The sequence below is a fragment of the Sorex araneus genome, chromosome 2, assembly GCF_027595985.1.
Source record: "Sorex araneus isolate mSorAra2 chromosome 2, mSorAra2.pri, whole genome shotgun sequence".
NCBI lineage: Eukaryota > Metazoa > Chordata > Mammalia > Eulipotyphla > Soricidae > Sorex > Sorex araneus.
The window spans coordinates 273362221-273504115 of NC_073303.1; the positions used below are offsets into that span (position 1 = coordinate 273362221).

At 51.2% G+C, this 141895-nt stretch overlaps 2 protein-coding genes across 4 annotated transcripts; one reads left to right on the plus strand and one right to left on the minus strand.

Moving 5' to 3' along the window:
- Positions 1 to 11403: 11403 nt before the first annotated feature.
- Positions 11404 to 80261, plus strand: RNF13 (ring finger protein 13). 2 transcript variants are annotated; one of them, XM_055129547.1, is made up of 10 exons: positions 11404 to 11561; positions 36246 to 36372; positions 38871 to 38951; positions 44511 to 44636; positions 64780 to 64867; positions 69528 to 69618; positions 70332 to 70437; positions 73790 to 73883; positions 78592 to 78672; positions 78940 to 80261. In XM_055129547.1, the coding sequence occupies exons 2-10, from the start codon at positions 36259 to 36261 to the stop codon at positions 79305 to 79307; spliced, it is 1149 nt and encodes a 382-aa protein (XP_054985522.1). In that variant the 5' UTR covers positions 11404 to 11561; positions 36246 to 36258; the 3' UTR covers positions 79308 to 80261. The 2 variants fall into 2 exon arrangements, with proteins under 2 accessions (XP_054985522.1, XP_054985523.1); XM_055129548.1 differs by lacking the exons at positions 11404 to 11561; positions 36246 to 36372; positions 38871 to 38951 and having other exon boundaries at positions 64780 to 64877.
- Positions 80262 to 82692: 2431 nt separating this feature from the next.
- On the minus strand, positions 82693 to 88244 carry PFN2 (profilin 2). 2 transcript variants are annotated; one of them, XM_055129550.1, is made up of 3 exons: positions 88010 to 88244; positions 86096 to 86288; positions 82693 to 84010 (listed from the first exon to the last, which is right to left on the minus strand). In XM_055129550.1, the coding sequence occupies exons 1-3, from the start codon at positions 88139 to 88141 to the stop codon at positions 83913 to 83915; spliced, it is 423 nt and encodes a 140-aa protein (XP_054985525.1). In that variant the 5' UTR covers positions 88142 to 88244; the 3' UTR covers positions 82693 to 83912. The 2 variants fall into 2 exon arrangements, with proteins under 2 accessions (XP_054985525.1, XP_054985524.1); XM_055129549.1 differs by having other exon boundaries at positions 82693 to 84337; positions 88010 to 88238.
- Positions 88245 to 141895: the final 53651 nt, after the last annotated feature.

The following is a 141895-nucleotide window of genomic DNA, read 5'->3' on the forward strand; positions in this document are numbered from 1 at the left end:
AACATCGGTTGTTTTGTGTTTGTTTGTTTGTGGGTTACACCCAGCAGTGCTCAGCGTTTACTTCTGGCTCCGTTGCCAGGAATCACTCCTGGAGGAGCTCAGGGGATCATATGCAGTTCCAGGGACTGAGCCAGGCTGGCTGAATGCGAGGCAAGTGCCTTTCCTGCTGAAATTCCTTCCGAAACTTTATTTCGGGGCCCCCAAATGAAACACTGCAGAGGAAGATGCAGTTCATCAAGGAGGAAGTTGCCAAGAATGGGCGAATGAGCAAGGCAGGGAGGGAGAGAGAGAGAGGGAGAGACAGACAGAGAGAGGCAGAGACAGAGAGAGAGAGAGAGAGAGAGAGAGAGAGAGAGAGAGAGAGAGAGAGAGAGAGAGAGAGAGGCAAGACAGAGAGTGCCGGATTAAGACACTCGATTCACACACCCTCGCATCGGATGGGGTAGAAAGTAGAAGGCAACCAATCTTGATCAAAACAAAAAGAAATTAGCACACAGTCTCAACCTGTAAGAACATGTTAGTAATCTCGTATCCAAGGGCTCGATGGCTCCAGGGTGAGACGGGACAACCTTCGCACACTTTTGGATCACTTTCTAGCAGATCATTCATAATACAAAATGAATTATTTAGGGCCTGCCATTGGGGCAGACTTGGGAGGTGGTCGGGAAAATTGGAAATAATGGTGGTGGGAAGGTGTCATGGAGGTGGGATTGGTGTTGGAATATCGCATGCAATAAATCATCGTGAACAACTTTATAAAAATAAAGCAAAATAAAATTTAAAAAAAGACACTCGCTTTACGTGCAGCCCCTTCAGCCAACCCTGGCTGGATTCCTGGCACCCCTGGCCACTGTCATACTCGGGGTGACTCACAAGCACAGAGACAGGAATAGCCCCTGAGCACTGCTGGGGGTGGTCCAGGCCCCCAGCACTCCTAGATATATTGCCAAAATCGATAAGATACAATCTTATTAATAAGGTACTCAGAGGCTATAATCAGGGTAAGGGAATACCTGTAATTAACAAGGTGAGACCAGGGGAAGAACGCGGGAGCCTTCCCGTCACCAGGAGGATGAAGAACCAGAACTGCAGATGTGCCCTTGATGGTGGCAAACACTCATGCTTGATGGAGGGAAAAACAAGCGGGGGCAGAAGAGAATCAGGGGGACAAGCAGGGGGGGCGGAGAGAGCAGCTCGGGAACGGTCCCCTGCCGGCTGGGCGCACAGAGCCCGCAGCCAGCTAATCCCGGTGCGCTCTGCAGGTCGCTGTGTGGGGTGGAATGTTCCTTGCCGATACAGAATGTTCGGAAGAGTATGTCCTGCACGGGCTGCCCCTGACCAGAGCTGACGTCCAGCCTCTGTGTAGTGTTGGGCTGGGGCCTGCGCTGGCCCTGGTCACTGGTCACAGAGCGTTTGCCTGCTTTGCATGAGGCAGATCTGATTCTATTCCTCACACCCCACCCCTACCCCACCTGTACCGACAACTCTGTGTTTGGTCTAAAATGTGGGGGGAGTGTTGGGGCACGGTGTGAGAAGTTTGGGGCACCCCTGGCTGTGCTTGGGGACCATTCCTGGAGGTGCGTAGGACCATCTGCAGCGCTGGGGACGGAGCCCGGGTGGGCCGTGTGCAAGGCTGGCCCCTTCCGAGCTGTCTCTGATGTAGCCCGGAAGCACGCCCTTGGTTCCAGCAAGGCCCTGAGCCGGGCCGTGTCTTCTCCGCCTCTTTGCGTTCTGGGCTCTTCTATGTAGTGCTTGTCCCTTCAGGCTCTCTCCTCCACCACCTGGAAAAACGGCTTTGCTCAAGTGAGCAGTGGAAAAGAAACGATCTAGCGTCTGCCAGATGGAGGCAGGCTTGAATGGTAGCGGGAAAATCTGAGCAAAATATAATGCCCCAAAGTAGAGAGAGAGTATCAGAGCAATTGTCTGCCCCAGAGGCAGGGTAAGGACTGGGGTGGAAGTAGGGGGGATAGTGGGGATATTGGTGGTGGAAAATTTGCACTGGCGGCGGGATGGGTGATATGTCATTGTATAGCTGAATCTCAAACATGAAAGTTTTGTAACTATATCACGGTGGCTCAATAAAAAATTAAAACAAACAAACGAAAACCGGCTTTGCTCTAACAATCTGCAAGAGGAGAGAACTGAGCAAGTACGAAGCACCACCGTAGAACAGTCAAACCTCTAGTCTCTGCCCCTCCTTTTTTTTTTTCTTTTTGGGTCACACCCGGCGATACACAGGGGTTACTCCTGTCTCTGCACTCAGGAATCACCCCTGGTGGTGCTCAGGGGACCTTATGGGATGCTGGAAATTGAACCTGTGTTGGCCGCGTGCAAGGCAAACGCCCTACCCGCTATGCTATCACTCCAGCCTCTCTGTCCCTCCTTTTGTGTTTGATTTTGTCTGATCCCAGGAGTGACACTTGGGAATTCCACTCTAAATGTGGGGCAGTTCCCGGGGGTCAAACTCTTGGCCTCACGCCTATAAGACAGGTGCCTTCCCACTGGGCCCTATTCCTCGGGCCCTAATTTCATGCTGTTTCCCTTATTTCTTGGATCATCACAACAAGGTCCTGATATTCTCATTTCCTTTTTTTTAAAAAAAAATTATTTTCGAGGGGTTGGGTTTGGGGGTCATACCCAGCTGTGATCAAGAGTGTTTGCACTCAGCATCATTCCTGGTAGGCTTGGGGGACCCTATAGGGTGCGGGGGATGAATTCCAGGTTGGCAGTGCCCAAGGCCAGCGCCCTCCACTCTGCATCTCTCCTGGTTTCTCCGCATCTCTCCCAGTTTCGTCTACTTCCTGCAGAGGTGAGTGCTTCTCCTGGGATGCAAATCAGACCCCAGGGGCCTCTCCCTGGAACTCCTAATGATCCTTCAAATAGAATCAGAACTTTCACTTGGCCTTAGGTCGAGTGCATTTGAAAACCACTTGGAAGGGACTGGGGCACAACCCCCAACCCCACCCAGGTGGCTGGAGTGGGCGTCTGACATCTCAGCACTGCATGGCCCCTAGAGCACCCCAGGGGTCACCTCAGCTGCCTTCACATCCCCCCAGCGCTGCTAGAAGCTCCCTTCCCCCACCCTCAGTAATAATTGGGAAAAAAATTCCCACTGTACCGTCTCGGGGCCCTGGCACTGTGGCACTGTCTTCCCATTATTCATTGATTTGCTCGAGCGGGCTCCATTGTGAGACTTGTTGTTACTGTTTTTGGCATATCGAATACGCCACGGGGAGCTTGCCAGGCTCTGCCATGTGGGCTGGGGCCCTGAGAGATTTCATTTTGTTTATGCTCTTTTGTGTGTTTGGAGTCACACCTGTCAGTGCTCGGGAGTTACTCCTGGCTCTGTGCTCAAGGATCACTCCTGGTGGTGCCTGGAGGACCATAGGGGTGCTCGGGGTTGAACCTTGGTTGTTTCTTTAGCAGACAAGCACGTTTCCCTGCTCTGCTGTCTCTTTGGTTCCAAGAGGTTTCCTTCCTTCCTTCCTTCCTTCCTTCCTTCCTTCCTTCCTTCCTTCCTTCCTTCCTTCCTTCCTTCCTTCCTTTCTTTCTTTCTTTCTCTCTCTCTCTCTCTTTCTTTCTTCCTCCCTCCCTCCCTCTCTTTCTTTCTTTCTTTCTTTCTTTCTTTCTTTCTTTCTTTCTTTCTTTCTTTCTTTCTTTCTTTCTTTCTTTCTTTCTTTCTTTCTTTCTTTCTTTCTCCCTTTCTTTCTTTTTCTTTTTTTTTTCTTTTTAGGTCACACCTGGCGATGCACAGGGGTTACTCCTGGCTCTGTACTCAGGAATTACTCCTGGCGGTGCTCAGGGGACCATATGGGTTGCTGGGATTCGAACCTGGGTCGGCAAATGCCCTACCCGCTGTGCTATTGCTCCAGCCCCAGCGAGGTTTTATTTCTAACCCTTTCCATTTTAGTCTGCTTTTCCATTTGTTTTGTTTTTGAGTCCTGCTCTTCCCTTTCTCTCCTCCAGTTCCTGCTGGTGACGCTCGGAGCTGCCACCTGCCCTGCTGTGGGTACACAGTCCCTTCCCTGACGTTGGTCTCCCTTAGCTGCGCCCTGCACCTGGGCCCTGGGGATCTCACGCTTTGAGGCACACACGTGGTGCCCCTGGGACCCTGGTGTTCACGCGCATGCTCAGTGGGGGTCTCCCATCCCGTGCCCACGCCTGTTGCAGTGGCAGTGCCCCTCCTGGTGGTGCTTGCAGACACGGGGCGTGGGGCAGCCAGAAAGTGCTGGCATTGGCCGGGATCCCACCTGGCACACGTAGGCCATGGGGATTTGAACCTGGGGCCACACCCTCCTTGAAAGCCTCTGCGGTTCCTCCGGCCACGGGTTGGTGTTTAGACGCACGTGGGGTGAGCAACAGTCTCAGGTAGGAACTGCAGTGAAGCATCCCCGGAGCAGAGGAGGGCCCCTGTTTTCTTGGTCCCGAACAGCTGAGTCAGGCCGGTGAGTTGTCCCCTCTGAGCCTCCCCAGGCAGCTGGGAGAGGAGGAAATCTGACTCAGCAGAGGCTCTTCTGCTGACGTCACCCCATTTTCCATCTCTGATCTCAGGGTGCCGTGAACGCAGGCACCTTCATCAAGGTCCTGAGCCAGCAGGTAAGCAGTTCCTGGGAACTGCAGCTATGCCAGACTCGACCAGGGAGCAGCGGGAGGGGAGCTGGTGCTTCTGCTACCCACAGAAGCCTACGTCAAGCCCAGCCACTCCTTTGGTTTGTTTGGGTTTGTTTCCCCAATTTTATTTTATTTTTATAAAGTTGTTCACAACACTTTATGACATTCAATATTCCAGCACCAATCCCACCACCGTTACACCTCCCCATCACTATTATTTGGATTTTTCCCACCCCCCCATCAAGCCTGCCCCCAAAGCAGGCCCTAAATAATTTATTTTGTATGGCTTGTTATGAATAATTCGCTAAAAATGATCCAGAAAGTGCCCTTACGAGGAAAGTGTGTGACGATTGTTAAATCTCACCCTGGAGCCAGTGAACCCTTGTATAAAAAGATTACTCACATGTTGCTACAGGTGGAGGCTTGTGTGCTAATATTTATTTATTTTTTGAGATTGGTTGCCTTCTGCATTACACCCTGTCAAATGTGGGGTGCTGCTCTTGGTACATCAGTGGAGCGGAGTAAGAATATCTCACGTGGCTGCAAATGTGGCCACGTGCTCCAGGAATTCTAACCTTTTAGATGATACAAAGGGTGATACAACTGGAGGTGGCTTTGGGATCCGGAGGCACCTCTGCAGCGTGGGGCCCTCTTCCGAGAATGAGTTGTGAGTCTCTGGATCATGGTCATTAATGAGCTTATAGGGAGCCGGAGGCAGTTTGTGGGCGTGGTTGCCAGGCTCCCAGAAAGACAAGGAAATGGGGGGAGGTCACCCATCCCCAACTCCATGTGAGCCTGGAGATTTTGGTCCCAAAAGCCGCATACCTGAGTCTTTCGGCAGATTCATTCGCATGGGAGAGGCTTGTCCTGAGCCTGTGGAGATTGACCGTGAGTGTGGCAGTGATGGGGTTATGGAGCTTTTCAGCTGCTGGGGCTCTTTGGGGGCTGGTGTTGGGACCACCTGCCCCTTCCAGGTTGCCCTGGAAATGAGATTCAGCCTGGCATCAGCATCTGGAAGCAGCTCTATGGTTTGTTTATTGGGGGGCACATCTGGCAGTGTAATAACCAGAGGCTACTCCTGGTTCTGTGCTCAGGGATGATTCTTGACAGTGCTCAAGGGACCACATTGGGTGTCGGGATGGAAACTGGATCAGCAGTGTGTAGGGCAAGTACCCTACCCACTGTACTATCTCTCTGGACCCTTACAATCATTTTTTTTAAAGGGGAAAGGTTGGGCCACAATCAGTGATGCTGGATTTAGGATTGCTTCCTTGAAGTGCTCAGAGGACCTCATGGTACTGGGAATGAAAATGGTATTGCTTTCATGCAAAGCATGCACTCAGGACTTCGAATTATCTCTCCAGCTCTGAGAACACACATTCCTTGTGTGTGTGTGTGTGTGTGTGTGTGTGTGTGTGTGTGTACCATCCAGTGGTTCATAGGGGCTATTTCCGGCTCTGTGCTCAGGGATGTGACCTGGGATTGGTAGGGGGTGGTGGGACACAAGGCAGCCACCTTATTCCTTACTTGCCTGTGGCCTAAGAACCCACATTCATTTTTGTTTGTTTGTTTTGAGGCCACACCCAGCAGTGCTCAGGGCTTACTCCTGGCTCTGTGCTCAGAGATCATTCCAGGTGGGGGCTGGGGGATCATATGTGATGCTGGAACTGAATCCAGGTCAGCTGTGGTCCAGGTAAGCCCTTCACCCTCTGTGCTATCTCTCCAGCCTTGTGGTGTTGGTGGGGGGTGCACTCCTGAAAGTTCTGGGGGACCACGTGGAACACCGGGGATTTGAACTTGTGACCACAAACTTGCGAGGCAACTGCATCAGTTTTTGCTCTAGTTCTCCAGACCCAGAACCTACATTCTATTTTTCAGGGGGTGGGGTGAGGGGAGCACATCTGGCTGTGCTCAGGGATCAGTCCTGGTGGTGGGCTCAGGGGACAGGATGTGGTGCCGAGAATTGAACCCGGGTCTGTCTCACGCAGTGCAAACGCCCTACCACTGTGCTCTCACTCCAGAACCCACATTCCTTATGTGTCAGCTTATCTCAGTTTTTCAAGGAGATTTAACCCACATTCCTCATGTGTCAGTTTATCTCAGCTGGGCCAGAGCGATACCACAGCGGGTAGGGTGTTTGCCTTGCACGCGGCCGACCCGGGTTCCATCCCCGGCATCCCATATGGTCCCCCAAGCACCGCCAGGAGTAATTCCTGAGTGCAGAGCCAGGAGTAACCCCTGAGCATCGCTGGGTGTGACCCAAAAAGCAAAAAAAAAAAAAAAAAAAAGTTTATCTCAGCTTTTCAAGGAGATCTCTCTCTCTCTCTCTCTCTCTCTCTCTCTCTCTCTCTCTCTCTCTCTCTCTCTCTCTCTCTCTCTCTCTCTCTCTCCCAAGACCTCCCAGGCAAATATACTCCTGCCGAGTCATATCCTGGTCCTGCCTTTCTCAAATGCTCTCCCCACATTTATTAAGGCAATTTAAAAAATAGATTTGCTTTTTAATGTACTGACTGGTGTGCTGAATCATAATACATTTTATTATATCATCCCAACTTCAGGAATAATCACTGTTTAGTCATTGCCTTTTAAATTAAGTGTTATAAGGTTTCATTTTCCAATGTTTTATTTTTTTATTTGGGATTTCTGCATAGTCATTCAGAATAAAAGTTAAGACTGGGCTATAGGTTCTATCACTTGAATATGAGTAATAAGTTTAGTTTTGGTATCAAGTTATACTCATATCATAGAACGAGGTAAGCAGTTTTTAAATTTATATGAAAGTTTGTAAGAATTTTTTTTTTGCTTTTTTTTTGGGTCACACCCGGCGATGCACAGGGGTTACTCCTGGCTCTGCACTCAGGAATCACTCCTGGCAGTACTCAGGGGACCATATGGGATACTGGGAATCGAACCCCGGTCGGCCGAGTGCAAGGCAAAAGCCCACCCCGCTGTGCTATCACTCCAGCCCCGAAAGTTTGTAAGAATTTTATGAACTAACATATCTGGAGCACTGCCAGTAGCAACTAAGGAGCACTAGAGCCTGGGGTAGCCCCTGCACACCAGTGTGTGCAATCCCCAAACAAAACAACAGCAGAAAGTATTTTATTTAATTTTTTAATTTTTTTTTTTGGCCTTTGAGTCACACCTGGTGATGCACAGGGGTCACTCCTGGCTCTGCACTCAGGAATTTCTCCTGGCGGTGCTCAGGGGACCATATGGGATGCTGGGAATCAAACCCAGGTCAGCCTCGTGCAAGGCAAATGCCCTACCCGCTGTGCTATTGCTCCAGCCCCAGAAAGTATTTTAGTAAGAGAACAGAAAAACAGTCAACAGCTAGAGCACAAGCTTTGCTTAGGGCTTAGTCCTGGCTCCGCACTCAGAGGCCAAAGGCCTTGGGGATTGAGCCCGGGTCAGCCTCGGACAAGGCAAGCGCCTTATCTGCTGTTCTCAAAGCCCTCTGAGAACTTTAAACACTCTTTCCCGTCTGGAGCGATAGTACGGTGAGCAGGGCACTCGCCTTGCACACAGTCAACCCAGACTCAATCCCTGGCACCCCATAGGGTCCCCTGAGCCCCTCCAGGAGTGAACCTCTCCCTGAGCACAGAGCTGGGCATGGCCCCCAAACAAACAAACAAAAAATTCTCTTTCCACTGAAAAATGTTTCTTGTTTTCAGTGTTTTTTTTTTGTTTGTTTGTTTTTAGGGGAGGTTGGAGCACTTGATGGTGCTCAGGGGATCGCATGGTGCTGGGGATTGGCCCCTACAGGCCAAGCCTGGGCCCAGCCCTTTCAGGGGCTGCTAGTAATTTAGCTGTGGCATTCGAATTTCCTTTTCTTAGGTTGGGGCAGTCTGAGCCACACCCAGTGGGGGTCACTCTCGTGGGTGCTGGAATATGGGTAAAGGCAAGTGTCTATTTTTTTTTCTTTTTTGGGTCACACCCAGTGATGCTCAGGGGTTACTCCTGGCTTTGCAATCAGGAATTACTCCTGGCGGTGCTTGGGGGACCATATGGGATGCCAGGGATTGAACCCGGGTCAGCGGCGTGCAAGGCAAACGCCCTACCCGCTGTGCTATCGCTCTGGTCCCAAGGCAAGTGTCTTAATCCTGACACCATCTTTCTAGCCAGCACCCTAATTCCTTGTGGCGTATTCGATATGCCAAATACAGTAACAATGACAGGTCTCATTCCCCCGACCCTGAAGGAAGCCTCCAATCGTTGGGAAAGACGAGTAAGGAGAGGCCGCTAAAATCTCAGGGCTGGGACGAATGGAGATGTTACTGGTGCCCGCTTGAGCAAATCGATGGATGGGAGACAGTGATACAATGATCTTGAGAAGTGTCATCTGTTCCTGTGCTAAGTATTTTATTGCTCATTTTACTTAAGAAGCTTTTCCTGGGGCCCGGAGGGACGCTACGGCAGGTAAGGAGCCAGTCCCCACTCCCCATCACCCGAAATATCAATCTCCAGTGTCACAAAAAATAAAGCAAAATTTAAAAGTTGCAAAAGGACTAGAAAAGAAGTTTCAAAAGAATCTAAAGGTCATGGTCAGAATAGGATAAGTCTATCAAGAACCCAAGGCTTTTTCTTTCTTTTTCTTTTTGCTTTTTGGGTCACACCCGGCGATGCCCAGGGGTCACTCCTGGTTCTGCACTCAGGAATTACCCCTGGTAGTGCTCAGGGGACCTTATGGGATGCTGGAAATCGAACCCGGGACGGCCGCATGCAAGGCAAACACCCTACCGGCTGTGCTGTCGCTCCAGCCCCAAGGCTTTTTCTTCAGAGACAACAGCCAGCTTAACTTTTCTGCACGCAGAGAACTCCAACCCCAGACAGTGGGAAAAACGTCCTATGAAGGAGCCAACTTTGTAAAGGCGGCAGGGCTCATTCCCCACCCTGAGCTTTGTACTTTTAGCTTTTTCCCTCTAAGCCTGTCTTCTCTCTTGGGGACCTGTATTTCTCTCTTTTGCTCTCTTTACATTTCTCTAAGAAAATACCTATAAATAAAACTATTTTACTTCACTAAAAGAGAGAGAGAGAGAGAGAGAGAGAGAGAGAGAGAGAGAGAGAGAGAGAGAGAGAGAGAGAGAGAGAGAGAGAGAGAGAAAGTTGCAAAAGGCCTGAGTGATTGTACAATAGGGAGGGCAAATAAAATTCAAAGTCGTGGGGCCTAAGTACAGTGGATAAATGCATTTGTCTTGCATGCAGGGGACCTGGGTTCAGTCCTTGGCGCCCTATATAGTCCCTTGAGCACAGCCGGGAGTAACACCCCTGAGCATCACCAAAACTAAAGTGAAATAAAGTGAAAACACTTTAAAAAAATCGCAAAAGGGGCCGGAGCGATAGCACAGCGGGTAGGGCGTTTGCCTTGCACGAGGCCGACCTGGGTTCAATCCCCGGCATCCCATATGGTCCCCCAAGCACTGCCAGGAGTAATTCCTGAGTGCAGAGCCAGGAGTAACCCCTGAGCATCGCTGGGTGTGACCCAAAAAGCAAAAAAAAAAAAAAAAAAAACAAAACATCGCAAAAGGATACATAATAGGGTAGGAGGCTTCCTGCACACTCTGTGCTCCAGTGGTTCAGAACTCCCCAAAGGTACAAGTGACATCCACTGGCATTCTTCAGGTCCTGGAGGAGACTGCCCTTCGCTTCTTCCTTTACTTTGAAGATGAGGCAGAGAGATAGCAAGCTTGTAAGAAAGCCGTGTGTGTATGCGAGCACGTGCCCTGTGTGTGTGTGTGTGTGTGTGTGTGTGTGTGTGTGCGCGCGCATGTGCACGTGCCCTGTGTGTGTGCGTGTGCATGTGCCCGGGGTGTATGTGTGTGTGCATGTGCACTTGCCCTGTGTGTATGTGTGTGTGCATGTGCACGTGCCCTCTGTGTGTGCGTGCGTGCGTGTGTATGCGCGTGTGTGCGTCCAGCAGCTCAGGGGCTACTTCCAGCTGGAGCCCCAGGGTCACCTCTGGCGGCGCTTGAGCGACCACGCGGTGCTGAGATCTGACCTGAGCCTGCAGCCTGCAAAGCGCGCCCTCCAGTCCCCAGCAACCCCCCCGCGCGCGCAGGTCTTTTAAGGGCGCCTTGGTGAGACGCAGAAGCAGGAGCCGTTTATATCTCCTGGCATCCGACACAGGACCCCAGGCAAACTTGGCACCCAAACCCAAACCCGCGTGGCTAATCGGTGACTAGTTAACCAGAGCGAGTGGTCCAGTCCGGCAAACGAAGTTCCCCAGATTGGCCCGGTGGGCTCCGCCGGGCAGGGCCGGGCGGTGTTCGGTGGCCAGGGCTGCCGGCAGGCTGGCTGGGTCTCGGGGACGGCGCGTGCCAGCACGCAGCGCTGACGTCAGCCTGGCGGCGGGCCAGCAGCTCCCGGGCACTCGCGTCCAGCCCCTCGGGCGGCCGGCACCTCCCACGACGTGACCCAGCCGTGGGGGCTCGGCGCCACCCTCGAGATCGCCGCGCGGAGCCGGCGCCGAAGGGATGCCCGGGCCCCGGCCCGGGTGAGTGTCCAGCGGGCAGGGCCCCCCGGCAGATGCGCTCGGGCCTCGGGGGTCCAGCTCGGGGGCTTGCAGGCGGGCGGCAGGAACCCCAGCGCTGCCCAAGCCCTGCCCACCCGGCCCTTCCCTTCCCGATCACGCGGGTCCGAGCGAGACGACTGGGCGCGAACCCGGCACCGTCTGCGCGCGGGGCTGGAGCGGCCCCGGGGAGCCGGCGTGCGAGTGGGAAGCGGCGCCGACGAGCAGCTCCGCGGCCCAATGGGCTGGCTCCGCCCCCCGGAGCGGGCCAATGGGGAGCGCGGGGCGGGACTTCCGCCCGGCCGGGTGTTGTCGTCCGCGCCGCCGGCAGTCGGGGCTGCGGGGTCGGGGCGGAGCTGCAGCCATGGAGTCGCGCTAGGGGCTCGTCCCGCAGCGCCGCGGCCGCTCCCCTGTCGTCGCTGTCGCGGGGCCGGGCGTCCAGGTAGGAGCCTGTCGGGCCGGGCGCGGGGGCCGCGCGGGCCCGCGGCGGGGAACACACCCCCCGGGCTCGGCTGCCCCGCCGCGTCCCTCCCCCACGACGGGCTGGGGGTCGCGGGGGCGATCTGGACTGTTGCAGACAAACCGGGTCGGCCTTGCCAGCCTCCGGGGTCCTTTCCCGGCCCCCGCGACCCCCGCGGCTCCTGTGTCCGGAGCTGGGGGCCGCCCGCCCCCTCCCCCCGGAAGGCGGCTGCATAGGTCTGTCCGGTCCGGCGCGGGCGCGCGAGGCCCCGGCCCGGGCCGCGGACGTGGGGGCGGGGCGCGGGGTCTCCCCTCCACTCGGGCCGTTTGCCCTTCCCCTCCCCCGCTGGAAGTTCGGGTCGCGGGGAGACGTGCGGGTGTCGGGCGCGCCCCCCACGCCCCTGCCCGCTCCCGGGGTTCCCGGCCCAGTGGGTGCCCGCCGGCCCCAGGACGGAGCCCGTGGACAGGCCCCGCCCATCGCCCCCGGGTGCTCGCGCAACTTCTGCGGGACGACCCGGCCCCGCGCGGGGCTCGCTTCCTCCCTCCCTCCCTCTCCCTCTCCCTCTCCCTCCCTCTCCCCCTCTCTACCTCCCCCTCTCCCTCCCCCTCCATCCTTCTCTCTCTCCCTCTCCCTCTCTCTCTTCCCCCTCTCTCTCCTCTCTCTCTTCTTCTCTCCCTCTCTCCCCCTCTCTCCTCTCTCTCTCTCTCCCCTCTCCTGTCTCTTTGTCTCTCTCCTCTTTTCCTCTCTCCCCCTTCTCTCTCTCCTCTCTCTTTCTCTCCCTCTCTCTCTCCCTCCCCCCTCTCTTCCTCCCCTCTCTCCCTTCCCCCCTCTCTCCTCTCTCCTTCTATCTCCTGTCTCCTCTCTGTCTCTCTCCTCTCTCTCCCCGTCTCTCTCTCTCCTCTCTCCCGTTCTCTCTCCTCTCTCTCCCCCTTCTCTCTTCTCTCTCTCCTCTCCTATTTCTCTCTTCTCTCTCTGTCTCTCTCTGTCACTGTCTCTGTCTCTGTCTGTCTCTGTCTTTCTCTGTCCTAATTTGGCAATCCTCAAATTCCAAAACTATCGGTGCATCTTGAGTTTCAGCACCGCGGGCAGCTGCTGCTCGGGGTCCTTTGCTCCCTTTTCACCCCCGACCTGGCCTGGCCCGGCCCGGCCTGGCCTGGCCCGGCCCGGCCCGGCCCAGCCTGGCCTTGCCCAGTGCCAGCACCCCGGCCCGTACCTGCCCGCGCATTCCTGCAGGACAAGGGTCTGTTCCCGCCGGGCGCACCTGTGCTGTTGGGGACTCGGGCTCAGTGGCAGGGGGCCTTGGGGGAGTCCAGGGGAGGAACAGATAAGCCCGGCTGTGGGGCACGGGCGGTCAGGGATCTCAGCAGGACGGGCATTGTTGTCATCATCGTCATCATCCTTGGTGTCACAGCCCGGCGTCCCCAGGCCCCCCTGGAGCTTCGGGGGACCCACCCTGCGCGGAGTCCGGCCTGGGGGTCCTGCCTGCAGGGCGCACTCAGCCCTTTGAACCCGTTCCCAAGCCGCGAAGGACGTTTCGTGGGTCAAGGAGATTAGCTATGCTCCAGAGTAACACAATCGAGCCGTGGTAGTTAAAACAGAACTTTAAACAGGAGGGAAGGAATGCTAGCCTCAGTGCAGTCCCCCGGGTACTCATTAATGGGTCTGAGAATCAATTTAGTGCATCGACGTTAACCCTGGAAAGAAAGAGAAAGGACGAAGGGAGAGGAAGGGAGAGAAGAGAAAGGGGAAAAAATGCACGTCAGATTTTCTAGGAAGTAAATGTTCATTCAGAAAGTTTTTTTTTTTTTAAAAGTATGTGTTTATGATGAGGAAGACGTAACCGTTTACGGTATTGTGGATTATGCCAAGACACTGTCACAAATTCGGGATTTCAGATTTCAGGTTGGGTGCTTAATCTGTCTTGGTATTTGTAGAGAGGAAGAACTATAAGAATTATTTGAAATTCTCTGATGTAAAGTTGTCTGTTATATAGTCAAGCTTTAAAAAAAAAAATAATTGGTTCAGCAGAAGTCCAGTTCTTACCCTCTGTTAGGAATGACAGCTGCGGGGGGCTCGAGTGATAGCATCTGCCTTGCACTGGGCCAAGGCTCCCCCCCCCATTTGATCCTAGTTCCCCAAGTACCGCCAGGAGTGGTCCCTGAAAGCAGGGCCAGGAGAAACCTCCAAGCACTGCTAGGTGTGGCCCAGAAACCAAAAAAGAAAAAGAGAAAGAGAGAGCTGGGCCCAGGGAGCTGGTTGACACTTGCTTTGTTTGTAGCTGACCGAGTTCGATCCCTGACTCTGTCTGCTCCCTTGAGCACCACCAGGGCTGGGCCCTGGTCACAGAGCTCCGAACACAGCCAAGTGTGGCCCCAAACAGGAACAAAGCAAGCAAGCAGACAAAAAGTAATTTATTTGTATTTTTTTACTTCTGCCTCTATTTGAGCCGGCCAGCTCCATAGCTCCCTGTGAATTTTGTTGTTTTCTGGCCACACCTGGTGATGCTCAGGGGTTACTCCTGGCCCTGCTCAGGAATTGCCCCCAGCGGTGCTCTGGGCACCATGTGGGATGCCGGGATGGAACCCAGGTTGGGATAGAACCCGGGTCCACCATGTGCTTAGCGAAAGCCTGTTTCATTGTTGTTCCGGCCCCTCCACGTGAACTTTAATTCATATCCGGCTCTGTGGGGTTTAATAGGAAGGATTTGGAGTAAGGTATTAGCCGGCTTTGCTTAAAGGACTTTCCTTCAAGTATTTTGGAAGAATGTGACTAGCATTTGGCCGGTGGGCTGGCTCCTGTACTCTCTTTTCTCCCCTCCCCTCCCCTCCCCTCCCCTCCCCTCCCCTCCCCTCCCCTCCCCTCCCCTCCCCTCCCCTCCTCTCCTCTCCCCTTCCATTCTTTTCTCATCTCCTTTTCCTTTCCTTCTTCCTTGTCCTCCCTCCCTCCCTCCCTCCCTTCCTCCCTCCCTCCTTCCTTCCTTCCTTCCTTCCTTCCTTCCTTCCTTCCTTCCTTCCTTCCTTCCTTCCTTCCTTCCTTCCTTCCTCCCTCCCTCCCTCCCTCCCTCCCTCCCCACTGGCATTCAGGGCTTACTCCTGCACTCATTAGTTACTCCCAGCAGTGCTCAGGGGACCGTATGGAACGCTGGGGATTGACCCTGGGTCAGTCCCGAGCCAGGCAGACGCCCTCCGCTGTGCGTTCACTGCAGCTTCCTGGGGCCCACTTTCTCGGGTGCTCTTCTGCATACAAGAGTGATAGATTGTATCTTGGGGCCACACCTGGCAGTGCTCTGGGGCTCTTCCCAGCTCAGGTGGGGGTGGGGGTGGTCTGGGCTCTAACCAGGCCCCCTTCGTGCCGAGCACAGACTGCTCAGCCCTGCGCGGGGTCTCCACTTCCAGAGGAACAGATTTATCAGAAGTTTTTTTTTTTTTTTTTAGGCACTAATTTTAGCAGAGTAAGAGCAGGGCTGAGGGTATAATAAATTTATATGTTTAACTTAGATGGACTAGGAAAACATCTCATTGTTCTTACAGTCCAAGACTTAGAGAGAACGAGCTCTCAGGGCAGGCACCTTCCTGTGGGTGGTTGCCTCGATTGGCGTGGGTCAGAGTGGGTCAGAGTGTGCTTTTGGGCCTTTCAGAAGCCGGCAGTTGGTAGCCTCAGGCAGGAGGCAAAATGAGTTTGAATCAAAATAGTGTTTTGTTTTTTTTTTCTTTTTGGGTCACACCCGGGGATGCTCATGGGACACTCCTGTCTCTGTACTCAGGAATTACCCCTGGTGGTGCTCAGGGGACCCTATGGGATGCTGGGAATCGAACCCCTACCGCCCTACCCGCTACGCTATTGCTCCAGCCCCTCAAAATAGTGTGTTGCCCCCTCCGAGAGAGTGTTGCCATAGGGCATTGCCATTGGCGGCGTCCCGTGACGGGGAAAGGGAAGGCGCCGGGTAAGCGTCCGTCTGTGGTCGGACATCAAAGGAGGAAGCAGGAGAAAGGGGGTTTCTTCCCATGCAGCATGGTGGCTCATCGCTGTCGGGAAATCCATGTGTTCTGGAGATGTTTCTTACTTGTTTGGGGGAGGGGAGGGCTTGCGTCCGGCTCTGCTCCGAGATCACTCTTGGCGGTGCTTGAGATCGAACCCGGGTCAGCCGCATGCAAGGGAAGTGCCTCACTCTGCCCTCTCTGGCCCCTCTGGAAGTATTTTTTTCCCTTGCTTCTTTGGGTCACACCCGGCGATGCACAGGGGTTACTCCTGGCTCTGCACTCAGGAATCACCCCTGGCGGTGCTCAGGGGACCATATGGGATGCTGGGAATCGAACCCGGGTCGGCCCCGTGCAGGGCAAACGCCCTCCCCGCTGTGCTGTTGCTCCAGCCCCTGGAAGTGTTTCTTGAGCATGTATGGAGACTATATCAAGCTTTCATAGGACTTTTGCGTTGTGCCAGTTGGGTCGGGAACAGGGAGAGCATAGAACGGATATGGTCAGAGTCCACATGCCTCGGCGTCTGTCGACCCAACCGCGTTTCCTCTGCCAGACACTCCGCACTCACGGCCTCGTGAAACTCACTGGTTGTGAGGTGATGGCACAGTTGCACGGGGGGAGGAGCCAGGCACCACAGACACGGTGCACTGCACTCACGCGGGGTCCAGTGCAGCAACTGGGAACTCAGCCCACGTCCTGGTTTGGGGAATGCCTGCCTGCCTGCCTGCCTGCCTGCCTTCTTTCTCTCGTCCTTTTTCTCGTGCTCAGGAATCACTCCTGGCTCTGTGCTCATAGATCCCTCCTGGCAGGGCTGGGAAACATCTGGGGTGCTGGGGACTGAGCCTGGCTTGGTCACAGGCGAGGCAAACACATTCCCCTCTGAACTGTTGCGCCAGTCCGTCCCTCCCTCCCTCCCTCCCTTCCTTCCTTCCTTCCTTCCTTCCTTCCTTCCTTCCTTCCTTCCTTCCTTCCTTCCTTCCTTCCTTCCTTCCTTCTCTTTCTCTCTCTTCTTTCTCTCTTTCTCTCTTTCTTTCTTTCTTTCTTTCTTTCTTTCTTTCTTTCTTTCTTTCTTTCTTTCTTTCTTTCTTTCTTTCTTTCTTTCTTTCTTTCTTCCTTCCTTCCTTCCTTCCTTCCTTCCTTCCTTCAAAAGAAATGCATAGGACTGTTCCAGTTTCTCTGCTCTCCAGAGTGGGTGGCCTTGGGCAAAGCCCCCTTGCCGTTCTGCAGCCCCCTCCATGAAGGTAGCTGTCGGTGTAGTGGGGTTGGAGGGTTAGAGTGGCTCGCCAGGCGCTGGACACTGTGTCCAGTGTGGCGTGCCTCCCTCCCCTCCCTTCGCCGGAGAGTTGGCCGTTGGAAACTGTAAGCAGTTAGTTGGGGCCGGAGGGAAAGGAAGGGAATTCCGTGGGAGATGCCACCCTCCTGGGGAGCAGAGGGCGGAAAGCAGACAGTGGCCAAGACCGTGCGGAAGGAGCAGGCCGGTCAGTGGTAGGGCTGGACGGCTGCCGGGCCGGAGAGACGGTGCAGGAGGCGGGCGCTGACTCGCCTTGCTCACGGTGGACCTCGTCCCAGCCTGACACCCCCTACGGCCCCCTGAGCACCGCCAGGAGTGATCCCCAATACAGGAGCAGCCCCAAGCAGTGCAGGGGTGCTCCCGGCAAATAGATATGTGACATATGAATACAGATTCTGGGCCCCTGAGTGTCCTGTATGGGTCTTGAGCACGCGTGTTGGAAGAACACTTCTGTGCGTTTCCATCTGGAACAGCAGTCAGAGGAGGGAGAGCTGGGACTCAGAGGAGTGTTTAACTATAGCACGGGGGTAGCAGTTGACGAAGGGGGTTGGGGGCACTGCAGGGGGCTGCGGTGAAGGTGGGGGATGGTAGTGACGGGGGATGGTAGTCACGATGGGGGATAGTGAGGTGTGTGTGTGTGTGTGTGTGTGTGTGTGTGTGTGTGTGTGTGTAGCAAACCAGGCAATGATCAGGGGTTACTTCTGGCTTTGCACCCAGGAATCACTCCTGGTGGGCTTGGGGGACATGATGTGGGATGCTGGGGATTGAACCCGGGTCGGCCTGTGCAAGGCAAGTCCCGTGCCTGTTGTACTGTGTCTCCGGCCCCCAGAGCTGAGAAATGCTGGCGTCGACAGTAGCGACTGCCATGAGTATGGGCTGGAGACAAATATTTTTTGGAGTCTAGTGATACTATTAACAAAAAGAAATGAAGAGCAGGTTTCAGTGGGAGGGGATTAATTTTATTTACTTATTTTTCATTGCATCACGGTGAGATACACATTTACGAACTTGTTCATGACCGGGTTTCAGTCATACAGTGTTCGAGCACCCGACCCTTCCGTGGGGACATTTCCTACCACCCGTGTCCCCCGCTTCCCTCCCGCCAGCCATCCTCCACTCCCCACCTTGCTTCTCTCTCGCCCTCTCCGCTCTCTTTCCTTCTGGGCATCCCGGTTTGCAGTGCAGGTACTGGAAGGTGCTCATGTCTGTCCCGTCACCTCCCTTCAAGCATGCAGTTCTTTTGTTTTAAATTATTTATTTATTTACTTTTTGCTTTCTGGGTCACACCCTGCGATGCACAGAGGTTACTCCTGACTCTGCACTCAGGAATCACTCCTGGCGGTGCTCGGGGGACCCTATGGGATGCTGAGAATCGAACCCGGGTCAGCCGCGTGCAAGGCAAAGGCCGTCCCCGCTGTGCTATCGCTCCAGCTCCCTAAGCATGCAGTTCTTGTCCAGAGTGGTCACTTCCCACTCCTACTGCCGCCGTGGTCCCTTCTCCGTCCTAACTGCCCTCACCCCGCCCCCTCCCCACCCTCCCACCATCTGTGGCAAGTGTCCAGCCTGGGGCCAGTCCTCCCGGCCCTTGTTTCTCCTGGCCTTGGGAGTCAGGCTCATACCCTGTTGGCGGGAGGGGACTTCAAGGGGGAATTTGTGATGGCGATTTGAGTTTCGATTTTCTTTTTTGTTTTATGTATGATTTGGGCTCTGAGAGGTACTGGGGGTTGACGCAGGGCCTCGGCCGACGCTGGAGCACTTCCCGATGAGCTGCTGGGACCCTTGAGCCCTTTCTCGACGCGGTGGTGCTGGGGCTGGGAGCCTTGTGCCGGGTCCCTCGGCCACACCCCCAGCCCTTTGGTCAGGGCTATGAGAATGTGACCCGGGAACTGGCGGACTCCGAGCAGAGAGCCTGGGCCCAGCCTCGTCCGGCACAGGGACCCCCGCGCCCCACGCCAGCGGCTCACGCTTCCGTGCGGTTTAATCAGCACAGACCGCAGCGCACGCGTCTGTGCGTGGGTGGGCTGAAGGCAGGCTCAGGTCCCCGAGACCCCCGTTCCCTCCCGAGAGAGTCACTGCAGGGTGTCGAGGGCTGGGTGTGGCCCCAGCGCAAACACCACAGCAGTGGGCGGCAGACGCCCCCACGCGCTGACACGGAGGGAACCCGCAGGCCCCACACGTCCCTGAAACGCTGTTTCTCAGTGTCACACCCTTAGTGTGTGTGTCCGCCGAGAGCCGCGTGAGTGGAACCCTGGTCGCCCCCTGACTTAGCACAGCGGAAGAGCGTCGAGGTTCTCGCAGTCGGAGCTTTGACAGATGCTGAGATTTGTTTGTTTATTCTTTCATTTTTATTTATTTTTTTTTGGGGGGGGGGCGCACGTGGTGGTGCTCAGGGCTTACTCCTGGCTCTGTGCTCGGGCACCGTGTGTGGTGCTGGGGAGGCTGGGGTCTGCTGTGTGCCAGGCGGGTGCCCTGACTCCTGTACTGCCTCTCCGGCCCCACATCACTGCTCGTATCTGGAAATACTGACGCCTTTAGACATTTTGGGGGGCTGCGGGGCTGTCGATGGCAGTACCCCGCACTGATTCTTGGCTCAGTGCTCAGGGGTCACTCCTCGTGGTGCTCCAGGGGCCCCGCATGTGGTGATGGGGAGTGAACCCAGACCCCCTGCATGCTAGGCCAGTGCCTTAACCCAGAACCCCAGCTTTGATCAGGAGATAATAGCGCTGTACCGGCTTGCGTCTGATTGTGCAGAGCACTTTCAGGGGAGGACTGGGACTTGCGAAGGAGGGTTGAGCCACACCCTGCAGTGCTCAGGGGCTGTTCCCGGCTTTGTGCTCAGGAGAGATGCCTGGTGGTACTCAGGAGACCACATATTTCGATGCCAGATATTCGAACCGGGCTTTCATTTTTCCCTTTTTGGGCCACACCCAGCGATGCTCAGGGGTCACTCCTGGCTCTGCACTCAGGAATCACTCCTGGCGGTGCCTGGAGGACCGTACTGGATGCTGGGGATTGAACCCGGCTTGGCCGTGTGCAAGGCAGATGCCCTCCCTGGTATACTATGTCTCTGGCTCCTCAAACCGGGCTTTTGCCCTCCCCAGTCGCGTGCGGGACAAGAGCCTTCCCGCCTGTGCTCGCTCCAGCCTGACCGTGACTCCGGGTGTGTCTCGCCATTTTCCCCCCCAGCCGCGCCAGCGTCAGCAAACGTAGCGCGTGAAATGCTTGTGAGGGGGAGAAGCAGTTGTGTGGAGTCTCGGGGCCAGATTTTCACGGCAAGGGCAGTTTGGCCCCGAGTGGTAGTTTGGCAGCTGGGCCCGGTCCCCGGCATCCCACATGGTCCCCTGAGCCTGGCCAGGAGTGATTGCTGAGAGCAGCGCCGGGTGTGGCCCCAAACAATGCAGCAGGCCTCACTGGATTACCGGGTAGGGGAGAGATGGGGCCCCGGGCGCCCGGCCTGGCGGGCTCTGCCATTCTGGTGGAACTCGTTCTAATGTAGCTGAAAAGTGTGAGCGTTCCAGGGAATCCCGGGGCCCCAGAGCACGGGCACCAGTTTGCTAGGTGACTTAGCATAAAGCACTCTTCTTCCGATTCAGTTCCTCCTTTGTGAAATGGGGAAGCTGGAATGTTCCAGCTGAAGAAACCGGTTGCTGCTTCCCCTTTACTACCGTAAATACGGCAGGGCCGCTCCCGAGCGCCCAGGAGTGCTGGTCAGGCTCAGCTCACGCTCTGCACTGACCAGGCTGCACAGAGCCCCGGGCCAGGCGGGACGCAGCAGGTTTGGTCTCTGGCACCGCCTAGGGTCCTCTGAGCCCCTCCAGGAGTGACCCTGAGCACCGAGCCAGGAGTAAGCCCTGAGCACCACCAGGTATGGCTCAAACAGATTTTTTTTTTAAAGAAAAGAAACTTTATATATTTCTTTTGTGTTTGTTTTGGGGACACACCTGGCGATGCTCAGGGCTTACTCCTGACTCTGCACTCAGGGATCACTCTGGCAGTGCTCGGGAGCTGAAGGGAGGCCCGGGTGAGAACCGGGTCGGCTGTGTGCAAGACAAGTGCTGATTGTGGCTCTGGCCCCAAGAAAAATAATGTCTTTTAAAAAATTATTCTCCTTGAGGAACACTTTTATTCATAATAAATAATATAGTGATGAGATTACATTGTTTTTCTCATGAAGCAAAGTTGGTTTTCTTGCAGGAAGTGTAGAGAAACGTGAGGGGGAGAGAGGAAGAGAGTTCGAGAGAGAACACTGCTTCCCCAGTGGAACACAGCTTGTGTTTTTGCACACAGAGAGGCACACCCAGCAGTGCTGCAGCCCCTCCCCCTCTGGGCTGCCCTGGATGGAGCCGCCTCCTAGTCTGGGGTTCAGCCCAAGGGTGCTGACCCAGAGCCCTACCTGGTGGTCCCCAGGGGCCCTTCGGGGACTCGCCCACCTGGTCCTGTTAATGCGTTCTACGCCTTCATCGGTCTCCCTGGCCCTATCACTGTCACTGCCATCCTGTTGCTCATCGATTTGTTCGAGCGGGTACCAGTAACATCTCTCATTGTGAGACTTATTGTTACTGTTTTTGGCATATCCAATACGCCACGGGGAGCTTGCCAGGCTCTGCCATACGGGCGAGATACTCTGGATAGCTTGCCAGGCTCTCCGAGAAGGATGGAGGAATCGAACATGGGTCAGCCGCATGAAAGGTGAACGCCCTACTGCTGTGCTATCACTCCCAAAAAAGCCAAATGCATAGTTTCTCCTTTTGCCTGTACATGGGACCGAGTAGGCCGTGGTTGCTCCGGCTTTGTGGATGGATTTTCTCTCGCCTGCCGAACAGTGCTAGGGGGTCGGTGGTGGCGGGGGAGGGGAGGGTGAGGGCTGACAGTGACTGTGCGGGCAGCTGATGGGGCCACCCGGGCTCCGCCTGGCAGTGTTGCGGACCAGCGTGCAGGGGTGGCGGGCGCAGGACTGCGGCATGTACCCCGGCCCCGGAACATCCCCTTTGAAGTCATGACCACCGTTGAGATGGCCTCTGGCCGCTGTTGAGAGCTTTTATGTTTTTGGGGGCGGGGGGTGGTTTGGGGCCGCAGCTGGAGGTGCGCGGGGGTTCCTCCAGGGTCTGTGCTTGGCGGCAGCCCTGCCCGTGCCAAGCCAGCTGCAGTGCCAGCGTGTCTCGCCTAGCCCCGCCGCGGCTCTCCCCCCTCTGTGGCGTGTCATCTCCGGAGACAGACGCGGTGACAGGCTTGGACATTATTTCAGGGAGCCCAGAGCTCTCTGTGTCCTGCTTCGGGAAGTCGGTTGTCTCGCCCTCGGATCGGGTGCCAGGAGTAGAATGAGGAGTAGTGCCGGCCCGGGTGCTGCCAGGGCCGCCGTGCCCAGGGCGCGTTGGCGCCTTCAGGGCCCAGAGTCTCACGGGCGCTAGGTGCAGGCGGTTGGCCCTTGGGTCACCCTGCTCCTAGCCGAGGAATCCAGCGGGGAGGCCCCCGGCCCAGCTGGCAGCTGTGCCCCGCGCTTGGCGCTGTCTCTGACCCTCTGCGGCCGCTTGGTCGTCTTTGTGTCTGTGGCAGGACTGCCCGCCCAAGGCCTCACCCGTTCAGTTCTGAGTGGGCAGGGTCCGTTAGTCAGACTGAGCACACAGAACAGGGGAGGTAGAGTATGGTGGGCTTCAGTATAATCTAGGTTTGACTTTAGTCATTTGGCTTTACTTTCTTTTGGCTGTGGCATTTATTTATTTATTTATTTATTTTCTTCCATCATTAAGAAAATTTTCCCCTTCACTTTTGTTAGCTGCTTTTGTGTCTGGGCTCATCATGCATGTCGGAGTGGAAATGGTTTTATTCCTGAGTTCATGGGTTCAGCTGGGGCTTCCTGACAGCTATAAACACACACACACACACACACACACACACACATATTTTTGGCCACGTCTGGTACTGTTCAGGGGCTGCTCCCTTTTCTGTGGTCAGTGCTCAGGGGACCGTATGTGCCAGGGACTGCACTGGGGTCCCGGCCACCGCAGCCTCAGGGAAGCCCTTATCTCCCTTCTTTCTCTGTAGCCCCCAGCGAGGCCTGTTAGAAACGGCATGACCGGGTAGGCTCAGCCCGCGGGGCGCCTGCTGCATGCAGACGGGTGATGGGCACCTGGCTGTTCATTGCCCTGTCCGTTTCCTGTGGCCCTGGGAAGGCCGTGTGGCCGCCCCAGTCGGTAGTTTTGTGGTACTAAGAGAGGGCAGCGTGGTGTGAGGAAGCCCCGTGAAGATGGTGTAAGAATTCAGCCCCCTTTATTCAGGGTCTAGAGTCACCAAACACTCCCGGGCTGCTTCCGTGCGGGGAACCAGAGTCGCCCCTGGAGCCACCGGGCGTGGCCTGACCCAGAAGCACAAGCACAGCCGTGGAGGGGAGAGGCAGAGCTGGCACTGCGGGTCAGCCTCCCTGCCCGGGCACTGCCCTTGGGCCACCGAGGGGACCAGGCGCCTGTGGCCGCCAGGGCGTGAGTCACAGGACTGCAGCTTCCTCGATGCCGATGACGGGTTTCCCGTCCGTCCCCATGCCGGGAGCAGGGGCAGGGCCAGGCCCCGGCCAGAAGCCCTTGTCTGGGCGTTTCTGCCCCGCTACCGAGCCTGCTGCCCTTGGGGCACTGGGCGCTTGTATGTCACGGTGTGTGCCTGTGTGAGCATGTGTGCGCGTGTGTGAGTGTGTGTGTGTGTATGTGTGTGTGTGACCGGTGTGACTGTGTGTGTGACTGGTGTGACTGTGTGTGTGTGCGTGTATGTGACGGGTGTGACTGTGAGTGTGTGTGTGTGACCGGTGTGACTGTGAGTGAGTGTGTGTGTGTGTGACTGAGGTGACTGTGTGTGAGTATGTGTGTGACCAGTGTGACTGTGTGTGTGTGACTGGTGTGACTGTGTGTGAGTGTGTGTGTGTGTGTGTGACTGGTGTGACTGTGTGTGAGTGTGTGAGTGTGCAGGTATGACTGTATGTGAGTGTGTGAGTGTGTGGCTGGTGTGACTGTGAGTGTGTGTGTGACTGGTGTGACTGTGTGTGAGTGTGTGTGACTGTGAGTGTGTGTGACTGGTGTGACTGTGTGTGTGTATGTGACTGGTGTGACTGAGTGTGTGATTGGTGTGACTGTGTGTGAGTGTGTGTGACTGGTGTGACTGTGTGTGTGTGTGACTGGTGTGACTGTGTGTGAGTGTGTGTATGTGACTGGTGTGACTGAGTGTGTGATTGGTGTGACTGTGTGTGAGTGTGTGTGACTGGTGTGACTGTGTGTGAGTGTGTGACTGGTGTGACTGTGTGTGAGTGTGTGTATGTGACTGGTGTGACTGAGTGTGTGATTGGTGTGACTGTGTGTGTATGTGACTGGTGTGACTGAGTGAGTGTGTGTGACTGGTGTGACTGAGTGAGTGTGTGACTGGTGTGACTGTGTGAGTGTGTGTATGTGACTGGTGTGACTGTGTGAGTGTGTGTGACTGGTGTGACTGTGTGAGTGAGTGTGACTGGTGTGACTGTGAGTGTGTGTGACTGTGTGAGTGTGTGTATGTGACTGGTGTGACTGTGTGAGTGAGTGTGTGACTGGTGTGACTGTGTGAGTGAGTGTGACTGGTGTGACTGTGAGTGTGTGACTGTGTGAGTGTGTGTATGTGACTGGTGTGACTGTGTGAGTGAGTGTGACTGATGTGACTGGTGTGACTGTGTGTGTGTGACTGGTGTGATTATGTGTGAGTGAGTGTGTGTGACTGGTGTGATTATGTGTGAGTGAGTGTGTGTGACTGGTGTGACTGTGAGTGAGTGTGACTGGTGTGACTGTGTGAGTGTGTGACTGGTGTGACTGTGAGTGTGACTGGTGTGACTGTGAGTGTGTGTGACTGGTGTGACTGTGTGAGTGAGTGAGTGTGACTGGTGTGACTGTGTGAGTGTGTGACTGGTGTGACTGTGTGAGTGTGTGCAGGCGTGAGCAGTCGGGACAGGAGCCAGCTGGGCTGGGGGAGCTGCAGAGAGGATGCGGACAGAGGCCCCCTGGTGTAGAGAGGGCTGGCAGAGGGCAGGGGCAGGGCGGGGTGTGCCCTCAGTGACCACCCTGCCCTCAGCCCGGCCGTGCGGGGGGGCTGCCTGGTGTGGACGGGGTCAGCGGCCCGCGTGTCTGTCCCGGGAGTCAGGGCATCTTCTCGCACCGTCCCGGCCCGGCTGGAGGAGCCGTGTGGGTGCGGGGCGGGCCGTGGGCTCTGTCCCAGCACGCGCACACAGGACCCCGGCCCTGCCCTGGACCCCGAGGGCGGCCGGCGCCGCTCTTGGCAGCCCTGGCCCGTTTCTGCTGGACGAGGTTGCCCTGCGGTCAGGGCCAGATGCTTATTGGGGCGCGTGGCAGCAGGTCACGTTCTGGTGCGACCCGGCCGGTGCCGGTGCCGAGGCTCTGCGGGGCGTCCCCCCAGCCGGCCTCCTCGTGCGGAACTGTGGGGTCAGCCCTGAGAAACCAGGATTTTTTTGGGGGCGTCACACCCGGTGATGCACAGGGGTGACTCCTGGCTCATGCACTCAGGAATCACTCCTGGCGGTGCTCGGGGGACCATATGGGATGCTGGGAATCGAACCCGGGTTGACCACGTGCAAGGCAAACGCCCTACCTGCTGTGCTATCGCTCCGGCCCCAAAGCCAGAATTTTCTGCTGGTTCCCTAAACGCTGGCTCAGCTCCTGCTCCCTCGGACAAGCCACTTCATTGTTGATTGTCTTTGCACTCTGTGTGTGTGTGTGTGTGTGTGTGTGTGTGTGTGTGTGTGTGAGCAGTGACACTGGAGAGAATTGTGTTAGCATTGTTTTCGTGGGGCGGGGGGCAGGGCGCCCACACCAGACAGCACTCAGGGGTCTGTCCTGGGACCCTTGGCGGTGGGGGGGACTGAGCCCGGGTCCCCCGAGTGCAGAGTAGCGGGGCCCGTGCCCTGCCCGCTGGCCTGTCCCTTGGGCCGTCTGTCTTCACTGGGTAACGCACCCCCCAGCCTGGGGATCTGAGGGTGACCGGCCGTGCCGTGCCGCGTCTGGCTCGGGGGTGTTTGAAAATGGATCATGAAGAGTCACTGGCGGACAGTTAGGAAGATGAAATGGGGCTGGAGAGGGGCGCGGAGGGCTGAGCTCAGCCTGTGCGCAGGGGAGGGGCCCCGGCACCACGCGGTCACCCCGCCCCTTCCCCCCAGCCTAGAGCCGGGACCAGGCCCTGAGCACCACCCGATATGCTCCCCCAAACAAAGCAGTGAAATGAGGATGCTCCCCCTCCTCCCCCGGGAATGACCGAGTCTTGCTGGTGCCCAGATGAGGCCAGTGGGTATGGTGACCGCCTCGGGGACCGGCTGGGCGTGACCCCTGCACCCCATGTTGTCCCCTGAGACCCACCAGGGGTGACCCCTGAGTTCAGAGCTAAGAGTAACCCGAAGTACCTCTGGGGGAACCTCCGCCCCCCAAAAATAGAGTTTTGTGGGTTTCTCAGAAACACCTTTTCCTCCTGCTACTCCCTGTCATACTCAAGGTCTCCACGTCTGATTGCTGCGATGAGCACGGCCTCGGCTTTCGGGCTCCTGCCCCTCTCTCAGTGGGAATGTCTCCAGGATTCCCCCCTCACTCCCTTCCTTTCTTCCCTCCCTCCCTCCCTCCTTCCCTTCCGCCCACGTGTGGCTGGGGTGCTCACAGCTTGGTGCTCTCAGGGGACACATGGGTCGGTACTCAGTTTGTGCTTCTCAGGCGCTGCTGTCGGGCTTTCAGAGGTTGGTGGGACTGAATCAGGCCCAGGACCCCCACCGCAGTGTGACTCCTCTGCCCTGGGCCTGTTGTTCCTCGCGGAGCATCGCCCGCTGGGTCTCCCGTCTGCACGAGGCCCGGGGCTGCCGCGTGGCTGAATCTCTCCCCCCACCCCGAGGATCAGGGGGCTGCGTGCGGCTTCTGTGGGAGAGGGATGCGTTTGTGGGTAACTACGTGTTGCGTGAGGGGGGCGGAGCCAGCTATAGTACGGGGAGGGCACTTACCCTCACTCGGCTACTGGGTTCGATCCCCGGCACCCCGCGTGTTCCCCCCGCCTGCCAGGAGTGGTTCCTGGGTGCAGAGCCAGGAGTGCCCCTGAGCGGCGCCCGGTGTCACTCAGAAAGCCAAAACCAAAACAGAACTGAGTGTTGTGTAAGAAACCTGTTCGTTAACTTAAAAAAAATTTTTTTTAATTGCTTGTTTTTCCTCCTTTGTTATGAAAAGCAGATGCTACGTGAACAGAAAAGTAAATAGAATCTTGCTTTGGGGCCCGAGTGATAGTACAGTGGGTAGCGTGTTCGCCTTGCATGTGGCTGACCTAGGCTCCATTCCCAACCTCGCATATGGTCCCCTGAGCACTGCCAGGAGTAATTCCTGAGTGCAGAGCCAGGAGTAACCCCTGAGCACCCTCTCCCCCAACACACACACACATACACGCTCACGCGCAAAGTAGATAGAATCTTGCTTCAGTGGTAATACTAAAATCAAGGTTGAGGGGCTGGAGCAATAGCACAGCGGGGAGGGCGTTTGCCTTGCGGCCAACCTGGGTTCGATCCTCGGCATCCCATATGGTCCCCCAAGCACTGCCAGGAGTAATTCCTGAGTGCAAAGCCAGGAGTAACCCCTGAGCATCACCGCGTGTGACCCAAAAAGAAAAAAAAAATAAATAAAATCAAGGTTGAGACTTGTTTTTAACTTGGACGGCTTCATGGGAGAGAAATGATCTCACAAGCCTTTGGTTTTCCTGAAAAAGAACTATTATGCATCTTAATTTTGCTAAAAATGTTGTCTTTTTTTTTTGGTGTATCACTTTCATTTATGACAACCTTAAATATTCCTTTGGAAGTTAAAAAAGCATGTTCTATGGAAATTTTGCTATAGTATATTTTTATATGCTATTTCTTTTTTAACTTAAATTTAATTTTTAAGGTTGTTCATAATTATTACATTCAGTATTCCAGCATCAATCCTGACACCATTATACCATCCCACCACCATTATTTCGAATTTTCCCACCACTATGCAAACCTGCCCCCAAAGCCCGTACTAAATAAGTTATTTTGTATTGCTTGTTATGAATAATCCACTAAAAATGATCTAAAAAAAGTTTCCTTAGAGGAAAGTGTGTGACGATTGTTGTATCTCATTTTGGAGTCATTAAGTCTTTTATAAGAGATTACTAATATGTTATTACAGGTTGAGCCTTGTGTATTAGTTTTTTTTTTTTTTTGATTGAGATCCATTGCTTCTGCATTCCTCCCCATCTAACGTGGTGTGCTACTTGTGCTCCATTAGTGGTGTAGAGTATGAGACGTCGCTCCAGAATTTCTAAAATTTTGAATAGGGTGATACGGCCAGAGTTAAATTTTAACTGGATGGTGCCTTTGGGATGCGGAGGCATCTCTGTGGCGTGTTGCTCTCTTTCTCTTCCACGACGTATTTGTGAGTCTCTGGATCATGGCCGTTAATGAGCTTATATGGCACCAGAGGTAGTTCTGGCGTGACCACCAGGCTCCCGGCAGCACAGGGAGTTGAGGTGAGGTTGCCCATTCCCAGCTCCATGCGAGCCTAGAGATCTCAGTCACAAAACCCACATCTCTGAGTTTTTGATCAGATTCACTATCATGGCGGAGGCTCGTCCTGAGCCTGTGGAGATCGGCGTGAGCACGGCGGTGATTGAGTTCTGGAGGGTTTTGGCTGCTGGGGCTCTCTGTTGGGGCAAGCAGAGGGAGTCGCCCGCCGCCCCCCTCTGGGGTGCCCTGGATGAGACGACAGCCTGGTGCGGGGTACGGCGTGTTGCTCTTTCTCTTCTGAGATTTATGAGCTTATGTGGCTGTTAATGAGCTTACATGGTGTCAGCGGCAGTTCTTGTTCCAGGTGTTCGTAGTCTTAGAAGTCATGTTGCTCCTTAAGGAATACTGTAAGACAGTCAGTGCATTTGGAAAAGACTTACAAATATTTGTGTACGCACATACATGTGTATGTGTGGAATATATGTGTTATGCGTGTGGGACAATGGGCGTAGTTTTCATAAAAACAGCCTACTAGGTCAAATGTGGTTTGGCTGCTATAAAACTTAAAGGAGGGTAGTAGTAAACTAGCTGGTCACGTATTTATTTTGGTCATTATTTGGAGCATCGTGCAACTTTTGGTGCGTATTGTGGAATAAGATACATTTATGGGGCAGAGCCAACTAAAATGATTATCCACTAAGTATTTGTATAAATTAGGATAAGCTTACTGATTTCAGCAGACTAGTTTGGTCCAGGTTCTGGGCGGCCAGCCGTGTGCAGGACTGTAGCTTGAGAAACAGCCCTAGGAATCTTCTCAGAGGCGTTTTCCTGCAGGTGATCAGCCATTTAATGAGAGTTGCTTGGCACTGACCTCATTGGTGTCGGAACCTGAGTCATCATCAGGACCGAGAGTTATTTGGAAGGCAGTTTCCTGAGAATAGTAAACACTCGGCTAAATTGTGTCTCCATTCAAGAAGTGAAGCTCGAGGATGTAAGTTTGAGGTGAGTGAGGTCTGGGATTGTCGGAGATTGCAACCTGTGGTTAGAAAGGTCTCAGCCGTGATGCTTGGGGAAGTTGTGCGTTTAGCAATTACCGGGACGGCATTAGATGAGTAATGGGCATCTGTGCTCTTGAGATAACCGCGTGTGCTGGCCGGGGTGCCCCGGTTCTCAGAATGAGGTCAAGAGAAAAGTCAACAAAATCCTGAACTCGGCCGGAGTGGCAGCAGTGAATAGGGCACTTCTCCTGCCATTCGGGCTCAGAGAGCCGGGAGGTAAGCACTGAGCCCTGCTGGGTGTGACCAAAACAGAACAAAAGGAAACAGAAAACCAAAACCCAGCAATTACAATCACAAACTGAATCTTTGAGAAGTTCAACAGTCAACCTTGAATTAGACCAAGGAAAAAGACTCAAATAAGTGAAACTCAGACATGGAAGCGAGAACACCATTACCCATTTAACAGAAATGAAAGGAATCATGAAAGAATGCAATAAACATTGATAAGCAAAACACTGGATAACCTAGGTGAAATGGTCAAATTCCTAGGACTGTACAGCCGACCGTGATAGAATCAGGAAGACATAGAGACTCTGAACAGACTGAATTAATAATAATAAAAAAAATTCCCCCGCCCCTCAAAAAAACAAAATGCAAAGAAAACCCTGGACCCTGGATCAGTCACTTCATGGTAGAGATCTCTAGATATTTAACGGAGCAGATTTAACATCAGTCCTTTTTTTTTTTTTTTTGATGTGGAGTTTAAGGGTTCTGGTTCTGGGGTCACTCCCAGAACTCTCGGCCAGTTGGGCCAAATCTGAGGTTCTGAGGGCATGTAGAGGACCCTACCTGGAGATGCTCGGGGACCGTGCAGTGCTGAGGATTGAGCGGGGATGGCACTTGCAAGGCCCGAACGTTTACCCGTGTATCGTTTCCCTGGGCACCACCTCCGTCTTGCTCAAACACTTCCAAAAGTGCCACCAGCAGGGAAGTACTTCCTAACTCCTCCCGTGAGGCTACCAGTACTCTGATACTAGATACTGGTGCCAATCAGACATACCGAGGACTGGTTTTGTTTTTTATTTTGGTAAGTGCTGGTGCAAAACTCAACAGCTCAGGCAAATGAGATTCAGCAGCATGATAATCAAGGGGACCAGTTCTTACCCCACAAGAATGGCTCAAGATATGAGAAGTGATCGGTAGAATACGTCATGTTAATGGCAAGAAAGATAAACTATCCTATAAAGAGAGAGAGAGAGAGAGAGAGAGAGAGAGAGAGAGAGAGAGAGAGAGAGAGAGAGTCAGAGACAGACAGAGAGACAGAGATAGAGAGATAGAGACAGACACAGAAGTGTCAGCTGTAGAGGCAGGCTGTGGGACGGGAGGGCAGCTGGGGACATTGGTGGTGACAGATGTGCTCTGGTGAAGGGACGGTATGACAACTCAATCATGAATAACTTTGTGACTATATGTCTCAAAGTGATTCAGTTGAAAAAATAAAGAGAAAAAGAAATCGTTGTCCTCTCATCTCAGGATAAAAACCCAAAAACTGAAAATAGAAGAGAATCTCACAGAAAGCTAATACCAGAACTTGCTAGATGGTTGAAAGCTTTTCTTTAAAATGAGGAACAAGGGGCTGGAGCAATGGCACAGTGGGGAGGGGTTTGCCTTGCATGCGGGTCACCTGGATTCAGTCCCCACGTCCCACAGGGTTCCCCGAGCACCTCCAGGAGTGATTCCCGAGTGCAGAGCCAGGAGGAACCCCTGTGCATCGCCAGGTGTAACCCCCCAAAAAAAGCAAAATAAGTGAATAAATAAATAAATAAAATGAGGAACAAGGATGCCATTTTTTACCACTTCTCCATTTTTTGTTGTCTGCTTGTTTTAGTTTTTGGATCTCACCCTGCAGTGCTCAGGGGGTTACTCCTGGCTCTGCACTCAGGAATCACTCCTGGTGGGGTTGGGGGACCCTACGGGAAACTGGGAATTGAACCTGGGTCAGCCGCGCGCAGGGCCAGCACCTTACCTGAGTCCTGCCCTGCGGGCTCCACTTTCACCACTTCTCACCAGCGTAGTGCGGAGACAAGAAAAGGCATAAAAGCCATCCAGATTGGAAAGCGAGAAGCAAGATTATCTGTGCAGTCAGCATGGCCTTATATATACAGAACCTAAACCTTCAACAAAGTCCAGTTGAGAGCTAATAAATGAATTCAGCAGAGCTGTGAAACTCAAAATTAACACGTGGCCATCAGTTCTGTCTATAGATTTAGTGCAAGCCCTGGCAAAATCCCAGTGACATGCTTGGCTAAAAATGAAAAATCTGTTGTAAAACTCACATGAGGTCCAGGGACCTCAGCTGGACAAGGCCGTGTTGGCCCAGAAGACCAGAGTCAGGGCTTCAAGGCTGATGCACGTACCTTGCACGCGGAGACCCAGGTTTGGTCCCCAGCACTGCGTGGTTTTTCAGGTACTGCCAGGGAATGACCCCTGAGTACAAAACTTGGAGTAGCCCCCAAGCCCTCCTGGATTTGACTCCCAAATGAAACACAACAACACAGAGCCTCTTTCCCCTAAGTGCCCCCCAAACTGGAGGTCTGTTATTTGAAACTTAACCACAAAGGCTCTGGAATCATGTGAGTGCCATGTTGGCGTGAAGATAGGTACAGAGACTTGTGGAGTAGAATTGGGAGTCCAGAAATACGTCTTTATTTCCAAGGACAGTTCAGCAGGGGAAAGTGCTGTCGAATCAGAAAGTAGCCTTGGAAAGGCTGGGACCCACATGTCGAAGAAGGAAGTCGACGCTGCGTAGGAAAAGAGATAGAATACGTGAAGACCAGAGCGAATATATAACACATGAAGGCAGAGACACGGGTGGGTCTCATGTCGGATGGTGCGTGGTTTCTTCTTTCTGTAATGCTGAAAGCACAGGCAGCAAAGGAAGCTCAGTGGGTGTTGTAAAAATGAGAAGCATGCGCATCCGCGGGCATGGTGGGAAGGCCACGCAGAATGGGAGGACATGCTTGTCATGGTCTGGTGAGCGAAATGCAGGCGGAGTCTGAAGGACTTCTCCAGTTCAGCAACAACAGTGCATTAAGGCAGGGCTGGGGGCTGAAGGGCCACTTCGCTAGTGTGGACGTACAGATGACTAACAAGCACTCGGAGACGCCCAGCGTCCCCGAGCATGGGGGGAACGCAGATCAAAGCCACAACAAGCTGCCACTTTACAGCCCGCAGAGCGACTGTCATCAAGCGCAGAGAAAATAATATGTATTGGCAGGGATGTGAAGACGGTGGAACCCTTGTTTTGCCAGTCGGAACGTGACACGGTTCCTCTGGTGTGGACAGCAGCAGAGCAAGCCTCCAGGAGTCACGTGTCGGATCACCGGGTCACCCGGCTGTCCCCTTTCAGTACTCAAAGGAAGTGAGAGCAACACACATGTTTCAGTGTATTTGGGGCTGTACCCAGTGGTGCTCAGGAGTGACCCCTGGTGGTGCTCAGGGCACCACCTGTGGGTCCAGGGATTCCAACCAGGGTCGCAACTGGCACGTGGCAAGGCAGACAGATAAGCATACGCACAGTCACGGTGCTATGATTCACAGTGGCCAAAAGGTGGACACAACCAAAGCATGTCCGTCACTGGGAGAATAGATGGAAGCTTTGGAATGGGATCTTACTCAGCTCTGGAGAAGGAGGAACCTTGGGACAGCACCGTGAGGCCGTGTGGCCAAGCCCTGTGCTGTGTGAAACGTGGACAGAGGCAGAGATGCACCCAGACACGGTCAGGTGATGCCGACACAGAGATGACACCCAGACACACAGCTCACACCAAGACACAGAGCTCACACCCAGACACACAGCTCACACCCAGACAGAGCTCACACTCAGACACAGAGCTCACACCCAGACACAGAGCTCACACCCAGACACAGAGATGACACCCAGACACACAGCTCACACCCAGACACAGAGATGACACCCAGACACAGAGATGACACCCAGACACACAGCTCACACCCAGACACACAGCTCACACTCATGTTCAGAGAATACTCAGACACAGAGATCACACACAGCTCACACCCAGACACAGAGCTCACACTCATAGAGAATACTCAGACACAGAGATCACAAAGAGATCACACCCAGACACAGAGATCACACCCATATACAGAGCTCACACTCATAGTCAGATAATACTCAGACACAGAGATCACACACAGCTCACACCCAGACACAGAGCTCACACTCATAGAGAATACTCAGACACAGAGATCACAAAGAGATCACACCCAGACACAGAGATCACACCCATATACAGAGCTCACACTCATAGTCAGATAATACTCAGACACAGAGATCACACAGAGATCACACCCAGACAGAGCTCACACCCAGACAGAGCTCACACCCAGACACACAGCTCACACCCAGACACAGAGATGACACCGAGACACACAGCTCACACCCAGACACACAGCTCACACCCAGACACAGAGATGACACCGAGACACACAGCTCACACCCAGACACACAGCTCACACCCAGACACAGAGCTCACACTCATAGTCAGAGAATACACAGACACAGAGATCACACCCAGACAGAGATCACCCACAGACACCGTCAGAGATCGCAGTCAGAGAGAGGAGGCCGAGCAGTCATCCTGCGGGTAGGAGGGGGTAGGAGGAGGAAGAAGCAGAGGGGATGTGGGGAATTTGTCCTAATGGAGACAGAGTTTCAGTTTGGGGAGATGGAAGCGATCTCGGTGGTGGGTGGCAGTGGTGGCGGACACACGAATGATGGTCACCTCACCTCTGAGCTTCACAGCACTTGAAAAGGTCATTTGGGGGCGGGAGACTGTAGAGGGGTAGGCGCTTGCCTTGTACATGGCAGACCCGGGTTTGATTCCCGTGTCCCCTGCGCTCCGAGCACTGCAAGGCGAGGTTTGTCGTGCGTTTTGCTTTTGTGGAGCGGTGGGAGGGTTTGGGCCACACCCGGCTCTGTACTCGGGGGTCACTCCTCATGGGGCGTGGGGGAGTCTTAGGGGTGCCCTGGGTCAGCCTCATGCAGGACGGGCCCCTCCCGGACCCCTGTGCTCTCCGCCAGCCCCCGCCTCCGTCTGGCTGAGCCTCATCCCGGGGCCCAGGGGCCACAGGCTGTCCAAGCACTTTCCTGACGTGGCGGCATTTCTTTGCAGTACTTCAGGCACCGTGTCCTCGTGTGACCACAGCCCCGCCGCCACACCTGAGACAGCTGGCCACGAGCAAGGGGAACAGTGGTCACTCTGCTGCATTCACCCCCGTGTCACTGTGGGGAGCTTGGTTGTACGGCGCGTGTCTCTGGGGCGAGCAGGTCCTGCCTTGTTCCCCCTGCGCCCTCCCGCCTCCCGTTTCCATCCTGCCCACCGAGTGCTTCGTTGGTTACTTCTACTTGACTTTTAGATTTTGTTCTGTTTTGTTTTGGGATCACATCCTGTGGTGCTCAGGGCTTATTCCTGGCTCTATGTTCAGGGATCACTCCTGGCGGTGCTCGGGGGACCCTAAGGGATGACCGGGATTGAACCCTGGCCAGTTGTGTGCAAGGCGAACACCCTCCCTGCTGTACTGTCGCTCCGGCCCTCGGCCGATGTTTTTTCAATGCTATATAGTTCCTGTAGTTTGAAGTAAGGGCCGGAGTATTACTTTATAGTTAGTGGCTACCTCTTGCACCTTGAATATGAGTATAACATATAAGAATAAGTGAAATAAATGGACATATGCACTTGTGTTTATATTTAAAGAACTATACACATTTTTTTTTAAAGATTCTTTATTTACATGTTATTTATTTATTTATTCATTTATTTATCTCTTTGGGTCACACCCAGTGATGCAAAGGGGTTGGTTACTCCTGGCTCTGCACTCAGGAATTATTCCTGGCAGTGCTCGGGATGCCAGGAATCGAACCCAGGTCAGCCGCGTGCAAGGTAGACACCCTCCCTGCTGTGCTATCGCTCCAGCCCCCCTCTATACATTCTTTAAAGTCATTAAACATCTTACTGTTTGTTTGGGGGCCATACCCGGTGGTGCTCAGGGGCTGTTCCTGGCTCTGTGCTCGGGGATCCCTCCTGGCAGGGCTGGGGGCCTCCTGGGGTGCCCGGCAGGGAACTGGGCTGTTTGTGTGCGAAGCGAATGCCCTCCCGCTGCAGTATCGCTCTGCTCCCCCCCCCCCCAATCAGACATTTTCAAGTGAAGGCGCTTCCAGGACCTGTGATAGAGCGGGCCGGGCAGCACCGCCCGCAGCCCTGCTGCCCCGGTACCCGAGTGTCCCCCAGGAGAACACGGAAGGTTTGACGCCAGTCTTACTGACTTAGTGAGAAGGTGGAGGCGGGAGCGAGAAGGCGGAGACCCTCCGTGGGCTGGGGGGGGGGTCACGGGCTCCTGCCTTTGCTCCCGGGTCTGAGGTCCTCCCCTAATCTGGTCGTTTCCGTGGTTCCTGTGGCAGTGCCACGTGGGCCGGTGCCAGCGTGCCAGGGTTGTCAGGGTTCTGATGCTGCAGCGCTAAGTGTTGGCGCTGAGCTCGCGTCCCCTCCGCAGCCTGGGCTGGGCCTCCTGGCAGGGGCACCGGGAGAGGCTGGCAGGGGCGTCGGGAAACTCGCAGCCCGAACCAGCCCCCCCTTTCCCTGCCACTGCCCCCCGCCAGCGTCTCTCTGGCTCGCCCCAGCCCTGAGCCAGTGGACGGGCACTGCCCGCCATGCTGGGCCAGGATGTCCGAGGCGTTGGCCGGGCTCGGGGCCTGGCCGGTGCCCTGGAGGTCCAGACTCCGGCTTCCCTGTGGGCAGAGGCAGGGCTGTGGGGGGGTGGGGTCTCTGGCGATGACGGCCCGGCGCTCACCCTGTCCCGCTTCTCTCGCAGGTGTCTCGGCGACATGCTCCTGTCCCTCGGGATGCTCATGCTGTCGGCCACGCAGGTGTACACCCTGCTCACCGTGCAGCTCTTCGCCTTCCTCAACCTGCTGCCCGTGGGGGCCGACATCCTCGCCGTGAGTCCCGGGCCCAGCCCCGCCTCCCCCGCCTCCTCGCACCCTGACTCAGCTGAGCGCCTCACTCGGCTCTGTGCCCCGGGACCTGATTTTCAGGGCTCGCCTGGGACTCTCCGCCCGCCCCGGGTCCGAGACCCCCTGCTCGTGCCCCGCCCATTGCAGCAGCCGGTAGATGAGGCTCCCAGGAGCCTTGGCTGCCGCGTGGACATTGTGGGTTCCGCTCCTCGTTTTTTGTGCCTCATTTTTCCCTGCCTCGTCCCCCTTCTCCTTCCCCCGGGACCGAGGGAGACTGCTTTTGGGGGGCCACCCCCCACCTGGTGCCCGGCATGGAGCCTCTCCGGGCCTTGTGTTACGGGCTTTCACGCCACAGGAGGTTTGGTGCTCAGCCGGCAGCGGGGGGGCCACTGGGACTCACCCAGCATTGCCGAGGATCGAACTCGGGGTCTTGCGCGTGCCCGTCGTGGGTGCCATGACTGCCGCATACCCCGCACCCAGCGGCGGCCTGTGACGCAGAGACAAGTGTTGCCGCTGTGGCCGTGGCTTCCCCAGGGAGCTCTGACGGGCCGAGGGGCTGCTGCTTTGCACCCCAAGTCGTGAGGCCTGGACGGCAGGACCCCCTGCAATTTTCATCTCTGGTGACCACTGCCAGGCCCACAGCAGTAAATGGTTTATTATTATTGTTATTATTATTATTTGTTTTTGTTTTGTTTTTGGCCATACCCCAGCAGTGCTCGGGACTTACTCCTGGCCCTGCGCTCAGGGATCACTCTTGGTGGTCCTTGGGGACCAGATGGGGCGTCAGGGGCCAGACCTGGGGCAGCCGTATGCGCAGTGACTGCCCTGCCCAGCAGACCATGGCGCTGGCCCCTGGAGGTTTTTCCATCTAGAAACGGGGCTTTAGAATCGCCGAGATCTCGCATCAGTTGCCCGCAGTGTTCTGAGGTCTCCCTGGCGACGGGGCGGGGCCTGTTCTGCCCATGTCCCTGCGAGGTGGTCTCCCCACCGGGGGCCGGGGACCCTGTGAGTCTGGGGTCCCTTGGGAGGTGGCGGAGAGCGGCGTGGGCAGAGGAGAGAAGGGGCCCTGTGTGGATGTTGCTGTAGGCCTGTCCTGACCTCGGGTGGACCGCGAGTTACTGACCATTTCCGGGGGCTTGGCCTGGGGCTTGAGAGACCCTGCGTGAGCACTGGGGCAGGGGAAAGGTCAGGACACCCTCCCTCCCCCACCCCGTCCCAGCCCACCAGAAGGGGTTCTCAACATTTTGGAGTGAGTCTGTGAGCCTGGGGCGGGCGCTAATGGCAGTAGCCGGGCCTGCTGTGTGGAAAGAGGGGTCGCAGTCCCCGTGTGGTGGGTAGGTGGTCTCATGGGGTTCCAGACTGCCCCCCACGCATCCTCTGCCGTGGCATCACTCGCTGAGCTCAGTGACCGCCCCCACCGCGGCACGTTTCTGCTGCGGTTGAGTGTGGCCGGGCGAGGAAGGCTTTCGTTAGGTTTCTGTTTGGGGGCCACGCCTGGTGTTGCTCAGGGCTTACTCCGGCTCTGTGCTCGGGGATCACTCCTGGTGGTGCCGGGGGGCTCGTGTGGAGCCTGGGCTCGAACCCGTCATTCCCGCCCCCAACTGAGCCTTCTCAATACCCGGTAATTCCTGCTGTTCTGTTTTTTTTTTTTTTTTTTTTTTTTGGTTTTTGGGTCACACCTGGTGATGCACAGGGGTTACTTCTGGCTCTGCACTCAGGAATTACTCCTGGCGGTGCTCAGGGGACCATATGGGATGCTGGGATTTGAACCCGGGTCGGCCGCATGCAAGGCAAACGCCCTCCCCGCTGTGCTATTGCTCCAGCCCCTCCTGCTGTTCTGTTTTAACAGCACCAAGAGCCCTTTTCTTTTCGTTCGTTTTTTTGGTAGAGGACTCGTTAAAAATTGTACACTCAGACTTTATCAATTGGGAAAGGGAAAGTTGCTTAAAGAGTTTTCATACTTTGAGCTCTTGAATGCCCGCGTTTCATTGAGTTTAGTCCTTTCATTCTTCAGGCCTAGACAGAAATGCTCAGAGGACGTAAGAGGACGGTGATTTACAATTCTGACCTCACGTTCCTCTTCCCCTGAGGGAAGGGTCTCAGCTCTGAGCCAGAAACCCTAGAAACGGCTTCTATCAAATTAGACCCTTACCGTGATAATACAGTGGAAATTGTGCTGGAAAATAATCTGTCGCACATTTCTTGCTGGGGCAATTGTGTGTGTGAGAAACTTACCCAGCCAGTGGTGTAACGTTTCAGAGTTACTGCTTCTGTTCAGTAATAAGTATCAGACATTAGAATCCAATTTCAGCAGTTGTTAATATTCCTTGCCATTTCAGCGGTTGGGAATTTAGAAGTAATTTCTCGATAAGCTGTGAAAGTAAATTAAAATTGTAGACGTGATTATTTAAATAATTGAGTAAAGCTTCGGTTTTGCTGTTACATGTAAATTGTAACGTGGTTTTTTTTAATTTTATATTTAGTTTAACTTTGAAAATGCATCTCAGACATTTGATGACCTTCCAGCCAGATTTGGTTACAGACTTCCTGCCGAAGGCTTGAAGGTAAGAACATAGTTGTGGATGGTAAAGGCACAGTGCATTTTATACAATTTTTATTGCTCTTAAGGAAATGCAAACACTCCTTAAATTTGTTATTAAACATCGCGTATGGATTCATTTGTAAAGATTTCATTTAAAAGGAATACGGAGAAAGTGAAAATCACTTAGGATGGTATTACTCTGACTTTTGCTCTGCTCCACACTGAGATATCACTCCTGGTTGGGCTCAAGGGACCGTGTGGGACCCTGAGGACTGCATTAAGGCAAGCGCCTCACCCACTGTACTGTCGCTCTGGCTCCTCCCTCCTTTCTTTTATTTATTTTTAATTAAAAAAAGTTTTGGGTCACACCTGGCAAGCACAGGGGTTACTCCTGGCTCTGCACTCAGGAATTAATCCTGGTGGTGCTCGGGGGACCATATGGGATGCTGGGATTCGGACCCGGGTCGGCCCGTGCAAGGCAAATGCCCTACCCGATGTGCTATCGCTCCAGCCCTACTTTATATTTTTTGGGGGGGCTCATACCCCGTGTCCCATCCACACAGCCATGCCAGGCAAGTGCTCGGGCCCAGGGGGTTCCTTTCCCTGGACTCACCCAGCCGGGCTGACGGCTCAGTGCCGGGCCTGGCGGTGCCGTGGGTTGGAGCCCCAGCAGCTCTATCTCTGGCCGTGTTTTGGGGCCACGGGGTGCCCAGTGCGTGCGCCTTTGACCCCTGAGCCCTCTCCTGGCCCCCGGATCACTTTTACGCCTTAAAAGTGATGAAAGGCAGATCAGAGCCATAGTACAGTGGGGAGGGCGTTTGCCTTGCACTCGGCTGACCCGGCTTTGATCCCCAGCATCCCATATGGTCCCCCGAGAACCGCCAGGAGTAATTCCTGAGCTCAGAGCCAGGAGTAACCCCTGAGCATCGCTGGGTGTGACCCAAAAAGCAAAAAAAAAAAAAAGACGAAATTCCCAGGCATAGGGGAAGTGAATGGCAGAGTGTCTTACATACCCCAGCCTAGGTGTTAACTGTCAGGGAAGGAGAAAAATGACGCGGGAACAAGGGTGGGCTGGAGATGTCATAGGGGCGTGGTGGCTGGAGAGACCGTACAGGGAGGGGGAAGGTATTTGCCTTGCACGCAGCTGACCTCCATCCCGGCACCCCAGAGGGGTTTCTGAGCTCTGTCTGAAGTGACTTTTAGTGTAGGGCAGGAGTCAGACCGGGGCACCACCGGGGGTGACCAAAAAGGAAAACCTGGCATCCCATCTGATTCCCTGAGCACCACCAGGAGTGATTCCGAAGTGCAGAGCCAGGAGTAAGTCCTGAGCATTGCCAGGTATGACCCTAAAAGCAGGAAAAATAAACCAATCACTCCATCCAGCACTGCTCAAAACTAAGATCTGAACTACAATAATTGGATTAAAAACATATCTGTCAGTTATTGAGGTTGAAAAGGGGGTAGGAAGGAACCTGGGGCATAGGGTGGAGGCTGGGATTATGGGTGGGAACATTGTAGCCTGAGACCCTGTGAAAAGCAACTTTTTAAAGCAGTACCTGGAGAAAAAATTAAATTAAAAATATGAAAAATATATAACTGGTGTAAGAATTTTAAAAAAATAGACGGTAAGTTAGCATTGTCCTTGTAGTGCTCCTTTTTTTTTTTGGGTCACACCCGGCAACGAACAGGAATTACTTCCTAGCACTGCACTCCTAGTGTTGCTCCTAGTGTTGCTCGGGGGACCATATGGGATGCTGGGAATCGAACCCAGGTTGGCCACGTGCAAGGCAAATGCCCTACCCACTGTGCTATCACTCCAGTCCCTTGAAGTGCCTTTTTATCTTTCAAATTCCATTCCTTAACTGCCCTGCCCAGACCCTTATCCTGGGACTTGCACACACCTTTCCCCATTTTTGGTGTCAAACAGTTTCACCTTGCATTTGCATCTGCAAACATTTTGTGTCTGCTTTCAGATTTTATTCGGTATGTCTTTTGAGCTCTCTTTAGTAAAAGCCTGCTAGCCATATTTAGAATTCACCTGTGTTGTTACATGGTTTACAGTCCTTTGAGCTGTTGCGCAAAGCTAATCATATGGCTCTGCCACAAGTTATTTATTTTTATTATCTCCTTGGTAGATCTGTAAGATGACACTTTTTTAGCTATTATTGTATGGCAGTGAAAGTCTTTAAAAATTCTCCTTGAGCGTTTTATAGTTAGATGCCATTTCACACGCATCCGATTAATAAAAATAGATTCTAACTATACATGGTTGCCAAGGATATAGAAAACCTTCTATACTGCTGGTGTCTGAGAGAGTCTGGTCGCTTTGGAGTGCTTGAGCGGTTCATCCTTTCTCCCTCCTTCCTTCTCTCCCCCTCCCCTCTTCCCTCCCCTCCCCTCCCCTCCCTCCTCACCACCACCCTCCCAGCCCCTTGTCTCACATATCCCGGGCATCTCCACCTTTCATTTTATTTTATTTTAAAAGTTTGGTTCCCACCGGGTACTCCTGGCTCCGTGCTTGAGGGTTGCTCCTGGCGGTGCTGGGGACGGACCCCGGCTCCTGCCGGCTGATGTCTGCCCCGGTCTCTGCTCTCTCCTCCAGTCCCTCCCCTGCTTGCAGGGTTTGCCATAAGGAAATGGTTCACTCTGCCGTTTCACTGTTCATTTACTAAGTGACAAAGTGACCGTCACCTTTGAAGTTTGCAGGAAAAGGACTCTAGCGCCAGCCCCTTATTGCGGAGACCGTTTTCTCTACTTTGCTCTGTCTTCCTGCTCTCCTCATCATACTGAGATAATTTGGGTGTTTTTCCTTTCGTTTGGGGCCTCACCCGGTGGTGGTCCCTGGGTTACTCCCGGCTCTGTGCTCAGGTGTGCCCCCTGGCCGTGTTCGGCATTCAGACCTGGGCTGGCTGCATGCAGACCAAGCACCTGACCCCCATGCCCTCTCCGGCCCGGCCCTGTGTCCTGTCCATGGCTTGGGCTGTTCCTGTGAGGGAAGCCCTGTCCCCCTTCACCCGGCTGAGACCACGCTGGCGGTGCACTCCTGGCGGTGCCCTGGGGACCGTGTGGGATGCCGGAGATGGGACCCGGGCTCGGCAGAGGCCCTACCCACCATGCCATTGCTCTCCCCGTTGTTTTTAGAGAAACGGTGATGTTGTCCTTTCAGTGAGTTCACTAGACTCCGGCTTCTGGTGATGGACAGTGTCACTGGGCTTGTTTTTCCCCTAAGAAGGACACTAACATGATCACAATAGGGTCACTTAGAAAAGAAAGGGCAGCAGCCACCGGAGGGTGGTCGCTCTGAATCCTAAACGGTCCAGGTGTCTATGCCGAGCGTCTGTGTCCCGGCGTCCGTACCAAGCGTCTGTGTCCAGGCGTCTGTACTGAGCGTCTGTCCAGGCGTCTGCACTGAGCGAGTGTCCAGGCGTCTGTACCGAGCATCTGTGTCCAGGCGTTCATATACCTAGTGCAAAGTGCGTGACAGGTGACACCGTCCAGTACCTCCAGTCTGAGTACCTGTGTCCCCGGTGGAATGTGACTTCCAGGGTTAGGACATCAGGCGCGAATCTTCTCATTTCCATCCAGTAAGATTGTTCTGTCCTGTTTCTGGGGTCCGGCCCAGTGCTGCTCAGGGCCTGCTGGCTTGGTGCATTGAGGGGGTTCTTGGCAGCGCTGGGCACCGGGGGTGGAGCCCAGCCTCCCTCGGGCCCTCCGAGCGCTCTCCCAGCCCTCTTCTCACAGGGTCTTTCTCTTTCTTTGGAGGAGGGGGAAAGTCTGTCCTGGCTCGGGTCACTCCCAGCAGGCCTGGCCTGAGTCATGGCCACCTCCCTCGGAGCGTGTGCAGGGGCCCCCTGGTGGGGGGGTTTAAAATTACGTTTAATCAAGGAAAAGCAAAAGGAATGTGTCCACCGAATATTTCACGGTTTCTCTGTATTTAATCTTTCAGTATTCTCTCTCTTTCTCTCTCAGGCCCAAATAAAAAGCAATTACCCATTTTATTTTCTGACTTTGTATCGTATACCAGGATTTACAGCCCAGCAAGCAAGTCTGTAGAGTAATTTGAAACCGTAAATTAGGAGGAGGCGACGGTTCATTTACATCTAAGATTTTCCCCCATCCCAGAGAGCCAGAGAAGGCTCTCGTAGCAGATACGTGATGCGTAAATATTCTCTCCCATTGTCTGGGTTGCTTTTTTTAATTTTTAAAAAATTTTAAATTTGGGGCAGTTTTGTTGTTTTCTTTCCTGTCGTTGGGGTCCTTGTTAGTGTGGAAGCTTTGAAGGCTGACGAAGCCCATCTCCCCTGTCCGCCTTGTGCTGTCGGATGGAGACTCAGAAGCCAGTGCTCCTCTCGCCGCCCTGAAGCTGGTGCCTCCCTGTGCTGTCTCGCCTTCCTTCTCAGATTCCTTCCTGTTTGGGTTCATGCTTTTTTTTTCTTTTTTCTTTCTGGGTCACATGTGTTGAAGCTCGGGGGTCACTCCTGGCTCTACACTTGGGACTTAGTCCTGGTAGTGCTCAGGGGACCACATGGGATGCTGGGAATCAAACCCGGGTTGGCTGCGTGCAAGGCAAACGCCCTACCCGCTGTGCTATCGCCCCTACCCCCTGGGTTCATTCTTTTTTTTTTTTTTTCTTTTTGTGTCACACCTGGCGATGCACAGGGGTTACTCCTGGCTCTGCACTCAGGAATTACTCCTGGTGGTGCTCAGGGGACCATACGGGATGCTGGGAATCGAACCCGGGTCAGCCGCATGCAAGGTAAACGCCCTACCTGCTGTGCTATCACTCCAGCCCCCTGGGTTCATTCTTGTTTGGGGCGTGAGCTCGGGTCCCCAGCTTGCCTCACTCTCCGACATAGCTGTTCTTTTTTTTTTTTTTTTTTTTTTAATTTTTTATTGTGGAAAGTTACAAAGTTACAAAGTTTTCAGGTTTAAATCTCAGTTATACAATGCTCGAATACCCATCCCTTCACCAGTGCTCATATTCCACTAGCTGTTCTTTCTTCTGGGAATTGGGTTTGCTCTGTGTGTGTGTGTGTGTGTGTGTGTGTCTGTGTGTGTGTGTGTGTGTGGTGGCGGCAGGGGGGGTGTTTCCCCCAAGCAGGGGGCCCAGGGCGCCCTCCAAAATGGTGCAGCTGCTCATTGAAGGACCCTGAGGTGCTGGGATCCTACAGGGTGATACTTGGGGGCCCTTATGAAGCCCTGGGTGCCAGAGGAGCACTGTAGCCCGGAGCTCTCTGGTATCGCACCCCATAACCCGGAGGCAGTGCCTGTGCGCCCTGGCTGGGAAGCAGAAGTGCTCTCCCCCGGGCCGGCCTCCCTGACTTCCCTCTCACACAATTCACTGCAAGTGTATGGAAATGGCAATTGCTTTTGGTCTTTGGTCTTTTTATTTTTAAAAGTTTTTTAGCAGTATATGCTAGAATTCTGGGATAGCGAGCCAGTAGCTGCTGGGGCCAGAGGGTGGCCGGGTAATTCCCGTGGCCTTCTGCAGAGCCCGCGGAGCCCCACGGGAGGTGCTGGTGGAGATAAGCCAGACTGACTCCCCTCGTGAACGGAGACCAAACCTGGGTCTGTTTTGCAGGGCTTTCTGGTCAGCTCGAGGCCGGAGAATGCCTGCGAGCCCATCGCGCCCCCGCCCCTCCGAGACAACTCGTCCAGCGCCTTCATCGTGCTCATTCGAAGGCTGGACTGTAACTTCGATGTCAAGGTAAGGCGGGTGCTTTGCGCGTGGGGGGCGGTTTTGCTTCCATAGTCTCTTTCCTTTGAGAGAGAGTGAAGCAAGTTGGTGAGCCCACTCAACTTCTCAGAGGAGTACAGGTCACGGAGGCACAGTGGAGGTGGTGCGGGCCGGCAGGAGGTGGTGCGGGCCGGCAGGAGGTGGTGCGGGCCGGCAGGAGGTGATGCAGGCCGGCAGGAGATGGTGCGGGCCGGCAGGAGGTGGTGCGGGCCGGCAGGAGGTGGTGAGGGCCGGCAGGAGGTGGTGTGGGCCGGCAGGAGGTGGTGAGGGCCGGCAGGAGGTGGTGAGGGCCGGCAGGAGGTGGTGCGGGCCGGCAGGAGGTGGTGAGGGCCAGCAGGAGGTGGTGCGGGCCGGCAGGAGGTCGTACGGGAAGTAGGTTCACGTTCTAAGAAGTCACATTCCGGCGGGGACTCAGGGGACTCAGACTAGAAGATACTGGAGGGTGTCACTGCCACACGCTTTGCACTCGGTATCCGGGTGCCTGGACACAGACACTCGGCACGCCCGAGTGCAGTGTCTCTCAAGAGGGGCGCCTCACTGGAGGGGGAGTCACAGGAGTGACCAGCCCCCGCAAGACTCTGCTCCGAGGAGTTTCGTGGGGTCCTCGGCATCCTGGACAATTAGGGAGGTGGGGTCCGCGCTGCTCTGTTGAATCCGGGGGTGCAGACATGCACACCCTCTTTCTTCCCCCCCCGCCCCCCACTGAGTTGCGGTCCTGGTGTGGCCTGTGTCAGGCAGGAGGGCCCTACCCGGGGCAAAGGGCCTTTCCCAGAACCAGGCCCAGGGTGCAGCTGCCCTCCCTCGCACCAGCCTCAGCGCTCTTGTTATTTTGGGGGTGGGGGTGGGAGGGCGAGCCTGGTGGTGCTCCGGGCTTACTCCTGGCTCTGTGCTCGGGGATCACGCTGGCTTGGGGGACCTTTTGCCTGCCGGGGAATTGAACCCGGGTTGGCCACATGTAAGACAGGCGCCCTACTCACCATACCATCTCTCTGACCCCGTTTCCAGACTGCTGGATGCTCACTGGTGTGAAATGGTATCTCTCTTTTGTGTGTGTGTGGGAGGGGTCACACCCAGCGATGCTCAGGGGTTACTCCTGGCTCTGCACTCAGGAATCACTCCTGCCAGTGCTCAGGGGACCCTCTGGGATGACGGGGATCGAGCCCAGGTTGGCTGCTTGCAAGGCAAACGCCCTGTCCACTGTGCTATCGCTCTGGCCCTGATGGTATCTCATCCTTGTTTGGATTTGCATTACCTGGGTCATGAGGGACACTGGGCACTTAGTCATGTGTTTGTCTGGACGTCTTCCCTGGGGAAGACTCTGTTCCTCTCCTTGCCCATTTGTGGGTGGGGTTGTTGGATTTTCTGTGAGTTTTTCTAGGGTGAGTGTTCGATAGGTCTTGGTTATCAAGCCTTTGTCTGATGGACCGTATGCAGATATTTCCTCCCATTCAGTAGGACAGCTTTTTATTAGCGCTTGGGTTTCTTCCACCCTGCAGAAGCTTTCTCGTTTGATGTAGCCCCATATGTCTGGTTTTGTCGTGGCCACCACTGTGGGCCACGTTGAAGCATCTGTGGTCAGTTACCTGGAGAGTTCTGCCGACGTTTTCTTCAGTGTTTTATATGGAATCTGATCTAATCTGGAGATCTTGAATCATGCTAAGATTATTCTTGTGAGGTGCCCCCGGTGTAAGCCATATATATATATATATATATATATATATTTTTTTTTTTTTTTTTTTTACTTATTTTTGGATCTCACCCTGGGATGCTCAGGGGTTACTCCTGGCTCTGCACTCAGGAATTACTCCTGGCGGTGCTCGGGGGACCTTATGGGATGCTGGGAATTGAACCTGGCTCGGCCGCGTACAAGGCAAACGCCCTCCCCGCTGTGCTATGACTCCAGCCCCAAGCCTTCTATTCTTTATTTGTGTTTTTGGTTTTGTTTTGTTTGGGGGCCACATCCGCCTCTGCTCAGCACTTATTCCTGGCTCTGCTCAGGGATCACTTTTAGTGGTGCTTGGGGAGGACCGTGTAGGATGCTGGGGATCGAACCTGGGTCAGCTGCGTGCAAGGCAAAGGCCCTCCCCGCTGTGTTGTCGCTCAGGCTCCTAGCCTTCTCGTCTTCAAAGGCTCGTAGATGTGAAGAAGCTTGTCTGGATTCTCGGGCCGTGTTAAAAAGTTCCCATTTTTAAGCCGGGGATGTTGGTGGAGGGCAGGTTACACGGTGGTCTTGGAACACTAAATGCTTGAAACCACCGTGTAACGAACGACTTTGCAAATCTCGGTGTCTTTAATAGAAATGAATCAGGAACTAAAATGTTCCCGTTACTCCCCGCCATGAGGACACAGGCGCGCCTTCCCCGCCCTGCTGTCGCCCAGCCCGTTCCTCTCGTTCCTCCCTTAGCAGGGGCCACCCCCTCCCCCACGTGGATGCCCAGATGACCCCAGGGAGTGGCACAGGCCGACGTGGGGGCGACGTGGGGGGTAGAAAGCTGCAGTGTGTGCTGCTCTGAGCGTTCTTGCACTCAGACCTTCCCGGAGGGAGAAGCCCGTTTGAACCAGGCCTCAGGGGCAGTCCAAGCCCAGGCCGGGTCTGGACCCAGATGTGTGGGGTCCCCGCATCCAGTAAGGACTAGTGAGGCCCCGTGACCCCAGGCCAGCTGCTGTCCGGGGAACAATCGCTCTCCCTCACAGGGGCAAGCCCGGCGCCTCTGAAAGGAGCTCTTTAGGGGAGAAGCAAGACAGCCTTACTCTGTTCTCCTTTGTGCAACGATGTTCCTGGCTGTGACAGAGCAGGATTGTTTGGATGTGGTCCTGTTTTTTTTGTTTCCCCCCTTTTAACATTATTTAAACACCGAGGCTTCCAAAGCTGTTCATAACATAGTTGTTTTGGGCATTCGCTGTTCCAGCACCAGGCCACCGCCGCTGGGACCTTCCCTCCAGGAAAGGGCAGTGTTCCGAGTCTTTCAACTTAGGATGAATTGTTGGCTTTGCAGTAAATATATTAAAGCTGTAGCAAATCTTTCATTATTTAAAAAAAAAATTTTTTTTGGGGGGTGGCCACACCTGGCTGTGCTCAGAGGTTACTCCTTGCGCTGCACTCAGGGGTCACTCATCGGGGTGGGGTGGGGGGACCATATGGATGCCGGGGATTGAACCTGGGTCGGCTGCGTGCCAGGCCATGCCCTACCCACTGCACTATCTCTCCTGCCCTATCATAATCTCTTAAGTAGAAAAATGTTGGTATCGCTTCCTGAGACAGATCAGTCTTGGACTGGCACCTTTGTGGGCATTATAGCAGAGTGTTAGTTTGGCTTTGGGGACTGTACCCGACAGTTCTTGGGAGTCCACTGCGGGCCCTGTGTTTGGGGGTTACCCCAGCAGTGTCCAGGGGCCCACATGGCGCTGGGTCTCGGGCCTGGGTCTCCTTTGAGCGGAGCTTGTGCTCGGCCCACTTAGTTACCTCTCCAGCCCCCAGATATTTAGGTGATTGAACATGAAGGAAGGTTATAACCAGACTTTCTTTCCCTTCCCTTAGAGGGAAAATAAGTCATCCCCCGCCCCCACTTCTCGTCACAGGCTGGGAGAAAGGGTGGTTTGTGTTCAGGCTGATGGCTGACTCACTGTGGGCTTGTATTGGCTGTTGCAGAGAAAATCACTTTGCCAGGGGATTTTTTTCAGTTGGTCTATAGAAAGATCCAGAAGCCAAGTCCGGCCCATTTTCTGCTGAGGGTCTGTGGGGGTCTGCGTGAGGATAAGTGGGCTTTGAGGCAAAGCCCTGTTCATCTCCTACTTCTAGGATTCCCCAAGCCGGGAGGACCACCAGTGTCAGTGTTCGTGTTAGGCTTCTTTTCTGTTTGGACATTTTACCTTTTTTGGTTCTTGAGACAGCAGGTGCAGAAAGTGTATTTATGACGTGCATGTGTAGAATGAAATAGTGAAATGAATAGCTCTGCACTCACTATTCAGCTTATGAGAGATTCAGTTTTTTTTTTTCTTTTTGGGTCATACCCGGCGATGCACAGGGGTTCCTCCTGGCTCTGCACTCAGGAATTACTCCTGGCGGTGCTCAGGGGACCATATGGGATGCTGGGAATCGAACCTGGGTCGGCCGTGTGCAAGGCAAATGCCCTACCCTCTGTGCTATCGCTCCAGCCCCAAGATTCAGTTTTTACCCATGTTATTGGCCTGTCAGATTTTGTTAAAACATGTTTTTTTCCCCCCCTGTTTGGATCACACCCGGCGGTGCTCAGGAATTACCCCTGGCGGTGCTCTGGGGACCATATGGGATGCTGGGGATTGAACCCAGGTTAGTCTTGTGCAAGGCAAGTGCCCTCCCCGCTGTTCTATAGCCCCGGCCCCTAAAGTATGTTTTCAGACATGAGATCTAAGCATCAGCCACCAGAACTCTAGTTTAAGGAGCTTGGCGAGGTGACAGGCTGGGGGAAGGGCAGGCAGGGGGTGGGAACGGGGGTGGGGGGATCTGGGAACCATGGTGAAAGGTAGCTGACACTGGTGGTGGGGTCAGTGTTGAAATACTCTTAAGTCTGACTTGTCAATAACTTTGTAAATCATTCTTTAATGAAATAAAAACATTTACAAATATATGAAAGCAGGTTTTTAGGTAAGTGCTTTATCTCTCTGATCTCATGCCACCTAAAGATCCTGGTACATAATTTTCATATGTGATCTTTGTGAGGGAATTTCCTATTTGGAATTATAGTTATTATTAATAGGGCTGGAGCGATAGCACAGCGGGTAGGGCGTTTGCCTTGCATGCGGCCGACCCGGGTTTAATTCCTCCTTCCCTCTCGGAGATCCCGGCAAGCTACCGAGAATGTCTCGCCCACATGGTAGAGCCTGGCAAGCTCCCTGTGGCATATTCAATATGCCAAAAACAGTAACAACAAGTCTCACAATAGAGACGTTACTGGTGCCCGCTCGAGCCACCCAGTGCCTTTGGTGAGTTAGTTCAGGGTTCAGGCATTTGCCTATGGCTGTCCCTCCTTCTACTCCCCTGTACCATGGTGGTCCTCTGGGCCCCTCTGCCTTCTCTTCTTCTGCTCTGCTGGGAACAATTAAGTAAGAAGATTTTTTGCCATGCTGAGGGCCTACTCTGGGCTCCACACTCAGAATCACTCCTAGCGGTGCTCGGAGTGATTCTGAGTGATCCCACTATGTGGTTCCACTATGTGGGATGCCAGGGATTGAACCGGGTCATTTTGTGCAAGGCAAGTGCCTTATCCACTGTACTACCTCTCCATCCCCTCAGCACTTTTGCCCTAACGAAGCAGTTAAGTTAGACTTAGCCTCTGAACCAAATAAACATTCGCAGTTATGAGATGCCGCTTGGCACGAGGCCAGCTCCCCGCAAAGGGACCTTTGGAGTAGGCCAGGAAATACACCGTGAACCCGGCACACGCCAGGGGCTTCCGGGCAGCACTGAACCAGCTGCTTGTCCTCACACTTTTTCTTGGAATTTTCAGTACTGAAATTCTTTTTTTTTTCTTTTGCTTTTTGGGTCACACCCAGCGATGCTCAGGGGTTACTCCTGGCTCTGCACTCAGGAATTACCCCTGACTCTGCCCTCGGGAATTACCCCATGTGTAAGACAAACGCCCTCCCCACTGTGTTATGGCTCCAGCTCCTCCTCATTTTTTTTTTTTTGTAAGAACAAAATTTTCACTTAGTAAGTGAAACTTTTTTTTTTTTTTTTTTTTTTTTTTTTGCTTTTTGGCTTTTTGGGTCACACCGGGCGATACTCAGGGGCTACTCTCAGCTCTACTCAGGAATTACTTGAGGCACTGAACATTAGGGATCGAACCCTGGTTGGCCACATGCAAGGCAAAAGCCCTCCTTGCTGTACTGTCGCTCTGGTCGTGAGTAAACGAAACACAGTTATCTGGCTAATGCGTTTCAAGGGGAAGTCAGAGGGCTACCCTCAACATCTCTGTGTTAGAATGCAAGTTACAAAGGTCATCCCACACAGTTTTCACCTGATTGTAAACAAAGGGGAACAAGAAATGAGAGCATGGGCACCCACTTTGAGTTCCCCATATTTTAACAAATGGTTTTTCAGTCCTCCCCTGGCAGTGCTCAGGAACTCGGCGGTTACTGCTCCCGGCTCTGTGCTCCAGTAACTAGGCGGTGCTGTGGGGAAAGCCAATTCCGCGAAACTCTCTCTTCAACCCACAGGTTGGGAATTCTTGATCAGCAGCCGCAAATCAAATACCCTAGAGAAACCACCCCGACCCCCACACCGTGTCTTTACTGAATTTGGGGGGAAAGAATGCCGTGGGCGAGAGCGATAGCACAGAGGGGAGGGTGCTTGCCTTGCACGGGGCCGACCAGCGTTCGATCCCTGGCATCCCCCCTGGTCCCCCTAACACTGCCGGGACTGATGACTGAGTGCAGAGCCAGGAGTGACGAGCATTGCTGGGTGTGATTCCCAAGGCCAAAACCAATATACATATATGTGAAAAGAAGGACCGTAAGGGCGCAGCATGGCGGGTGCCCGCTGCATATGTACTTAGAGAAAGCGGCGAGAGGAAGTAGCGTTGGGCTCAAGGCGGTGAGGAGAAACCGTCTCTTGTGATCACACCCAAGTGATGAGGGAAGGTCAAGTCCTGTCCCATGGCTGAGAATGCTGGGAAAATACAAAAGATTTTAAGACAGTTTTTATCCACCATGACTAAAGGTTTTGGCACATTTTTAGACGGTGAACTAAGCCGGATCTGGTGCTCAGATCCCCCCATGGCTGCACTGTGCTCAGAGCTTACTCCTGGCTCTGTGCTCAGGGCTCTCTCCTGAGGGGCTCAAAAGGCCCAGAAGGGTCATTCTATGGCTCTCCGCGGGAGGATTGATAGATAAGTACCTTAGTTGGGCTGGACCGATAGCACAGCGGTTGGGCACTCGCCTTTCACGCGGCCGACCCAAGTTCGATTCCTCCGCCCCTCTCGGAGAGCCCGGCAAGCTACTGAGAGTACTGAGCCCGAGCGGCAGAGCCTGGCAAGCTCCCCGTGAGTATTGGGTATGCCAAAAACAGTAACAATAAGTCTCTCAATGAGAGACGTTACTGGTGCCCGCTCGAACAAATCGATGAGCAACGGGATGACAGTGACAGTGACAGTGATTCCATTCAAAAAAATATTTAGCTGAATAAAGTGTTTATTTGAGAGATTCTTCTAAATTTATGACCTATACAAATAAACCAGACTGTTCTTTTTGTTCACTCTGACAACCAAAATGTTCTAAACGCCGGGGCTGGAGTGCATACAGAGGGGAGACCATTTGCCTTGCATATAGCCCACCTGGGCTCGACCCCTGGCGTCCCATATAGTCCCCAGGCACCTGGTCCCTGAGTGCGGGACTGAACCCTAAGTATGGGTGGGGGTAGCCTCAGAACAACAACAACAACAAAGATATAGGCGCTGTTTTACTAGATCTGTCTTTCAAAGTGAAAATTTAGTTTCTTAATGTTGCTGTCAATAAATATAAAAAAAATCTTATTAATAGCTAAGAATCTTTTAAAATAGAAATGAGCAGATTTTTAGTTCTGCTTTTAAATGGTAGTTTCCTTTTATGTTTAAGTGCAAAAAGATTTTGCTTTTGTTTCTTTTTTTTGGGGGAGCACAGTGAAATTAGTTCATATTACATCATATTATTAAACCACTGCAGCTGAAGTTTATTCTATTTAAAGTTAATTACCTAACATCTGACTGATTTGACATGGGACCAGAGCAATAGTACAGCTTTGTAAGGCATTTGCCTTGGACACGACCGACCGAGGTTCGATTCCCAGCGTCCCATTTGGTCCCTGAACCCACCAGGAGTGACCCCCAAGTGCAGAGCCAGTGAGCAACGCGGGGTGTGGCCCAACAAAACAAAACAAAACAAAACATATCACATTGTCAGAGTTCCCAGATGGATATTTAAAAAAAATGTTAAAAGCTTCCAGGAACTGGGAAGGAAGTGGTAGCACCCCTGGGCCTGGCGGTCAGTGTCAGCACCGCAGAGCACCTTCGGGTGTCTCCTGGGGACTCCTGGCACTGCTGACAAAGGGAGCACTTACACAGTAAAACCAGCCCTGAGGACCAAGCCTGTGCTTCCCAGGAGCACAGATCGAGAGGGTATCTCCCGGCATTTCTAGTTTCCGTCGTTCCCAGGTGGTTTTGGGTTTGGTTTTTTTTTTTTTTTTTTTTTTTTTTTGCTTATTTTGGGACTCACCTGGTGATGCTCAGGGGTTACTCCTGGCTCCGCACTCAGGAATTACTCCTGGCAGTGCTCGGGGGACCATATGGGATGCTGGGAATAATCGAACCCGGCTCGGCCGTGTGCAAGGCAAACGCTCTCCCCGCTGTGCTCTCACACCAGACCCAGTTCCCAGGTGTTTTGTCTGACATCATTTTATTAAACTTGGGAGTGAGGCTGGGTTTGGGGGCCACGGGGTGATGCTCCTGGGCTTTTTCTGACTCGGTGCTCGGGGGACCATATATGCAGTTCCAGGGATCTCGCTGGGGCCCGAGGGATGCAAAGCGTCTTGACCTTGTGCTGTCTCTCCAGGTGGTTTAGGTTTATTAGTTTTAAGAATAGGGGCCACAGCTGGGGGTCCGGGCCACGCCCAGTGTGTGCTGTGTTGGCCCTGGTGCCGAGAAACAGTCAGCAAAGAGGAGCAGAGAACGGAATGCAGCTCTGCGGCTCCCAAATGTTCACTTTCGTCTCTCTGTGCTGGACACCCTGAACTCCTGTTTCACTTTCAGTGTGGAAAACTCTGCTTCACTGGGGCCCTCAGGGCACCCTGAAACTCAGGCAGAAACAGCGGGGGGCTGCGGGGCCGGCAGCTGGCCTCCCAGAGTGCTCTGTTTCGTTAGGTACTTACTTAGGGAAGAGCCTGCGGTGCATCTCACCCTAAGGGCATGGAGCCGGTCTCGGCCCTCAGACCCTGGTTCTCCTTTCCTGCCACCTTGGAACTCCTCTGGGGAGCCTCCCGGTTGGACACGGGGACCCAAACGTGCCGAGCAGCTGAGCCAGCCCCCCGGCGCCCCACACTTTGTGAGAGGTCTGGGGCTTTGTTTTCATCCACTGCGGAACATTCTGTAATCTCTCTGGGAAGTCTCTTGTGCCGTTGGCTTTGTAGGAATGTGATGTGTGTGATGCAGTTTTGAATTTCCCAAGTTTCCTTCTAAGACCGAGTCACGATTCTGTTCCACAGTGGTGGGAGAAGCGGCCCCGCACCATCTTGGTGGGGAGGGGGTATTTGGGCCTGACCTGCTGGGGCTCGGCTGTGCTCAGGAGTGTGTGTGTCCTGCTCTGTGCTCAGGAGTGTGTGTGTGTGTGTGTGTGTGTGTGTGTGTGTGTGTGTGTGTGTGTGTCCTGCTCTGTGCTCAGGAGTGTGTGTGTGTCCTGGGTCTGTGCTCAGGAGTGTGTGTGTGTGTGTGTGTGTGTGTGTGTGTGTGTGCCCTGGCTCTGTGCTCAGGAGTGTGTGTGTCCTGCTCTGTGCTCAGGAGTGTGTGTGTGTGTGTGTGTGTGTGTGTGTGTGTGTGTGTGTGTCCTGGCTCTGTGCTCAGGAGTGAGAGTGTATATGTGTGTGTGTGTGTATGTGTGTCCTGGGTCTGTGCTCAGGAGTGAGAGTGTGTATGTGTGTGTGTGTGTGTGTCCTGGGTCTGTGCTCAGGAGTGAGAGTGTATATGTGTGTGTGTGTGTTACTTTAGGGCTGCATCATACCAGGTCTTCTGTGTGTATGTGAGAGAGAGGGGTGGGGGGAGAGAGAGAGAGAGGAGAGAGAGAGAGAGAGGAGAGAGACAGAGAGAGAGAAGAGAGGAGAGAAAGAGAGAGAGAGAGAGAGGAGAGAGAGGAGAGAGATAGAAGAGAGAGAGTGACACGTTAGGATGCTGGGGTTGCTTCATAGCGTGTCCTCTGTGTTTCCGAGATGCCTGTGAGTGTGTCGGTTCTGGTACCCAGCCTTCTGTTTCCTTGCCCGTCTGCTGACTGCTTTGTTCTGTTCATCAGCGAGCCAGCGAAGTCTCTAGCTGTTACTGTTGCGTGTGTGACTTCTTGCTTTTATCATTTTTCATTTCACTCACGTGGCTCTGTGCTGAGGTCCATAGATGGTGCCTAGATCTTCCTGGTGGAAAAATTACAGTTTCTTTTCCTTATTTTCATCGTAAGTCTGGTTTTGTACTGCGTGTTGTGTCTTTTTCATTCTATTATTACCCTGTTTGAGACGTTGAACTATGTAAAGTGAGTCCCCTATAGACAACATATTGATGAGTCGTGTATTCAGGATATTCTGCTTGGTTTTGATGTGAAGATTCAGTCTTTTTACATTTAATGTAATTACTTATAGGATTTCTTAGTACCACTTTCATAATTTCTTTTTCTTTTTTTCCTTCAGTTCCTCCCCTCTTTTATGTCATATGGGGAACTTCAAGTGTACCTAATATAGATTCTTTTAGTTTATTTTACACTATATATTTTATTATTTTTTAATTTGTTTTTGGGCCATACCTGGTGATGCTCTGGGGTTACCCCTAGCTCTGAACTCAGGAATTACTCTTGGAGGTGCACGGAGGACCCTGGGGGCTGCCAGGGATAGAACTCGGTCAGCTGCTTCCAGTGCAAGCCCCCAGCCTGTCATGCTATCTCTCTGGCCCCAACGTCTGGGTAATATTGTCCAGAAGTTGCTGCCTCCAGCTGCTCTGTGTCGCCTGAATATTTGTTCTGTCCGAGGCGCTGAGACAAGGAACTCAAAAGAGATTATATTTCATGGAGGGTCCAGGTTCGCCCTGAAATCTCCTTCACTACCATCCTATTGTTCATACCTCCAAAGGGCTGATACAGTGAGCTTCTCAACAAAGAAGTTACAGGAAGAACATGCAAAGCCGAAAGCTTTTCTGTATGTACTAAAAACACACAGGCTAAGTGCCTGAGATCTGTATACTGAAAACAAACAAGCTAAGTACCTTGGATCTGCATACTGCCAAGTGCTTGGGATCTGCACACTGGCAACAGACAGGCTAAGTAAGCACCTAAGGGTCCGTGAGAAGAGGAAGACTGACTGAAATTTATGAGATTATTTGCTGAAGGCAGCTTAAAGAAAGAGATGTTCAGCCTCATCCAAACCAGTCAGGACACACGAGAAATCTCGCCCGTTGTCATGGGCCCTTGTTCCTGCCCGTGCATGATCATGGGCTCATCCTGACACTGGGTCCGGCCCCAGCAGTTGTTCCTTTGACTAGTGCTTTTCCTTAGAGTAAGGTCCCCTTCTGTGTTTGGGTTTGTTTTGGGGCCATACCTGGCCACGCCCAGGGCTTGCTTCTGGCTCTCCACTCAGGGCTCACTCCTGGCGAGGCTTGGGGGATCATACTGGGTGCCAGGGATCGAACCTGGGTCGGGCACGTACAAGGTCAATGTTCCGCCTGCTGTATTCTGGCCCTTTTTGCATTGTTTCAAAAAGCTTTTCATTCCCCTTTTTTGTTGGGTGGGGAGTTTGGGCCATACCCAGGGGTGCTCACTCCTGACATTGTGTTCTGGGACCATGTGCAGTGGCTGGGACTGAACTAGAGTTGGCAGCATGCGAGGCAAGTGCTTAACTCCTGGACTAGCTCTCCGAGCCCCCAGACGGCCCTGTTTAATGTGCCCTGCCAAGCCCTGCTTTCTGACTTGCTTCATTGCCCTCTTAGGGGAAAAAGTCTCCCCAACCCTGATCACTGTTGACCCAGTAATTTTCTCTCTTTATTGATGTATTTTTTCCCTTGGGTGTGTTAGGGTCTGGTATCGATAATTTCCCCCTTCTCTGAATCCGTGCAGAGGTTGGCAGTAACGTAACACACTAGCGGGGTTGATGAAGCCAGCGGTCTGGGGTCAGCCCTCGGGTGGGCCAAAGCAAGACCCCGGACAAGGGAGAAGCCTTGCTTTATAGTCAGTGCTTACATCGTAGCCTGCGCTTACAAATTCAAACAAAAGCGTAAGCGAAAATTGCAAGTTTCGTAATTCAGAAGAGAACATATTTTCAAATATTACAAACAGATAGTGACAGAGAGGCCATCTAGATGTGTTTTCAGAACATTCCGGTGGCTGCCCGCCCTGCCTGCGTCCCTCCTACAGATAGCGGACAGTGGTTATGGAACTATTTGCCAAGGCCAACTTCTCAGCCCAGATGTCCTTCCCTCACAGATGGCCGGGGGGAGAAGCAGGTTTTTTTTGTTTTTTGTTTTTTGCTTTTTGGGTCACACCTGGCGATGCACAGGGGTTACTCCTGGCTCTGCACTCAGGAATTACCTCTGGCGGTGCTCAGGGGACCATATGGGATGCTGGGGATCGAACCCGGGTCGGCCGCGTGTAAGGCAAACACCCTCCCTGCTGTGCTATTGCTCCAGCCCCGTGAAGAAGCGGGGTTTTAAGAAAAACAAAAAGGTTTAAGTAAAATAAGACGTGAAGCAGGACCCAGGCGTGAGGAGTCGCTCCTGTCCTGCTCCGTGTCCCACAGGTGGCGGTGGGTGGGGGTTGGGTGCAAGCTGGCAGTGCCTAGGACTTTCCCCAGACTCCTGCCTGCTCAGAGGAGCAGAGGGGGTGGGTGGGATCGAACCCAGGCCAGCCCCAGGCAGGCCACACGCCTGGCCTGCAGTGAGAGCAGCCTCTCTGGCCCTCCCCCCTTTCTGAAGTGTACTTCAGTTTCCACAAACTCACCGCTGGTATCAGTCCACACCGTTTCCCCCTCCACCTTTCTGAAAATTCAACCACAGTATCTTTCAGCACTTTTCTTCTTGGCTTAGATGTATTTGCTTGAGGTTTTGTTTAAACAAAAATGTTTAAAATTGGCTTGGTCATGTGAGCCCTGAGGCTCTCTGGGTTCAGTTCCTCTCCCAGACTTTGTTGTGGTTTTAAAGGTTATTCTTCTGGATCTTTATTCTCATTCTCTGGGGAAATTCCAGGCTTTCGTTTTTTTTTTGTTAAGCTTTTTTTCCCCCAGGAATGTTTATGGAGACACTGTGAGTAACAAGGTTGTTATAATAGAGTTGTTTCAGGCATACACTTCCAGTCCTGACACCAGCCTGTGCTCTTGGGCAGGCAGGTAACATTTATTTCATATTACTTGGTCCAGTTAAACTTAAAGGAATGGCAATTGTTGAAAAATATATCAGTTTGTGCATATGGTGGACTGGAGCGATAGCACAGTGGGCAGGGCATTTGCCTTGCACACGGCCGACCCAGGTTTGATTCCTCCGCCCCTCTCAGAGAGCCCTGCAAGCTACCGAGAGTATCCCGCCCTCACGGCAGAGTCTGGCAAGCTACCCATGGCGTATTTGATATGTGAAAAACAGTAACAAGTCTCACAATGGAGATGTTACTGGTGCCTGCTCAAGCAAATCGATGAACAGTGGGATGTCAGTGCTCCAGTGCTAACTGCGATATGTTTTTAACCTTTGTTAATCTAGTAGAGGCCAACCCTGCGCTTGATGAGTGAGAGCCATACTCAAAACCACATGGCGGGAAGTGTCTCCTCTCCTTTCAAGGAGCTCTTTTAACACTTCATGCAAGACTGCTTTCAAGGCTCCGGATTCCCTAAACTGTTGCCTGCCCACGAAGCTCTGTGTAGATCCTTCAGATCTGAGTAATAATCTGACTGGACAGAGTCCCCTTGGTGAGGTGTTGGGTGCCTGGGGTTCTGGCACTGTACCCTTCCATATTCTTGGGCTCGCCTGGTCTTGTCTGACAGACCCGCTGCACGCCTCCTGGGCCCTCCTGGGCCCTCCTGGCTGCCTTCAGGGGTCTGTCCCTAGCTTTGGATTTTGTCATTTTGAGAAAATACACGGGAAGTGTCAGCACACAACAGTCGTCTTTGACCCGTGTGGCCTTTGGCGTGTGGCCTTGTCGCTCCATCCTTTCCCCCTCCGTCCCCCCGGCCTCTGCGTTCCTTCACAGCTTTGAGTACAGGGGCCTGACAGGGCCTGCAGCCTCCACGTCTGTTTCATCAGTGTCAGCAGCGCCCGTGGAGTTCTTCTGAGCTAAGGTGAACTGTGTCGGGCCCAGGGAGGCCTCTTCACGCCCGTCTGCCCGCAGCCTGGACCAGCGGCCGCCCTTGGCGGCGTTTGTGATCGCAGCCAGCCTCGCCAGATTCCCCTCGGGCTCTTGGTTAGGTGCCGCCTGCGTCGACAGCGACCCTAGTTCCCGCTAACTGGTTACAAAATGCAGACTACTGGGGCGTTTCCTGTGTGAGAGAGTCGCCGTGAGCTCCCCGCCAGAGGGGAGGCCCCGCTGGCCCTCGTGGGCATCTCCCAGCTCGCTGCTTGTGCCCCGTGCCCCGTGGCTGGGTGGCGTTTTATTTTTATTTTATTTTTATTATTTATTTATTTTTCTTTTTGGGTCACACCCGGCAATGCTCAGGGGTTACTCCTGGCTCTGCACTCAGGAATCACCCCTGGCGGTGCTCAGGGGACCATATGGGATGCTGGGAATCGAACCCGGGTCAGCCACGTGCAAGGCAAACGCCCTACCTGCTGTACTATTGCTCCAGCCCCTGGGTGGCGTTTTATGAATGGGCGAACCCGCTCACTCGCGCCCAGTGATTTCTCAGTGATCTCGTTTCCGCCGCGTGTTCTTCAAGAACAGCTGTTGCTCAGTTAAAAATGTAATTGAATTCGACTGACGTGAGCGTCCCGGTGCACAGACACGATGGGCTTTCCTTGCTTGTATCCATCTGCCGGTCAGTCCATATGCGACTGTGTTGCTAGATTTCAATGCATTTTTTTTTCAGAAATCAATAAAAACATCAAAAAACTTGGGGAAGCTTCATTAAGTTCTTAAAAACATGCTTTGTTTGGTCCTTCCGGGCCACGTCGCACTTGCGGTTTTCGTAAGCACTCTTCAGTCCTTTTGTGGAAGATGGTGCTCGCAGAAATTCCCTTATTGTCTAGTCGTTTGGAATGTTTAGCGGAGAGCAACTCTTTGGGTTTGTTTTGCTTTAACACCCCCCCCCAGACCCCCGACTTCGTTATCGCTCTTGTTGGGACATGTGAGGGTTCAGCTGTGCCTGTGTGCTGGGCCGCGGGGGCTCGCGGTGTCTCACGCGCTCTCCGGGGCGAGCACTGTCTCCGGGGCTCTGTTTACGTGCGAGGACACGCTTCCTTCCTGCGTGTCGGGGGCTTCGTTTCAGTGGGGGAGTCGCCCTTCTTGCCGGTGCACACCCACCCCCTGACTGTGCTGTGACTGGAGACAGCTTTCGGAACTCAAAGAACCCAGGGGGCTAGGCCACGCCAGGCACATGTGGGCCGCTGGGAGGTTGGGACTCATGACCACAGGCCCGCGAGGGAGCGCTGCAGCCCAGCGTTCTGCGCCTCTGGGCCCAGGGCCAGCTTTCCGCACTGGCTTTATTTTATCGTCTTTCCAGCATTGCAGTGTAAGAAACAGGGACCACGTCCTCTGCAGTGGCAGCCAGGGCCACTCCCGGTGACGCGTGGCCGGTGGGCTACGGCCGGTGGTGCTTGGGGTCGGAGTAAGCCAGGACTGACCAGGGCCTTGCCATATGCTGGGCACGTGCTCCCCACATGTGCTGCACGATAGCCACACGCTCTCACGTCAGCAGCTCCTAACAATTGAGGCATCAGAAAAGCCTCTTATAAAATTGATGGTTTTGCCCCTTCTTGCCAGGAAAGTTTCCATGCAGACAGCTTTGGAGAGACAAGGACCTCCTGGAGCAGAAATGACTGAGTGCAGTGTCTGTCCTGGAGGACTCTAGGACTCCAGACGAGGCCTTTTAAGACCAGCACAGACAGACAGACAGAAGAAATCATGCACATGGGGTGGGGTGCTCGGGGATCGCAAACACGGCGGGCTTCCTGGAGGTGGCGGGATCTGGAGGTCTGGCAGGCACGTTCCTCGCCAGGCGAGAGCACGGACAGGTGTCTGTGGGCAGTAGGCGCCCGCGCTCCAGAGGCCTGGCTTTCTTTTAGATGTTGACTGTTTGGATGCAGTCGGGCGGGGGGGTCCGGTTTGGGCCCCATGTGGGGGCGCCCGGGGGACTGAGCCAGGGAGCACCACACGGAGGCAGGCTCCCATCCCCGTGCTAGCTCCGCCTCATGCACTTGGCTTTTCCTTTCTCTGGGGAGGCAGGGCTGGTGGTGGGGGCGGGGGGCACGGGCTCTTTTAGTGCAACCAGGATGCTGGGTGGACCCAAGGGCCCGAGGAGAGGGGCTCGGCCCTGTGCTGCCAGGATGGCCCACGCCAGCCCACGGGTGCCGGCGGACTCTGGCTGGACCTGGTCGTGCGGGGCCCTTCCAAGCCGGCCCTGGTGGGGCCTGGGGGATGCGGTACAGGGTGTCGGACCCTCTCCTGTCTCCTGCCCCTGGCGGTGCTCCACTAGTGGTGCTCGGGGTGGGGTGGGGATGAGGTACAGGGCTTCGGGCCCCGCCCTGTCCTGGCCCTCGCGTCACCTTGGCATGCTGTGTGGTGCCCCCAGCCATCCCCGACTCTCTGAGCTGTGCTCTGCGCTCTTCCCGTGGCTCCCAGGTAACTGTCCGAGACCCGACTGCGGGGTGTGTGTGTGTGTCAGCCGCCGGCGGGGACAGGTGCCATTCCAGTGCCACACGGGGCCGACTGTGGAAGGAACCCTGAGCCTCGTCTCAGGAGCAGGAGCAGCTCTGGGACACACTTACGCATGGAGTGTGCGGGCCCGCCTGGTGTGGCGGGGATCGAAAACAGGCCATTGGCACGTCAGAGAAGCTAGTAGCAGCCCCGGCCAGCTCTGCTGTGCTCGGGAGTGACTCCTGGCTCTGTGCTCAGGGATCACCCCTGGGGTGCTCCAGGGACCATATGGGATGCTGGGGATCGAACCCGGCTGGCCATGTGCAAGGCAAACGCCCTCCCCACTGTGCTATCATTCTGGCCCATCTGCTATTATTGTTTAAATAAAACTTTAGGTTTGAACTGCTGGGTTATAGGATGAATAAATTACACACTGACATATATATACACACATATACACACTGGTATACACATGTACATGCACTGATATACACACACATATATACATATTGATATATACACATATACATACTGATATATACACATACTGATATATATACGCACACACATATACACATTGATATATATACATACATACATACTGTTCTATATACACATATACATACTGATATATACACACTGATATATATACACATCATACATACTTATATATATACACATATATAAACACTGATATATATACACACATCTATACATACTGATATATACACACATCTATACATACTGATATATATACACATGTATACATACTGATATATACACACTGATATATACGCACACACATATACATACTGATATATACCCACTGATATATATACACATATATACACACTGATATATGTGCATATATACATATATACTGATACACATATACATATGTATATGTGTTCATACTGATATACACATTTATTTGTGAAATAAGAAATATGGTTTAGAGACTGTGATTTTTTTTCTCTCGGAATAAACTCACAAGCACGGGGCCGGAGCCGTGAGGGCTGGTGTTTTCTCTATTTTTAGGTGGTTGTCAAAACCCCCCTAAAAACACGACATGCCCCCGTGGGTATCAGACGTGGCCCGGCTCTGTGCCCGTCGGCCGGCTGGCCGGGCTTCTGCAGTCCCTTCCCTGGGGTGGCCTTGCGGGCTGGTTGGTTTTCGGGCCTTGGCACGGTGGGGCCGGTGCTGACCGTGGACACGGCTTTGGCTGGTCTTGCCCGTCTCTGCCTGACCCCTCGGTGTGTGCGTGATGTCACACACGCTGGCCACTCAGTCTTGGAAGTTCTAGCTAACCTGCTCTGAGTCGGACCATTTCCTGCCAGGTCCTCGGCTGTGGCGTGGGTGTGGGGCGGGGGTCTCGCTCTCATTTCCGGGGACTCGCATTTCCTCCAGGTTTGCCTTTCCAGGGACAGTAGGAAATCACTCCGACTCAGCCACATTTTGGCTTCTCTGGCGTGAGTAGGGCTGGAGCGATAGCACAGCGGTAGGGTGTTTGCCTTGCACGCGGCCGACCCGAGTTCGATTCCTTTGTCCCTTTCGGAGAGCCCGGCAAGCTACTTAAAGTATCCCGCCTGCATGGCAGAGCCTGTCAAGTTCCCCTGGCGTATTTGATATGCCAGAAACAGCAACAAGTCTCAAAATGGAGACATTACTGGTGCCCGCTCGAGCAAATCGATGAGCAACGGGATGACAGTGCTCCAGTGCTGGCATGAGTAATGGGCCTCGTTGCCGTCCCCTGCAGATCTGACAGCTGTTCTGTCAGGCCTCGCCAACATCCCTTTCACTCTCAGGGACCCGGCTCTGGGCCTTCCCCTCCCCTTTCCCCTTTTGGGACTTGCTGCTGCTTTCATTTTTATTTCATTGACGCAAAGACTCGATTTGTTACGATGCTGATAACTAAGAGACTGGTGTTGCACCTTGAGGAGATGATTTTAAAAAAAATGATGTGAAAAGGTACCACCCCTGGTGTTTAGAAATGTGGATATTGAAACTTAAGGGAAAGGCACAGCTATGCAGTGTTCAGAAGGGGACAGCTTTCAAGAATTTCTCGCCATGTTAAATACTAAAAAATGAAATTGTTTCAAGCAGAGGAAGTATTCCAAACTGGTATTTTGTGTGCGGGGATATAAAATGTTCCCTGCCTTGGTTTTCACTTTAACTAATATGCCACGAGTGAGCCCATCCTTGGTTCTTACCAGTTGGCTGATGTTGTCGTACTCAGCTTAGATGTGAGTTTAGTTTATTTCATTTCTTGGTGAGTTTATTATTTTAGCAGCAGGTTGCTGGGGCTGCGGGTCTGGCCCCGTGGCCGAGCGCAGGCCTCACCCGAATGAGTCCCCGGTTTGGTTCCCAGCACTGCCTGGTCCCCTGCAGGCCTCTGGGAGTGACGGGAACACAGCCGGGTCTGACTTTACAGCAGGGGAAACAAACGTATGCCAGTGGTTACCTTTGAAGTGAGGTGTAATCACATGTTTGAACATTATTAACATTTTTTTCTGTGAGAAAATTCTGCCCCACATCCTCCTTTCCTTCAGGCACAAAGCTTACTACTTGGACATAGCTGTAGGGAATATTCATAGGTAGGGGGCTGCAGCGAGTAGGGGGCTTGCCTTTCATGCAGCCGGCCTGGTTCAATCCCTAGCACCCCCTGGGGTGCCCCGAGCCCAGCAGTAATCTCAGTAATCCCTGAGATTACTCAGGAGTCAGCCCTGAGCACCACTGGGTGTGGCCCAGAAACCAATGAGCAAACCAGCAAATAAATAGAACCTTGATTCAGGTTCAAACTGGGGCTGCCGTCAGATCCTGATGCTTTGGAGAAGGGCTCGAGTACCTCCCGGTGGTGCGGGGGACTGAGCTGGGGCCAGCTCAGGGCGAGCACTGTCCTGTCTCCGTGATCCCGGGAGTGTAGAAGGCGGGGAGATAAATGTTGATGTGTGAGCTCCCAATCTGCCATTCCCATTTTAGAGCTGGGGAAACTGAGGATTCAGGAGGAAAGCCACTTGCCCGAGCCGAGCCCACGAGTGCGAGTAGAGGTGGGTGTGGTTCCTCTCGAGAGCAGAGAGGGGCGTTGCGTTCCACGATTTCTGTAGTTCGCGCGCGTCCCTGTCCTCTGTTTGCAGCTCTCACTTCCATGAGTGAAATCAAGGAGTCGTTTGTAACAGATTTTAAAACCCTTCCTCTGGGCTCCGAGAGACAGGTGGGCGTTTGAGCCCAGGTTCAGTCCCCGGCGTCCCACGCGGTCCCCCGGCGCCGCCAAGAGCAGTTCCTGAGTGCAAAGCCAGGAGTGACCCTGGAGCGCAGAATTAGCTTTTCCTTTTTGGGTCACGCCCAGCGATGCTCAGGCCCTGCACTCAGGAGTTACTCCGGGCGGTGCCCAGGGAGGCTGAGGACCGAACCCGGGTCGCCTGCGTCCCTACCTGCCGTGCTGTTGCTCCAAGCCCCGGAGTGCACAGAATTTCAGTGCCAGCAGGAACCCTTGAGCACCGGCGGCTGTGGCACCCCCAGCCCCCGTCTGGGAGCACTCGTGCCGAGCCCTCACGGCGCGCTCCCGCTCACCGGGGCTCTCTCTGCCTTGCAGGTCCTAAACGCCCAGCGGGCCGGCTACAAAGCAGCCATCGTCCACAATGTGGACTCGGACGGGCTCATTAGCATGGGATCCAACGACAGTAAGTACAGGTATCACTTCTCTTCTCTCCTGTTGGACAGGGCGCCCCGCACCGCCCCTCGCGCCCGGCCGCGCTGCCCGCACCTGCCGTCGGAGAAGCAGAGTGTCTGCCTCTGCCACGGCGTTGTCCAGCCCCCCACCCGCCCCCCAGCAGCAGAAGTGGGACTGATGGGCCTTACTCCTGCGACTCATTTTAGAAGATGTCTTGGTTTGGGGGAGGCGGGGCGGGGGGCGGCCTCACGGGATCTAAAAACAAAGAAATCCGCTTTAAATCGAGAAGCATGTGGAATTAAGGATGCTGGAGAATAATAGTGTGTGTGTGTGTGTGTGTGTGTGTGTGTGTGTGAGAGAGAGAGAGAGTGTGTGTGTGAGAGTGTGTGTGTGTGTGTGTGTGAGTGTGAGTGTGAGTGTGTGAGTGTGTGTGTGTGTGAGTGTGAGTGTGTGTGAGTGTGTGTGAGAGTGTGTGTGTGAGTGTTTGTGTGAGTGTGTGTGTGTGGAGAGAGAGAGAGAGAGAGAGAGAGAGAGAGAGAGAGAGAGAGAGAGAGAGTGGAGACTCACGCATTCCATTTCAGGCTTTGTCGATGCATTAAGTCCCCATTCTGCAGCCTCACAGCTTCGACGGCCCCCTGGCCTGCACACCCCTCACGGCCCAGCAGTGACCACCAGCCGGTAGATCCAGGGTTTTGAACCGTCTCTACCCACGGGCCGGTGGGCGGAGGCCACTGCACGCGCAGCTGCCCTGTCCCTCTGAATTGAGAGCCACGAGGCCGCCGTGGGCTGGAGTCAGGCGCTTCATTCAGCCCCAGCCCCCGCCTCGGCCCGGCAGTAGCTTCGGAGAATTTCAGTGAGAGTCAGTTAATGGGATAAGGGCTCTCTCCGGACAAGGACTTCCTGGCTGCATGAGGTGCCGTTTCTTATCCTCAGGGCACTAGGACTTTTTTTCTTTTTTTCTTTTTTTAATTGTTTGATTGAATCACAGTGAGATACACAGTTGCAAAGTTGTTCATGATTGGGTTTCAGTCATACAGATTCCCCACACCCATCCCTTTACCGTGCATTGTCCCACCATCAGTGTCCCCGGTTTCCCTCCTGCCCCCCGGCCTGTCTCTATGGCAGGTACCCCCCCTCCTTCTCTGCCCGTCATGCCTCCAGCAGCTAGGGTCCACTGGGTGATACAAGGGGGACCTTGGGGGCAAACAGCACACTGCAAGCCAGAGACAGAGTCACCCCTGCAGGAGACAGTCCAGCCTGCAATGACGCTTCCTTGGTGGGACATATTTGGAGTTTTGACCAAGAAGAAAAAGGATAGTGCCTTTTTCTGTTTGAACAGAATTATTTTCTCTCCCTGCTCTATGCTGCAGATCACACATATACGGGTTTCACACATACAAATATCATGTATGTATGGGCTTCACACATACAAACACCATGTATGTATGGGCTTCACACATACAAACACCATGCATGTATAGGCTTCACACATACACATATGTGAGTACGGGCTTCATACATACACATATGCATGTACAGGCTTCACACACAAATATGCACATATGGGCCTCACCTATACAAATATCATGTATGTATACATGTATGTATACATGTATCTATACATGTATGTATGGGTGTCATACACACAGATATCATGTATGTACGGGCTTCAAACATACAAGGCAGGTGCCCTTCCACTGAGCCACGTCTGGGCCGGCTCCTTTCCTAATGTCCCTGCAAGTCTGAGCAAAGCCACAGAGCATTAGAGAGAGGAATTGAGTGAGAAGCTTCTCCGTTGATGTCTCTGGATTTTGAATTATTACTCTGATCTTCCTGGTGCGTGAGTCGCCATCACTGTGGTCTGCACTCTGTGCCCCTCGGGGCTGTGTTTCCCGAGGGTGGACGTGCTGCTTCTGCACGGCAGACAGAGGAGGCAGGGCTCACTCTCCACATGCCTCGACCGGCAGCACCAGAGTTGTTCTCCTTTCATACCCCTTGAACAGCAGTGTGTAACCACACGGCTCCACTCCAGTTCAGTGACATTTGTGATTGTGGGCCTTCCTGGAAGACACAAGTGTACATTATGCAAATTTAAAAAAAATCCTGAAGTGAAATTCCAAATTCCAGTATTCATTTGAATTTTTTGTTTTGTGTTTGGAGCCACACCCGGCAGTGCTCAGGCTTCCCCCTGGCGGGGCTCTGGGGACCGTAGGTGGTGACAGGACCAAAGGCCGGTCAGCAACGGCCAGGGCAGCACCTTCCCTGCCGTGCTGGCTTTCTGGTCCCCCAGCTGAATTGCTGCACATGTTCTAGCAAATTCTTTTTTTTTTTTTTTGCCTTTTTTGGGTCACACCCGGTGATGCTCAGGGGTCACTCCTGGCTCTGCACTCAGGAATGACTCCTGGCGGTGCTCGGGACCATATGGGATGCTGGGAATCAAACCTGGGTCGGCCGTGTGCAAGGCAAACACCCTCCCCGCTGTGCTATTGCTCCAGCCCCATGTTCTAGCAAATTCGCGCACTCGTGCGCGCGTGTGTGTGTGTTGCTGCAGATTGAGTCCAGCAAACTGGAGGTCTTAGTGACCCCCAAGTCCTTCTCAAGGGCTGTATCTGGCTTGAACAAACTGATTTGTATTTGCAAGTGCTCGTCTCTCGACTTGTTCTCCATAAGAGCTTTGGTGTCGGAGCTGTGCCCAGGGATAGGCCAGGGGTGCTCGCCGCTGTGACTGCAGTGCTGAGGAGCTGGGTTCAGACAGGCACGCAGAGGGCTGTGAGCCACCGCCCGGGTCAAGATGCGACAGCCTGGGCTGGCTTTGTGATGCACGGAAACCTGTCGGGGTCTCAACTCCTAATGGAAACGAAAATCATCGGAGTAGCAAGTAGACGTGTATTCGAGGATCCCCATATCCCCGCTCTTGCCATGGCAACACTCCTGAGTTAGTGCATTTCAAGTGTGGCTCAGAAGTTCGGTTCTCGAATGCTGGGGTTACTTCTGCGATGCTTTGTTCTGGGCACGTGTGTCTGTGTCGTGTGTCATGACAGAATGAATGCGAGAGAATGAATGATTATGCTTGCATTTGCGTAGAGCATGACAGTCTGCCAGAGAAGCCAAGGGAATCTGTCCAGGGACATCTGGATTCTGACCTCGGCTTGATTAGGACCAAAGAACACCACGTCATTGGCCGCTGTGCTCAAGGGCAGGGCCATGGGGAAATTGGGGAGGGTGAGACATTCGACAGCGGGATCTGGTGCAGGTTACATAATCTAACATATTTGTTGAGATTTAGCAGATGGTTTATCACCTCAGATGCAACCTTTGTCTTTGGGTGGGAAGGATATTGGTTGTATTCTATTTTCTTGCATGATAAGCATTATTTTGCTTAGGTGAATTATATATATATAACCATATATAATTTATATACATATATATTTGAACACACGTATTTCTTTCCTTTCTGTTATTTTTTTGGGGGGTCTTGTTGCCTTTATTCAGTATGTCTTGCCCACTTTCTTTCTCCTTGTGTAACAATAGCTACTTTCTCATCTGTAGTAGTTCAGAGTTTTTCTAAAGCTTTGTGCATTTTGTTTTAGCTTTCTTTAATTTCTCTAAATATCCTACCTTTCTGCCTATGGAGTGGATTTCTGTTCACCCTCACCCACAACTCCCCTCTTTTGAACATTATTTTACAGATGGTCTTTTTTCTAAAGTCAAGTCTGTTTATTGAACTCAATTTTAAAAATTGTTATTTTGAGGAGTTTGTTTCGGGCCACACTCAGCAGTGCTCAGGGCTAACTCCTGGCTCTGTGCTCAGGGATCACTCCTGGCGGTGCTTGGGGGACCGTATGGGATACTGGGGACTGAAGCCCGGGCTGGCTGTGTGCAAGGCAAGTGTCCTACATACAGGAGTATCATTCTGGCCCTAAATAGTCTCAGTCTCTCTCTTTCTCTCTCTCCCCCCCATTGTAGTAACTCAAGAGAATTTGTTCTTTTTCTTCGTGAGTAATAGGTAATTTTTACAAAGTGGTTTTCTTTTTGTTTGTTTTGTTTTTTTTTTGCTTTGACATTTGGTTTTGGTTTTACATGTGGGTGTAAGAGTCAGATTTCTTGAGACCAATCCAAACAGAAAGCTTTGCTGGAACTGCAAGGTTTAGGAGGAAGTAGAGATTTGCCCAGCTCGCCTATCCTGTGCTTATGTTCAGTCTCACCTCTCTACTCTGGAAAGTGTAGATATGTGTGGGGGTCACTTCAGAGCCTTGTAAACCGTCTTTTCTTATGTTCTTTGACTGACACCGCTCCTGGGAATGGGTATGTAAGAAAGCTTTTTTTTTTTACTTTGTCATTTAAAAATTGTGAGAGGAAAGAAAAATTAGAAAAATTTTCTTCCTCTTTTTTCTTTTTTTAAGAGTTAATTATGTGTACCGAGGATTCTTCAGATGGGGATGTTAGAATTAGGGTTACCTCTTATCGCATAGGAGAAGTGGCAGTGGCACTGCATACAGAGGAATCTTGGCTCTTACAACTGCTCCTGATAAACCAGCGGTCGGAGTATCAGTCAGTGTCCGACTCCGACTGCCATAGGTTCAGCGTATTCGCTGCTGCTCCGGGGGGAGGGTAAGTTGTTGCTGCACTAAGTATGGGGATTTTAAGAAAAATTTTGTTGTTTCATACAGTTGATGTGCTGAAGAAAATCGACATTCCATCTGTTTTTATTGGCGAATCTTCAGCAAATTCACTGAAAGATGAATTCTCGTATGAAAAAGGGTAAGGAAAGGATGTTAAAAATAACCTGTCGTTTTAACAGTTTTTAAAAGCTTAGGGCAGAATTAGCCAGACCCCCTTGAAATCGCAGTTGGAGTGAACTCTGTGGCCAGACAAGGTGGAGAGAGCGAGTGTGGAAGAGGGAATTCATGGGCAGTATTTGGTGGCCTTGGCCGTTCGTTTTTTTTTGCTTTTTGGGTCACACCCGGCGATGCAGAGGGGTTACTCCCTCCTGGCTCTGCACTCAGGAATTACTCCTGGCAGTGCTCGGGGGAGCCATATGGGATGCTGGCAATGGAACCTGGGTCGGCCGTGTGCAAGGCAAACGCCCTCCCCGCTGTGCTATCGCTGCAGCCCCAACCATGGCCATTCTTGTCAGAATCTAGAGCTGGCCCAGCTGCTGGCTACCCTGCCGCGCCTGCTCTGAAATAGGCCGGCCCTGGCTTGGTTTGCTCAGTGCAGTGAAGGACTTTTGTGCAGGGTGTGCACAGTCCACACTCGTGGGCTTTCTCGGGCAGCTAAGTCCACTGACGGTGGGAAAAGCAGCCCAGGACAGCTGACGGGCGATCCCCCCTCAGAAGACCCCAAGTTCTAGGGGACGGCATTGAAATAGCTAGACATCTTTTCAAAATGTCTGTTTTTTTTTTTTTCTCAATTTAACTTCATGATGCAGCAGCTCGAAACGGTTTGTCTTTCATTGATCTGTTTGGTTCCAGGGGCCACGTCATCCTAGTTCCGGAGTTCAGCCTGCCGCTCGAGTACTACCTGATCCCCTTCCTCATCATCGTCGGCATCTGCCTCGTCCTCATAGTCATCTTCATGGTAGGTTACATGTCAGAAGAACCATTGAGAGTCGCTCAGAGCCTTGCGGATGGACGACTCGTAAGGACTCTGTCCTCTCTCTCCAGTCCCACGAGCTTTTAATATATCATTGTTGGTTCTGTAATGAGCATGTTGTTGGGAATTTCCTTCTAAAAGCTGGTAAATGTGACCCCTTTATATTACTGCAGTGAGACACAAACTTGAACTCATTTCTGTTGTTTAACTTTCATATTGCTATTGCTTCTTACCTTTCATCTCTCACTTACGGCGTGAGAAAAATCTTTCAGAAGAGCACATACGAATGAGTCCATTTCTAGAACAGGTTCAGACAAAAGCAAGAATAAACTGGGGTCCTAAATATCTGAACAGGGGCTGGAGAGACAGTTCTCCTGGCTCTGTGCTCAGGGGACCACCCGTGGTGCGGGAGATCAAACTGGGCTCAGCTGCATGCTGGGTCAGCACCCTGCCCAGTGCTGTCTCCAGCCCAGGCTCTCGGTGCTCACAGACCATTATTTTTATATATATACATATATATATATATATATATATATATATATTTTTTTTTTTTTTTTTTTAAGGGAGGGCATAGTTTGGGGTTGGGGGCCACACCCAGGATTGCTCAGGGGTCATTCCTGGACAGAGGTGCCCAGGGGACCGTATGTGGTGCCGGAGAACAGACAGGGATTGTTTGTGGACAGGGCAGGCGCCATAACCCCAACTGTGCTCCCTTTTCCAGCCCCTCTGGGTTTTCTTAATCTATCGTTGTTTGAATTTTGGTTTTTAACATGTAATTAGCATGTTGCTGAGACTTTTACTTAGTATTATATACACCTTTTTTTTTTTTTTTTTTGCTTTTTGGGTCACGCCCAGCGATGCTCAGGGGTTACTCCTGGCTTTGCACTCAGGAATTACTCCTGGCGGTGGTTGGGGGACCATATGGGATGCCGGGGATCGAACCCGGGTCGGCCAAGTGCAAGGCAAACGCCTTACCTGTGCTATCGCTCCGGCCCCATATACACCTTTTAAAAGCTGGCATATGTAACCCATTTGTATTGTTGCAGTGAGACATAAATTTGAACTCATTTCTATTGTTTTACTTTCATATTGCTTTTTTGTTGTTGCTGTCCTTTTACGCTAGTGTTTCGGTTGTTCCTGGTGCATACCCAGGGGGCACCCAGGCCTCCTGCAAGCAAATCATTTGTTGAGATATTTTTTTTTTTCTTTTTGGGTCCCACCTGGTGGTGCTCAAGGCTTACTCCTGGTTCTGCTCTCGGGAATCACTCCTGGGGGTGTGCAGGGAGCCATACGGGATGCTCGCATGCTGGCAAAGGCCCTCCCCGCCGTGTTCTCATTCTGGCCCTGTACGTTGAGCAGTTTTGAGCCCGCTTTTTGGCCCGTTCCGTGTGGTTTAGGGTCCTGTTTTATACTTTTCCTTGCTTTGTGCAGCTGGTGTGAAACCTTACATATTGTTCTCTCCTAGTGGTCAGTCTATAGAGAACTGTCGAGGTGTTAATAATGCGCAGGAAACCATGCGCGATTAACGTACTAAATTGTGTGTGTAGTGGAGCCGCCGTCACCCCCAGCCAGGAGACGGAGAGTGGCCAGCCCCGAGGCTGGGGGTGCCCCTTGGTGAGAGGGTCTCCCCGGCCCCACCCTCCACTCCTCCTCCCCTCGCCCCTGCTCCCCAGGCCGCTGTAGGTTGGCTCTGGGGCAGCACCGATTAGCCTGAATTGTCTGCGGTTTGTAAGTGGAATCATAAGTGTGTGCCTTTATGTGTCTTATCTTCTTTTCTCAGAATAACTGATTCCTATATCATGGGGAATACTGTTCATTCATTTTTATTGCCAACTTATATGATTATGACAGTTTGGTTTATCCGTTCACCTGTTGGACATTCGAGCTGTTTTTCTTTGGGCGGCAAGTACCCATAAAACCTATATGACATTGGGGCTGGTGTGATAGCACAGTGGGTAGGGCGTTTGCCTTGCACGTGCCGACCCAGGTATGACTCCCAGCATCCCATATGGTTCCCTGAGCACTGCCAATAGTGATTCCTGAGTGCAGAGCCAGGAGTAACCCCTGAGCATCCCTGGGTGTGACCCAAAAAGCAAAAAAAAAAAAAAAAAGAAAACCTATATGACATTGTCCCCAGTTGTTGAGAGGCGCGATAGCACAGTGGGTAGGACGTTTTGCCTTGCACTTGGCCGACCTGGGTTCGATTCTTCCCTCCCTCTCAGATAGTCCGGCACAGTATAGCCTGGCAAGCTCTCCATGGCATATTCGATATGCCAAAAACAGTAATAATAGTTCTCACAATGGAGATGTTACTGGTGCCCGCTCGAGCAAATCGATTCACAACAGGACGACAGTGCTACAGTTGAGAGGAGATAGGAGTGGAACGTGTTGGCTATACGGTTAATGTTTAAAATTTAAGAAACCACCATGTACCCTCTGATCAGTAGGCTGTCAGGGTGCCGGGCTAAAATGATGGCTACCATCAGTCACACTGTTCATCTTCCTAGTTGGCCTGTAGTAGCATTTGAGGTTTGACTTTCCTGTTGACTGAGGATGTTAACCTCTCTGCCTGCTTAAGTGTGAAGTATGTATTCAGACTCTTGCCCATCTTGTTTCTGTGGGTTTGCTCCATTTCCTCTTACCCAGTTTGGAGTTGTTTGTAAATTCTGGGTGCAGTTCCCGTCCCAGCCGCTCCATCCTGGCAAATACATCCTCCCAGCCTTGCCTTATCTTTTTCATGTCTTTTGCAGACTCAAGTCCTTAACTTTGAAGTAGTTAGTTTTAAAAAAAATTAAGATTGCTTTATTTATCATTTTGCCCTGACCCTGTGTACGTCCTTTTCGTTCTTGCAAGCATTGTAGATTATAGTTCAAATGTCTTGTAGATCGTATCTCACGCTGACGCACTTTGGTCGGACAGATGTTCTGTATCAGTTCTGTTCACTGTCAGGGCTCCCAAGTACCCCCCCTCAACCCCCCAACCTGTTTTCGGGCTTGACATTGTCTGCAGGGACGCTGGCCCTCTGCTCTTGACCCCCTGGTCTCTCATCTCTAATCATCCACTTGTGTTTTTTGCCGACAGTTATGTATTATTTATAATGTTCCCAGGAGAGGAAATTGAAGATAATTTAGGTCAATGAATAAAAATTCCAGAGATCACTTAAAGGATAACTAATCACCAATATAATTTAACGCTTTAGCGAACACGCTTGCATTTAGGCTTCAGATAACTGAACTGATTCATGGCTGCTCTGCAAAACCTTCTAAAGCATTTGTCATTTTAGTGGCCATTTTTTTATCTGTGTTTAATAACCAATTCTTTCGTTCTTTTTCATTAGATCACAAAATTTGTCCAGGACAGACACAGAGCTAGAAGAAACAGATTACGTAAAGATCAGCTTAAGAAACTTCCGATACATAAATTCAAGAAAGGTGACTATTTCTCCTCTCTCCCCATCACCCTGACTTCATGTAGAATTCTCTGGGACGTGCGGTGTGTGTCACTGTCGATATGGGACCAGGGGGTGACAGGAAAAGGGTGGGGGGGCTCTCGGCTGCGGAGAATTCCACAGGCTTCTCTGTCCGAGCCAGCAGCCGTGAATGTCAGTCAGTGGAGCACAGACTTCTTGGCCCCACCAAGTTTTCCTCGGTCTCCCCCCACCCCTGGCACACCCCTGCGTTCCACAGTGCATGGAGAAGCCCACAGCTAGCCCTTTAACGCTGTTGGCGTGTCACCACACGTGAGCGCACCCTTCTGTGGACAGCTCACGTCCCCTCGGGGTGTGGCGTGACCCCAAGAGCTTTGCTCTGTGCCGCATAAGGCGTAATTTTACTTTATTTTCCCATGGGGTGGTGGCTCCTGGCTGTGTGCTCGGGGTCACCCCCCGACCGGGCAGTGCGGATGCGGAAGCCCCCGCTTGCATTTTCTTCGTTTCTGGCGCAGCTCTGAGGTGACGGGGGTGCGGGGGAGGCGTCCCCCCTGCCGGGGCCGGGTGGGGGCAGCTGTGTGTGGGGTTTGAGGAGCTGCCGCCCCTCTTGCCCAGGCAGGCCATGGAGCCCTGGGCATACACCGTGCGGGGTGGGTGGGGGTAGGGGCCGCTCAGCACATGTCCCCTCCTCGGCCCCTCTTCACCCTGGCCACGCGAGCTGGCATCAGCCCTGGCGTGGCCTCCCCCGCCGTGGGGAACAGTAACGGCCTCTGAGCGTGTTTCCTGCCCCTGGAGCCGTGGGGGCTTGTGTGCGCGCCTCCTCTGCACGCACTGGCCGCAGACACAGCCCTGCTGGGAGCCCGGCTCTCCGGACGCCCCGGGGACTCCAGCTAGCGTCTGTCCCGCCTGGGACGGGAGCACCGACAGCGCAGTGCCAGAGCCCCAAGACCCACCGGATCCCCCAAACGGGGGCTGCAGCTGAACAGATACCTCACGGGGTCCAGGGTGTCTGCAGGCAGGCCGCGGGCTTCCCCCCGGGGCTGCATCTCCAGCCCCCTGGGATTGTTAAGTTTGGGGGGGTGCAGAGGGGCGTTCTGGCCACATGCAAGGCCAGCACCTTACCTCCTAGAGCGTTCTCGCTAGTCCTCAGACATTTTTCTTTTACCGTCTACACTCTGCTACTGTTACAAGATAATTTATGTAGGAAAAAGAGCTTTTATTCCAGATTGGAAAACAGCAATATGGCACTTGATAGCCACGTGTGTAAGAATGGAGCAGTACTTAATTTTTTTTTTTTGGGTCACACCCAGCAATGCACAGGGGTTACTCCTGGCTCTGCACTCAGGAATTACTCCCTGGCGGTGCTCAGGGGACATCTGGGATGCTGAGAATTGAAGCCGGGTCGGCTGCGTGCAAGGCAAATGCCCTACCTGCTGTGCTATCACTCCAGCCCCAGTACTTAATTTTTATAACTTTTTTAATCTGTTAAGACATGCTTAAGTTTTAGAAACCCACCGCCTTTGATGTAGCCCTGAAAGTCTTAGTTCTTTCGCTCAGAACTTAGGAATGGCCAGGAAGCACTGCCAAGCACACGTGGGTGTAGAAAGCCGTGATCTGGCCAGAGAGTGAGTGGCGGGCCTGGTTTTCATTCCCAGCACTGCATGTGGTCCCCTGAGCACCCAGCCAGGAGGGGTCTCTGAGCACTGCTGGCTGTCGCCCACAAAATGCAGAATGTTCCCCCATTATCATCTGTCTTGGGAAATGGTATGGAGGAAGGGAAGCCGACACGCCAAGGTTCCGACCCTGCTTTCTAGAAAGATCTAGTCTTGTTAACTGCTGAGCGGGCCCTGGCAGCAGGCACTTCTCTGCAGCCAGTTTTTGCCTTGAATTTCCCGACCCTTGAACTCCTTCCTGCCCCTAGTCCCTCTTTTTCGTGCCTCATTTTCTGTCCAGTCGTTTACCTGGCTGCACTGTGTGCCCCCCGCACCACCCCCCGGATCTCATATGAAGATGGTGGGGCGCCCAGCAGGTGGGGGAGCAGGACTGGAGGACAGGAGTGGCTCTGGAAAGACTCCAGCGGTGAGCCAGGGTTCGAGTCTCAGTGAGGCAAACCCAGGTCAGCCACCTGCCTTCACCCTGTACTGTCTCTCCAGCCCAATACATAGCTTTTTGGTTTTTTTTTAATGTTTTTATTTTTAAATCACCCTGGTTCTTAGATTCCATGGGTGGGAGTAGGAGGGAGAGGAGAGGCCGGGCTAAACCCAGGCCCTGGGCTGAGGGGCGGGCAGAGGCCAGTTCTGCGTGTCGGGTGCGTGTCCGGAGCTGGGTGAGTGTCGCAGGCCTCCCGGGGCGCTTCTCCTCACGCAGGGCCTCTGCGGTTCAGCTGCGCCTCGTCAGCGTCTATGGACCCCTCTCTGTCACACACCAGGGAATACTCCCAGTTCTGAAAAGGTATTTTTTTGGTCCAATTATTTGGGACTGGAGAGCACCGAGGCCGGGGCATGGGGCCCTGAGACTGAGCCCGGGTCCCACGTGCCCGGCCCTGGACCGCTGGGGTAGACAGACATGGATCGCACGTGCCCGGCCCTGGACCGAGGGGTAGACATGGTGGCAGCAAGCCCGATGGGGGCCCCTCACCCACCCCCCATATATCACCTTAAATTTGACTTGAATTTGAAAATCAAGATCAACCCACTCGTCACTTGGCGTTGGGACCGGGGGCTCGGGAGACGGTGCAGGTGACGCATCTCTTCCTATCCCGGCCCCCGGCCCAAACGCCACACCAGCCGACGGCTTCCTGCTGGCTTTGTACTGCTCCCTCGGTTTGCCCTTCGCCCTGGCTTAATCCGGCTTTTCCTTAAGGGTTTCTAATCTAGTGGCCTAGTTCGGCGAGCAGCCGTCCACACCTCCGGATCAGGGGCTGCTGAATATTTCATGAAACCACCTAATCACCGTGTGTACGACAAACCAGCTCAGTGACCGGCACTGACTCCGTGGGTGGCCAGCTCCCAGGGTCACAGCTCGGGTCATGGGGCCGCCTTGCTCGAGTGGCAGTGGTTGGGGACCCGGGGGTGCCACAGTGTTGCCCTCTGCCGCACTCTCCCTTCCTCGCAGTGCTGCGCTGAGGAAACGGGTCGATGTGTGATGTGCCTTGGAGAAGGCGGTGAGGCTGAGTGAGGGGCCACCGTCGTGCTTTACTAGCTCACGTGACACTAGGCTCCGGGCTGGCTGCCACATTACACCTTTCCTCCCGAAAGCAGGAGACACTCAAATATGCAGAAACGATGACGGTTCTGAGACAGCCCGTAGAGCGCATGCCCAGTGTCGGGGGCCCCCAGGTCTGAGGCCAATACACAGCCGTACACCTGTTCAAATAACACACATTCACCCTCACCTCCTGCAGGTTAGACGTCTGAGGGGCCCTCGGGCGCTGGCGGGTCGGTCGGGCTGCATTCTTCTCTGGGAGCCAGAGACGCCGTTTCTGCCCCCCTCTGCCTTCCACAGGCCATCCTGGTATTGGCTTGTGACCATCGCCCCCACCACGTAGCCACGCTGTCCTCCGCCTCCCCCTTGCCCTGGGACGGGGGAGGTGGTTTTTTTCTTTTCTTTTGCTTTTGCTTTTTGTTACTCCTGGCTCTGCACTCTGGAATTACCCCTGGCGGTGCTCAGGGGACCATACGGGGTGCTGGGAATCAAACCTGGGTCGGCCTCATGCAAGGCAAACACCCTACCCGCTGTGCTATCGCTCCAGCCCCTGTCTGTCACTGTTTTTAACGGACCTTCATGAGGTAGGAAAATCGAGTTTGAGGTGTCTGAGAAATCAATCAGGACCGAATTGCTTAGTATATTAAAACTATCTTCAAAGTCCACGTAAATGAAGCAGCTATGTAATTATGGGTAATTACAGATATATTAGTCTTGAACACTTTTCATAGTTTGAGATGCATGTAATTAGTTTCAGCGAATTCCTCACACGTTTGCTATGGAACCGACCCGATAGGGGGTAGTATTTTAATGAAATTCAGCAGAACAGAAATGAGTCATTTCATTTAAGCTCCCACTGCCCTCTTGCACGTGCTATTTTACATGCCTGCAGCGACAGTCCCATCCTGCCCACTCCGTGGAGGCACTGACCAGTGTTTGGCCCTGATGTGCAATGTGAGCACTGTGTTGAAAGCTGGCATGCTGGTGTCCTAAGCCACTTCTGACTTGCAGTGTGTTAAGCCCCACTCAGGCGGCGCCATCAGTGGGCTGTGTTAACCCCCTGCTGCCCTGAGACTGGCGGGGCTTAGTCCAGCTCAGCAGGGCAGTGCAGTGACATTCTAATGGACACTCAGGGCGCACCTCTGTGCCGGACCCCGGGCTCGGTCTCTCTCCCGGCGGGGAGACGGCATCTTCACATGCCTCCGAGACTGGGATGGCAGAGCCAGGGGTGCCACGCTGCACACAACTGGCAAGGCTCAAACGGAGTCTGAGGCTCAGTGTTGTATCTTCCAAATGTCTTATTTTCTGGGGGGTACAGCAGCATCTGGGGGGCCCTGTGAAGCCAGGACCAACCCAGGGCTCTGCATGTGGAGCTGAGCTCCCGCCCTGAGACACCGTCCTGGCCCCTCCCTCCAGTATGTTTTCATCCATGTATGTGTAGATCTAGCTTTCAAACCGTGGAAAATACACTTCCGCCATTGTTCACTGGGCCGGCTGTTTTGTCACAGGGGACGAGTATGATGTGTGTGCCATCTGTCTGGATGAATATGAAGATGGAGACAAGCTGAGAATCCTCCCCTGCTCCCATGGTATGGATATCACACAGCACCTTGTGTTTGCGTCTGAAACCGCCTGTACTGAGGGCTCAGGGTTCGAGGGGGAGAGAGAAAGCAGTTATCAGCACACCCTAAGAAAGGCCCTTTCTTAGGGCCTTTCTAGCGTCTCATTAAAGGGTGGTGGTAGATGCCTCATTTTCCTTGGTGCCCCCTGCCCGGTTATGGGTTCGAGAACACGAGTAGTCAAGCGGCAGGGGCTTGCAGCTCGCGTGACTAACGGGCAGGTATTCCGCTCCCCAGCGTATCACTGCAAGTGCGTGGACCCCTGGCTCACCAAGACCAAGAAGACCTGCCCCGTGTGCAAGCAGAAGGTGGTGCCGTCCCAGGGCGACTCCGACTCGGACACGGACAGCAGTCAGGAAGAGAACGAGGTGTCGGAAAACACCCCGCTGCTCAGGCCCATGGCATCCGCCAGCACGCAGTCGTTCGGGGCCCTGTCCGAGTCCCACTCGCACCACAACATGACGGAGTCTTCCGACTACGAGGACGAGGACAACGAAGACAGCGACAGCAGCGAGGCCGAGAACGAGGCCAACGAGCACAGCGTCGTGGTGCAGCTGCAGCCCAGCAGCGACCACCTCGACTACAGCGTCGCCAACAACGTGTGACGCCCGCGGGCGGCCGGAGGGCTCCCTCCAAAGGGTTTCTTTAGGTACTTTTTTTTTTTTTGGGTTTTTTTGGCTCCCTTCAGAGATTTCGGTAGAAATAACTTGTTAGTGTTCTACACTTTAATCAGGTTACTGAAGTGCATTTTGGATCTGATGTTTCTCTGCCGGAGTGGATCGTTTCACTAGCAACCAACGGGCGGGCAGCCCCCTGGGGAAGGAAAGAACAGCCTCAGAATAGATGCGGTTCAGGCCCAACGCAGGGTGGAAACAGTTCCTGTCTTACTCGGCCGCTGGGCGCCGTGGCCACTCCCGTGCCGGGAGTCAGGCTCGCTGAGGTGGACCGCGGTGGTCCTGCTCTCCCAGGCCATCAGACGAGCAGCTAGGGAAGCTGCTTTCCCTCCTGGCAAGCCACAAACTCAGAGCTGCCTTCTTCCTTCCAAGTCGTCTTTCTTCTCATAGAAACGATCTGTGCTAGTGCACATAGCAGGGCTTGGGTGTTTTTTTTTTTTTTTTATGTTTTTAATACTATAGTGTTATATATGAATTTGATTCATCAGTTACTGTCTCTAGAATTAATGAATTTCAGTATTAAGGGTTTTGTGTTGTGATCAAAGCAAAAAGAAATGCTGTATTAAAAATACCAAACTTCAGCAACTGTTAATACTCAGATCATATACCTCTTAATAAAGAGCATCTTATGCTAAAATTAGCCCAGCTAAACCATGTACAGAGAAAATTGTTCAGGCGTTGGATTTCAAAATAAGTGCTATGTTTAACAGAACTAATGTATTTAAACAATGTATTATGAAAAGCTAAATTATATTATACATCATTGTAACTATGTAGAAAATATACATGTGTATAATCAAAATGCTAAGAATTTTTATATGGCCTATAAGAAGGGAGTTTGAATGTTAATAAACACATTTTCCACTTTAAGAACTAGCAAAAATTTGTTCTGTTTTAGCTTTTTCTGTACACACACTACATACAGACCCGTCAGAGCTACCACCTTAGAATGTGAGCTGAGCCCACTGCAGCTTACCAGTGTTTAGGTGACGCTAAAAGTGGCCATGGAAGCCTTGACCAGCAGTAGACACGTGGACCTTAAAGCGATGTCGCGTCCTTAAGAGTGTCAGCTGCTACAGAGCCCCCCAAAGGTGAAGTAACTCAGCTTCTGTATTGACAATGGGAAATTAGACGGGCGCAAAAGCATTTCAGAGGGTACATACACTAAAATGTGCCTTCTAATGAAAATAGAGGAAAAAATTACTTTTGTGATACCAGTAGGGGAAATTTCACTTTCTAAACTGCAATTTTAGAAATGTACTTAAAAATAGTATTTCCACTTTGAAAAACAAAAGGCTTTAATATGTACTACGTAATAACATCTCACCCTATCCTGTCCTTTATATGAAAATAAAACAAGCCTACAAAACAATATTTATTTACTAGGGTGATTAAGCAGCACTCTGGAAATCTGACATCCTTGTCTGGCCCATTGCTTCCAAGGGTGTTTAGTCATTTGTGTAATTTCATTAACAAGTAGGTGAATATGGAGACAAAACACAGAGCTCCGTCTTGGTGTGTGTGTGTGTGTATGTGTATACATGCGTGTACATACATGCAAATAACAGCTTTTATATTAAATTTTTAAATGATAATATTTAAATGGGAAGTCACTAAGGCATATGTCATCCCTCTGTGCCAATCCATAATTCAGATCAAGACTTGATTCTTTTTTAATAACTTTATTAAGTCATCAGTTTAGTTACAGACATTGAATATTCCAACACCGATCCACCACCATTGCACCTTCTCACCACCATTATTTTTTTCAAAGGACTTGGTTCTTTTAAAGAATTTATCTGAAATAGAAGGTTTTTTTTTTTTTTTGAAATGCCCAACTACTAGTTGTAAAAAAAAAAAAAATACAAAGTAACTTGCTTTATATACTACACTGACTAGGATTGTTACTGATTCGCCTGAAGTTTTTTTTTTTTTTCTGATTAGGAAAGTAGTTACCCGCAAACTTAAAGATAAACTTATCTTCTACTGCCTTCACAAGTACACATATACTATACACTACATAATGTCTATATTCTGAGTTTTTACCAATGAGCATTTTCTCATGCCAGTACTCAGCCACATAATCATTCAACTCATAACCATGAAAGTTAAATCTTGTAGTTTTCCGAGCTTAGTACGAAGTAATGCCATGAGATAGGCTTTCTGGTATATGGATTTCTATAGCTCCGTTTCCTTACGTTACATTCCTAGAACTTTTCTTAGAAGGCAACACAATGTATATATAATTTCATGCGTTCTAAAACAACCGTGGGTAAGATAATCGATCAAGTTCAGGTATGATAACCAGTACCTTTCTTACTCTATTTCATTAACTGCTAAGACAAAGTGACACCCAACTTAACAAAGTCAGTTTTAATCATTTATAAATACTTTGGGCAAAGTGCCAAAGTAGTGGGGCATACCTTTCTACCGATTTTTTTTTTACATCTAGGATGAACAGATTCAGGATTAATGCCATTTGCAGAGAAAAAAACATCACTATGCACAGTGTATTATAGAGTAAGGCAGAGATTTCCTACTAAACCAGCTGATTATCACTGCCCTAAAGTGGTCTCGCAAAGGTCACCAAAAAGGTCGCCTTTAAAACAATTCTGACAAACCAGGCCATCATTCCTAAAGAGACTTCCGGGTTTCTGGAACCTGCTTTGGTGGGGTGGAAGGAACCCCAGGGCCTAAGCATCACCACCAACCCCATACGATCCATTCAGCTGCATCCACCTACGGTGAGCACTTGAGGTTCAGTTCATGAGTTTCATGACCTCTAGGGTTAAAATCAATCAATGCCTATTGCCGGGCATTGAACCCAGGGCCTTGGACATACTGAGCCACATTCCGAGCCGAAGTCGGACCCACCGTGATACAGCCACAGTGAGGATGTCACTGCAAAGCCAAACCTTCTGTCATCACCAGGCTCTTCCTGCACGACGGTCCCTGCTGGATGGCGGCCACACAGCCTCCAAGTGGGGGGCATAGTTCCACCCTGAAGATGCACCCGCAGAAGCCCTTCCAGCAGCCACACTTCCCCTCTGCAGACCAGCAAGGAGAGCACTAATTTATAGCGGATAAAGCCTGAAAATGAGTCTGACACGAGATCAAAGCCCATGAAAAGGAAATCCCCAGGCCCTCATTTTCATGAAAATATCTATACTCTATGGAATGGAGCGGGCCATCAGCTATCTAAGACACCTAAGATACTGGCAAGTGTTGTGGTGGACTTTGGCCTATACCCACAGTGTCAAAGAAAAGCCACACAATGTAAGCCAATCATTCACATAAACAACAGGAGCCTAGAATATTTGGTTGGAATAAATTTATTTCATCTGTCTGTAAACAAGGTGTTTAATAGTTATGGCATTTTTTTAAATGCATATTAAATCAGATGAGTTAGACTGTATCCCAGATGTAACAAAGTGCAGGGAAAGAATGGACAAATCAGCAACAAGATTTGTTTTTAAATCTGTACATTATCCACAAGGCCCAAACAATAGAAGCAAATACTAGGATGTCCCTAAAGTAGTGCCATTTGACAGAAACCTTGAGTAGGTCAGTTAAAATCCATCTCACAATAGCAACAGTTCATTTCAACAATAGTATGGCACCGAATACATATGGAGAAAATATCACAAGACAGCCAAGTCCACAATAATGCAACTTCATATAAAAAACTCAAGCTGCAAATAAAATTGGTCCTATGAAGAACAAACTGGACACACTCCAGATGGTTATGTTGGGATACCTAATGTCCATAATGGCAGCCTTGTACAACTGGACTAGAGAACAGAGCTGGTGTGCAAAGGAAAGGACAGGAACCAATAGTCAGCGAGGCGACGATGGAGTGGCCCCTGGGCTTCGACTGTCGGGGGAGGAAGTGCCTTTCGCCTTGTTGTGCGGTTGCACTCTGCGTGTCCCGGACACGGGGCAAGACTGCCAGTGCAACGACAATCCCAGAAGCAAACTACCGCCCTTCTCAATAGCTCAACGCAAGGGAAACGCATCAGTGAAATAAACGAGGCACTGCATGAAGAAGATGGAAGCCAACACAACACCTCATGTGCCGAGGGAGGGCGGGAGGAGAGGAGGGAAGGAGAGATGCATGCACTGTTTCCTCCCGACCATGCGCTACCAAAGGAAGACTACGGGAGCTAAGGAATGCTCAAAGTGCTGAAAAGACACGGATCAAATCAGAGATTGTACAACCGGCACCTTGCTTAAGATTAACTTATTTTAGTAATCAATATCCCATTAATTGCTAAGACAAAGTGATGCCCAACTTGGCATGCCCCCTCCCCCCAAATTTCAAGGTATCATGCAAATCATTATTGTGCTGCAATTATGTTGCCAGATAAAGGTTGGTTACATACAGTGATTAACATACAAATGATCCATTGGGCAAACAGGAGTGGCGACATTAGAAAACAGGTAAAGAAAGATGAACTACCAGCTAGCTCTGGTAGCACTGTGACCAGAATTGGGGCGGTGATGAAGACAGTTGCTAGGTAGCTGGGGAGAGGCTGCTTACACATCAGACCTCCTCAGGTATAAAGCGAGTTCATATGCTTTCTTGTTAAGTGTGCCTCCGTGGACACCTTCCTTTCCCATGACTATAACCAATGCTGGAGTACACAGGGAAACAAAACAAAAGCGAACAGAATTATTTAAAGGGGGAGGGGGGCAGAAAGAAAGACACCTTTCCCCACCGACAGAGGGGTACAAAGGAGACACAGGTTCATACCCCATCACCCTGCATTGCTAATAAAATTTCCAGAATTAAGACTCAAGCTTACAGCTAGGAAAGTTTAAGAGCAATTGTTTTCCCCTAATACTTAACAGTCTGCCTAGCAGCTAGAACCCAGAGTCTCTCAAGTATTTTGCCATTGAGTATGCCTTCTTATTCAATCCGCCTCCATGGACCCCTTCTTTTCCCATTACAAAGACCAAGACTGAAAGAGAAAGAAGAAAAGTGTTTCAAAAGAAGGGTTAATCAAGAAAGTCACATAAGTTTTAGCAGGCAGACCCCGATTAATACGTTAACATTAAGTTAGTTTTCTGTGAACTGTCGAGCACTGAAGTCAACCAAATCTCCAAAAAGAATTTCCCAGGTAGTTAACATCTATCACCGAATCATGGGGATCCAGTTAATGCAGCTTCAGCAGTCTATCACGTAAACTACCCTGACACCCAGGCGGGTGGGCTGGGGGTAGATGGGTTTGGGAATCATGTAGCTTCTTCTCTAGAACAAAATACTTCCGGTGGTATAATACGCTCAGGTTTATTCCCAATATATAGAGCTTTAAAAATTTTTGGTATTTATAATTTTCCCCAAATTGAGCATGCTTGATTAGGTACAAATCACTGTCTTACCAATTTGAGTTGTAAAATATTTATTACTTTCAGAAGAAAACCAGTACCAGATTTTAAATAGCACTTTCAGTGCCATTCAGCGAAGGACACGTTATTTAAGATCTGTGTTTACTGATACACTCACTGTACTGGGTTTGCTTCTGAATTTAAAACCCTGAAAGATTTACTGTTTCTTCACTGGGGCATTTCAAAGGTCTACCAGGCAAATACCTACATTGGCAAATTTCTAGTCTCTGCCGCTAGATGTCAGCACTGCAGCAGGGAACCAAGAGCTCATTCTAGTTTGATGTCACAGTTGATGCTTTTTTACCATAATTATGTGCATTCAGTTACCTGAGACCCCTATGTACTATTTTTCATAGTCTACCAATTTTCTATGAGAAAGTTCCCTCCCACACCCTGAGAGTAACCTCTAGGACAGTCACAAGCAGTTAGGTAGGGCCACAGCCAAAAACTACAGTCAAAAGTAGCTCTGGGTTTTTTAACTTGCCAGATCCGCTCTCAAGTTAACGTGCCAAGTCTGCTAAATGAGGCAATGGCGTCCTCTGATACCTACATAGGTTAACATGATTTAAACCTGAAAACTGGGGTCAGAATGATAGTATAGCGGGTAGGGTGCTTGCTGCCAACCCCAGTTTGATCCCTGGCACCCCATATGGTACCCAGATCCCTGCCAGGAGTGCTCCCTGAGCACCACCGAGTGTGCTCCAAAAACCAAATAAATCTGAAAATCAATTACATGTACTAATGAACAGAGTTTGGAACGTTTCCTTAGAAAAAGCAAGATTTTAGTAGAGTAAAAATTTCTGCACTGTTGATAACAAGGAAAACACCAAAAATTCTGGACCAAGTAAATAAAATCTAAACTCTAAACTGATGTCTTTTGCAAACAGACCAACTGACAACTGACTCCATAATCTTCCCTGGCAATGTCTCTAAATAGGAAAATGATCCAGTGTTAATTTTCCTGTTGTTGAGCAGAGACAGCAAAATTCCAGCATGAAAGAGACCCAAATGTCAAGAGACTCCAAGGGACTCCAGTAACTCAACAATCTGGACCATTTTATAATCCGGACACATTACCACAAGGTTGATCGGTCACTGGGCAGGTCAAGCAGGCCAAGAGGCAAGTTTTGAGCTCGAATTTACTAATTTGGAAAACCAGGGGACAGGGACCCTCTAGCTCCAAGTGCAGTCGCATCTCCTGACTGGAAAGCCTTCCTTTCAGTGCTGGGCAGTTCACCAAAACCACCTTAATAGCCATTATGGACTAACTCTCTTACGCAAACGGTCAAAGGAACTGTTTCAGAAGGTGCTGGCGGCGGCACCCTGCTTACCTCTGCCAGCTCTGCCGACGGCCACGTTGTATGTGGGCTCCCCACCTTGGCTCTTTGTCCGGATGTCCATTGTGCAGTCTCCGTCCACGTAGAGGCTATCTCTGATCACCGAGCACTTCTTGGCGCCAAGAGTCAAACCATTGGTAAAGAAGCCTTCCCGGTCTTTTCCTACGATCATGTCTATTTCTACCGGCTGCTTGACAACAAAGTAAAAGGAAAGGGGGGGAGAAAACCACAAAGAAGTCGCAGTTAATTGCTTTCGGGCTCAGGGAGGGGGCCTGGGCGCCAGGACCTCTCCAGCTCACTAAGGTCAGACCGACCGAGCGTCCGCCGCGGCCACAGCGTCCCTGGTCCTACCGGGGCGAGTCGGGCTGGACCCACAGCACCCGGGCAGCCTCTGGACACAGTCCCTGGGAACAGTCGGGCGTGGACGCCGCCCCAGCCGCAACCCGGGTTATTTATAAACAGTCCCGAGTCAGGCGCTGCCCGGGCGCAAGGGGATGTGGAGACGCACCTCGGAACTGTGCCGGGCACCCGAGGTCAAGTGACATGCGGGTCTCCTTGGCCCGGCCCGCAAACCCGGGCGCGGCGCCCCCCGCTGCTGCCTCTCCGGGGGGCGCCCGGGCGGCCCCCCACGCAACGGCCCCCCGCGTGCCCACGGCCCCGCGCCTCTCTCCAGGCTCCCCCTCTCTGCCCGCCTGCCCGCCCGCCTCTCCCCACCCCCGCCCGGCGCCCGGGCCTGGCGATGCGGTACTGCGGCAGGCCCAGGGGCCCGGCCCGCGCAGAGGGGCGGGGGCGGGGGGCCTAGGGCCCCCCGAGGTGCGCGCCCGCGCGGGCGAGGAGAAAGCATGCGTCGGCACATCCCCTGCATGAGGCAGGCAGGCGTCGCCCCCATCAGAACTGCAGAGTCATAGCAGGCCCCAGCCTCTCCCCTGCACACTCCCGCAATCTGCCCGGCCAGCAGCGGGAACTCGCACACAAAGGCCGGCGTGGGGGGGGGGGGAGAGCGGGGCGCCGCGCCGCTTCCCCGGGAGGACCGTGGGGGGTGCGGGAGGAATCCCGGGCGCGCAGGCCGGCGGAGGCCCCGATTCCCGGCGTTGCTGGGGGTGCGGGGGGGCGGACGCGTGGGGGGCTCCGGGACGGTGCGGGAGGGGGGCCTGGCCCGGCGCTCTCCGGGACGCGCAGACTGTGCCAAGGGCCCGGCCGTGCAGAAAGCACCGAGCGAACAATACCGCGGCTCCGTCGGGCCCGCGCCGGCCCCTCCCCCGCTCCCCGCCCCCCCCCCCCGGGCTCCATGTGGACCCGCAGCCGGGGCCGGGGGGCCGGGGCACCGGGCCGCCCGGCCGAGCGCGGCGCTGGGAAACCCGCGTCGGCGCCTAGGCGGCGGGGGGGGGGGGGGCCGCGGCGTGTCCCCCCCAACCCGACCACACACACACTCACACACACATACACGCACGCACACCCCCGCACCGCCGCCGGGCCGGCCGCCGGGAGCCCTCCGCGCGCGGGGTTGCGTAATTGGGGATAACGGGGGATCGATGAGCCTTCCAGGGGCGCAGCGGAGCAATCAATGGCAGTTCGCCATCTTGGAGAATTTTTTTTTTTAAAAAAGAAAAAAAAAGAGGAAAAACGGATGAGCCCCCATCCCCCTCCTCCGCCTCGCACCCCCCGCCCCCCGGAGCCGGGACTGAGGCCGAGCGGGCCCCGGGCCCGGGCAGGACCCAGCCCGCCCGCACACCCGCGCCAAGTTGCGGCGGGCCCCGCACGGGCCGAGCGGGGGGCTCCGGGGAAGCGCCCCCCGCAGAAGGGACCCGCGCGGCCCCCGGCCCCAGCCCCGCGGGCCGCGCCGCCCGCCCCTCCGCGCCCCTCCGCGCCCGCCGCGCCCGCCGGTCCGCCCGCCCGGCCCGGGCTCACCGTGATGCTCTGGAAGACGCCCCCGGCCGTGGCGGCCCACACGTATTTGGCGTCGCAGTAGCCGACAATGGCGGCCTCCTGGCAGCAGCCATCGCACATCAGGTTGTCCACGTAGCTCTGCCACCCGGCCATCTTCGAGCCCTTCGCACTGCAGCGGGGACGCGAGCAGCAGAGGCGCGGCGGCGGCGGCGGCGGCGGGAGCGGGCGGCGGCGGCGGCGGCGGCGGCGCGGGGGGAGGCGGGGCGGGGGCGGGGAGGAGGCGGCTCTGCGCAGGCACCGACCGCCCCCCGAGCCGGCGAGCTGCGGCGGGACGACGCGGGCCCCGGCGTGACGGGCCCGCCCGCCCGCGCCCGCGGGGCGGCCTCGGCGCGGCGGGAGCTGCGGGGCGGCGGCGGCGGCGGCGGCGGCGGGAGTCGCTGGGCGGGCGCGGCCACCCCCCGGGCTGCTCTGCGCGGGCACGCGGCGGCCGTGTGTGCGCGCGCGCGTGCGTGCGATCCCTCCGCGCGGCGCGCCGCCTCGCCCCCGAGGGTCCCGGCGCGGGCACGGGGCGGGGGCGCGGAGGGATACGGCGCCGCGGCGCTCGAGCGGGAGGCGGCGGGGGGGGCGCGCGGCGGGGGGCGGGCGCGGCCCTCGGACCCCGGGCCGGCCGCGAGGGAGGGCGTCTCCCCGCGCGAGTGCGCGCGCGCTCGCGCTCGGCGGGCGCCCGGGCGGCGGGGACGCCTCGGAGTCCCCGCGGTGGCGCCGCGCCTCTCCCGAGCGTCCCCGCGCGGGCCGCGGTGTCGGGTGGCGGCGTTGCCCTGGCGACGGGATGCGCGGCGCGCGCGGCGCTTTGTGGGCGGCGGCGGCCTCGGTCCGGGCGGGGGCTCTGCCCAACGTGCAACCGCTGCTTGCATTTATTTATTTATTTGTTTGTTTGTTCATTCATTCATTCATTCATTCACTCATTCACTTGCGGGGGACCCCGGGGAGGGTCCAGTCCCAGAAAGGCGGGAGCGGGGGGCGCTCGCCGGGGGCCTTCCCGGCGGCCCGGAGGTCGTTGACCGGCCGGAGCGGCCGGAGAGACGTGCGGGAAGGGCTCGTGGCCTGCACGCGCGAGCCGCGGCGGTTCCCCGCCCTCGACGGCCGGCGTGAGCGCGGAGTCCGAGGGACCCGGCCCTGCGGTCTGCAGTGGCCTCCCTGGGGGCGCCGCCCCCGAGACCCCCGGCCCCCAGGACTTCAGCTTTTACAGGGAAGGGGAGTAGCAGCGCTTGCCGGTCAGAAGGAAGAGGAGAGCGGGCGCGGTGCAGCCTTTGGGGACTCGGGCTTCCAACTGGTCCGTTCCCGCAGGTCGCGGGGATGACAGGAGCATCCCTGGGGCGTGGCCCGGGGAGGAAGCCGGGCGCGTTGCTAAGTGATCTAATTGGTTCTGAAGTTTCACGCTGTTTTCCGCTGTTTGTTTTGCAATGAACTGGGGCTGCAAGGAGAGAGAGGACCATTGTGAGGGGAACCTCCTCAAGTCGGGAACCCAGCAGATTGAGAACAATTTATTTTACTTGATTTTTTGTTTCCTGCTCTGATGCTACAGGATGATACCTAGATGTTGTACCAGTGGGTGCCGGCAATGTTTGTATTTTGCATATGTGCCTCCCACTTTAGTTACATTTACTCATCGTTTACTGCCCTGGTGTGTGTGTGTGTGTGTGTGATGGTTGTTGATTGTTTTGATCTTACCATTTTAACAATTTACCATCTTTAATGATAGTGATAGTTTAGCAGATTACAGGAATCCAGTTGAGTTGTGAGGCTTCATTAAACTGTATACTTGGGGTTTGTGTTCTTTATGTGTTAAGGTATTTAACCCTAACGTTTAAATTTAACTTTAACTAAATTTAAATTTAACTTTTAACTAAATTTAAATTTAAAGAGTAAATAAAGGCAATGAGAGAAAAGAAGTAATACAATAAAGGCATTTCAAGTGTATTGAGGGGCAGGAGAGTTAGTGCAGCCAGTAGGCAAGTACAGTTTGCCCCGCAGCCTGTAGACCTATGTTCAATCCCTGGTACCACATATGGTCCCCCAAGGCTGCTTGGCATGACCCCTGAGTGAAGAGGCAGGAATAAGCCCTGAGCACCACTGGGAGTCATCCGCAAAACAAACAAAGTGTTAATTTTCATCTTGATTATTTATCTGAAAACTTAAAGATTTCATTTCTATACTTTCTTCCTATAGCAGAGTTGAAAGTAAATGCATTCCATTCTTTGTTTTATTTGGGGGCGGGGTAAAGGATGGTTTTTGGCTCCAAAAAGCAAGGAAGAAGCCCTAAGCACTGCTTGGTGTGTATCCCCCCACAACCCAAAAAAAAGAAGAAAAAAAAAGAAATTGCCGTTTGTGTCTTCTCCTTTCCCCCGGGAGACTGATCTTTAGTTGCAGTGTCTGGGCAGAAGCAGAGAAAATTGGTACGTCTGGGCAGGAGCATGTGGCTCAGCAAAGCTGGGTTTGGTCTGGTGTGAGGAAAAGCAAAAGTAAGGTAGTTGGATTGTAATAGATAACTCTTAATATGGAGCTGTTCACAATCTGCAATTTCTTTTTTTTCATTTGGTATATATTATTATGCATTGTTTCCAAGACTGCTTTATTTCTATTTAGGAAAACTGTGGAAAACCCTATTTTTGGGGTCCTTTTTTTGTTTGTTTTATTTTGGGCCACACTCAGCTGTGGTCAGGGATCACTCGTGGTGGCCTGGGTTACTGTATATGGGGTGCTGGAGATTGAACCCGGGTCTGCTGTGTGCATGCAAGGTAAGTGCCGTGCTCACAATACTATTGCTCCAGCCCCAAAACCAGACTGCAAAAAATGTATTAGATTAGCAGTACCTGACCATTTAAGTTTATAAATAAATCACTAGACATTTTGGCAAAAAAAAAACTAAGCTAGGTTGGAACTGTAAAATGTAGTTTCATAAATGGTGCTGATGACAACAAAGGTTCCACAAGCCATAATTAACGGGACCCACTTTGGCCCTCCATTATGTGACATCTTTACTTCCATGTTTTATTTTGAGCACAACATTTTATTTTTTAACTTTAAATTTTTTAATGAACCACTGTGAGGTATAGTTACGGACTTACAAACTTTTGTGCTTACGTTTCAGTCATATAATGATCGAATACCCATCCCTCCATCCCTCCACCAGTGCCCATTCTCCACCACCAATGTTCCCAGTATCCCTCCCACCACCCCCATTTCATCCCCACCCCCTTCTGTGGCAGGCACATTCCCTTTTATTCCCTCTCTCCTTTAGGGTGTTGTCGTTTGCAATACAGGTATTAAGTGGCCATCATGTTCGGTCTACTTTCAGCCCGCATCTCCCATCCTGAGCGGGCCCTCCTAGCACCCTTTTCTTGGTGGTCCCTTCTCTATCTGAGCTGCCTTTTCCCACAGCATGTAAGGCCGGCTTCCAAGCTGTGGAGCAATCCTCCTGGTCCTTATCTCTACTATCCTTGGGTGTTAATTTTCCATTCTGTTGCTTTATATTCCACAAATGAGTGCAGTCCTTCTATGTCTGTCCCTCTCTCTCTGACTCATTTCACTTAGCTTGATACTCTACACTTATATGCAAATTACATGACTTCATCTTTTCTAACAGCTGCATAGTATTCCATTGTGTAGATGTACCAAAGTTTCTTTAACCAGTCATCTGTTCTCGGGCACTCAGGTTTTTTCCAGATCCTGGCTATTGTAAACAGTGCTGCAATTAACATACAAGTGCAGATGTCATTTCTACTATACTTTTTTGCATCTCCAGGATATATTCCCAGAAATGGTATTGCTGGTTCAAATGGGAGCTCAATTTCTAATTTTTTGAGAAACATCCATGCTGTTTTCCAAAAGGGCTGAACCAATCAGCATTCCCACCAGCAGTAAAGGAGAGTCCCTTTCTCCCCACATCCATGCCAACACCAGTTCCTTTTATTCTTTTGGATGTGTGCCAGTCTCTGTGGTGTGAGATGATATCTCATTGTTGTTTTGATCTGCATTTCCTTGATGAATAGTGATGAGGAGCATTTTTTCATGTGACTTTTGGCCATTTGGATATCTTCTTTGAGAAAGTTTCTGTTCATTTCATTGCCCCATTTTCTGATGGGGTTGGATGTTTTCTTCTTGTAGAGTTCAACCAGTGCCTTGTATATCCTTGATATCAACTCCTTATCAGATGGGTATTGGGTGAATATCGTTTCCTATTCTGTAGATTGTCTTTGCATTCTGGTCACTGTTTCTTTTGAGGTACAGAAGCTTCTTAGTTTCAGATAGTCCCATTTGTTTATCTCTGTTTCCACTTGCTTGGTCAGTGGTGTGTCATCTTTGAAGATAACTTTAGCTTCAGTGTCGTGGAGGGTTTTGCCGACCTTATCTTCAATGTACCTTCTGGATTCTGATCTGATGTTGACGTCTTTAATTCATTTTGATCTGACTTTTTTTTTGCATGATGTTAGATAGAGGTCTGAGCCCATTTTTTTTGCATGTAGCTGTCCAGTTTTGCCAGCACCATTTGTTAAAGAGGCTTTCTTTGTTCCGTTTCACATTTCTTGCACTCTTATCAAAGATTAGATGATCATATATTTGAGGATGTGTGTAAGGATTTTCAACCCTGTTCCATTGATCTGCAGCTCTGCCTTTTTTCCATTACAATGCTGTTTTAATTATTACTGCTTTGTAGTAGAGTTTGAGGTTGGGGAAGGTGATGCCTCCCATCTTCTTTTCCCCAAGAATTGCTTTAGCTGTTCATATTTGCAGCACCAAATATGTTCACTTGGGGGTTTGTTGTTCCACAAGAAGTTCAGAAGTGTTTGATCCATTTCTTTGAAGAATTTCATGAGTATCCTTATAGGGATCTCATTGAATCTGTATAATGCTTTGGGGAGTATTGCCATTTTGACAATGTTAATTCTCCCAATCCATAAGCAGGGGATATGTTTCCATTTCCTCGTGTCTTCTTTTATTTCGTGAAGTAGCATTTTGTAGTTTTCTTTGTACAGGTCCTTTACCTCCTTAGTTAAGCAGATTCCGAGGTTGATTTTCTGAGGCTTGATTATGAACAGGGTTGCTTTTTTCATGTCACTTTCTTCTCATTATTTGCATATAGGAAAGCCATGGACTTTTGGGTATTGATTTTATAGCCTGCAGCTTCACTATACAAGTTTGTGTAGTGTTTCCAGGAGTTTCTTGGTGGAGCAAAACATTCTAATTCTAGGGGCCAGAGAGAGAACTCAGTGGGTGGAGCACATGCTTTAGATGCAAGAACTCCCAGATTTGATCCCCCATAACACAGGTTCTCCCAAACACCACTGGGAACAACCCTCCAGGACAGAACTCACTATTGCCCACACATGTCCCCCAAACAAAATAAAAAGCAAGAAAGTAAGTCAACGAACAGGTTTTCATTATGAAAATAGTATCACAGCAATCAAGAAATTTAGAGAATGGCTAAAAGTCACTTTCTTTTTGTTGTTTGGTGCTGTACCCATAATGCTCAGGACTTACTACTGGCATTGTGCTCAGGAATCACTCTGGCTGTGCTCAGGGACCATATGGGGTGCCAGGTATTAAACTGAAGTAGCTGCATGTGTGGCTTTTACCTCCTGTACTATCTCTCTGGCTTTCTAGTTTTTCTTCATAGAAAATTCATGCCTTCTGTGCATGAATTTTGGTGTGAATATTGGTACCCAATTGTAAGAGAAGGATTGCTAGCTCATAGTTTCAGGTTGAGGAGCTATTTCCAAACCACATTTTAAAGAGATGAGATCATCTTCCCCAAACCACCATTCCAAAGAGACAGCATTATCTTTCTGTGACCCCTGCATTGTAGGAAGGACTCAGTTGCTCATCTTCCCTGACACTTGGCATTATCTCTAGCCTTTAAGTATTCTGTCCCATTTATCACTTATTATTGCTTTCATTTGCATACACCTAGTGAGCACTAAAAGTGACTGTCTTTTTAAATATATTTGTTAGTTATTTGAACACTTATTGGCAGAGCGCTTATGCAAAAACTTTGGCCTTAGATTTGTTCTTTGTAATGACTATGCAGTTGTCCAAGTGGATGTATTCTCAGTTGTCCTTTCTTATTAAAACATCAAGTAAGTTAATATGCAGCAATCAAGATAACATGATTTGTGTGGTGGTGAACTTTAAAATGCATAGAGTTTTAGGAAGATGTCTAACAAGATTTAAAATAGAAAATGTAACATGGTGTGGCCAATTTGGCAGCCTTACCTACTCAGTAGTTACTCTTCTTCCTTGCTAAGAGAAGTACACATTTGTGTGTGTGTGTGTGTGTGTGTGTGTGTGTGTGTGTGTGTATAGTAGGGGCTGTGTGTATGAGAGGAGGGTGTTAGTGTTAGGGAGGGGGAGCTAGCTTTGAAACGGGTCAGAGTGATAGTACACTAAGTAGGGCATTTGCCTTCGTGTGGCCAACCTAGGTTCGATCCCTGGCATCACATAAGGTCCCCCAAGCACCTCCAGGAGTAATTCCTGAAGGCAGAGCCAAGACTAACCCCCGTGCATCATCAGATATGACCCCCCACAAAAAAAAATCTAAAATGCTTTGAAACCAGAAGAAACTTCTTTAAGGCTCTACCAGAATTTTTCTTCTAGGAGACAGTATAGCAGGTAGGGCCCTTGCCTTTCATGTATCTGACCCCGGTTCAATCTGCAGCACCACATATGTTCACCCGAGCACCACCAGGAATGATCCTTGAGCACAGAGCCAGGAGTAAACCTTGAACACTGCTATTTGTGGCCCCACAGCCGCCTTTACCCCACCCACCGCCAGTTGCCTTCTGACTCTGTTGATCATCTTACACACTTGCCAAAAAAACCCAACAGAAGTTCCTTATGGACAGCTGCTTTTCCTCGGAGTAAGAAACGAAGAGTGAAAGCACAGCGCAGCCAGCATAGGCCTTCTGCCCGCAGCCCTTGCTGACCTAGTAGTAAGTACAGCGGAGAGGCAAGCGCTGTGGGGCTGTGCTAAGGAGAATGGGGCGGGAGAAGTGGGGAATATTTGCTCAGGCGGCTCCGCAGCCCCCTCCCCACAGTGCACTTCACTGCGTTGCCCACTCCCGACTCCTGTGATGGTGACTACATAAGCTCCTCACTTGATGAAGCTCGTTGCATAATCAGCTTGTTCAGTGCAGCCTATGGAGACCAGAACACCGTCGCCCTTCCCCACTTGTGCGCCGAAGTATTCTGTCAGGTTTCTTTCTGTGCCGTGTTTCCATATTGGTTAAGCATTTAAAACATTCGATCTTGATTGTGTCCCCATGGCAAGCATGGCTGATCCACACTCTTGGGGGGGGGTTGGAAGGGAGGGGTCCTAGGGACCGTGGGAGAGCGCGGTGGGTACACTGGTGATAGGTGTGGTGTTAGAAGTACATGTGTGAGAAAACCAACATTAATAATGTTGTAAACTGCAGAATCTTAATCAACTAGAAAAACCCGACATGGCTCTATCCCGGACTTGGCTCCACGAGTTCTGTTGTAATCATACCTGAAAGATTGTCTAGAGATGTCAAGGATTCACATGACCTTACCCTCCGAAATGTCATCTCTGCTGATGGAGAATTCCTGATGAGGTCAATCAAGCTCGTTTTCCCCATGCAGATAGAATATTCTGGAATCAGATTTGTAATACTTCATTCCAAGAAAGTTGTGCCCAACATTGAGGGATGTTTGGTGTAGAGTTCTAAAGGCACAAAGTCTCTTCAGATAGGTCCTCTTACTACCTGATGGACGAGAGAAACGCAGCCGCCTCCAGCAGCCGTTACCCCCAAGAGACACCAAGTCTGATTTCTCTTGATCTCAGTTCAAGAAGATAAGCAGTGAAACTTAATGTAATTAAATAGACATTCTTTCCCGAAAGTATTAAAATGAGACTTTCATATATAACTTTTTGTTTTTCTTTAATAAAGTTTCACTTCAAGGAAAAGTTACTTCTCGGTCCACAATTTGCTAGAAACTGAATGCTTGAGCTGCACGATGCAAGATCGCTAGTTTGGACAGGCGGTACAGTAGGCTCCTGCATTGTCCTCCGTGCCGAGGGCAGGCCCCTCAGAAAAGAAACACCCACAGAGCCATACTTGGTGATCAACTCAGGCTGGGAGTGGTGGCAAGAGTTGGAAATGGATATGCGGTTGGTAGAAATGTTTGACAATGGAATTGTCCAACTGGTTGTGCAGAATATTCTGTAAATAGTCACTGTCACTGTCATCCCATTGCTCACCGATTTGCTCGAACGGGCACCGGTAGCATCTCTCATTGAGAGACTTATTGTTACTATTTTTGGCATACCGAATACACCACGGGTAGCTTGCCAGGCTCTGCCATACAGGTGTGATACTCTCAGTAGCTTGCCAGGCTCTCTGAGAGGGGCAGAGGAATCAAACACGGGTTGGCCAAGTGTAAGGCGAATGCCCTACTGCTGTGCTATCGCTCTAAATAGACAAACTAAAATCATTGGTATTATATAGACCCTGATAAGATGGTAAGCATGTAATCTAAAATTGAAGGTGCACGTGTAAAATATGATACATTATACCTCAAAAATGCTGTTTAAGAACAGAATGCTCAAAAATATTTTTTAAAGCCATGTTTGCCAAAAACTGTCACTATCACTGTCATCCTGTTGCTCATCGATTTGTTCGAGCGGGCACCAGTAACGTCTCTCATTGTGAGACTTATTTGTTACTGTTTGGCATATCCAATACGCCACGGGTAGCTTGCCAGGCTCTGCCGTGTAGGCGCGATACTCTCGGTAGCTCACAGAAAGCAATTGAAAGAGCCCCCAATGATCAGAGTTGGAGCAATTTGAGCCAAAATTTATTCAAGAATAATAGTATGGCATCATAACCCTCCCCCAAACAAATATGCTTGTCCCTACACTGATGGTAAATACATGGGGAAGAGGTCAAGTCCTCCACTTGAGGAACTGCAGGGACTAGACGTAGGACAGAGGGAGCGGAGGATTGTCATCAGAAGGGTCAGAGAGAGACGGTCAGGAGCCCACACGTTTTGTCTGATGCAGATGACCCTGGTCCAGGCCCCACCATCAATGGCCATCCGTGGGTGAGCCTCCCCACAAACAACTGGAAACCCCACGCCCACTGATAAAAGTCAACATTCCTGCTGGGACTTGGGGAAAATCAAGGTATTTGCGTAGCTCCTGAGATTTCCCAGCCGATGGCCAGCTATAGATCTCCTCATTGCTGTGGTTTGACGAACCCTTTGGATCTGTGCATTCCTGCCTTTTGGAAGTGGAGCCTCATTCGCGCCCCTTGAGTGTGGCCGAGATCGAGAGCCTCCTGCTTTCTAAACAGAACCTGCAAAGGAGAGTGCTTGCTTCACAGTGGCTCACAGGAGCGTCAGAACTGTTCAAGGTTGCTTTCACCAGGAGTAAGTCCTATTGAGAGGTTAAGGGTGAGTCCCTACTATACCCCAAGCAGGCAAAATCTAAGGTTGAAGCTGCCAGTGTCCTAGGACCTCTCCATTCCATTCAGAGGGATACATTCAACCAACGTGTGTTCATGGTTTTGCAATGTAAGATGTTTATAGAAGAATCTAGAGCAACATGTTTTTATTTATTTATTTATTTATTTGCTTTTTGGGTCACACCCAGCAATGCACAGGGGTTACTCCTGGCTCTACACTTAGGAATTACTACTAGCGGTGCTCAGGGGACCTTATGGATGCTGGGACTTGAACCCGGGTTAGCCGCGTGCAAAGCAAACACCCTACCCGCTGTGCTATCGCTCCAGCCCCTAGAGCGACTTGTTTTTAACTCAGGTGCCCATCACCAGTATAATAAATAGTTACATCAAACAATGTATACTGTAGAGTGGTGGTAATAAAATGCTATACGCAGCACTAATAGGAAAATCTCAATATAATATTTAATAAAAGAAACACAAATGAGTGTGCAACATTAGATTTGTATAAAATTAACAAGCAAAATTAATCTGGTGTTTGAGTCAAGTAGTGCTTAAGCTTCATGGAGTTGGGGCTGGTGATCAAGACAGGGCATGAGGAAGACTTTGGAGATTCTGGTAATATTGCATTTCTATGATTTACCTAATTTTTTGTTGTTGTTTTTTTAATTTTGGGGTCACACCCAGCGATGCTCAGGGGTTACTCCTGGCTCTGCACTCAGGAATTACTCCTGGTGGTGCTCAGGGGACCATATGGGATGCTAGGAATCGAACCCGGGTCGGCCATGTGCAAGGCAAACGCCCTACCCGCTGTGCTATTGCTCTAGCCCCCCTAATTTTTTTTAATAAGAGTTTTTCACTTTGCAAAAATTCATCAATGTTCACTTGATAAGATTTCACAGGACCGGAGAGATAGTAGGAGGATAAGGCGCCTTGTACATTGCTGAGCCCTGCACCACCAGGAACGATCCCTGAGTGCAGAGCCAGAAGGATGTCCTGAGCATGGTGGGTATGCCCTCCTCCCCCCGCCCCATCCCAAAAGAGAGAAAACTGCACTGCATGCATTTTACTTTAGTGATAGTTTTAAGGGAAGAATAAATCAAATAAATCACCTCTGGCAGTTAAGTATGATCCTTGCCATGCTACCTGCTGGGCATTACTTAATCTCACTAAGTGCAGTTTCTAGAGTTGTACAACAAAGACTTAAAAAAAAGAAACCTAATTCAAAAGACAATTTTGAGAGCTATTAAGTGAGATCATATGCAAAGAAAACAGGAGGAAGGGCTGGCACAAGTGAATAGCTATCGGAATCCTGTCCTCAATGTTGCTCTCTTCCTCCTCCTCTTCCTCATTGTCAAGATCAAGGACTCAAGCAATGGATACTAGAGTGGTGGTAATAAAATGCTGCAGGCAGCACTCATAGGAAAACCTCTCCGTATGTCTCTGGGCCGGGCCTTGCTGCAAGAAATCCCCGAGCAGTTCAGCTCGTGTCTCTGGCCTCACAAAGTCCCACTTCGCTACCCTTATCTGCCTGTGGCCTCTCTGAAGGAGCTCAGATTGGGCCGGGGAGAAGACACACCAGCCTGTCTCTTCCTACTTATCTGTTCCTAACAGATCCCTCCTGTGTGTAGCAGAAACTGCGCTTCGTCCTGCTCCCTGGGGTGGGAGTGAGGAGGCGGCATGGACTGAGGCTTGCGACAAGACGCCTCCAGAGCTAAGCGATCATGCGACCCTTGCCATGTGTCCACTTCATGCCCCTGACACCGTGATTTCAGCATAAAAATATCCATGGGTTCAAGCGTTGCCTGTGGAGGGGATGAGCTTCTAACCAGTTCAGGTGTAGAGTAACATGTCACGGGGCCAACAGTGGGTCAGCATTAGCGCAAGGCCTGGTTGTGTTAATCCTGAGAAACAAGAACACTGAGAGCCCCACCTCCCCAGCACTGCTCCGGCCCTTTGATCCTGATGCTGAAGCTCCTTGTATACCCTAGCTGTGTCCACCCTGCTCCCACAGCATCACCACCCTCTTCTCAAGGAGGAAGAGAAGGAGGATGGTGAGGTCGTGAGCGCTGCTCACACCCGCAGGTTAGTACATGGAGAATGCCGTGCCCACACTCTCCAGCATGTGTGTAGACGCAATGTACACATTCCCAAACGTATCCCACATTCTCCAGTATATGTGTAGATGCAGTGTACTCATTCCCAAACATATCCCGCATTCGCCAGCCTGTGTGCAGATGCAGTGTACACATTTCCAAACGAATCCCACATTCTCCAGTATGTGTGTAGATGCCATGTACACATTCACAAATGTATCCCTCATTCTCCAGCATGTGTGAAGACGTGGTGTACACATTTCCAAACATATCCTGCATTCTCCAGTATGTGTGCAGATGCAGTGCACACATTTCCAAACATATCCTGCATTCTTCAGTATGTGTATAGATGTATTGTACACATTCCCAAATGTATCGTATCCCACATTCTCTAGCATGTGTGCAGACACAGTGTACACATTCCCAAATGTATCCCGCATTCTCCAGCATGTGTGTAGATGCAGTGTCCACATTCCCAAATGTATCCCGCATTCTCCAGCATGTGTGCAGACGCAGTGTACACATTCCCAAATGTATCCTGGATGCTCTGATCTTCTAAATGGGGTGATTACTTCCATACGACCCTTCAGGAACATTCCATCGTGGGAATACTGTACTTAGAACAACACAACATCCCTGCGGGCCTCTCTGCCCTGTGCAAATATTAGTCTTTAACTGAAATGACCGAAAACAGATGTTTCAAATCTAGAATGTTTTCTCACTGTGCGGTTCAATAGAAATATTTTAGTTCTTCAGATACACCCAAATGAAATATTTGGTCTCGAAACATTCTATTTTAATAGCTGGCAAGTATGACTTCATTACAACAGAAGCCTTAGTCAGCGACCTGTTCTCATCTTTGATTTTCTCATCTTCAGTCTGAGCAGGGGTGAAGTGCGAGGAGCAATGGAAGGCCAGAGGTCATTTCTCAAAAATGCACAGCCCTCCACATAATGAAACAGAGAAATGTTTGCTCTAAAGATGTTTTCTCTAAAGCCTGATTGGCAAAGAAGACTCTCCACCCCGTATAAAACCAGACGCGGCCTTTGATTGGAAACCACATTGTCCCTGAGGCATCATAAAATCGTGTGGTAGCCAATTTTTTTAAGTCACATCTTCAGAGAGAAATGTTGACTCCAAAGGGACATATCATCCAAAATTTGCTGTTATTGGTATAGTAGAGTTGGAATAAACTTAGGGGAAAACAGAGACAATAAAATTATTGTGCACATATGTGTGTGCTTGTGTTTTGTGGGATGTGCATGCGTGTGTGTGTGTGTGTGTGTGTGTGTGTGTGTGTGTTTGGGGGATGGACTCAGTGGAGCTCTATGATCAGGGTAGGTCCTGACAATGCTCAGGTGTCCACATAGGGTTGTAAGGATCCAAGTAAGGGCCTATTCCCTGTACTATTTTTCTGGCCCCTGCTTCTCAGATTTTAATTTGAGTAAGATTTCTCTAGGGCTTTTATTAATTCTAATCCTGTCTGCCCCACTCTTCCTCCTCCTATTTCTTCATTTTTTAAGAAATTCTTTTAAATTTTTATTTAATTATTTTTTTAATGAATTACCATGAGATGCAGTTACAGACTTACAAACTTCCGTGATTATGTTTCAGTCATACAATGATTGAGTACCCATCCCTCCACCAGTGCCCATTCTCCACCACCAATGTTCCCAATATCCCTCCCGCCACCCCCATCCACAACCCCCACCCTGCCTCTGTGGCAGGTACAGTCCCTCTCTCCTATTGCGTGTATGGTTTGCAATGCAAATAGTAAGTGGCCATCGTGTTTGGCTTATAGACTACTTTCGGTACGTATCTCTCTCTGATCCTGAGCGAGCCCTCCAAGCATCATTCACTTAGTGGTCCCTTCTCCATCCCAGCTGCCTTTTCCCTCAGCAGGTGAGGTCGATTTCCAAACCATGGAGTGATCCTACTGGCCCTTATCTCTATTATCCTTGGGTGTTAGTCTCCCACTCTGTTACTTTATACTCCACAAATGAGTACAGTCATTCTATGTCTGTCCTTCTCTCTCTGGCTTATATCACTTAACAGGATACTCTCCATGTATCTCCATCCACCTATATGCAAATTTCATTTAATCTTTTCTAAAAGTTGCATAGTATTTCATTGTGTAGATGTACCCAAAAAATACAGTAGAAATGACATCTGCACTTGTATGTTTATTGCAACACTATTTATAATAGCCGGAATCTGGAAAAAAGTCTGAGTGCTTGAGAACAGATGACTGGTTAAAGAAACTTTGGTACATCTACACAATGGAATACTATGCAGCTGTTAGAAAAGATGAAATTGGTTTGTTTGGTTTTTTTTTTTTGGCAGTGCTTGGGATCAAACCCAAGGCCTGATACCTGCAAGACATATGCTTGGCAACTAGCCATGTCACTGGCCTCTAGTTGGCATTTCCCACAAGCTCTGAGGGGCAGTAACTTCTCCTATTCTCAGGCCGCTACCTTTAGTTTTTTGCTTTGGGGGGCCACACCTGGCAGTGCTCAGGGCCTATTTCTGGCTCTGTGCTTAAGAGTGATTCCTGGCAGTGCTCAGGGAACCATACATGGTGCCAGGGACTTGTACGGGGTGGTCACTACTGCAGCTGCATGCCAGGCAAGCGCCTTACCTTCTGAATTATTTCTCTGGGTAGAGAGTACTTTCAGATACTGGACCCTGTATAAGTTTAGCTCTTGCATATTTCAATGCCCATAGTTACAAGGGGGCAGGACGCAAAGTGAACAGATGTTCAGGGCATAGCAGAAGAAACGATCACTTCAGGAGCCCCAGCTCTGATCTGAAGGGGTGGTAGCACTTGAATGACCAAATATCTTCCACAGAGCTCCTTAAAAATAGGAAGACTTCCAACTTCGTTGTGTAGAAATTAGGCACTGACTCTTTGGCGGTGAATGCAACGTTAATCTACTTTTAGAGAGCCTTGGGTTGTGCGTTGCTGCTTTAAAATCCAGCCTAATAGTTTGATACCTTTAAATTGCAACAAATAATCCATCTACATACATTGCTTATTATATCAATTTATTCTTTCATTTACTTGGGGCTGAGAGGTACTCCCATCTGTGTTCAGGGGACCATATGCTATGCTGGGGGTCTAACTGGGGTCAGCCACATGCAAGGTGAGGACCCTAACTCAGTTTCCCTATCTCCATTTGATGTCCTTGTTGACACAGTTAGTTTTAGGTCTGTATTTTGCTCTTTTTCTTTTCTACTTGTTCCAACGCTCTTTCCTCTTTTCCACGCTTTGTTTTTGTTAATCAAATATATTTGAGTTTTTCCTACTTCTAGTCTCCATAGTTTAGATGAATCTCTTGCCATTTTGTTGGCTGTTCTAAGGAAGATGATCCGCCTTAAGGTATTGAAGTCTACCTTGTAGAAGCCTCTCTAAGTCTTCTATCTATTCAAATACAAGGATGAAGTGTATGAATACAAGAAAGAATACATGAATACAAAATGAAATACAAGAATGAAATGTAAACACCATTAAAGGTATGCTCCCTGGAGCCAGAGAGATAGTACAGCGGGTAGGGGACTTGCCTTGCATGCGGCTGACCAGAGTTTGATCCCCGCACCCCAAATAGTCCCCTTAGCCACCAGGAGTGATTCCTGAGTACAAAGCTAGGTGTAAGCCCTGAGCACTGTAGGGTGTGGCCCTAAAACAAAACCAAAAATGTATCCCACTTGTGGCGCCCCGATCTCGCATATGCCTTACATTGATATAGAGTATAAACCTCAGTACAATGTGGTAGATGTTTTTTTTTTGACAATCATTTGCTTTACACATAAATTAAGAGAAAAATTATTGCTATAGTTACCATTTCCAGTGCTCTTCATCTATTTTTCGATTTGGTACTAGTGCCTTTCAGCTGGTAGAAACTCCCTTTATGTTTCCTGTGTACAAATTCATTAGTGACAGTTAATTGTTTTTTGTTTATCTGAAGATGTCTGTACTGACAGTCTTTATTTCCTTTCAGCACTTTAAAGATGTTATTCCCCTGTCTTCTGGTCTCGTCTCTATTTTTATCCCTCCGAGAAGATGCGAATTGTCATTTGTGTTATTTGACTCCGGCATGTAATATGTTTTATGCCTGTGATTTCAAGATTTTCCCTTCTCAGCAGTCTGTTGTTATCCTGTTGCACTCCTGGAGGTGCTCCTAGTATCATGTGATCCTGGGGTTTGAAACCTAGGCCCCCCGCATGCTCTACATGTGTTCCTTGGAACTGTCTCTCGGGTGACCTTCATGTGTGAACTGCACACTCACAGGATTGCTCAGTTAGACTTTCTCCCTTTCTGTGTTGTCTAATACGGAGCAAGTGGTGTGCCCTAATAGTGTCCACGTTGGTTGGTTCTGCCTGGATGGAGAATCTCCACCCAGCGAGCACGGGGAAGAGGAGCTGATGAAGCCCAGAGGGGCCAACACCTTGGCCTTTGTCCTCTGTCTTGGGTGCTGGGGGAACAAACCAGTTTGCTGTATGCAGGACAAATGCCTTATCTGCTACGTTGTCTCTCTAGCCCGACATGATCTAGATTGGGCATTTGTGAGATTTTATTTTGATTTATTTTTGCTTGGGGGGCCACAGCTGGCAATGCTCAGAGATGACTTCTGGTCCTGCACTCAGGAACTGGCTCCTGGCAGAGAGTCCTGCACTCTGCCCTCTGCACTCACTCCTGGCAGCGCATGGGGGATCTTATGGGAATCAAAGCCAGATCAGCTGTGTGCAAGGCAAGGGCCCTAACCACTGGACTACTGCTCCGGCCTGAGTTTTAATTTTAGAATCTTGATTCTGGCTAAGACAAAAGTCCCACTCAAGAGGGCTCTTTTTTTCTTTTTTCTTTTGGGTCATACCCAGCGATGTTCAAGGGGAGCGTAGGCCTTCTACATGCTCATACATGTACACACAGACCCACTCATGTCTCCACACCTGTACATACCTCTCTCACATACAACTCACATGTGCTCATTGCTTCCATCCATGTTAACACATGTGCACTTATACACGGAGCTCCCAAAGACATGGCTTCTCTCTTTCCCTTCACAGTCACAACTAGGAAAATTTCCAAAACTCTGATGGGCACGTGGTAGTCCAACTCCACGGAGGATTTCACATGGGCGGATTGGCTCCCTAGCCAAATAAGGGGGTGTCACTGGAACATGCCCATCATTGTCAGCTTGGGAAACAGACGGTTGCATCCCCAAGCATCAGGAAGTTGGGGTGTTCAGTGCCCTTCGGACCGCTGAGTTGAGAGAAACTAAACCAGGCCACCCAGGACAGGCCAGGAGAGGAGAGACCCGTGCGGCCCCAGATTCATGCGGTAGAAGAGGCGAGGGCTGGCTAAGCTCCGACTCTCCTGAACCTGCCTCCCGACGAAGCTCCCAGAGCCTGCAGACTAGCTTCATGCATGTTTGGGCTGGTGTGTGTGTGTGCGCGAGTGCGTGGGGTGGGAGGGCTGGACACTCAGCCCTAGTCATTAGTAGCCTCTGATTTGGTGGCAGAATCGCTTCAGATCTGGGAAGATTTTTTTATTTTGCATAAGTAGCTTATCTTTATAGTTGATCAAAGCTTTGCCTCCTTTTCTCCTCTCCCACCCCCACATTTAGAAGGACCCTTCGGGGTTAGGTGATGCTCAGAGAGACTGGCCTGACGCCTCTCGTGTGGAGGGCAGTGGCAGTCTCCCTGGCAAAGCTGCCCCTTGGGTTCTGCCAGCTTTGATGGGCCAAAGCGGAACTGTAAGAAAATTTGTCACTGTGAAGTCCCAGGCCCCTGGCTGGTGACTCCCTTTATAATGTGTCACTGCTGTTTTCTGTATGTGCAGCGTATGTTCTTTGTATGTTCCTCAACTGTGCATGCTCCCCATCCTCCCCCACGTGTATGTATGAGTTTCCTAAAAAAGCACTAGAGTGGGGATAAGCTATCATGGTGCTCTTTCTGCTGTGTCTAAAGCCCATCCCTTCTCTTGGGAGCTGTTCTTCAGCCCGGGCGGTCTGCATCCTTCCTAGCTGCTGTGGGTTCATGACCACCCTCCCTGCTGGTCCATGGTCCCGGGGCTTTTCTGAGAATGACAAGTTCACAGCCTTGTGCCAATGGGGCGTGGGGGACTTGGCTCTGGGGTATTCCCAGCCCAAGGGTGGAGAGTGTTGGAGAATTAGCGGGGGTGACCTAGGAGATCTTGAAACCCGTGAGACTCTGGCTCCAGGCTGCCTGAAAGTTCACCTGAACAAGCCTTGAAGTGGAGAGTTCAAAGAGGAAGCAGAGGATGCAGGAGGGGAGGGGTGAGGGCGGGGACCGGTGTGGGAGCCGGGAGGAGGCTGGTCTGCAGACCCACAGGCAGGACACAGCTGCCGGGGCCTTCACAGTCTCCCTCTCTGCTGTTGGGGTGACGGGGTGATGGGCCATGGGCACATCCGCTGATGTTGGGGTCTCAGGGCATGAAAGGAGGGTCAGCATCCTGGTGGGTGGAGAAAACGCCTGGGGATCCCGATTTGGACGAATTAGGGAGATTGACTGGGTGAGGAGCTGAGCCCTGAGGAGAAGGGGATGCAGCCAGGGGGCCGCTTCCCAGCCCCGCAGAAGAATGGAATGTGGCGGGGCGCCAGGCGGGGAGGGGGCAGGTTGGATATTAGAGTAAATTTAGAAGTTGACTTGTTTCCTGTTCGTAGTTCTTTTGTTGTTGTTTTGTTTTTTTGTTATTATTGTTGTTGTTGTTATTATTATTATCATTATTTTGCTTTTTGGGTCACACCCGGAGATACACAGGGATTACTCCTGGCTCATGCACTCAGGAATTACTCCTGGTGGTACTCGGGGAGCTATATGGGGTGTTGGGAATCGAACTCAGGTCGGCCATGTGATAGTACAGCTCTACCCGCTGTACTATCGCTCCAGCCCCCCGTTGTTCTTAGTTCTTAACCCTCGGTTTTCTAACGTTATTTTACCAGCTGGACTGGAGCGATAGCACAGTGGGTAGGGCGTTTGTCTTGCACGCGGCCGACCCGGGTTCGATTCCTTTGTCCCTCTCGGAGAGCCCAGCAAGCTACCGAGAGTATCCCGCCCACACAGCAGAGCCTGGCAAACTACCTGTGGCGTATCCAATATGCCAAAAACAGTAAAAACAAGTCTCACAATGGAGACGTTACTGGCGCCCACTTGAGCAAATTGATGAACAACGGGACGACAGTGCAGTGCCGTGCAATTTTGCCAGCTGATGTTCTTGACTGTGTTGAGTGGGTCTCTCCCTTGGAGGCATCTATCGGCCAGTCTGACCCGTGGACCCTCTTTCAGCACACTGCCTGCTCTGCTGAGAACATCTCTCTCTCTCCTGGTAGGTTATTTTACACCCACAGCCCGGGTCCAGCAGGGCCTGGTTCAAACCCTTCCTGCACTCCCTTCATCAGTGATGGTCAGAGGCTCTTCCTGGCCGTCTGCCCAGGAGCGATCCCTGGCAGTGCTGGGAAGTTCATAAGTGACACCAGGGATGTGAGCTGGGGCGCACTCTCAGGCCTCACCCCTGTCCTGCCACTCCAGCCCCTCTTGGCGGCTTTGATGTGAATTCCAGGCCTGCTGTTACTTCAGGGGAAGTGCTAAAGGGGGTCATGAATCCCTTTGGACAGACCAGGAGGGGGACAGAGTGCCTGGGAGGAAGGCTGACTGCCGTGTCCCTAGCATGCTGTCTGACACAGGCGCACACACAGAACATGCTTCTGGCGGCCAGTCTCAAGGCCAGCTCACAAGTCATTATTCTAGAGGGAGCCGTGCATCTGTCAGCCCCCCTCTCAGTGGCCCCTCCTTGTCACCGCCCAGCCCCTCAACAACACACGCACTCACACACACTCATACACTTCACATACACACACACAGTCACATACACCCACACACACACTCACACACACATACACTCACATGCATACTTTCACACACACTCATACACTCACACACACTCATACACATACTCACACACATACACTCACACGCATACTTTCACACAAACACAAATTCACACATATGCACTCACACACACTCACACACACGTTCACACTCACATACACATATACTCACGCACACACAGACACTCTCACATACACACATATACTCACATGCACACACAGACACTCTCACATACATACATATACTCACATGCACACACAGACACTCACACACTCACACACATACACAGACACTCAGACACACATACACTCACACAATCTCTCATACACACATACAGACACACACACTCTCTCTCTCTCTCTCTCTCTCTCTCACACACACACACACACACACACACACACACACACACACACCTCTTTCCCTGCCAGAGTTTGCGTCTACACCAAAGGACTGAGTACACCAAAGGACTGAGGTCCCTGCTGGGCTGGGTGCTGAGTTGCGCAGGTGGCCTGGCCGCGTGCTGGCCTCTCTGCGAAGGCCGGCGAAGCATTCACTGCAGGAGAACTGGCCTCCAGCGTCCAGAGCAGAAGTGTCGGCCAGGGTCCTCGGCCAGCCCCTGCCTTCGGGAGGCCCGCCAGGCTCCGTGCTGTTGCCGAGGGTGAAGGCTGAATAGAGGAGGCCTGGAAAGACTCCATGTGACTCCCCCATGAGGAGCTGGGCAAGGGGGAGGGGACAGAGAAACAGCCAGGCCCGGAGCAGGCCGGGTGGGGAGTTTGCAAAGACCAGTGGGGCGGGGAGCCAGCCGGGATTTCTCGGTGGCTGCCGTGGAGACGGGCTGGTCACTGTGAGGGCTCAGGGCGCAGGCGTCCACTGCTGCCGCTTCCAGGGCCTTGGTGGGGCCTTCCCGGCACCAGGGCTGGCCCGGGGGGCGCCTCCGAGGCTCGGAGGTGGGTCAGACTTGCAACCTCCTCACCCCCTACCGCATTCACTGGTCCCAGTGGTAACTGCAGTCTGGAGAGGGGACACAGTGACACTCGAGGAAGAGCCTCACGTGCAACAGGCTGGCAGGTCAGCAGATGGTGACTCGGGCCCTCAGGCCAATCGTCCAGGGGCAGCGAAGAAGGGCAGAGCCTGTGGGTCTCAGCGGGCACCACCCCCCTCCGCGGGAGGTGAAGCAAACCTGTTCTCACTGCGGAAAGAAGCTGATGGGGCTCTCTTGGAGAACTGTCTGTGGAGACGGTTCGTGCAGCATCCCCGGGAAGGGCAGGATTGCCAAGAGAAAGCAGGAAAGGACAGGAATCAACTCACAAGCATGGAATTGTAAGAAGGCGGAGCCCTGGGGCAACGTTTCTGCCCATTCTCCCCCTAACCAGAGGCGGAGAAGGGCGGTGGGGAGATGGCTCACAAGGCTGAGGTGCCCCTTGTATGGGGGAGCCGTGGGCCCCAAGCCCTGTCCACACAGACCCCTGGTTTTTAAAAAATTTTTAAAAAATTTTATAGAGTACTTCACAATATTTGATGACATTTAATATTCCAACACCAGTCCCACCACCATGACACCTCCCCCCACCAGATTTCGGATGTTTCCATCCCGAACCCCAATCCCTGTCCCAAAGCATATCCAAAATAATATATTTTGTATTGTTTGTTATGAAAAACCACTGAAAATACTACAAAAAAGTATCCCTAGAGGAAAGAGATTGTTGTATTTCACCCAGAGGCCATTGAGCCCTTCTATAGGGGATCACTTACATGTTATTCAAAGTTGGGCCTTGTGTGCTTTTTATATACATATCTGTAAAAAAAAATGTATATTTCTCTCTAAGATTGGTTGCCTCCTGCTTTGAACCCTACCCAATGTGATGCGGAACTCTGGGAGTATGGGTAGAGTATGTGGTTTGAATGATCTTACGGCCTCGAATGCAGCCACGTGGATGGATTCCTCCAGCACTGAACTTGGAGTAGCCCCTGAGCACCATGGGGGTGTGATCTTAACACAAATTAACAACAGAGAAAAGGGGCCAGAGTGATGGTACAATGGGTAGGGTGCTTGCCTTGCATGCGGCTGACCCAGGTTTGATCCTCAGCATCCCATATGGTCCCCCAGGAGCGAATCCTGAGTGCAGAGCCAGGGATAACCCCTGTGCATTGCCTAGTGTGACCCTAAAACTTAAAAACAATTTAAAAGAGAAGAAGAAGAAAGATGGAGACAGATTTGGATGGGAGGGAGGGAATGAAAAAAGATTAGGGAGTGGAGAGGGTAGAGAGGAGATGAGAAGATTTGACTCTCGCTTGTGGCATGAAAAAGAAATCACTTAACTTATGGGCAACATTTCAAATTCTTGGGCTGAAGAGATAGTACAGTGGGTCAGGCACTTGCCAGCTGACTTGGGTTTGATCCCCAACACCCCACGAACCCTGCCGGGAGTGATCCCTGAGCACAGAGTCAGGAGTCAGCCCTGAGCATGCTGGTGTGGCCCTAAAGTAAATAAATAGCACTGTAGCACTATCGTCTAGTTGTTCATCGATTTGCTCGAGCAGGCACCAGTAACGTCTCCCTTGTGAGACTTGTTACTGTTTTTGGCATATCGAATATGCCACGGGGAGCTTGCCAGGCTTTGCCGTGTGGGCAAGATACTCTCAGTAACTTGCCGGGCTCTCCGAGAGGGACGGAGGAATCAAACCCGGGTTGGCTGCGTGCAAGTCAAAGAGTAAATGCCCTATCCTCTGTGCTATGGATCCAGTCCAAAGTAAATAAATAAATAAATAAATTCTCAGTTCCAAGAGGCCACTGTGTCCTTGAGAAAATTAATCGCAGTTGCTGTGCTGTGAAGCCTTCTGCTTGGGCTGTGAAGTCTAGTTCCATATGAGATTGTTCCCGTTTGACTTCGGGTCAAGCCCGAAGTTCTACCGCTTGTCTCTGGGGATTGTCCTTGTACATATCACCGTTTTCCCAAATCTCCCAGAAGCAGTGACGGGGGCACAGGTTCGGGTCTGGAAATGGCTAATCGCGACACCAGATTTCAAGCCGGGCTCGGACTGGGGTCAGGGAAATGGCTCATTTACTCATTTTCTTCCTTCTTTGCACCGAAGCCAATTCCCAGGGAAGCCTTTTGTCTGAGTCTCCGTTTTCACTGAGAAGTGAGATTTTTATCTTTGCAGAGTTGGAAGAGGGAAAATATCAGGCAGCGGAGCTCTCCAGAAGAAAAGGTGAGTTCAGGGTCAAGTGCTAGGACCGCCCAAGTGCCCGAGGCTCTCTGGAGGAGGCACTCACAGGATGAGACCAGGAGGAGGAATGATGGCGTGGAAGTGGAGCCGTCTCTTTTGATCTGACTGGTTTTCTCTTAGAAATGCGATTGAGCAGCGCTGTCTCCTTGCATCCCAGGAAAATCTTTCATGTCTCGCTTTATTTACTGCAGAATGGAACCGCAGATGTGATTTTAAAATAAACAGTCAGGTGAAGCTAAGAGTGAGTGTTTTTATTAGCCGGCGTCTGCCCGGGCTCGCCTTCTAGAAGATGCTGCCTCCTTCTGCTGCAGATCCAGAGAAGGCCGTCAGAGGCTTGGACGCAACCCTCAGCCTGCCAACTGTTTATGAAAAGCAATTACTCCTGGTTTCAGGTAAATTTCCCAGGTTGAGACTGCCTCAACCTGGGAAATTTGCCGTTCATGCTGGAAGGGAGTTTCTCCTTCATGTAACAGATGAGCACCCACTGGCGCCAGGACCCACGGGGTGGATTTATTTATTGTTTTTAAAAGATCATGAATTTCACAAGAAAGATTTTGTGGATACTGTTATCCTGATGCCATCAAAAAAGATCATTAGTAGCTGATACATCACTCACCCCAACACCGTTCACAGAAACTCATCCACATCATAAAAGTGTTAAACGAAGCCTCCCCCAGATCTTAAATGCTGGGGATCTGGAGAGCTACTACAGAGAGGGCAAAGTGCTTGCCTGGCATCCCGCCAACCCCAGTTGAGTCCCTGGGCACCACATGTGGTCCCCCAAGCACCAGCAGGGGTCACTCTTGGGCACAGAGTCAGGAAGGACCCCTGAGCACAGCGGGTGTGCCCAGCTGCTCCTCATGAGATATTTTTTTTGTTTAGGGGGGAAGTTGGGGGCACAACTGGCAATGCTCAGGGGACCATACATATGCAATGCCAGGATTTGAACTGTTGCAGGTGACTTGGTAAAGTGGAGAGTGAAGGAGGCAGCTTGGAGAAAACAGTGCTCACATCTTTGTTAAGCTTACCTCAGTCACCCGGGAAAAGGTCTGGCCTGGGTCAGGACTGCTAATGCCTGCTCCGAGCTCTCCCACAGCCTGGATGCTCATGTCCCACCCGATCCACGAGGCAGACATAAAACTACACTTGAAGTCCACTTGTTCTGCAGAGCATGGGAACACCCAAGTTCTTGGAAGTTGTGAGCTCAGGCTGGAGTGAGGAATTGCTCTTGGCAGGAAAGGAAAGTCAGTCTTTAGTACATCAGTACAGGTGCACTAGGAGCACTGGGCTTCCCGCACAGAAAAGAGCGTCAGGAGGAGGCAAAATGGTGAAGCAACATAGTTTTAATTGAAAGAAATTATTATTATTGTTATTAATTTTCTTTTGTGGCCATACTCAGGTGTTACTCTTGGCAGTGATTGAGAGACCATTTGGAATGCTGGGGATCAAACCTGGGTCCCTCACATGCAAGGCAAATGCCCTACCCACTGTACATCCGGGCCCCTGAAAGAAATTATTTGGGGAAGTGTGGAGGGGAGAAAGAAACCTAACTGGGTGTTGTCAGAGGAAGCCCTTGGACTTTTATTATTTTCTTTTTGGTTCACACCTGGCAATACACAGGGGAATTACTCAGGAATTACAATACACTCAGGAATTACTCCTGGCAGTGGTCGGGGGACCATATGGGATGCTGGGAATCGAACCCAGTCAGCCACATGCAAGGCAAATGCCCTCCCCGCTGTGCTGTCACTCCAGCCTCACCCTTGGACTCTTGACAGTTTGTTTATGTTCTTTTGGTTTCATTTGTTTGGGGCCACACCTGGTTGTGCTTGGGGTTTACTCCTGGTTCTGTGCTCAGAGATGACTTCAGGCCTGACTCTGGAGACCCCTTGAGGTACAAGGATTGAACCCAGACTAGCCGTGTGCAAGACAAGTGCCTTTCCCACTGTGCCATGACCATTAGAATCTCCTGCAGCTTCTTTCCGGCGGCGCCCACCCTTCTCAGAGGTGCCTGTTTCTCCATCTCCAAAAATCTCAGGCACTAGATCTCACAGGAATGTGGTTCTCGAGCCTTTGACTACTTCAGGGTTGGGCAATTTCTCCTTTGGTTTCATTATTTCCCCAAAACTTAGTAATTACCAGTACCACAGCCGCCTGCATCTATCTGCCTGCCACAGGACCATGGTCGCGTCTGCATTTCTGTGCTAGACAAGGGTCGGAGCTTCTGGACTCTCCAGCCCTGGGATGTTTTAAGAACTGCCTATTTAATGTTTCAAATCTTTGGGTTTTTACACTTCTTGGCCAAAAAAGAAATATAGTCTGTTAAATCTACTAGAATGATCTACATGTAGACACTGTAACACTTTGGGTAATCTCATTGCTCTAACAGAAACAACAAAACCCTCCTCCTCCTCCTCCTCCTCCTCCTCCTCCTCCTCCTCCTCCTCCTCCTCCTCCTCCTCCTCCTCCTCCTCCTCCTCCTCCTCCTCCCCCTCCTCCTCCTCCTCTTCCTCCCCCTCCTCCTCCTTCTCCTCCTTCTCTTCCTCCACCTTGTATTCCTCCACCTTCTCTTCCTTCACCACCTCCTTGGTGGCATGGCCCAATATTTATGACACTGGAAGGCTTTCATCTTCTGTGTGGGAAATTTTTACATATCTGCAAAATGGAGAAACGATTAGCAGGAATATCATACTGATGGTTAGTTAAGTAAATGGGTTTGTGTTTCTCAAGCCCTCAGAACAGAGCAAATCTCTGGAAGTGGCTGTTGAGTGGATAAAGATGTGAATGAGGGAGGGAAGAAGTGAAGGAAGGAATAGTGATTTGTTCCCAGCTCTCTTGCAGATCCGTCTGGGCTTCCCTATTTGGGGGGCTCTGCAGGACTCATGAGGGGCCCCAGCTCCCTCTTTCATGGGGCTCCACTTTTACGGTCAGCCCTGGCACCTGCTATGTCCCCTGCTTTCTGAGTCAGAAGGAAAGGCTTGTGTGGACGGGTCCTGATATAACCATCAGCTCAGGACAAACCTTGGGGACAATATATTCATCATTGAGGCATGTTACATGGAGCCATGTACTGAGTGACCGAAAACAATGTTTGGTTGCTTGTTTGTTTATTGAATCACTGTGAGATAGATCATTCCAACACCCATACCTCCACCAGTGTCCATTCCTCAGCTTTAGTGTCCCCAGTTTCCCTCCCATCACCTCCATCCCACCCCCAGTTTGCCTCTCTGGCAAGCACCTCTGCCATCTCTCTCTCCCCCTCTCCCTCTCCCTCTCTCTCCCTCTCTCCCTCTCTCTCTCTCTCTCCCTCCCTCTGTCCCTCTCTCTCTCTCCCTCCCTCCCTCTCTCCCTTGCTCTCTCCCTCCCTCCCACTCTCTCTCCCTCTCCTCTCTCTCTCCCTCCCTCTCTCTCTCCCTCTCCATCTCCCTCACTCTCTCTCCCTCTCCTCTCTCTCTCCCTCTCCATCTCCCTCACTCTCTCCCCCTCTCTCTTTCCCTCTCTCTCTCCCTCTCTCTCTCCCCCCCTCTCTCTCTCCAATGCCTTTTGGGCATTGTGGTTTGCAATACAGATACTGAAAGGTTATCATGTATATCCCTTTACCAACTTTTAACACTCAGTTCTTGTCCAGCGTGATCATTCCCAACTCTGATTGTCATACTGGTCTTCTTACCTACTCCTCTGTCTTACCTACCCGCTGCCCCCGACACACTTGTGCTAGATTCTTGGGATTCCATCAGACAGCACAGACCAAGCCCAGGCACCCAGGAGCGCCCGACAATTGACCCTACTCATTTGTCATTGCTGGCGTTTGTCTTCTGTGTCCTAGCGGTTCCCTCTCTCCCCCCTTTGCCCAGTCTTTACAAACGACGCCAGAAATAATTCCCCGATGAGCTAGAGTCTGCCTGCAAGTGGAAACACCATGTGATTTAGGGTCTTCCAGGGAATTGTAATTTGAGAATCACGGGGTCAGGCAAGCCACGGAATTGCTCCATGGTGGCTTAAAACAAACAGGGGGAGTGGCTCTGCCTCTTCCGGGTAAATGAGTAAAATTCTTGAAAGGTCGTAAGAACAATGAGTGAGCACAAGCGTTGCCCTCGTGGCTGTCCGGGGAACAGTCCCTCAGGGCTGAAGAGCCTCTGCTAATTCCCGTACCCTCAAGCTCCCTATATGCCAAGGCTCGGGATGATGGTTTAATGGGGGGGTGGTCTAGGTCACTAAGTCACCCACGAAAGAGGATGTGCCTAAGGAGGCTGGAGTGATAGCACAGCGGGGAGGGCGTTTGCCTTGCACACGGCCAACCCGGGTTCGATTCCTAGCATCCCACATGGTCCCCCGAGCACCACCAGGAGTGATTCCTGAGTGCAGAGCCAGGAGTAACCCCTGTGCATCACTGGGTGTGACCCCCCCCCACAAAAAAAGAGGATGTTCCTAAAGTCCAGCCGACTGTAGACCCCACTATGGGCCCCTCTCTGCGCCCCCCTTGTCACTCCCCCCAACACCGTTCCAATTTGGAAGCCCCCTGATCAATTCCCAGCCCACACTGGCTCAGTCTGCGTTCCAGCTATACACGTCATTGTTTCTTGGTATGGAGTGACATTTTCCACCACATTAGATCTTATTTCCTAATAGATCCTCACTTCATCTATGTCTTTTTAATACCGGGTGGGGGGGATTCCGAGCCACACCCAGCTGTGCTCAGGGCTTACTCCTGCCAGTGGTCACTCTTGGAGATGCTCGGGGGACTCTATGCCGTGCCGGGGATCCAGCCGGGGTTGACCACTTGCCAGGCGAGCGCTGGTTCCCTTCCCCTCCCCCCACTCCTGGCCTGGCTCTATGGCCCCTCACTTAAATGGGTTCAGTCTCTGAGAGAAACTTTATGAGTAAGGATGGGCGCACCCCCAAAGCAGCCCCTGTATGGTCAGAAGCTCAGCTGCGGCCCAGCTCCCAGAATTTCCCCCTCCCCCCGCCCGCTTTTTCCAAAGCTGCAAGTCTGGTGCAGGGGGAGAAATGGCTACAAGGAGCCAGCACACAGGAGCATTTGTGCTCTGACCTCCTGTGGCGGGCTGCAGTGCCCTTGCCCTTATTTAGAGAGATATCTCACTCCTGCGATATTGAAAGTCATTTGTAAACGACAACCGTGAGCACATCCTCTCTCCCTGCTCGCATTCCCCCCCCCCCCGCCCACCCCGCTGCGACTCCTCTCCCCACCTCTGTGTGGAGTTTGTGGCTCTCAGCCTCAGAGGCACTGCGATTCCACTGATTTCTGGCCCTCGGGGAAGTCACACCTCCCACCCGGGTTTCTCATCCTGGCACCTACGTCAGAGCTCGGCCGCGCCTCGCACTCTGCCTTCCCGTGCGGTTCTCCCACATTCGCCTTAGAATCCCAGCCCGGAGCAGGGGCTCGGCTTGCTCTGGAAGTCTGCGGTTCTCTGGAGAGGGCTGGAGGTGCTTTGGAGGAACGTGTTGCTGGGATGATGGAAGAAGCCCGTGGAGAGCAACAGCAGCTGCTGCCGTTCCCCTGCAGACGGGGCGGACGGCGGTAAACGCTCTCCCCCGCCCCCCCTCCCCCCCCCCTCCCCCCCCCCCCCCCCCCCGCCAAGCAGGGGCTGCCGCCTTTCTGGAGGGAGATGCGGTCTAGAGATGCCCTAACACAGCTCCCAGCTCTCCAGAGCACGGCCCGCTAGATGTTCTCAATTTTTTTGGATTTCTTCAAAGAGGTGCTAGCTGCTTTCCTCTTTTTTGTTGTAGTAAAGAGCCACTGCCTGTTCATTGTATAGACATGAAGACGTGTGTGTACGAAGTGCCCAGGACACAGGGGCTCAGCACCAAGATCCCTGCAGACTTCTTGTTTGGGTGTGGGGGGGGTGGTTTACTCTCAGACAGTGCTCAGAGGGTCTGGCAGCCACTTTTCTTTTTAAAATTTATTTTATTCTTTAATTAGTGAGTCACCATGAGGGTACAGATACAGATTCACACATTTTCGAGCTTGTTTTTCCCTCATACAATGTTCGCAAACACATCCCTCCACCAGTGCCCCTTCTCCACCACCAATAAACCCAGTATCCCTCCTACTCCCCAATCCCATCTCCCCCCCACCCCACCCTGCCTCTGTGGCAGAGTATTCCCTTCTCTCTCTCTCTCTCTCTCTCTCTCTCTCTCTCTCTCTCTCTCTCTCTTCTCTCTCTCTCTCTCTCTCTCTCCAATTGGGTGTTGTGGTTTGCAATAAGGGCATTGAGTGGCCATTGTGTTCAGTCTCTAGTCTACTTTCAGCACGCATCTCCCTTCCCGTGCGGGATCTCCAATCACATTTTACTTGGTGTTCCCTTCTCTATATGAGCTGCCTTTTTCCCCAGCATGTGAGACCAGCTTCCAAGCCAAGGAGCCAACCTCCTGGTACTTATTTCTACTATTCTTGGATATTAGTCTCCTACTCTGTTATTCTATATTCCACAGATAAGTGCAATCTTTGTTTTTGGGTCACACCCGGCGATGCACAGGGGTTACTCCTGGCTCTTCACTTAGGAATTACCCCTGGCGTAAGTGCAATCTTTCTATGTCTGTCCCTCTCTTTCTGACTCATTTCACTTAGCATGATACTTTCCATGTTGATCCATTTATATGCAAAGTTCCTGACTTCATTTTTTCTAACAGCTTCTGGAATACACTTTTTGTTTGTTTGTTTGTTTTTGGGTCACACCTGGCGATGCCCAGGGGTTACTCCTGGCTCTGCACTCAGGAATTACTCCTGGCGATGCTCAGGGGACCATATGGGACGCTGGGAATCGAACCCGGGTCGGTCGAATGCAAGGCAAACGCCCTACCCGCTGTGCTATCGCTCCAGCCCCTGGCAGCCACTTTTGATGCTACTCAGCCAATCTGACCAGTGTTCATGCCCAGGATAGCCAAGACTCCCTCAGCAGTGCTCAGGAATCCCCAGCGTTCCATCTGCTGATGCAGTGGTAAACCGTGGTGGTGCGGTGTTGTACTGACCTTTGACCTCAGATCTTGATGTGTGCCGGCCTATCTGCCTCACCTCGGAGCTCTCCACAGCACTCAGTCACCCCAGGATTCTCTTGTTTGAAACCCCAGTCACTCACAAGGGTATCCACTGACCTTCAGGGAGGCCAAATATGGGTGTGGCCTCCAGCTACAGGTTATTATTGTCCTGATTTGACAGAAGAGGAAACCGAGGCAGTCTGACTGCAGACCCCACAGGCTTAACTGCCTCCCATTAAAAAAAAATATAATGTGGGGAATGGTAGCATGTATGTGGTCTGTGTATATGTATGGTGGATATATGGAGTATATCTGGTATGTCTGGTGTGTGGTATGTGCATGTGGTCTGCGCATGTCTATTATGTGGCGTATGTATGTTTGTGTGTGGTCCATATATGGATGAAGCATGTGGTATGTATGGTGAGTATATGTGTGTGATATGTGTAAGAAATGTATATGCGTGTAGAGTTTATTTGTGTGGGGTTTGTGCATATGCCTGTTGTGTGTGGTGCATGCATGTGTGTGGTCTGTGTTTATGTGTGGTCTGTGTATGTGGGTGGTGTGTGGTGTGGTGTGTGTTTGTGAATTTGATCAAACTGGAGATAGATTGATAGTGGATCTCTCCACATATCTTCTCATTTTTCATGTCTTACGTAAAAATTGAGCCAGGGGCCAGGGATATGGCGTGTGGTGAAGCCTTGCATGCATGTGACCCATGTGACCCTGAGTTCTTTCCCTGGCATCACCCCTCATCACTCATGTGATCCCTGCCATCATCAGAACAAAAAATAAACGACAACATGGATCGGGCCACGAGACAGAGTCTGGCAGTTGCCTGTGCTTCCGGGGGCCTCAGTAAGTGCGTGTGGAATGCCGGTGGGTGCTGCCAAGCGGGGCTGGGCTCTGGGTGGCCAGACCTCGAGTGTCAGCTCTAAAGTCACCATACCCAACCTGCGGGCACAAGGGTGACGTTGGCAGGTCTGGGAGACACGAGGGGAGCGCCGGGCACATGGATGTGTCTGGCCGTGTGAAACAACAGCACTTGGTGAAAACCTGGCATCTTCCGAGCCTGTGCTTAATGAGAGGCTTGATTTAGTGTCTTGAATCACACGAGCAAAAGGCCATCGAGAGGCTGAGATGCGTCTTTGCTTGCCAATGAGCCACACCCCCAGTCTGAGCCTCTAAACCACGAGTAAACAGAGGCGGGGGGCACCGACGTCTCCCGCTCCGAGAAGGTGTCAGTGCCCGTGCCTCTGCTCTGCCCGCTGACAGCTGGCACGCATTCCAACTCGCCGTTATGACTTGATGTGCCAAATTGTCCTCCCAGCCCCTTTTTGTTTGGTGGAAATTAGCTGCACGTGCAGGAGTGTTTTCATATGTAATTGCTCCCTCGAGGGGGCTGGTGGCACCAAATGGCAGGAGCAATTAGAAACAAAAACTCCAGTAATTGCAGGCATGGAAATTGTGGTCTTCAAAGAGGGACACCCAGCAGACGCTGGCTAAAGAGTCAGCCCTCTCTTCATGCCCATCGCAAGGGTCTGTGTTACTTGCCATCAATAGCATAATCTTCAGACCCACCTTGATTTTCTAAACGCCTCTGGGAAAGGGCGTCCCTGGCCAGACCTAAGCAAAACAGGATATCCGAAGAGTGCCTCCTTTTGGAACTAGTAAAACAGTAACTTTGCGTCCGACTTGTATTTGACGGGGTATGAAGCAGAGACAGTTGGACAAATGTGTCGTTCATCCGTACTGTGAATCTCATTCATTTCAACTCCCCACCGAATCCCTGGGGAAAACAGTCACAGAAATAGCAATACATTGATTTTAGTGACTCATCCTCAAATCGGATTCCTCCGCCCCTCTCAGAGAGCCCGGCAAGCTACCGAGAGTATCCTGTCCCCACAGCAGAGCCTGGCAAGCTCCCCTTGGAGTATTTGATACACCAAAAACAGTAACAAGTCTCATAATGAAGATGTTACTGTTGCCCGCTTAAGCAAATGATGAACAACGGGATGACAGTGCTACAATGCATCCTCAAATCAGATTTAGCAGGACCCCAGCCACACCAGCCCTCTGTTCCCTGCTGCAGTATTCCCTGATAGAGCAGGGCAGCGTCCACCTCCTAGAGCCCGATCTCACTGTCCCTGGGGCATGGTCCACGTGCCCTGGGACACCACCCTAGGCTTGACCCTAGGGCGGGCTGCATGATGCTAGCTCACCCCAGTTCCCTGGAAAATGAGAAAACATGTGGTTGTGCATTTGGGTTGTGGTCGGGATGCAGGCCATGGTGGGCTACGTGTTTCTGCCCAGCCAGCTGCTCAGAGGCTTGGCGACGCCACTTGCCTTGACCTTTGTATTCCAACCTTCCCAGCTGCAGCCAGAAATGTGGGCGAGAGGGGGCACCAGGGGAAGCGAAGGGTGGGTGGCTGCAGAGTGTGATGTGTACTCACTCAAAATTACCCCTCATCAGTGCAGTGCTCTTAAGGGTCCTTCTTGTCCTGCTCAGAACCAAGAGAACACAGCGAGGCACTTGTCCCTCTACTCACAAGCCTTTCATTGTACTTTATTTGGTGGGGGTTACTCTTGGCTCTGCCTTCAGGGATCAGCCCTGGAGTGGTTGGGAACCACATGTAGTACCAGGGATGGAACGTGGGTCAGCTGTATGCAAAGCCAGTGCCTTCCCCTCTGAACTATCTCTCCAGCCCCAACAATTCTTCACTTTCGGGGTTTCTACCCATTAGCTTCTTGGGCCCTTGTGCTCACAGATCTACAAAGATGTTTCTCTTTTCTGCTACAAGACGAGGCAGCCTAGCTGACCTTGGGACTCGGGGCTACCGTGGGATCAGGCCACAGAAATGCTGTGCCCAGGAGCCACTGTCCTGTGCCCATGAACCACTTCAGTTGGGAACTGTGTCCCTGGCATAGGCTGGAAAACAGCTTCCAGGAGAGGGAGTTTGGGTCTGGTTTCACGGCCAGCAGAGAGACAGTGAGGCCGTCCCTTAGATGGTTCTGGTAGTTCCCCAGGGAACTCGTACGAACACAGGAGAGAGAAAGGTGCTTATGTCCCACGGAGGAACATACAAAGAACACATGCTACACGCACAGAAAACAGTGGAGACGTGTTCCTGGGCTGTGCATTGGAGGCAGGGGATGAAGATCAAGAGGTGATACTAAGAGGTGCTACGGTGCAGTCTCCACTGGCCAGAACTGGCCATTCGGAGCTTTTGGGTCCTCCTAGCACAAAGTGCTCTTAAGGGTCCACTGTGTCCCGCTCAGAACCAAGAGAACACAGCGAGGCTGTCCCAGAGAGAGGCTATCACACTCTGAGCAGTTCTTGCCCCAGAGAGCCCTTCTACCTGCGCAGTGGAAAGAGAACAGATAAAGTTGCAAAAGGCTTGACCAGAGGAAAGGCTGTATTTCACAACTCAGTGTTAACAGCAAGGGAAGAACAGGCGCCACTGAGCCGCCAGTAGAAAGAATAAAATCAAACTATTTACATTTTTAAAGTACATATATTTTTAGTCAAATTTTTCTGTAATGAAAAAAATTTTGCAAAAATATTGTTTAGTAAAAAAACTTTTAATCAAAGTTTTTTGTAATTTAAAATAAAAATTTAATTTTATTGAAATGACAATGGCTCACAACAGTGAAATGCCTGTTTTAGAGGTGCGTGTTACAGAACCAAACCCACACTACAGTTTCACTATCCTTCCTTCAGCCCATCCCCACAAACTCAATTCTTTAGTCAGTCTCTTAGATTTTTTAATAGAAAAATTAATTTAAATTTTACTGATGGATAACATTAGAAAGTCATATATAACTATATAAGAGTTATAGGCAGTCATATAATTAATATGTTGACATATTAATTATATGATTAATATATTAATAGCACACTAATATGCATTAATTGTAATATTATATTCATGGTTACAGGATAGAGCTCAGGTTTTCACACATGTGAAGCATGTGCTCTCCTACTAAGCTACATCTGTGGCTCAAAAGTTATATGCTCTTTATAAGAAAAACATCGGAAACAAAAATTTACAGGAGAGTTGAAAATATAGGGATGGATAACAATGACTATCAAATCTTCCCCAAATGTAGAGAATATAAATTTTTGTTATTCAGCTGTGTTGGATTAATAGGAAAAGATATACCCTCTACTTAATTCTATAAGCCTTATACAGTGTTAATAACAATATGTCAGAAATACCCAAAATGATAAATTTGGATTTTAAACTGCCAAATAAAATGCTATCAACCAAATATATCAACCTGAGAGATTGATATGCAGATATATATCATTTAATTAATTAATTATAAGATGTTTGTACTGAATCACTGTGAGAAAGACCCTTACAAAGCTGTTTATGATTATGTTTCAGTCAAACAGTGTTCCAACACCCATCCCTCCACCAGGGTACGTTTCCCAGCACCCATGTTCCCGGCTTCCCACCTATAGCTAAAGTTTCTATTTTTACTTGAAGGAAGCATGCATTGTCTGGCACGCGTGTCTGTCTGAGCAAAGCCTTTCATGGGGAATAGATTAGCAATGACTTCCACCAATCCCCCTCCTGAAACATGTGGGAGGCATGAAGGAACCCTCTTGCCCTTTCTTCTCCCATTCTCGATGCTACTCCCTTGGCTGGGCTCCGTGGTGAGGGGGAGAGAGTTTGGAATGTTGGTGTGTGTGTGTGTGTGTGTGTGTGTGTGTGTGTGTGTGTGTTTGAGAGAGAGAGAGAGAGAGAGAGACAGAGACAGAGACAGAGACAGAGAGAGACAGAGAGACAAACACAGAGGGAGGGAGGGAGAGAGGGAGGGAGAGAAAAAGAGAGAGACAGGGAGACAGAGACAGAGAGACAGGGACAGAGACAGAGAGAGATAGAGAGAGACAGAGAGAGCGAGAGTGCTCTTTTGTTGACAAGAAACAATTCAGAGCCAACACTGGGCTCCCGGTTTGCATCAGGGATTGTGAAAGCCAACAGCCTCCTCCACCCTGGCTGGGTAAGAAAGTGTGTTCCACGGATTCCCGTGGCGTGCTAGCCTCTGACGTGGCTACTTCCTCCACCAATCCACCCGCTGACTCCTGGGCTAGCCGCAGATAAAAGGAGGCAGTACCTCCTTGGAAAAGCTCGTGGCCAGGGGTTGGGAACGTGTTTTTGCTAAAAGTGAGAGCAGGGAGGAAAGATCATGCAAGAGTCTTCAGGAAACCCGCCCAGACCCAGAGACAGAGGAAAACATCTGGGCTGACTGTGTGTGTGGGGTGTTGACAGACTGACAGATTGTCAATCCCCTGGAGGGGAAGAGGCAGCCCAGAGTCTCATTTCTAACAGAACCCCGTGACTGTGGTGGAAGGAATTTTTGCTGTGTCTGGGACTGTGGTCAGATCGTTTCTTCCCTTGTGTGTGTGTGTGTCACCAAGGCGGGAGCTGACAGTAGCCACTCAGGGTGACCGTGGCTAACCACCATAGGCTTACACAGGATGACATAGACCTGGCATGGACCAGAGAGAAGGGCTGCCTCCGTGCCTGCCTGCGCGCAGTGCATTCCACAGGAGTGACGCCCCGAGGCTTTCCACCCAGGCGTTCTTGAGACTTGGCAATTGTGACCCAAATCTTATGACAAAGGAGACATGAACATACTGAGCTAAAAACCAGAAAAGTATGTGGCAGAGGAGGAATGGGGTCTGGAGAGGGCCCTGGGTGGATGGATGAGGGGTTGTGGGGTGCTGATGGTGGTTTGGCTGTTCACAGCCTGAATAGGAGGGAGGTCAGAGAAAAGAGCGAGAGTAGAGGTCTTCCAGATGGCCCAAACGGGCCGCTGGTCCCTTTGCTTGATCGGCATTCTCTCTCTGTTGCAGCTTCTTTGTTCTCTGCAGTGCTCTGCTTCTCATTCTCCAGTGCAGCCGGAGAGATTGGGCTCCTGCCTGCCTCTCCTCGCTAACATCTGGCTCAGACCTAGCAGAGGTCTTGGCCATTCAGAGGTCTCCATTCCCTCCTCCCTAAGGTCCTGCCCAGACCTATCAGAGGTCTTGACCAATCAGAGGTCTCTATCCTTCCTACTTCGGCTATCAGAGGTCTAGACCAATCAGAGGTCTCCATCCTTTCTACTATCAGAGGTCTAAGCCAATCAGAGGTCTTCATTCTTCCTACGCATACTATCAGAGTTCTTGACCAATCAGAAGTCTCCAGGACAAAGTCCTTCAGGACTTTGATCTTCTCCATTGGACAGGATGTTTGGAAAGAGTCGTAAATTTGCTCTGGAATGGCCAGTTGGCCCTGCCCTCCACGAAGGAAAGGTCTTTAGTTTTCCTCACACTGCCACCATCAGTTCCCCATCATCAGAACCATCTCCCTGGCCTGCGGCTGATCTTTGGGTGGGTGCAGCAGGCCAGGGAAAGGCAGAGCCGCTAGCTATCGAGTGTATGTGAGTGTGTGTGTGTTGAGTGTGCGAGTGTATGAGAGTGTGTGAGTATGAGTGTATGAGTATGTGTGTGAGTGTATGTGAGTGTGTATGTGTGTGAGTGTGTGAGTATGTGTATGTATATGAGTGTGAGTATGTGTATGAGTGCGTGTATGTGACTGAGTGTGTGTATGAGTGTGTGTGAGTGGGTGAGTGTGTGTATGTGTGTGACTGGGTGTATGTGAGTGTGTGTGAGTGGGTGTGTATGTGAGTGTGTGAGTATGTGAGTGTGTGTATGTGTGTGTGTGACTGTGTGACTGTGTGAGTGTGTGTATGTGCTCACATGCATCCTTCCAGGCTTACACTGGAGTGTTGCTTTATAAACTCACCAGTGTGTATTTGGTTGTTGAGGGGACTGTGTCTTCTTTTGCTCTGTCTCTCTTTTTCTCTACTTCTCTCTGCCGTACCTGCTGGTGCCACACGTGGGTCTGTGTTCAAGGGCATTCCTGACTGCTGTGCTCAGGGGCTTCACCCAACGGTGGCAGGGGACAGTACACAGTGTTGGCGTTTGAGCCAGGCTGGCGGCTGCAGCCATCTGCCAGGCAGCACCATAACCTTTGTACTATCTTTCCAGACCCAACATTTAATTAATTTTTCTGTTAATGTTTTGGGAGGAATGGTTGGTTTGGCCACATCCTGCAGTGACTACTCCTGGCTCTGTGCTCAGGAGTCACTCTTGGAGGTGCCAGAGATAGAACTGGGGTCTGCCACATGCAAGACAAGTACCTTAACCCATGACTATCACTCAATTCCTTTTCCTACTAATTTTAAAAGTCCCAGACTGTAAAATTACACAGTAGGTTTGCATTTGAAATTATTTGTCTGGGAGGAAAGAGAACTTCAAAGATTAGATTTTCTAAGTAGTTTTATATCAAATCTAGCAATCAATAATTCTGTTTTTCATTGCCTATAAATACCCAATGGCTCCAGTGCTTTTTGTACCAGCTTTCCCATCTTTCTAGTTTCTGCGTTAAGGTCTGAACACCATCTTTGACATGTGTTCATCCTACAAATGTGTACAAGAGCTATGCTTTAGACTTTTTGGAAAATCATACCAGGACAATATGTTAAACTCCCAGGATAGTTTGATTGTGCTTACAATTTGCTTAAATGGACACACCTATGGGTAAATGGTATACATTAGTTGAGTACATTGGGGTCAGGCATCAGATTTGAACTTGAACTCTTGCTGGAAAACTTGACAACACTTTCTTCATTCTTCATGTGGCCCAGAGCCCCCTGTTGAAGGTACCGTGTAACCCCATCCGAGTCTCAGTTTTCTTGTGTGTAGGATGAGGGGGTGAGGGCTATAAAGAGACATAAGATAAGAGCTCTAAAAATCTGGGGTGTCATGTAACATAAGAGCCACCTTACAAATATCATATTGGCATTTTTCTCACCTATATGTTATTCTCTCTCTCTTTTTAAAATTTATTTATTGAATCACTGTGAGAACAGTTACAAAGCTTTCATGTTTGACTTTCAGTCATGCAATGATCAAACACCCATCCCTTCACCAGTGCACATTTTCCACCACCAAGAACTCCAGTATACCCCGAAACCCACCCCTATCCCTGCCGTGTGGCAGATAATTTACACATGACTCTCTCTCTACTTTGATTTCATTCTATATTTCAACACCAGTCCCACCATTATTATTTGAAAATTTTCCCCAACACTCAGATCTGCCGAAAAGGCAATGTTAGACAATTTGTTTTATATTGCTGGTTATGAGTAGCATATGATGTCAGGCAGCTGCAGGAGTGGCTGTGCAGTCTTGGAATTCTAAAATTTTAATAATTAGGGTCTGGAGAGATTTCTACCAAGAGCCGCTCGGTTCCGAGATTCATTTGTGTGTCTCTGGGATCATGGCGGTTAAGAAGTTTAATAAGGGAGCTGGAGCAATAGCACAGGGGGTAGGGTGTTTGCCTTGCACACGGCTGACCCGGGTTTGATTCCCAGCACCCCATATGGTCCCCTGAGCACCTCCAGGAGTGATTCCTGAGTGCAGAGCCAGGAGTAACCCCTGTGCATCGCCGGGTGTGACCCAAAAAGAAAAAAAAAATCAGTGGCTTCTAGGGGATATAGCTCAGCGGTTGAGCACTACTTACCTGTCAATTGGAGTTCTGGGTGCAATTCCTGGCACCATAAAAAAAAAGAAGTAGCCAGGCGCTGTTTGTGGGTGTCATCTCAGGGTCCCGTTGGGGCTGGGGAAGAGAAGGACCGACTCCTCCCCTATCCCATAAGACCTGGCATCTGTTGTCACTGCTGACCCATACCTGGGTTTTCCAATAAGGTCTGGAAGATGGAAGTTATTCCCTTTATAGTGGTCTCCAGATTGCGCCCTGGCTCAAGGAAGATGCTAAAAATTATGTTTCCCAAATTATGTTTCCCTGGCAAACATAGCTTTACCAAAGAGAATCAGATGCTGCAAAGGTCCAGCAGAACTCAAGGGGTCTTCCTTCTTATCTGCTGGTGGTGGCACGGTTCTCTCAGCACGAGACTCACCCAGAAGCAACAGATGACTTCCCTCCTGAGGGCTTCTCTTCCTGAACCTGCATTGTCCTTGAGCTGTGTCTCTGAGTCAGATTTGGCTGCCATAACAAAACATCATAGATGAGTGATTTCAACACAACCTGGGGGTTAGCAGTCTGCAGAGGGGGGCAGGCATGGATGGGGTCTGCTAGGATCACATATCCAAGCATATCTGAGAAAGACAGAGAGTGTGTTTCCAAGAAACCATCTTTTCTTTTCTTTTTTTTTTAAATTTAAATTTTATTGAATCACCATGTGGGGGGTTACATAGTTCTCAGGATTATGTCAGTTATACAATACTCAAACACCCTTCCCTTCACCTGTGCCCATATTCCATCACCAACCACCCCTTTATACCTCCCGCCCCCCCAGTCCCTGCCCTTGTAAGTGATAAGTTTCACTTCGTTTACGCTTTATCTTGGTTACAGTCCATGTTTCAACACACAACTCACTATTGTTGCTAGGGTTTCCCCCCAAAAAAGAAAAGACAGTCCCACTGTCAAGGAAGCATTTGATGGCTCTCCATTGCTGAGAATGTAGAGATATTAAGTCCCCGCTGTTTGTTACATAACTTTTCTATTTTTTTCCCCCCCTCGTCCCGCGCCACTGAGATCATGCCTGTTTAGTAATCACCACGCTGCCTGACAAAGGGAAAACAAACCAAAAATGATGGTTATTTCCCGTCATCAGCCAGCGTGGGGCTCTGGCTTAGTTGATAGTCTGGTAGAATGTCTGCAAGCAGTTTCTGGAACCAAAAGGAATACGCTGGTATCGGCCCCGGCTCGAGATTCCACCAGCGTCCTGCTGTTCCAAGTACAATAATTTATTCCCTTGTATCCCATTCCCACGCCACCAGGCCCGTGTCAGCTTAATGGACATCATATTATGGTTAACGCCACACCGCGTTTCTTCCCGAGAAAGGATATTTCTTCTCAGCCGGCGTGGGGATATGGCTTAGTTCAGTCTATAGAGATGGCTACCACTTTGGTAGCCTTCAATATTTCAGCAAAAGACTTACTATTCTTGTTAGGATTTCCCACCAAAGTCCGACCCGTTAAAAAGGAACCATTTCATATTGGTGGTGATTAAATGACAATAGGTTGCGCGGCCATGGCAGCGGCCTCGCGGCTTTGTATTTCTGTATAAAGTCCAGGGAAAGTACAGCCAGAAATTACACGTCGCTACAAACTTTAACCCTATTATGGTCCCCCCAAAGTCTAACCCATTACAAAGGAACCATTTCATATTGCTGATGATTAGATGACATTAGGCTGCTGCGGCCGCGCGGTTTTGGGTTTCTATATAAAGTCCAGGGAAAATTCTGCCTAAAATTCTATCGCTACAATCTTTTACCCTTCAACAAAAGACTCAGTACTATTGTTTGGAGTTTCCCCCCACGGTAAGCCCTGCCAAAAAGGAACATTTACACGTTGCTGACAATTAGGTTTTGGATTTCTATATGAAGTCCAGGGAAAATTCTTTTGGTAATTGCATCACTCGCTGGCAGCGCCTGGGCCAGTAGCTCCGAGCACACAGTTTGGAGGCATTTTGGGGGCGCCGCTCGTGTCCAAAGTGGTTCGGTTGCCTCCGGGGTCGATCTCGCTCGGGGCCGGAAAGGGAAACCATCATTTCTGCTGAATTTGTATGTACCATTGTGGCCTTATTCAGTCCTCATTAACTCTCATAAGCTACATCTTCAAAATAGGGATTAGAACTGCCATTTATGAATTTGGAAGGGGGTTTGGGGTCACGCAAAGCAGTGCGCAGGGCTTACTCTTGGCTCTGTGCGGGGATCACTCCTGGTGGGGCTTGGATGACCATATGCAATGCCTGGCATCAGATTGGGATCAGCCACATGCAAGGTAAGCATGCCACTTGCTATTCTTTATCTCTGGCCTCTCAATTTACAAAGCTTGAGAGAGCAAAATTCAGTCCACTGAGGTCTCACCCACTGATCCATTTTCTTTTTCTCAATAGATCAGGTTCATTTTCATCAACCATTGACTGTCTCATCATCATCTCCTTTTCAATCTTGAAGGCTAAATAAAATCTTCCAGTTTAGATTTCTAGGTTTTATTTCCCCCAGAGATTCCCCACACTGCTGGCAGAACCCAGAAGAGCCAAAAAGAGTGGACACGTCTACATTCTTGCCAGACTCTGAGGGCTGAGGGATATACGGATGCGGGGTCAACTAAGGGCATGATGCTAAGGAGGGCATGGCCCACGTGAGAGTAACTTCATCTGAAAGTTCTTCCAGAGGGTCGCTCTGTCCTAGCCCACGTGTGGGGTCATTGTTGGCTCCTGAATTAGCACTTTGAATTGTTCAGACTTCATTACTCTTTCTTGTTCTCTGAGGACATATCTTTGTTTCCCCCATCATTAGAGACACCCACATTTCTTTTTCTTCCTTCCTGTATTCACCCCTTTCAAAACCCATTTCTAAGGAAGTCATTGAAACATTTCCAGTGGGGAGGCCACAGGAATAGATTTGTCTTCAAAGGGCACGCTGGGCTCTCTGAATTCCCCCTGTAGTCAAGATGGGGGATACGACTTGCCCTGTGTAAGTGGAAAGCCAAATAAAATCTAGGAAAAACAGTCTTTGGAGATGCAACAGGTGACGGAGGATTGCTGTGAAGTCAGGAAAGCAGGTGGGCCTCTCCCAGCCTGCTCTCTACAGCTTCTTTGCATGTGAAGAGGGGCTCAGCAGAGCCCTGTAATCTTTGACGAATTGATGAGACAAAGATCTGAGTTCGCAGGGAAATCAAACAGCTAATATTTGGGGTTTGTAATATGAGGGCGCAGTATAGGTAAAAATCTTCAAGTCCTTGACTTGATATCTATCCATACACATATCAGAGCAAGGAAAAGCCCAGTGAAAAGAATGATAAAGTGGGGGATGAAATGATAGCACAGTGGGGAAGGCATTTGCCTTGCACATGGCCGACCCAGGTTAGAACCACGGCATCTCATATGATTCACCTGTGCACCACTAGGAGTAATTCCTGACTACAGAGCCAGGAGTAACTCTTGAGCACTGCTGGGTGTAACCCAAAAAGAAAAAAAAGAGTGATAAAGTAATGATCAGCACTGATCTAGCTTATATTCCAACCAACTACAGAACCGTCCATGACTGTTGAGGGGTTGGGCATGAGACGGAGGAGGGTTACTATCTTAGTGGCAGAGCTGTACTAGCCTTATATGGACCCCTCTGAACTCACTTGAACAGAACAAGAAAGGCAAGCCTTCAAGCATCTAGATGATTTCAGTAACTTCTGTGCATGCCAGAATAAAACCCAACATTATTTAATGGCAAGTGACACACTATAGCTTTTTTTTTTTTTGCTTTTTGGGTCACACCTGGCGATGCACAGGGGTTACTCCTGGCTCTGCACTCAGGAATTACCCCTGGAGGTGCTCAGGGGACCATATGGGATTCTGGGAATCGAACCTGGGTTGGCCACGTGCAAGGCAAACACCCTACCTGCTGTGCTATCACTCCAACCCCCTATAGCTTTTCTTTGGGGATGATTAAAGGAGTCTAGAATTAGATCATAGTGATCATTATACAACTTCCTAGATATACAATAACCACAAATTTTAAAAATAAAATAACTCAGAAAAATATAGGAGGCTTGAAAACACTATCAATACATTTTAACTAATTGATGATTTAAAGAACATCATATTTCACAGCACAATACATATTCTTGTCAAATATACTTGAAGTATTAATAAATACAAATGTTGACTGCACTGGAAAACAATTTTTTACAAATTCAAAGTGTTGAACACTACAAAGTACATCTCTGTCTATAATTGAATTAGACTAAATCTCAACAACAGAAAGAGAGCTAGAATAATTTCCAACTACTTGGAAATAAATAGCACATGTTTGGATAATCCACTAATCTAAGCAGAAACCACAGGTAGTTACAAAATAGTTCCAACTGAAAGAAAATAAAAACACAGAATATCAGTTGAAAAGCGGTGCTAATAGGAAGATCTATAAAACTATCAATTCTATAAATTCAAAACTCTGAAACAGAAGAAAAGAGACTAACCCGGAGCAAAGAGAAAGAAGAAAATATTTATGAGGAGAGCAAAAATCAATGAAATTTAAAATGGAAAAGACAACAGATAAATCAATGAAAAAAGATGAACTCGTTATTTGAAAAAAACAATCAATAAAATGGAAAAGCCTCCAGGAAGACTGACAAAAGAGAAAAAGGAAGAAGAAAGAAATCACCAATATCAAGAATGAAATGGGAAATATTGCTATAGATACCATAGGCATCAAAAAGATAATAAGGAAATAGTTGTGAGTGATCTACATGCATAAAATCGACTATTTACATTAAATAAACCAAGTCCTGAAGGAATACAAACTACTGTAACTCATTCCATGTGAAATAGATAATTTGGACAGCTCTCTAACTATTCAGTTGAATGTATGGTTACAAAACACTTAATAGAATAAGGTAACTCTGGTGATTACCTTAATGAATGCTACCAGATTCTAAAGAAAGAAATAAAACCAATTCTACAGGTTACTCCAGAAAACGGAAAAAGACAAGAAACTTACTAATTCATTTTATAAGGCTGGCATTGCCTTATACCAAAGTCAAATAAAAACATTATAAAAAATAAAATCTCTAGCCATCTCTCCCACAGACCAATTTTCCTAGACACATATGTCTTCAACAAAATCTGCCCCCCACCCCTCAAGTGAAATTGAGTGACGCAAAAAAGATAAAATATCATGACAAAGTGGAATTTACCATGGGAACACAAGACTGGTTCAGCACTTAAATCACTTGTCATCCCGTTGATCTTCGATTTACTATACTCTATCTCTGGCCTAAGAATTTGTTTTTAAAAAGAGAGAAAGAGCTCTTTGGTTGCCACCAAGAGGATGGATGAGTGAAAGCATCAAAGACTCCGTGCGACATAGTCAGGGATGAAACCCAGCACCTCCCAAGAGACCCGGGACTGAGAAACAAGGGGACGAGCACAAGAAGCCTGCAAAAGGAGACTAGGACAGTCCAGAACAGATGATCTCCCCCAGCGCACGTTTATATCCTAAGATAACTCCAAGAGAAGCCACACACTGGCGTGACAGACCCAGCAATGCGGTATTTGGGCCCACATTCCTTCCTCAGCCTCGTTTTCACCTCCTGGAGGCTATGTCAAGCCACGCAAGCTGACTCTAGGATAGGTTGTTTGGGTGCCCATATGGATTTGCCAGTTACGTTTTTACAGCTTCCTGAGAGAAAATTGCATGGAATCTGGTGAGTTTTTTTTTTTTTCTTTTTGGGTCACACCTGGCAATGTACAGGGGTTCCTCCTGGCTCATGCACTCAGGAATTACTCCTGGTGGTGCTCAGGGGACCATATGGGATTCTGGGAATCGAACCTGGGTCAGCCACGTGCAAGGCAAATGCCCTCCCCGCTGTGCTATTGCTCCAGCCCCGAAATCTGGTTCTAAGGGACTTGCTGAAGCTGGAATGGGCAGAGGCCACTGCTGCTCTGTTGGCCTCTGAGCCATATTTGGACTCTTCCTGTTTTCCCATGATTCCATGCTGGCAGGCGTGGCCCAAGCAATAATTGGGACTTACTCATACCCTTCATCTGGAATTGAAATGTCATGGAAGTTCTGTATTGCCACTTGCTGCTAACCACCGGTTACTCACAATTACTCCATAGTTCCGCCTCTGGTTCCTCCCAGCTCAGCCCTGAGAATAAACTCTAATTGAATACGGTCTCTTAGGATTTAGAGTGGCACCCGAGAACAAGAGCAGCCCCTGCCCAATAACCTGGAAGAGAACGATTGTCCCCTCAAGGCTCAATCTAGAGAAAAGGAGAATCTTTTCTCTACACAGCTGCTACTTCCACACCAGTGATCAAAGAGCACCAAATCACTTCCCCTGACCTAAGGGAGGAACATTTCTCTTTGCATATTTAGGGAAAAGCAAAAGTGAAATTCTTTCCCGGAACGACCAGCGATTTAAAGAGGTGGCCGGTCCCATGATAGAGTGATTTGTCCTTTTTTTAAACAACTGTTTCATAGTATAGAAATACCCATATGGTCTGACCTTTCTCCCCAGGGTGTGTAAGTCTAACTTGAAGGAAATTTCACCCCAAGAAAAGCCCTTATTGGTGACATTTGGTGCCAGACCTAAGACACCTTTAGTGTCTGATTGATGCTTTAAAGAAAATCTGGGGGGCTGGAGCGATAGCACAGCGGGTAGGGCATTTGCCTTGCACGTGGCCGACCCCGGGTTCGATTTCCAGCATCCTATATGGTCCCCTGAGCACCGCCAGGAGTAATTCCTGAGTGCAGAGCCAGGAGTAACCCCTGTGCATCGCCAGATGTGACCCAAAAAGAAAAAAAAAAAGAAAATCTGTCCTTTCTTTTTTTCTATCAGGGCTCCTTTCTAATTTGTTTCCTGTCTGTGGTCTCTCATGCTAGTAGTAGGCCTTCTAGTTTCATTCCATATCTCCCCAACACCCATTTCTGGAATTTTTGTTCGTGGCCCCTGGGAGTATCATGGGGCTCTTAGGAAACCATTTTGCTTCAGGCTGGAAATCATAGCTCTAAAGTCTCTTATCCATGAACAACCTAATACAGTAAACCTCAAGCACAGTCAACTTCATTAAAACCCTATACTCTTCTATTAACCACATATTTAAGTACCTTTAAAACTTGTTAGTGATGAAGATGAGGCCATGAATGGAGCTAAATGGCATATCTCACTAAGTTGATTTTGACATAGTATGACTCAGACATTCTTGCTTGTACAATTGGTGAGGAGAAATGATCTACCAATCACCCCATCATCCTATTACTCATCTATCATCCTTCTATCATTCTCTCATTTCATTACCTACCTCTTTATTTGCCTGTCTTCATTTCTCCCAAGATCATGCAAATTCTGAATTAGCTATGCCAATAAAAAATGCTGATGATGGGCTGGAGCAATGGTACAGCGGGGAGGGCATTTGCCTTCCATGTGGCCAACCCGGGTTCGATTCCCAGCATCCCATAGGGTCCCCTGAGCACCGCCAGGAGTAGTTCCTGAGTGTACAGCCAGGAGTAACCCCTGAGCATCACCAGGTGTGACCCAAGAAGCAAAAGAGAAAGAAAGAAAGAAAGAAAGAAAGAAAGAAAGAAAGAAAGAAAGAAAGAAAGAAAGAAAGAAAGAAAGAAAGAAAGAAAGAAAGAAAGAAAGAAAGAAAGAAAGAAAGAAAGAAAGAAAGAAGGAAAATGCTGGTGACGGAGCTGAAGAGATAGTACAGTGGGTAGGGTGCTTCCTTGCGTGTAGCCAAGCAGAATTCAATCCTGGACACTGCATATGGTCCCCCGGACATGAACAGGAGTGATCCCTGAGTACAGAGCCAGGAGTAAATCTTGACCACAGTCAAGTATGGCATAAAAACAAAAAAAAGTGCTGTGTTACTATTTATGAATTTCATGTGGCCGACCCGTGTTCGATTCTTCCACCCCTCTCGGAGAGCCCAGCAAGCTACCAAGAGTATCTTGCCCGCACGGCAGAGCCTGGCAAGCTACCTGTGTGTATTGGATATGCCAAAAACAGTAACAATAAGTCTCTCAATGAGAGATGTTACTGGTGCCCGATCGAACAAATCAATGAGCAATGGGATGACAGTGACAGTGACTATTTATGAAGAGGATATAATATTCAACTATAAATTTTCCCCCTAAGCTATAAGCCGTGACCCCAAACTAGGAATGAATCGGGTGTCAGGTCAGACTGTGAATATAATGCTTGTCCTTTGAATGGATTTACATGCATGGGGGGCCAGGCAGGAGGCCTGTTTTCTGAATCTGGGGCTACCAAAATGAGCACTGAGGGGGGGGGAATGAGAGAACCAACATCACTCACCTTCCATTTCCCTTCCTCATGTCAGTGAGGCAGATGACCTCTTCACTCAGAAATAATTGCCTTTATATACTACTTCAGAAGTGGGAAAAAAGAAAAAGCGCTCCTGGTTCCTTTTCATGAATCACTTCAACAACCACAAGAGGCAGCACGCAGCAGCCCCGGGAGAGGTTTCCGAGACAAGAGGTAGAGGGAGAAGCTGAAAGTACCCGTTTCAGGGTTTCAGACTGCCACCCTCGCTCTGCCTTGCGTGACTCTCTCAAACCTTGCAAGTTCCTTCTTCCGCTCTGTTCCCCAGCATCCGCTAGCAGGGCCAGTGACTGAATACTACTCTTCATTCCTAATACCATGCCCGAAAGCCTAGCAGACACTGAGAACTCAAAATGGGGTTTTAATTTCCCGTGAATAATGAAGCGGGCCGTTGCCAGAACAAAGTTGCTTATAACTGCAGTGCTCTTGACTGCTTACGTAGCCTTGGCATTCTCTCCTGTTTAAGCTTTGATTTGTTGCCTGTGTCTGTGTCTCTCGGGGGAAAAGGAGAGAAGATTCCGTGAGGACAGGACTGTGGGCGCTGGCCTGGGAGACCAGGGGAAGCTGCTCTGAAATTTGGGGGTTCTTTGATGACAAGGTGCCCCCAAAGAAATGGGGTTCAGCTTCATTTAGCCAGTTAGGTGCCAGGGTGGTAAGAAACATTGGAAAGACAGAGTCCCCTCTCCCCTGACCCGTCACCCCCGGAGCCCCAGCAACCTTCCGCAAATAGATTCTGAGCAAATGGCACTGAACACACAGATGGGGGAGGTGGTTGAACATTGTTTGGGGGAGTTCAACTTTCATGGGCCTATTTAAAGTCACATCCCACCTGATTCTGACCTCCTGGCCCCTCCTGGGGCGGGGAGGAGGGGCGCAGAGGAGGGCCCAACAGCTAGTCACTGGTTCAAAATAGTTTCTGGCACCCTGCGAGCCAGGTGGAGAGGACCCAGCATGGACTTAGAGTGGTACCGGCTGCTTCTCATCCCTGCCCCAGGATTAGCAGATGTGTTCGGGAAGAAGCCTGCGGAGCCGCTGAGCGGAGCAACAGTGGGCTACAAAGATGCTCTCGCTCAGGAATTATTTGGTTTTCTAACTTTTGAGCCACACTCAGCAGTGCTCAGGGATTCCTCCTGGCTCCATGACTCCGTGTGGTGCTCAGGGGACCAGACGTGGTGCTGAGGGTTCAACATGGGAGGGCAAGCGCCTCGACCCCTATTCTCTCCCTCCTGCACCCCAGGAATCATCACTTGTATCACTTGTCATCCTGTTGATCTTCTATTTGCTCGAGCAGGCGCCAATAACGTCTCCATTCATCCCTATCGTGTGCTGGTGTAGCCCAATGGCATCTGCTTGCTCCAGGAACATGAAGAGCCTCAAACCTTTCGTTCAGGATTTTGACAAAGAAGTCTGACCATCTTGTAGGTGGGCGGCCATGCGGTCTTCTGACGTCGGTAATAGCTCTAGTCCAGCAGTCGTCTTTAAATCACATTACGTGTCCGGCCCATCTGATCTTTGACGCCTTGGCAAAGGAGACAGCGTCCCTGATTCTTGATCGTTGATGGAGGTTGGAACTCCGGATTCCTTCTCTCACTTGAGTGAGACATGATACTCCCAGCATAGCTCTTTCGATTCCTCTTTGGGATGCCCTAATAGCATTCTCATCCTGTTTGCGTAGGGCCCAGGCCTCTGAGGCGTATGTTAGTGCAGGAAGAACGGTGGAATCGAAAAGGTGTGCCTGAGCCGGAGGTTCTTCGTCCTCTTAACCACTTCTTCGACGCTCTTGAAGGCGTTCCACGCTGCTCTCTTTCTCCTGCACAGTTCTGGCACCAAGTCGTTCCTCGTGTAGAGTTCTCGACCCAGGTACACATAACAATAGTACCAACAGTAAGAACAATAGCTAGTAACAACAGTAACAACAATGGACCCAGGAATCATACCTTCCAGAAAGCACACCCCAACTTTCTTTAAGGATGATGATTCGAAGCTTTACTGAAGTCCTGGGCAAGCATTTCTGCTGGGAAGCAAAACCCCACGCAGACCTGAACCCACCGTCGGAGGAGAGAGGTGCCGTTCCCCAGGGCAGAGCCCCCTCCCTGCCTTTGACTTGCTTCTCTGGCCTTCTGGAGCGGGTGAGAGGAGGAACAGGCGCTCCCAGGCTCTGCCCGGCCTTCTGCCCAGCTCTTCCGCCAGGCTGGAGGAAGCTCGGCCACCCGGCCCTTCCAGATCGTTCACTAACGTCTGAGAAACGAAGACAGCCCGGAATACCACCAGCTGGCGGAGCGTGGGCAAGAGCAGGAGGCAGCGCAGCAGAAATGCCCCGGGTACAAGGTCCTGCTGTGCTGTCCTAACCCAGGAAATGTGCTCCTGGGACCGGAACCTGCTCCCCGCGCCTTCGGAGTCCCCCCCCCACCCCGGGAGCCAGGGGTCAGAGTCGCATGCTCAAGCTGCTCTCCTGAAGCACCCAGGGAAAAGCCACCTGCTCGGGGAAGCTGCAGAGAGAGGCAGTCCTCACTGGGGAGCAAGGAGAGCCCCTGCCCCCTGCCCAGACGCCTCTCACTTGGATTCTCTCAGGGGTCCTGATGCTGAGCGACAGGCAGATACTACCTGCGACCTCTCAGTGTGACTCACGCCTCTGAGTATTTCTGAGGGTCACTCCAGAGAGTCAGAGAGAAAGTGGGAGCAGGGAGACACAGGTCAAACTGGGGTGGCAGGCGACCAGGACAGGTCATGACAAACGGTGGCAAGTTGGAATATTCCAGAACAAGGTCCAGCTTAGCGAGGCCCAAAGAGACTACTGGGCAAGCCAGTCCTGCAAGGAACAGCTAGACCTTTTTGGCTCGCCTACACCCTCAAAGAACTTTCTAGAAGTGTATGTCCTTTGGCACATTTTTAATTTGACATTTACTATGCTTCCATCTGTGTAGAGATCCTCAGAATTGTTAGTAGGACTAGGCACTAATGCACCTCAGGTAACAGGAAATAAGCTGAGATTGACTGTTTATGTTTTTCCTTTTGGTCCCTTTGGGGCCACAGCCAGTGATGCTCGACAGCCAATGAAACTCAGGCCTGACTTCTGGCCCTGTGGTCAGGCATCACTCCGGGAGGTGTTTGGGGGACCCTATTTGATGTTGGGGCTCAAACCCAGGCCAGATGCAAGGAAGCACCCTATCCGTCATACTATCTCCCTGACGTCTCTTTTTTTTTTGGGTGGGTCACACCTGGCGATGCACAGGGGTTACTCCTAGCTCTGCACTCAGGAATTACCCCTGGCCGTGCTCAGGGGACCATATGGGATGCTGGGATTTGAACCCGGGTCGGCCGCGTGCAAGGCAAACGCCCTACCCGCTGTGCTATCTCTCCAGCCCCTATCCCTGACGTCTCTTTTTCTTAAATTGATTTTATGTTATTAATTATCTTTTGCTTGTTTGGGGGTCCTACCCGATGATTCAGGGGGACCAGATATAGTCCCGAGGATCGAATCAGTTTCAGTCACGGGCCAGACAAGCACCTCACCCACGGTACTACCTCTCCAGCCTCTGGGATGTTCACTGCCCACCAACTTTTCATTTCCTTGTTCCTTTTACAAGGATTTAGAAGCTAGCAGGCAACTAGCCTCTCGCTCTGGCTTTATCTTCATCAAAAAGAGAATCACTGGAGACTAGTCTCTTTAGCATGGTGACAGCATGTAGAAGTTGAAAGGGAAAGGAACGAAATGAGCAAAGGCCCTGAGTGCATAAATCACAGAAGACTCGATTATTGGCTGCAGCCACAGATGGATTCTCGGGCAAGTTTCTGTCTGTTGGAGGAAGTTACCTGGGCTTGGTAGCTCTGCACCTCCCCTCTCCCTCACTCACCCCTGTCCCACCCGTACAGCCCATCACCTCCCTTCTGCAGGGTTCCAAGGGTTGAATTCTACCCAGGCACAAAACACAGGGAGGCAGCCTTGACCCACACCCCGCCCAGGGCACGGGGAGCGGGACACAGGGGCTGTGGCCGGCCCCTCCCTCCTGCCTCGGTGCATCGTTAGCCTCAGCCCTGGAGGAGAACAGCAAGTACCTTCCCCTCAGAGGCGCTGGAGGAGGACGCAGCAGGGACTCCTCCCAGGAAGCGGCCCGTTCACACAGCCCCCGAGAAACCCCGGACAGCCAGAAGCATGCAAGGGGGCGGGTGGGCGGCTTGAACAACAGTCCTGCAGGGGCAAAGTTTTGGTTGTGACTGTGGAGAATGGCGGAGAAAGGGTGTATTCCAAAGCAGGAACCCAGGGGTGACCCCTATGGCTCTTTCACTGCAGGCTCCCCAGGTCTTTGTCTTTTCGGGAACAGTTTCCAGTGTGGGTTCCCTTTGCAAGGCTGCTTCCGCCACCCACGGCGGCCAGGACGCCCGCAGCTGCTGCCTCTGTCAACGGGAGGCTGAGATAAGCTTAGGAAGAGTCAGCCAACAGGAAGGCTTGTAACTATCTCACGGTGATTCAATAAAATTTTTTTTTTTAAAAAAAGAAGAGTCAGTCAAGCCCATCTGCAAATAAAAATTGCCTTGGTGACGGTGGAGGAGCGGTGTGGCCAGGTGGGAGTGAGTGGGTCGGTGGGCCGGGGAGCGTGATAACGGGGGTGGGGGACTGGGGGGCTTCCATCACTGCTTGATATAGGCAACAGAGGAGTGTGCCCTCTGAGGGGTGGGTGCCCAGGCCTTTGCCACCCCACCCTCTCTCTGCAGACCCCCAGGCTTCCGGATTTCCTCTAGGAGAGAAACCTTGGAGTTACTCTTAGCACGAAGCCTTCCATTAAATGCTGCGTGTCTGTTTGTCTGATTGTTCAATGGTGCCCAGGGCCTCAGTCACGGTCCCTATAGGGTCACATTTCTGGCCCAAGTGAGGAATGGCTTTTGCTACAAGCCTCATATTCTTTATTTTTTTATGTTCAAATGTCTCTCACTATATATATGTATATATACACATACATATATGTATATACATATATGTGTATATATACACATATACACATACATATATACATGCATATGTATATATACACACATATATACATACATATATATATTTGAATCACCATGAGCTACAGTTATAAAACTTTCATGTTTGAGTTTCAGTCATGTAATGATCGAACACCCATCCCTCCATCAGTGACCCTAATACTCTTTTTAAGCCACCCCTCACAGTGCTCATTTCTTACCCCTGGGTCAGTGCTCAGGGGTTCCTCCAGGCAATATGAGGGGAGGAGGGACCATCAGTGGTGCCCGGGTTGGAACTAGTGACAGCCACGTGCAAGGCCAAGTGTCTTCAGCCCTGGATGATGTCCCGAAGCTCTTCACAGCACAGCTGGGTGATCCTGACGTTTGCTGAATAGAAACCAAAGAATGCCTCTGCTTGGGCCTCCTGACGCCCAACACCAAGTAACGTGAAGATAGTGCCACTCGTGTGACCGGGACCGCAGGAGGCGTCCCAGCAGGCTGCGCCGGTGACAACGGCTTCCTGCCTCGCTTCCCCATCAGGTTCTGAAACAGCCATGGGGACGACCTGTTTCACACGGAAATCCCTGATGTCTTTGCCATCTTCCGCCAGCCACCGGGACTGAAGGTCACAATCACAGCTCAGTGCCACCCCGATGGAGGGGACAGGCTCTGAGTCACTGTTGAAACCGATCCTCTCATGGCCGAGGCGTGCCAAATCTCAGCGGGGCGCGGCGGTGAGACTGGCTTTTCCGTTGAACCCTCTTGCCTTTCCGCCTTTCGCGTCGGTCACTTCATCGGCTGCCAACAAGCTCTAGCTGCCTCCCCCGCCACCACCTGACACCACTCGGGGCTGTGTCCCTGGGCTGTTGTGGCCAAATCAGATCCCAGGCGACGGCAGAAGTTGCCCGTCCTGGGGTTTTCCCTGTTCCTCGCTCTCCTGCCCCTCAGAGCCTGCCAGGTGCTCGGGCTCTGGCCTTGAGGCTGCTCAAGGGGCTCCAACCGGGAACCAGACTCCAAGCGGTGCATGCAGGGCAGAGGGGGGCAGGGCAGTAAGGGGCATGATCCTGGACCTCGGGGACTCACCCAGGGGTGGGAGAGAGTGGAAGGGGTTCTCAGAACATTTTCTTTCGCCTCATTTTTTTTTTTTTTAATTCAGGGCTCCATGAATCGTAGGGTTTCTTGCTCAGCCAATGTTCCAACACTGCCCCCTCTGTTGGGGGTGGGGGTGGGAGGTAGAACAGGACGGAAGGCCTCGCACATGGCCAACCTCAAGTCAAACCCTGGCACTGCATAGGGTCCCCCTGGGCACCTCCAGGAGAGATTCTTGGGCACAGAGAAAAGAGAAAGCCCTAAGCATTGCCAGGATGACCCCCAAACAGTAAAACAAAAAAATAATTTCCATACCCTCCTCCGGAGTACCCATAGTTGGAGTGCTCTCCAGAGACCCCTGCCCTGTCCTCGGCAAGATAGGCAGGTTATAGTAAATCTAGAAGGTGGGGAATGTTTGACAATCTTTGGTATTTTGATGTTGGGGGTTTTCTTGCTAAAGCACGTTTGGATTCCCATGAAGAAATGCTGTTCAAGGAAAATGTTCCTTAAAAACATTAAGTTGGACGGGCATCTAAGCTCTAATGTAAAAAAAAAAAAAAGGAAAGAGGTTTGTTTTCTAGTTAGAAAAAAAGAAAGAATAAAAATAAAATGATAAAGTTTTTTTTTAAGATTAAAAAAGACATATAGAAGAGGTCACAATTATTTGTATTTTGTGGGATTTTTTTTCCCTTTCCTTTTCTTTCTTTTTTCACTCCACTGGGTCCACTCAGTGACACTTGGAGGCTACTCCCAACTTTGTGCTCTGGAGTCACTCCTGGTGCTCAGGAAACCATGTAATGCCGGGGATCAAACCCGGGTCTCCCCCATGAGAGCTTATGTTATCTTGCTGAGCACGCTCTGGCCCAGTTACCTGTATTTCTAACTCTACAAAATTAATGCTGACATCCTAAGGTAGATAGGTAGATTCTTTTTTTTTTTTTTGCTTTTTGGGTCACACCCAGCAATGCTCAGGGGTTACTCCTGGCTTTGCACTCAGGAATTACTCCTGGCGGTGCTTGAGGAACCATATGGGATGCCGGGGATCGAACCCGGGTCGGCCGCGTGCAAGGCAAACGCCCTACCCGCTGTGCTATCGCTCCGGCCCCCTAAGGTAGATTCTGTATCCCTTCTTCTGATCTTACAAAGAGCATTTAAACCTTTTTATAAGGGAATTATGTTATGGACATGTATTTACACATCTTCACATACTGCATT

Bases quoted from the DNA above. Each gene is read 5' to 3' on its own strand.
- PFN2 (XM_055129550.1), bottom strand. From the start codon at position 88,141: ATGGCCGGGTGGCAGAGCTACGTGGACAACCTGATGTGCGATGGCTGC. The intron at 86,289-88,009 runs GTGAGCCCGGGC...GTTGTCAAGCAG, and splicing joins GCGTCTTCCAGAGCATCACG to CCGGTAGAAATAGACATGAT. The intron at 84,011-86,095 runs GTAAGCAGGGTG...TGTGTACTCCAG, and splicing joins CGTCGGCAGAGCTGGCAGAG to CATTGGTTATAGTCATGGGA.
- RNF13 (XM_055129547.1), top strand. From the start codon at position 36,259: ATGCTCCTGTCCCTCGGGATGCTCATGCTGTCGGCCACGCAGGTGTAC. The intron at 38,952-44,510 runs GTAAGAACATAG...TCTGTTTTGCAG, and splicing joins TTCCTGCCGAAGGCTTGAAG to GGCTTTCTGGTCAGCTCGAG. The intron at 64,868-69,527 runs GTAAGTACAGGT...TGTTTCATACAG, and splicing joins TAGCATGGGATCCAACGACA to TTGATGTGCTGAAGAAAATC.